We start from the raw sequence: 144,179 nt of genomic DNA on the forward strand, positions 1-144,179 counted from the left end.
GTTAAGTGTCTGACTTCGGCTCAGGTCACGATCTCGTGGTTCACAAGTTCGAGCCCTGCATCGGGTTCTGTGCTGACAGCTCAGAGCCTGGAGCCTGCTTCTGATTCTGTGTCTCCCTCTCTCTCTGACCCTCCCCCCCATTCATGCTCTGTCTTTCTCTGTCTCAAAAAATAAATAAATGTTAAAAAAAATTTAAAAAAAACAATAGTGGGGACTTTAACACCCCACTTACGGCAATAGATATATCATCAAAGCAGAAGATCAATAAGGAAACAATGGCTTTGAATGACATACTGGACCAGATGGACTTAACTGATATATTCAGAGCATTTCATTATTAAGAAGAATACATATTCTTTTTGAGTGCACATGGAACATTCTCCAGGATAGATTACATACTGGGTCACAAATCAGGCCTCAACCAGTACAAAAGGATTGAGATCATATTATGCATATTTTCAGACCACAACACTATGAAACTTGAAATCAACCACAAGAAAAAATTTGGAAAGACCACAGATACATGGAGTTTAAAAAGCATCCTATTAAAGAATGAATGGGTTAACCAGGAAATTAAAGAAGAAATAAAAAATACATGGATGCAAATGAAAATGAAAACATGATAGTGCAAAACCTTTGGGATGCAGCACAGGCAGTTATGGGAAGTATATAATAATATAGGCCTTACTCAAGAAGCAAGAAAAGTCTCAAATACACAACCTAACCTTACACCTAAAGGAGCTGGAAAAAGAACAGCAAATAAAGCATAAAGCCAGCAGAAGAAGGGAAATAATAAAGATTAGAGCTGAAATAATTGTTGTTGAAAAAAAAAAACACGGTAGAACAGATCAACGAAACTAGGAGCTGGTTCTATGAAAGAATTAAAAAAATAGATAAACCCTTAGCCAGACGTATCAAAAAGAAAAGAGAAAGGACCCAAATAAATAAAATGAATGAAAGAGGAGAGATCACAATAAACAATGCAGAAATGCAAACAATTATGAGAGAATATTATGAGCAATTATATACCAACAAATTGGGCCATCTGGAAGAAATGAATAAATTCCTAGAAACATAAAAACTACCAAAACTGAAACAGAAATAGAAAATTTGAATGGACCCATAACTAGTAAAGAAATTGAATCAGTAATAAAAAAATTTCCCAACAAACAAGAGTTCAGAACTGGATGGCTCCCCAGGGGAATTATACTAAACATTTAAAGAATAGCTAAAACCTGTTGTTTTGAAGCTTTTCTAAAAAATAAAAAAAGGAAGGAAAAGTTCCAAACTCATTCAGTGAGATAGCATTACCTTGATTCCAAAACCAAAGACCCCCTTTAAAAGGAGAATTGCAAACCATTATCTCTGATGAACATGGATGCAAAAATTCTCAACAATATATTAACAAATCGAATCCAACAGTACATTAAAAGAATCATTCACCACGATCAAATGGGATTTATTCCTTGGCTGCAGGGGTGCTTCAATATATGCAAATCAATCAACGTGATATACCACATTAATAAAAGAAACAGTAAGAACCATATGATCCTCTCAATAGATGTAGAAAAAACATGACAAAATACAGCATCCTTTTTTTTTTTTAATGTTTATTTATTTTTGAGAGACACAGAGAGACAGAGCATGAGCGGGGGGAGGGGCCGAGAGAGAGGGAGACACAGAATTCAAAGCAGGCTCCAGGCTCTGAGCTGTCAGCACAGAGCCCACGTGGGGCTCAAACTCATGAGCAGTGAGATCATAACCTGAGTCTGATGCTTAACTGACTGAGCTACCAGGAGCCCCTACAGTATGTATGTATGTATGTATGTATGTATGTATGTATGTGTATATGTGTGTGTGTGTGTGTGTGTGTGTGTGTGTGTGTGTGTGTGTGTGTTGGGAGAAAGAGCAAGGGAGGGGCAGAGAATTCCAAGCAGTCTCCACGCTGTCAGTGTGGAACCCGATGCTGAGCTCTAACTCATAAACTGTGAGATCATGACCTGAACCAAAACCAAGAGTTGGATGCTTAACCAACTGATCCACCTGGGCGCCCCTTTATAGCATCCCTTCTTGATAAAAACCCTCAAGAAAGTAGGGATAGAAGAAACATACCTTGACATCATACAGGCCACATATAAAAGACCCACAGTGATCACCATCCTCAATGGGGAAAAACTGAGAGCTTTTCCTCTAAAGTCACCAACAGGATAAGGATATCCATTCTCAACATTGCTATTGAACATAGTACTGGAAATCTTACTAGTTTCAGCAATCAGACAACAAAAGAAATAAAAGTCACCCAAACTGGCAAGGAAGAAGTCCAACTTTCACTCTTCCCAGATGACATGATACTCTATGTAGAAAAACCTAAAGACTCCACCAAAAAGTTGCTAGAAGTGATACATGAATTTAGCAAAGTCGCGGGATATAAAATCAATGTACAGAAATTGGTTGCATTTCTATACACCAATAATGAAGTAGCAGAAAGAGAAATCAAGGAAATGATCCCATTTACAATTGCACCAAACCCCAGAAAATACGTGGGAATAAACCTAACCAAAGAGATAAAAGATCTGTATGCTGAAAACCTTAGAAAGCTTATGAAAGATATTGAAGACACAAAGAAATGGAAAAACATCCCATGCTCATGGATTGGAAGAACAAATATTGTTAAAATGTCTACACTACCCAAAGCAATCTACACATTTAATGCAATCCCTATAAGAATATCAAAATAACAGCTTTCCTTCCCTACTGTGTCTTATTTATTTATTTATCCTTCTAAGTCTCAGTTTCCCCTACTATAAAATGGGAGTTTTACCTCTTACTTTACAGGCCTATTGTTAGATTATAAACAATACATATAAAATGTTTAACAAACTGCTTAAGAAAAGGGAAAGGGTAGGGACGCCTGGGTGGCTCAGTCGGTTGGCTCAGTCCATGATCTCATGGTTTGTGAGTTCAAGCCCCGCATCAGAGCCTGGAGCCTGCTTCTGATTCTGTGTCTCCTCCCCCACTCATGCTCTGTCTCTCTCTGTCTCAGAAATAAATAAACATTAACAAAAGAAAGGGAAAGGGCCAATGACTGGAAATTATTTTTATTAGCATATTTATTGATAAATTACATCCATCTGTAGTTGGGAATTTCTAGAGGTACCCTATATCCTCAGGGGAAAGTAATAGGACAGTTGGGTTTTTCATTTGTAGTAGATAAAAATCACTTTTGTTTGGCTCTTCTGCCTGTCCACTGGTCTTCCTCAGAGTTATCTTCTAGTCCCTTTTCTCTTCTTATTACCTTTCCTTTGGGCCCCTTGTCTTTCCCTTATCACACTTTTCCTAACTGCTGTTGATATCTTCTGCACCTCCAAGGTGCAAATTAGGCTTGTCCTGCTTCTGTCATGGTTTGACTAAATGCAGTAAAAGATGTAACCATTAATGAATTGGGTATGTATCCCTTCTGATTGTCCTGGGTCTGGGGCTCTTCTTTGCACCTTTTGTGTCATCAGAAGGAGAAAAAAAACACAAGTAGGTAGGTGAAGTAAATAGAGAAGAGGAGTAGAGCAACAGGTTGCCTATTTTTTTTTTCTGAAAGGTGAAGGTTAGGGAGATGTTTGGGAGGGAGGATGGACTGGAAAAAGTAAATGCTCACAAGAAGATGGTCTAGGATTATAAATAGTAAGGAGTCTATATGTCTTTTTTTCTGGTAGTATAGACTATAGCACCTCCAGTTAATCTGCTCATGGTCATTGTAAAAAATAAATGTTATTGGATCTATGTTGCCTCACCTGTCTTGTCTGATATAATCGCTATGTAGAAGGAAACTCTTACAGAAGAGCAGAAAATCAATACACCAAACACAGTACTTTTATCATATCTGAAAAGTCAATTCTTGGAGATCAGTGGTTACCAGGGGTTGGGGGGAAGGGAAGGATGAATAGGTGAAGCATAGACTTTTAGGTCAGTGAAACTATTTCTGTATGATTCTCTGATGGTAGATACATGTCATACATTTGTCAAAACCCACATAATATAAAACACAAAGAGTAAGTACTAATGTAAACTATGAACTAATGTAAACTTGATAATGATGTATCAATGTATGTTCACAGATTGTAACAAATGTATCACTTTGGTACAGGACATTGACAGTGGGGAAAATATACTTACGGGGGCAGAGGATATATGGCGACTCTACTTTCTGTGCAATTTCTGTGCACTTTTTCTGTGAACCTAAAACTGTTCTTTTAAAAAAAAATTTTTTTTAATGTTTATTTATTTTTGAGACAGAGAGAGACAGAGCATGAACGGGGGAGGGTCAGAGAGAGAGGGAGACACAGAATCGGAAGCAGGCTCCAGGCTCTGAGCTGTCAGCACAGAGCCCGATGCGGGGCTCGAACCCATGAACCCGTGAGATCATGACCTGAGCCGAAGTCGGACGCCCAACCGACTGAGCCACCCAGGCGCCCCTGAAACTGTTCTTAAAAAAATAATTAAAATATCAGTTCTTCCTGGAAAAAAATTATGAAAAATGAAATTACCTTCTTTTGAAAGTGAGAGAACAGGTTTGTCACAGGTTTGTGATATTTGGAGGTATAACCACATTTCCACTTACTGTATGGATAATTTCTCAATTATTTATTTTTATTTTTTTTTTTAATTTGAGAGAGGATGGAGGTGGTGCAGAGAAAAAGAGAGAGAGAGAGTGAGAGAATCATAAGCAGGCTCCACACTTAGCTCAGAGCCTGGTGCTGGGCTCAGTCCCACAACCCTGGGATCATGACCTGAACCAAAATCAAGAGTTGGATGCTCAACTAATGGAGCCACCCAGATGCCCCAAGTTCCTCAATTCTTGTGCTATAGGATTCCAAATCATTTCATCTCCTGGTCTGTTAAGAAATAATATGTGGACTTTTCTATTATATTGTATAAGGGATCAAAATTTCAAATATATGTTTTAACTTATTGAAACTTATTTAGACATTCCCTATTTTCACAAAGGATTTCATGGGGATAACAATAAAAAACACAAGTAATACATTTATTAGATAATAGGATATCACCAAAAGAGGACCAAGTAGGGTTGTAAATAAAGAGAAAGAATATATGCTAAATGTAAAGTTAACATTTTTGCAATGATTGAATAGAAAACTTTTGTTCTGAGTTCCCACATACTGTTGGCTCTTTTTACTTTGGCTAAGTCATGTTTCAAAATTATAAAGCATACAATTCATCAAAGAAGGTAAAAGTTTTTCCTTCTATAAATTCTGAAAAAAATTATGTGGTAATGTCTTCCACAGCAGTTTTAGAGCAGACATGGACATAGATTAATTTCTACACAGCTTTTCTTTTACTGGCTTCTGAATAAAATGGAAAGTATAACATTTAAGTTTAGCTCAATGAAGACTGTTCTGTCAGAGTCTAAATACAATATATTATAGTATTTTGGTTAACACTAACCTTAAATATTTCTTTGCTCTTATTTCATCAGTTAACCCATTCCCAGCATGCTTTTTTCTTTTGCAAAAAAAAAAAAAATATATATATATATATATATATATATATTTTTATATATATATATGATGATTTATTGCCTAGAAACTTGTTGGGACTACTGTTTTAATCTTCAAATTAGAGTTCCTTTTCATTTTTCAGTAGCTTCATTCCTACTGGTTCAAGTACTTGATGATTCGTTAGAACTTGGCAAAGACAAACTCCTTTAAGAGGAGAGGTGTCATTACTACTTAAGCACATGTTTTGCATAAGATGACTTGATGCTACACCAACAGCATCAGAGCCAGTAAAACAGTCCTTGTATGTTCGTCAATGATGCTTCTTTTTTTATTTCCACCTGAGTCTGAAGGGAGTGAATAATATCATCCCATAGCTGAGTAGCTTGAAAGGACTAGAGCATCCTGAAAAGAAAAGAAAAAAATGAATAAACAGGTTTCTTACAATTTAGATTACACAAAAATATGTAAGTTTCCCAGTTTTGACAACCTTATGCTTTTGTGTGGCATATCTGTTGCCAGTGTCTCTCTTGTTTCTTCTCCTCCCATCCTATGTAAACCATAATTTATTTACTAACCCTGCACCATGTTTGTCTGCCAATAAAAACAGAGTAAATCTAGGAACTTGCTTTACTGATATCAAATGCATTATTATGTGAATTTATATAGCCTTAATATTACATGATGACTAGCTATACTTAATCTTGAAGAATACTTTTTAATTTTTTTTTTTACATTTATTCATTTTTGAGAGACAGAGCACAAGTGAGGGAGGGGCAGAAAGAGAGGGAGACACAGAATCCAAAGCAGGCTCCAGGCTCTGAGCTGTCAGCACAGAGCCTGATGCGGGACTCCAACTCATGAGCTGTGAGATCATGACCCGAGCCGAAGTCAGATGCCTAACTGACTGAGCCACCCAGGCGCCCCTGAATAACACTTTTTTAAGAAAATATTTAAAAGGAATGCACACACACATTGGAGTCTTAATTATGACAGACCTGTGGCTTCATGAGGCTCTTTTCTTTTTCTTTTTGCCTTTTTTGACCAATGGCAAGCCCTTCATGAAAGAGATCTAGGGCAAGCAGCTGAATAAAACTAATTGATTTATCTGCCAGTTGATCTGTAAGAAAAAAGTTTGTGAGAAATAATGGAAACCTGAAAACAATAAAAATGTCCATCACCTGGGGAACATTTAAATAAATTATGTCATAGCCTCACTGTGGAATATTTAACAGCCAGTTTGGAAAAATGAGATTTATAGCATGGAAGGATTTCATTAAATAGAAAAAACAAAACAAAACCAAAAAAACTTGCTAGTTTTTTTGGAGAATGTGTATACCATCATCTTAGTTATATATAAATGAATTCTTGAATTACATACAAGTATATGTAAATAAATAGAAAGGTATAGAAGGCTAACCTTCAAACTATTAACCTTTGGGAAGTAGGTTTATAATGAAAAAGGTTGTTCACTTTTTATTCTATTTATTTGTGAGCTTTTAAATAATATACATACTTTTTTCAATTAATTGGAGACAGTAAAACTTTTCATTGAGATAAACTCACATACCACAAAATTCACCTTTATTTCTTTTATTTTTTAATTATTATTATCTTTTAGTAGGCGCTAATGCCCAACATCGGTGTACTCATGACCCCCTGATCAAGAGTCATGTACTCTACCAACTGAGCCAGCCAGGCACCCCAAAATCCACCCTTTTAAAATGCACAATTCAGTGGTTTTTCAGTACACTCACACAGTTGTGCAACATCACTATTATCTAAATCCAGATCATTTCATAACTTCAAAAAAACCCCTCAGACCTTAGCAGTCACTCCTCATTCCTCTCTACCCCAGTAAAAATTTTAAAATAACTTTCTTTCGTTTTAAAATTTTTAATGTTTTATTTATTTATGAGAGAGACAGAGTACGAGCAGGGGAGGGGCAGAGAGAGTGGGAGACACAGAAATGGAAGAAGGCTCAGGGCTCTGAGCTGTCAGCACAAAACCGGAAGCAGGGCTTGAACCACCAGATCATGACCTGAGCTGAAGTCAGACGCTTAACCGACTGAGCCACCCCAGCGCCCCTACCCCAGTAAATTTTTAATTAAACAATTTTAAGAATGATAATGGAATAAGTTGAAACATCTAGATTGTTGTTTCTAGGTCTTTTGTTGTTAGAATCCAAGAATTTAAGCTCTCTCCTCCTTTGGAAACAGGATGCCCAATTTTGCATAATAGTCTGATGTTTATGACAAAATGACAGAAATAAAAGTCCATCACCTTCAAATGCCTTTAGTAACAGAAGCTGTCTATCCTTTAAATATTAGCCCAAGACCCTGTGGACAATGCGGAGACAGGAGTAGGGGATAGAGGGTGAATAGTGGAAAGGGAGGAATTAGAGGAAGAGGGGACCAGGGAGTGATGGGCGAGTAGGGACGGGGGTAGGGTGGAGTGGGGTGGAAAAGGCTAGGAGTCTATGATCGGTGCAGACAAGGGTGTGGCCATCTGCTTCTCTAACTTTCATTAAATAAGTAGTCTAGGTTAAGGAAATAATTCTCCTGCTTGCCACCTCGTACTTTAATCCTTTGTTGTTCTGAGTGCAGCCTGCTGACCAGCAGCAGCATTGGCGTCATCTGGGAACTTACTAGATATGCGGAGTATCAGACCCAATCCCTGAATCCAAACTACATTTTAACAAAGTCCCCAGATGATTCGTGTGCATATTCATGTTTGTGAAGCACTGCTTTCGTGGACACCTTGGGCAGAGCAGCTCCGGAAAAAGCCGAATAGCGAGCGATTCTTTACAGCGGACCAGACAGCAGGTGGGCTGAGAAAGGGGCGGGGTCAGGAAAGGGCTGGCCCTCAGGAGGCAAGTCCAAACCACCCGCTCCTCTCAGCTGCCCTTCCCTTCAGAACATATTTGGTTAGGATCTATAGGGCTACCTGTCCTCCTTTTCCGGCAGAAGCCACCTTTAGGGCTAACGAAACTCTGCTCGCTCGGTCCTGGCCCCGGAAGCCTACTCCGGCTGCCAAGGCTACGGAATCGCGGAGTCAAAAGGACCGCCGTCAGCTAGCGCTCGGGTTCCTCCCCTAGCTCGTAACACCGCCCCCACCTGGCACTCGGTGGGCGGGGCCCAGGGAGCGTAGGCCCCGCCCCTCCAAGCCTGACGGAAGTGACGTCATGCCCTGGCCGGCCGGTCTTTCGGTCTTCTTCCCCCTCCCGTACTCTTCCTCCCCAGTCCCTCCCCTCCCCTCCCCCTTCCCTCCTCCGGCTCCAGCCTTTGAGGCCGCGCGGGTGGAGAAGGCTATGGAGTAAGCCGGCGGCCGCGGCAAGGCTCTGAGGCTGAGTAGGGGCAGCCAGGAAGCGTTTGGGGGGGGCGGGGGAAACGAGCCCCAGCACCGCCCCTCCGGGGAAAGAGGGAAGAGGTGAGTGACCGCCCACGGGCACAGGGCGATCTCCTTCACCTGCCACACTCCCATCTGGGCTCTCAAGGCCAGCAAGGAGGGTACGGGGAAGGACCCGCACCCGGGGTAGGCCTCCCAAGGCCCTTGGAGCTGGTGACTGTTGCCTGGTGACGGGCCTGCCGGCTGCGGGCCGGGACGGTGGACGCCCGTGTGTAGCCGAGCTGGCGAGCTCCGGGGAGGGGATCCGAGAGGCCCGAGTTCCCCGAAGAGGCCTTGAGGCGACGGGAGACCGGGGCCGGAGCCATCTGTGGGAGGGAGAACCCTCTTTCAGGCCTTGGAGCTCGGGTTTCCGTGGTGGAGATCTTGGTTCCCTTTTGGGAAATTGGATACTACTCCGCGACTGGGTGAGACCGCTCCAGTCAGTTCTGAGGTCTGCACCTCATTACCTGGGTTACCAAACAGCGCCCTACGGCCCGGCGTCCTTTTCAGACAGTAGCTCTAGTTCTGGAACGGAAGGTTATTGTGGGTGAGGTGGGTGGGGCAGGTGTTTTGCGAAGACTAACACTCCCCTCGGTGGCTCCCTCACTCTTCTTTTTCTAAGCGGGAGAGAAAGGGTGGAGGAAGGTTTAGATCCGTAAAGCTTGCAAAAACTTCTTGGGATCCGACTGAATACATACCAGTACTGTCAGGTCAGCCCTTATGACAGTCTTCATGAGACACTGCACTCGAGCCACTTAAAAGTGCCGTGTCAATATTGACTTAAAATTGTAAGTGCAAACTAGTTTTTTGTAGATCAAATTCAGGAATTATTTGTATGTTGACTTTTTTTTTTTTTTTTTTTTTTTTACAATTTGGATTCTGTGAATAATAATTTTTTAAAGTAGCGTTTGCATCCCTCTCCATTCCGGAAAATTAACATAGTCTAACGAAAATGCTCCAGACCTGCCTGTCACTTTAAAAGCCAGTTGTATTCTGGTAATGGCTTGAAAGTCAGGTACTTGAAGCTTCCTTCTTTGCAGGCTTTTTTTTTTTTTTTTTTTTTGGTTTGGCATTGTGTCTTCTTCTTTAATATAAAAATATTAATTTTAAAGTTTAAATATGGTTTGTCATTTTTAAACTAGTCATAAAAGAAACTTTTGGAGGATTGTTGTCAAGGAAAGGAACCTAATGGAAGGTGAGGACCTTCATTCTTTTCAGATCCACTTTACACACATGCTGAAACCTAGTCTTCTAAGATCCGTAAACATGCAACAGAAACAGACATGTATCATAGAATACTTCTGAACAAATCAATTATCATTAGGAATAACTACCCAACTCACATGTTTGAAATTCATTATTTACCCCCCGCCCCCCCAAAATAGGTCGTCTTACTGTGTTTAACTCAGTGACTAGCTTCATCATCCATCCCTTTTTTGTAGGAGTAGAGTATGACATCTTCCTGTCTCTCATGACTCATATCACTCTCTCTTGATGTCCTGTTAATTTGGCTTCTTGAATATGTCCACTCTTCATCGTCACTACTAGTACTCTCATTCCAGCCATCATCATCTCTCATCTGAGGTATAACCAGCTTCCTCATTGTGGTCTACTTGTATTTTCTGTGGCCTGCTCTGTAGTTTTCCACACCAGACTGAGTGACTGTTTCAGAATGCAGATCTAATCACATTGTCTTCATGTTTAAAACCCTTCAGTGGTTTCCACTGTTTTTTAAGAGAAACTAACATCCTTAACAACCTGTTTGGCCTCCCAGTTGCCTTTTGAACCTCATCTCCACAGTGCTTTCTGGCATTCCTTTCTCCCCTAGTCACCTTGTTCTTTCTGTTCTGCTTCAGGTACATGGCTTTTGGTTATGATGCTTCCTCTGCTTGGAAGTGCGCTTCTTTTCCTTTTCATCCAGTTCAGGGAAGACTTTCCTGGTTCAGGGAAGACTTTCCTGGTTAAGGTAGAGTCTCATAATTATATGTTCACATGACACCATTGCAGAGTTGCCATATTTATTAATACTTAATAAATTAATGAGATGTTTCTCATCTGATACTGTGTAAGTGCTTAATAAATGTTTGTTGAATGAGTGAATGAATGAATGAATGAATGAATTCAGTGCTTACTAAATGTGCCAGGAATTGTGTTAAACATTTTATGTGTCATCATCTTTAATCCTCTGAACAACCACATGATATGTGGGTGGCATTTCCCCCTTTTTATGGATTAGAAATAGTGTTAGGGAGGTAGTTGGTGGTTACAGTGCTAGTAAGTATTAGAACAGGCATTTGAACCCAGGTTTCCTTGCCACTGAAGATTGTGTACTTAGTCATATCACATTTAATTCTCACACTGTGCATCAGAACACCTGAGGAGCTGCTCAAAATACAAATGCTGCCCTGACTGCACATTTATAGGTTCTGATTCCAAAGGTTTGAGACGGTAGATAGGCATCTATGTAATTAACAAATTATTCAGTCCTTTGGATGTTATTAGATGAATTTAGATGTTCATCAGAGTTTGAAAACTGTTGCCTTAGACAACAGTTCAGTGCTTTATGAGTTTCAGTTTTCACACACTTTACTCCATTGTATTTCAGATTTTGTATATTCTTAAATCAGGAAAGAACTGTAGACGTAAGAAAGTGACCTTAGTGGTCATTTAGTCTAATTTCCTACCTGATTATTCCTTTTCCCCGTTCTCCAGCTGAAGGGGCTGAATAGTGAGATGCTGCCACCCCAGTGCTGCTACTTTTTTGAAATTATGGTAATTTCAAGAATCTGCTTGACTTCCTGTAGTAAAAACTACACTAAGTACATGGGGTTCATTGAAGTGCCTTCACAAGAGTTGGATGTAATCTCTCCTCAGATCTTACTGTTTAAATTGCTGACTTGATGTTTAAGCATATATTGCCTTGTAATTTCTTATGTTGTTTTCTAAGGCTTATTGTACAGTGGTCTTAAGTTTGTAAATAGTGATGGAATGTTTTACTTCTTGTTTCTCTTACTGTACCTAGTATGGTGCTTTCTACCTGGTAGGTAATCAATAATTTGTTGAACAAATGTGTGCATCATTGTTCATTCCTAAGTCTCTTTAGTGTTTTATGTTTTTCCTAAATCAGCTTGTCTCCTGTAAGTAATCTGTTCTAGCTCAACTGATAATAATTAGATACTTTCTGTAGTTGTAAAGAGAATGATTGTACTCTGCTTGTGTGATCTTTGTTTTCTGAATAGGATTAACCATGATGGAAAGGCTAAAGAATAGTGTCCATCATTTTTTTTGAAAATTATATCTTTTTAAAGCTTGTAGTGATCTCTGAGTGTTCTCACAAGAAAAAAATGTATTTCAAGAATATATCTCAGAACCATCTTACTTTAGATGTAAACAGATACACATTGCATATGGGAGTGTAGGTACGACATTTTTTCTCAAATTTTATGAATCATTTTACCAAAAGCATTTGTGTCATGTTAATGTAATTCTTATTTTGAATTACAAAATTTCATTTTACGAATACCTAACTGTATAAATCACTGTATAAGTGGTATTCTTTTATATTCAGGCATTTATATGGAGAGAAATCTCAGACCCTTGTGCTTCTTTAATGAATAAAGCAAACTATTTTGAGTTCATTGGTATTTATTTGTACTGTTCACCTAGTGGTCAGTGTGTATTATTTTGTGCTTATTGAAAGTCTCGTTTCTGCTAGGTGCCGTGAGACTAACAAGTACTAAACTTTATTTCATTATCAGATGTAATTATAGTAACTTTTAAATTTGCATTACAGTATTTACAACATAAATGTGAGCTAATTCTACTTTTTGATATTTTATTCTTGGGGAAGTAAGGGATTCTTGGCAGTTGTGTTACTTGAAAATGTAGGAATTTTTTTAAGTTTAAATTTAATTTTACCTACTCTATTCCTGCTGTATCTAGAGTTTGTAAGTAGGCAGAACTGTAAGAACTGCCAATTCCTTTCAGCTACCTGCCATCAGGTGCTGTAACAGTCAACCCACTTTCTGCCAGCTGCTTGTAAAATCTGGTATTACAGCAGATTTACCTTCTGGTTCTACCAAAAACCAAGTGATGACTGAGCCAGATACAGAGAGATATAATCTTGGAATCATAATTAAGTTGTCCCAAATCTTATTTTGCCTGGATTCAGGAGGGAAAGATGATTGAATTTCACGTGTATTCTACTAAATGGTATACAAGGGGAAATGGCTTATATGAATGGATATTTCTGTCATTTGTAACTATCTTTCAAAAAATACGGGCTTTTTTTCTTTATTCAACAATCAAGTGACAATTTGAAAAGCTAACATTTTAAGAAAGGATATTTGGACTCTAGTTTACTTATATGTCAGAGGAATATTGCTAATAATTCAAAATCTCATTTAAGTTCAGGTCTTTTTTTTAAAGTTTATTTATTTATTTTGAGAGAAAGAAAGAGAGTGTATGGACAGGGGTGGGGCAGAGAGAGAATCCTAAGCAGACTCCACACTGTCAGTGCAGAACCAGATGTGGGGCTTGAACCCATGAACCATGAGATTATGACCTGAGCCGAAATCAAGAGTTGGACGCTTAACCTACTGAGCTACCCAGCTGCCCCGGGTTCAGGTTTCTTTCTTTCTTTCTTTCTTTCTTTCTTTCTTTCTTTCTTTCTTTCTTTTTTTTTTTTTTTTTTAAATTTACATCCAAATTAGTTAGCATATAGTGCAACAATGATTTCAGGAGTAGATTCCTTACTGCCCCTTACCCATTTAGCCCATCCCCCCTCCCACAACCCCTCCATAAACCCTCAGTTTATGAGTCTCTTCTGTTTTGTCCCCCTCCCGGTTTTTATATTCTTTTTGTTTCCCTCCCCTTATGTTCATCTCTTTTGTCTCTTAAAGTCCTCATATGAGTGAAGTCATATGATTTTTGTCTTTCTCTGACTGACTAATTTCACTTAGCATAATACCCTCCAGTTCCATCCACGTAGTTGCAAATGGCAAGATTTCATTCTTTTTGATTGCCAAGTAATACTCCATTGTATATATATACCACATCTTCTTTATCCATTCATCCATCGATGGGACATTTGGGCTCTTTCCATACTGGCTGTTGTTGACAGTGCTGCCATAAACATGGGAGTGCATGTGTCCCTTTGAAACAGTACCCCTGTATCCCTTGGATAAATGCCTAGTAGTACAATTGCTGGATTGTAGGGTAGTTCTATTTTTAGTTTTTTGAGGAACCTCCGTACTGTTTTCCAGAGTGGCTGCACCAAGCTTGCATTCCCAAGGTTTCTTTTAAAAGCTCTCCTTGGCAACCTTTTTCAAGCTCACAGCCTTAACTGCTGTACTGCTTTATAAGCTCATGGTGCCCAAAGTTTAGTCTTCAGTCAAGACTTTTTTTCTAAGTTTTTGGCCTATATATCTAAAAACCTACTAGATCTATCTCCATGTGAATGTCATTCAGGCAACTCAACTTCAAAATGTCAAAAATTGAATTCTTCCTCTCAAAAACAGAGTTATCTCTTGTAAGTCTTATAAGCCTTGGTGAATGGCTTCACTCTCCACCTAGACTCTGAAATGGGAGACCTGATTGGGAGTCCTAGTTTTGTCCCTTTCCTTTATCTAATTGGTCACGAAGTTCACTTAGTTCTAACTCGTACTTGTTTTTTCCTTTCTTTTCCTTCCTTACTGCTATTATCTTACTTCAGCAACCTCCCCCTCTCTTTTTTTTTTTTTTTTTTTGAGAGAGAGAGAGAGAGAAAGAAAGAGAGAGAGCAAGTAGGGGAGAGGGGCAGAGGGAGAGAGAATCCCAAGCAGGCTCCATGTTCAGTGCAGAGCAATATGGGGCTGATCCCACGACCCTGGAATCATGACCTGAGCTGAAATCAAAAGTTGGACGCTCAACCAGCTGAGCCACCCAGCACCCCAACCTCTCCCTCTTTTAAAATTTGTTTAAAATTTGATGTATGTAAAAGTGCATAGCAAAGTTTAATATGTAGTTATAAAATAAGCATCCATATAACTAACACCTTTGAAACATCCCCTCTTCCTGCCATCTCTTCCCTATCTTCCTTGTCCTTATTTCCAAGTGTCCTTGTCCTTTCCTTTGTTTTCTTGCTTTGTATACATTGTAAATTATATCATCCCTCACTATGTATGTAGTTCATCACACTGATGTTCCCTTTAGTCTTGCCATATTCCCTCCTTCCACTCCTAGTATATCTTTCACTTTGCTTGATAGAGTGATTGATCTTACTCATGCTTGAAACCCTTCTGTGGCTTATAGCTTGATTGCTTATTACTAATTGCTCTTGGTGATCTGGCTTTTATAAGTCTCTTCTGCCATACTTCCCTGTTTCCTCCAGCTTTATCTGAACTGCTTTGTTTTTACTCTTTGTCTTTACTCCTATACTTTTCCCATTCTCTACCTAGTTCATTCCTATTCACCGTTAGAGACATGTCTAGCTTTGCTTTACTGTTTTGGGAAAACTTCCTTCCCTCTGTTCCTGTTTGTGTTTTGTTTTGCTTGCTTTATTTATTTATTTATTTATTTATTTATTTATTTATTTATTTATTTATTTTGCTATGTAAGACTTTGTATGTGTATTCTGTAGCATTTTATCACTGTAGGCTAATGCTATGGATGCTTTACTTCTCTGTCTCTTGGCCCTTTGATGGTAAGATCTTTCATGGCTTATTTTTCCTTCTTTCTCCCCCACTTTCTTATATGGTATCACGTACACAGTGGGCACTCAATAAATATTAAATAATTTACCAGGTGAATTTCCATGTCTGTTCTCATCATGTGTACACACACTAGTGTTGGCTCTGTTTGGATGATGGATGGGCATTTCAAGTTTGAATATTACCTCTGAAAATATCCTTTGTTTTCATACTGAGCTATTTGTAGTTCTCAAATCACATCATGGTCTTGCTCCTCTCCTGGAGCATGGCACGTACGTCTTGTTAATTGCCATAAACCTTTGCAGGTTTGAGTTAGCTACAGGACTGAGTCCCTAAAGAGAGAAGTGTTTCTATTTACATCTGCATTTCCAGTGTATAACCAGCACATGGCATATAATACGTAGCGACTTAGGCAGAGTTAGAGGAATGGGTATGTAGGTTTTAAATAGGGTTTTTATGTCCCTTCACCTCCCCCATCAAAATCAGCAGCAGATGTTCACAGAGAACAACTTGGCATGCAATAAATATTTTCATAATGCCAACAGCAACATTTTCTAACTGCTTATAGAAATGCATTAAATTAAAAAGGGAAAGTGAGTCTCTATTTCTGTTTATAGATACTTCAAATCTGTCATGGAAGAAAGTAGGTCATATTTACATCAATATAATTTAAATTAACAGAGAAAATTACATATAAACTAGTGCTGCCTTAGTCCAGTGGCCTTCCAAATATTTTTGCTTGTGTGTTCTCTAAATAATTTTGAAAAACAATATACTCCTTTGCATGTTTTTAAGTTGATGGTATCTGAAATGTTTGTCAAGAGTTTAGATAGTTACAGGTCACCTGGATGGCTCAGTAGGTTGGGTGTTGGACTCTTTGATTTCAGCTCAGGTCATGATCTCATGGTTTATGGGACTGAGCCCTGCATCAGGCTCTGTGCTGTCCACACGGAACCTGCTTTGGATTCTATCCCTCTCCCTCTCTGCTCCTCTCCCCCTCTCATGTGCTCTCTCAAATTAACATTAAAAAAAAGAGTTTCAGTTGTTAAAAAGGATCTAATTTCTAGACTTGCATATTGTGATTATGTTTTGCTTTTATCAAAACCTTGGAGTTTTTGCCTGTTGATTGAAATTAACTTGTTCTTATATATCCCTATGACAGCCATCTTATTTCTTAATTGTAAATCTGTGATAGATAAGGCATGGGGTCTTGCTGTTAATATCTGGGCTGGAAGGAATAAAGCACATACATCCTCTTTAGTATTTTTTCCCGAACTTATTTTTGCTTTATTTTTTTTATTTATTAAAAAAACTTTTTTTAATGTTTATTTATTTTTGAGAGACAGAGAGAGAGAGTGCAAGAAGCAGGGGTGGGGCAGAGAGAGAGGGAGAACAGAATCCGAAGCAGGCTCCAGACTCTGAGCTGTTAGCACAGAGCCCAATGCCGGGCTCTACCTCATGAACTGTGAGATCATGATCTGAGCCGAAGTCGGATGCTTAACTGACCGAGCCACCCAGGCGCCCCGATATTTTTTGCTTTATTCTTAAAGGACTTTCAGTATTAATGCATTCTTGAATTGCATTTACCCTACTCTTCAAAGTTTTTTATATCCAGGGAAATGCCCTATAATAAGACTGGGATAGCTGAGAAAATACTTTTCTTTGGTCAAGTGGGAGAAAATTGTAAGGAAAGTGTGGGTTAAGGAAGATTTGTAGGACACAGACTTTGTCAGGCAAATCAGTTTTAGGAGTAAACACAGAAGTTGAAGAAAGTTACAGGGTTTAGACCTCTTTTTGTGCCATGGACTCTTTGACAATTTAGTGAAGGCTGTATCCTCAAGAGTATTATTTTTGCAGGCAACTGCTCTACCACTGAGCTTTACCCCTACTCAAGAGTATTATTTTTGGTTCAGCTCATCAATTTCTACAAAAGCCTCAGGGATTCCACTGGGATTACGTTGAGTATATAGATCAGTAGGGAAAATTGGTATTTTAACATTATTGAGTTTTTCAATTCATAAACACAATCTTTCCTTTTTTTTTTTTTAAGTTTTTTATATTTATTTATTTATTTATTTAGAGAACATGCACATGCATATGCACGGAGGAGGGACAGAGGGAAAGACAGAATCTTAAGCAGGCTCCATACCGAGTGAGGAGCTGACATGGGGCTCAATCTCAGGATCATGAAATCATGACCTGAGCCGAAATCAGTAGTTGGTCGCTTAACCAACTGAGGCACCCTGGTGCCCCCACAATCTTTCCTTTAAGTCTTCTTCAGTTTTTCTCAGCAGTTTTTGTTATTTTCATTGTACAAGTCTTATATATCTTTTAAATTTAGATAGGTGTTTCATGTTCTTGAGATGGTATTTTTGAAATTTCAGTGTTTGTTTCTAGTATAAATAGTCTTTAAAAAAATTGTTTTTAATGATTATTTTTGAGAGAGACAGAGCGTGAGTGGGGGAGGGGCAAAGAAAGAGGGAGACACAGAATCTGAAGCAGACTCCAGGCTCTGAGCTGTCAGCACAGAGCTTGACTCAGGGCTTGAACCCGTGAACCATGAGATCATGACCTGAGCCGAAGTGGGAGTTTAACGAACCAAGCCACCCAGGTGTCCCAGAAATAGTCTTTTTTTAAAAAATATTCCATTCTTACATTCTACTGTAATGCTAAACTCATATTTTAGTAGCATTTTTGTAGATTCCTTCTGACTTTAATTGTACATGATCCGAATACCTTTTTATTTTGTTCTCTTAATTGCTTTGGCTAAGACCTCCATTAGAATTTTGAACTGAAGTGGTAAAAGTAAATATTTTTACTTTAAGAAGAAAGCAATCAATCTTTTATTTTTAAATATAATAGTAGCTGTAGGTATTCAAAGATTCTATTTATCAGATTGATGAAGTTCCTTTCTTTCCTTCTTTACTTCCTTCCTTTTTTAAAGTAGGCTCCATGCCCAATGTGGGGCTTGAACTCACAACCCTGAGATTAGGAGCATCATGCTCTATCAACTGAGCCAGCCAGGAGCCCTGAGGAAGTTTTTTTTTTGTTTTTTTGTTTTCCTGTTCTAAGCTGAGAATTTTTATTGTGAATATGTATTGAATTTTGTTAAAAATCTTTTTTGCCTTTATTGAGATGTTCATATGCCCCTCCCCCATTATGTAGTTAGTATGGTGAATTACATGAATTTGTTTTTTTTTTTAATTTTTTTTTTAATCTTTATTTTTATTTTTTGAGAGAGAGAGAGAGAGACAGAGCATGAGCCGGGGAGGAGCAGAGAGAGAGAGGGAGACACAGAATCTGAAACAGGCTCCAGGCTCTGAGCTATTAGCACAGAGCCCGATGAGGGGCTCTAACTCACAAACTGCGAGATTATGACCTGAGCCGAAGCCGGACACTCAACCGACTGAGCCACCCAGGCGCCCCTACGTGAATTTGTTTTGAGTGTTAAATCAACCTTGCATTCCTTAGATGAATCTCACTTGGTTATAGGGTTGGGTTTATTGGATTTGATGTGCTAATATTTTGTTAAGGATTTTTGCATGTTGATGACAAATATTGGTATGCAGTTTTCTTGGGTCATTAGTTGTTGGTATCAGGACAATACTGACTATATAACATGACATGAAAATTGTTCTCTCTGTGTTCTAGAAGAGCTTGTACAGATCTGGTTTTTATTTTTTCCTTAAATATTTGATAGAATTCAACAGGGAAGCCATTTGAGCCTGGAGTATATTTTGTGGTAAAGGTTGTAGTTATGAATTGGATTTCTTTTATGTAGGACTATTCTGAGTTCCTGTTCCTTCTTAAGTCAATTGTTTTGGCTTTCAAGGATTTTTTCCATTTCATCCAAGTTGTTGAATTAATTGGCATAAAGTCATCTGTAATACCTTATTGTTTAAAATCTGGGATTTATATAGGATTAGAATCTGTAGGATTTCCTCTATTTCTGATATTGGTCATTTGTGTCTTTAAACATTTTCTTAATGTAGTTAGTGGCTTTTTAAAGCCATAGTTTTTGGCTTCATTGATTTTTCTTTTATTTCTGTAAAATAGAGTGTTACATTAAATTCAGTGTGTTTCATTGATTTCTACTCATTATTTTCTTTTTCCTACTTAATTTGAGTTTAGTTGTTTTTTTTTATTTTTTCCCCTAGCTTTCTAAGATGGAAGGTGACAGCACTAATTTTGGCGTTTTTCCCCCCTCATATAAACATTTAAAGTTGTGTCTTTTCCACTAGTCACCAGCTTGCCTACATCCCACAGATTTTTACTTTTCAGTCACCTCAAAGTATTTAAAAATTTCTGTGACTTATTTATTTTAGCCCTTGGGTTATTGAGAAGTATTTAATACATATTTGAGAAGTTCAAATATGTTTTGCATTTTTTTAAAAAGATATTTACCTACTACTTATTTCTAGTTTAATTTCATTGTGGTCAAATAATGTATTTTATATTTCAGTAGTTTTACATATGTTGAGATTTGTTTTATGGCCAAGAATATAGTCTTTTTTTTATTTTTTTAATTTTTTAAAATTATTTTTGAGAGAGAGAGAGAGAGAGAGAGCAAGCAGGGAAGGGGCAGAGAGAGGGAGACACAGAATCGGAAGCAGGCTCCAGATTCTGAGTGCTCAGCACAGAGCCCGACGCGGGGCTCGAACTCACAGATCGCGAGATCATGACCTGAGCTGTAGTTGGCCGCCCAACCGACAAAGCCACCCAGGAGCCCCAAGAATATAGTTAGTCTTAATTAATGTTCCATGTACACATGAAAACAAAATGCATTCTGCTCTTGTCAAGTAGGATATTATGGGTGGGTCATGTTGTTTGATAGTGTTGTTTATGTCTTCTATATCCTTACTGATTTTTTTTTTGTCTGCTCAGTCTATGTCCATTTATTTCTGAAAGAGGATCCTTGAAGTCTCTAAGTATAATTATGGATTTGTCTGTTTCTTTCAGTCATTTTTTTGCTGTCTTTATGTTAAAGCTCTTATTCAGTGTGTACACATTGAAGATTTTATGTTTTCTTGATGAATTGACATCTTTGTTATTATGAAATGTTGCCTATTCTGTTTGTAATTAATATAGCCACTTTGCTTGGTATATTTTAACATTTTTTCAGTTTTAAGTCATCCTGTAATGTGGACTTTTTTTTTTTTAATGTTTATTATTTATTTTAAGAGAGACAGCAAGAATGTGCATGAGCTGGGGAGGGGCAGAGAGAGAGGGAGAGAGAGAGAATCCCAAGCAGGCTCCAGTGTGGGACTTGATCCCATGACCATGAGATAATGACCTGAGCTGAAATCAAGAGTCAGACACTTACCCAACTGAGCCACCTCGACACCCCTGGAGTGGATTTCTTGTTAGCAGTACATAGTTGGGTCTTGCTTTTTAATCTAGTTTGACAGTTTCATCTTTTAATTGGAATTTTAAATCATTTACACTTAATGTAATTATTTGTAGGGTCAGATTTAAATCTGCTCTCTTGCTATTTGTTTTCTACTTGTTACAGTTGTTCTTTGTTCCTTTCTTCCTCTTTTCCTACATCTTTTTGTATTCATCTTATTTTAGGATTCCATTTTATTTCCATTATTGACTTTTTAGCTGTATCTATTATTTTACTTATTAGTCTAGGATTTAATGTGTTTTTAATTTGCTATAATCTATTTTCAAGTGATGTTATATTACTTGAAATATAATAGAAGAATCTCTCAAATATATACTTCCATTTCTTCTCTCCTGTGCTTGTTTTGTTTTGTCATATTTTTTACTTCTACATATACCTACATATATATATATATATATATATATATATATATGTAGGTATATGTATTTTGTTTTTTTGCTTTAAATGATCAGTTATCTTTTAAAAATAACTTGAGAAGTTTTTTTATAAACCCACGTAATTTTTATTTCTAGTGTCCTCCATTCTTTTTATGGATTCACATTTCCATCTGGTATCTTTTTCCTTCTGTTTGAAGGACTTCTTTTAATATCTCTTCTAGTGAATATTTGTTGGCAACAAATTCTCTCAGATTTTGTTTTCCTGAAGAAATATTTCACATTTATTTTTGAAAGTTTTTTTTTTCCCCTGCCTTATAGAATTCTAGGTTGACAGGTGTTTTTGGTTTTTTTGTTTGTTTTTTTTAGCACTTTACAGACCTCCATTCAGTTGTTCCCTGGCTTGTATAGTTTCTGATTAGAAGTCTGTGGAAAATTCTTATCTTTTTTCTTTTCTATGTAATTTTCCTGTTCCCTCTGGCTGCTTTTAAGATTTTCTCTTACTGACTTTTAGCTATTTAATATGACATGTCCAAACATGGTTTTCTGTTTATCCTGCTTGTGGTTTATTGAATTTCTTGACACCTTGTATAGTTTTCATCAAATTCAGAAACATTTTGGCCATTATGCTTTCCAATGTTATTTTTCCCTTTTCCTTCTTACTTTTGGGATTCAGTTATATATGTTATACTGTGATATTGTCCCACAGGTCATTGAGACTTTGTTCATTTTTTTTTTTCCCTAGGCTTTTACTCTACCTTCAGGTTTTACTAATTTTTTTTTCCTACTTTCTCTAATTTGTTAATCATATTCTCTAAATTTTTTATTTGAAATATTTTACTTTTTATCTCTAGAATTTTCATTTGGGTTTTTAAAAAAAGACCCTATTTTCTTCATTATGTTCATGTTTTCCTTGAAATACTTAGATATGTGATAGATTTTTTTTTTAAAGTTTATTTATTTTGAGAGAGAGTGAGTGAACAGGGGAAGGGCAGATAGAGAAGGAGAGAGAAGATCCCAAGCCGATTCTGTGCTGCCAACACAGAGCCCAATAGGGGGCTCAAACTCACGAACTGTGAGATCATGACCTGAGCCTAAACCAGGAGTTGGATACTTAACCAACTGAGCTTTCATTATGATAGCTTTTTAATGTTTTTAATGTCTGTAACCTATCATTTTGGAGGATTTATTGACTGATTTGTTCTTGATTATGAGCACATTTTCTTGCTTCTTGGCAAATCTAATATTTATTGATTGCATGGTGAACATTGTGAATGTTACATTGTTAGGTTTCTGAAATTTTTTTTTGTCTTTCTTTCATGAATATTGGGTTTCATTCTGGTCAGTTAAGTAATTCATGATTAGTTTGATCATTTGAGACTTACTTTTAGTTTTTTAGGGCAGGTTTAGAGTAGATTTTACTCTGAGAACAGTTTATCTCACTACTAAGGCATGGTTCTTTTGGGGTTTCTACTGAATGCTTTTGGTTGAGCATTGAGGCCTCTACTCTAGCTGGTGAGAAATTAAATGAATTGCAGCCCTGTGTGGACTCTGGAACTATTCAGCTTACAGCTCTCTAGTTGGTCCTTGCCTGACCTGGTGGAGTTTCATACCATGTGTAGGCATCTTAGTGTTCAACAGTGCATCAGATTTCTCTGAAAATTTCTGAGCTCTTTCTTAGCATAGTTTCCTTCTCTCTTTCTCTTTCTTTCTCTCTTGTTCCCTAATTTTCCCCTTTCTCTTTGAAATTGTATCCCAGAACTCCTAGGCACTTCTGCATCCTTGAACTCCAATTTGTCTCAACTCTTTTTAAAAAAAAAAAAATTTTTTTTTTTAACATTTATTTATTTTTGAGACAGAGAGAGACAGAGCATGAACGGGGGAGGGTCAGAAAGAGAGGAAGACACAGAATCCTTAGCAGGGTCCAGGCTCTGAGCTGTCAGCACAGAGCCTGACGCGGGGCTCCAACTCACGAGCTGTGAGATCATGACCTGAGCCGCAGTCAGATGCTTAACCAACTGAGCCGCCAAGGAGCCCCTCTCCTCAACTCTTTAACTCAGCTAGACCGCTGCTTGGAATTCTGCTCTCTACTCTGTGGTTTGCAGTGTACCTCTAGGCAGAAAGCTGGAGCAATCCTGGGGTTCACCTTGTTAGTTTGCTTTCTCATTGGGATTACCTACCTGTGCTGCCTGAAAACATTTATTTCATACGTTTTGTCCAGCTTCTAGCTGCTTAAGGTAAGAGGATAAATTCAGTCTTTGTTCCTACATCATGGCTAGAAGTGTGTAAAATTTTAAAAATATTTTATGAGGGGTGCCTAGGTGACTCAGTCCGTTAAGCATCTGACTCTTGATTTTGACTCAGGTCATGATCTCACAGTTTATGAGTTGGAGCCCTGCATTGGGCTCTGCACTAACAGGGTAGAGCCTGCTTGGGATTCTCTCTCTGCCCCTCCTTCCCTCTCTCTTTCAAAAATAAATAAATATTAAAAGAAAAAATATTTTATGACTTACTGCTTGTGCATGTTTTACTGTCCTTTTGCCATCAATGCTTTTCTTTTAGAAGATATTCTTGAGTGATTTCATAGGTCAACAGTAGTTATTTTACTTATTATTTTTAAAATTTCTCCAAATGCTTCTCTTTGTCTCTCTTTTTTTTAATGCTTATTTATTTATTTTGAGAGAGAGAGAGTGTACGCAAGCATAAGCTGGGGAGAGGGGCAGGGAGAGGGAGAGAGAGAATCCCAAGCAGGCTCCATGCCCAGCACAGAGCCCGATGTGGGGCTTGATCCTATGACCATGAGATCCTGACCTGAGCTGAAACCAACAGTTGGATGCATAACCAACCAAGCCACCAAGGCGCCTTATATCATTATTATTTTTTATTTTTCTGAAGTTTATTTATTTATTTTTGTAATCTTATACCCAACTTGGGGCTCAAACTTACGACCCCCAGATCAAGAATCATAAGTTCTTGTGACTGAGGCTGCCAGGTGCCCCTCAATGATTATTTTATTAGTGAATGAAACTTGTATCAAATACAAACTTCTTGTTTAGTATAGATAGCATTAGCTCCTTTCAGGTTTTATATGGCTGTTTTTAGTCTGAAGAAAGATTTGGGCCCTCTAATACCCTTAAAGTATTGCGGGTTCATGTTATATAGTTGAACAACATTCATGTCAGCGTCAAGTGTCTTTTCTCTTCCTGGTCTGTAATAATTGAGGTTGAAAGGAACAGTTTGGTTCCTAGATTTAAATTGCATTAGAATGTATTGGGTTCTTTGAAGACAAAACCAACATGTAGCTTTTATACTCTAGAATTGTTTCATTCCCTTTTGGGGGTATATTAAGTTTTCAGACTAAATAATGAATGTTAAGTGCTGAAACAAGTAAAAACAAATGATCAACGTTCCCCCGTTCCCTTGTGTTTCTAGGTAACTACTCAATATTGCAGCCATGGAGTCCATGCTTAATAAGTTAAAGAGTACTGTTACGAAAGTAACAGCTGATGTCACTAGTGCTGTAATGGGAAACCCTGTCACTAGAGAATTTGATGTTGGTCGACACATTGCCAGTGGTGGCAATGGGCTAGCTTGGAAGATTTTCAATGGCACAAAAAAGTCAACAAAACAGGTAAGTTTTAATTCAGAGTCCATTGGCAAAAAATGCACATGTTAATAAGTAGTATAATGTGCATATATGTTTTTATGTTAAGAAATGCCAAAAGTAATGGGTTCTTTACTTCTCATTTCCATCTAATGAAGTCATACAAAAATAAACGCTTTTAAACATGCCCTGAATCTCCTGGTTACAAATATATTGTTTGATATATCACCCCATCTTGTAATTTAATTTTGATTACTTAATAAAATAAATGTTTCTGTTGAGTAAAGGAGCATATTAGATTTTTAGCAAAGTATTTGTTTTGGAATAAAAATTGTGTTCCTTTTCAAATTTGTCAGTAAGCTATTGGCAAAATAGTTAAATTTTCCAACATTAAATGCATTCTTATTTAGTGCATTCTTATTCCCCTTTTATTTTATATAAAATAAAAGTCTATTTTCTGGAAAATAGACTTCTGTAACATTCTTTTGTGTTTAACTTGATTTTATTATCAGAAGGGGGTACATTTGTGGAATAGTTGGTAAATGTGTTTTGAGATATACTGATTTCAAAGTTATTTTAAAAGTAACTGTTCTTTTAGCAGAGTCATTTGAATGAGTTGTATTTTTATTTTTTATTTTTTAATTTGACTTAAGAGAGCAACAGATGGTTCTCAGAAATGTGGAGGATTGTTAGTGTTAAATTTTACTAACAGTTTTCTGTTGGAATTTTTAAAGGATTGAAAACCTCCAGGTTTAAAACCTCTGTAGAAATATATTCTTTAAAAATAAAAATTACTGTTTCTAAAAGTACTTTTATTTCTCTACAAGTGAAACATATGGATTGTAAGGCGTTTGGGATTTATTACACATATTTTCCAGTAACTGTCACAGTCATACAGTTGTGGATATACATTATTTGTGACTTTTCCAAAATCAGCTTATTTACCAAACAAGTATATTAAAGACTCAATTGGCTTTGGTTATCCTTTTATGAAGTAGGAACCTTGGTCTTGTGATAGATTGCTGGTATGTGGTATGTATCTGACTGTAAATCTTGTTTTTATTGCCATTTGGTTGGAAGTCTTTAAGTTCAGAGCTGATCTTATCTTAAATGCTGATTGATTTGTCATTTTTCAACATTGTTTTCTCAGTTCACCAAGCTCACTAAAATATAAGTGGTTTCTGGAGTATTGAATGCTTAAAAAGCTATTAATGAGGCCACGAAGTTATGTAAATGATCAACCTCCAACACTAGCTTTTATAATCAGTTATATTATTGGCAAATCAAAGAACACCAAATGTACTAAATTTTGTATTATTTATTAAGGATGTAACCTAATAGTGTCTTTGTGCTTAACCGAAAGAGTTTCTAGGTGTTTGTGTTTATATCAGTAGTTCATATGCTGAAATTCTCTGATAATGTTGAAGCTTCTGTTGTTCATAGAACATGAAAACCAGGCACAAATAATAGGTAATTGATTAGATATTGCACAATAATACAGCCATTCTCACTGCTCACTGCCAGAATTGGGTTCTCTTAGGAAACCACTATATCCCCCACCCCCCACACCCAAATTTATTGCTTTGTGGAAAAAGATAGTTTTGGAATGTATTCGTGGTTTTGTGGATGGATCTACATTCTTGGATGTAGTTTTGAATCTTCTTTCTTTGCCTCTTTCAAACCTACGGTGTTTTAAACTGAGTATCCTATCTGGACTACTGGCTAGTTCCTTAAGGAATAGCTACATCTGTAACCACCTTGGAGTTGAAGCCTCATTTTAATTTTTCCCTTACTCGAAGTTTTAATTCTTTTTTAGTTATCTCATTTTTTATTAAAAGGGAATCATAGAAGATAGATAATCTGGACCTGTGCTATCCAGTATGGTAACCACAAGCTACATATGCCTATTTCAATTCGTAAAAACTAAATTTGGTTGCAGTAGTCACATTTGGAATGTTCCTTAGCAATATATGGCTAGTACTACTATACTAGACATGCAGGCATAGAACTTTCTATCATCACAGAAAGTTATGTATGACAGTGTTGATCTTAGAGAAGCCAGGAGAAAAATAATGAAAAGGATATTCTTCTTGGTCTTTTTCCCCCCACATAAAGGGACACTGAGACTGAGAGCTTTTTTTTTTTTTTTTTTTTAAAAACTCTCACAGTCTTTCTTGATCTAGCATACAGTGTACTTGATTGCATTTGTGTTTTATAGCAGATTATATGATCTTAAATTTGACTTTGAAGTAAACATCAGGTTAGGTACTAGGGCTAGGAGATTCTGTCTGTGTACTTTTTGCCAAAGTTATTTGAAGTTCACAACAGTAAGCGATGAATTATAATTTCAGATCATGTACAACTTTTTGACTTTTTAACCTAAATGAAGGTTTCTGAGAGGAGTGGAGTAGTAATAAAAGCACCTACAGAACAGATGAAAAAAAGTACATATTTATGAAACCTGGAATGTAGCAAGATAAAAAGAATTGGTAAATAAAAATTTACTTGTGTGCATGGTAACGTCATTGTACCTGATTGGACGTCTGTTATTATTATTATTCTGGCTTTATGCTTCCAACACCAGTTTTTGCTAGTTTTTATTGTTTTTGAAAGACATTCATTGAAGAAACATCTCATAGTGAGTAATTCATGAAGTGCAATGAACAATTCCTAAGAGTTTCAAGAAAAGTGTAAAGTTGATTTTTTTTTTTTTGCAACTAAATAATGTGTTTAGGCTAGGTTTGTATACAAAATAATTTTGTATGCAAAATTAAGATTTTTAAAAGCTATTATTTGGGTAAGCTTAACCAAACACAACTTGTAAACATGTTAAAATGGATAATTAATTATAGCTTCTTAGCATTTGAAGCTACTATTTAGACTTAAATACTATTCAGTTTCGTTTTTGAGTGTTCATTTAGAAGCAGCTCTTAGTTCCTAACCCTTACTCTTTCTAGAATCTCAATAGAGATGTGAGACATTTCAGGGTGACATTTATGGAATGAAAACTGTGCCTATTTAGAGTTTTAAATATAAATGTATTTTTAAGAACTTATGCAGAACAGTGCACAAATCATGAGCGTATAGCTTGATGAATGTTCATAGTCAGCACACCTGTATAACCAGTATCCAGATCAAGGAACATTGCTAATATTCATATCTTCTCGTAGTCATTACCTCTCCCCACCTTCTCTCTAGGGGTAACTGCTATATGGTCCTTTGACACTTGAGAGTAACTTTTCCTGTTTTTGAACTTTATTTAAATGGAATCATGGTATCTGTGCTCCTGTAGTTTGGCTTCCATTCCTTAAATGTATGTTCATGGGATATATCTATGTTGCTGAACATAGCAGTTTTTCATTAATATATGGGGAACTTCTATGAACATTCTTAATGTGCCATTGGTATATATGACACATTATCTAGACATGGAATTGCTGGGTAATAGTGTTAGTGTTTGTTTAGCGTCAGTTTTTCCAGAGCGGTTGTATCCATCAGCATTTATAGTTTCTTCACATTCCTGCCAAACTTTTTTGTAGTCTTTTTTATTTTAGGCATTCTGAGCAGAGGATCTACTTTTATCTTATTTATTTAATTTGCTCACCATAAGTGTTGCTACCATTTGTCACCACACAATACTATTTACCATTGACTATGTTCCCTATGCTGTACCTTTTATCCCCGTGATTTATTTATTCCATAACTGGAAGCCTGTACCTCCCACTCTTCACTCATTTTGCCCATATTTTCATCTGGCAACCATTAGTTTGTTCTCTGTATTTATGGGTCTGTTTCTGCTTTTTGTTTGTTTATTCATTTGTTTTGTTTTTTAGATTCCACATATAAGTGAAATCATATGGTATGATTTTCTGGTCTGACTTATTTCACTCAGCATAATACCCTCTAGGTCCATCCATGTTGTCGCAAATGGCAAGATCTCAGGGTCATTTAATTTTTGAAAATTCAGTGAAATATTCCTTACTCCTCTACTTCTGAAACTTTTATGATGTCTGATAGGTAGTTAATTACTAGGCATTGAGTTTGTTCTGCTGTGTTTCTGTTATAACTTTGTAACTGACTTTGTAGTTCTGCAGAGTAGCATGTTTAGGATTAAAATGGTATCTAAATATAGGTGTTCTTTTCAAACATATTCTTATTTCCTTTATAAAGAATATTTATTTTAGAGAGATTTCTGAGATAAATGCCCTTAATTGGATTTCGTTAACTTTTCTAGTTTTTAAATTCTACTTTATTACACAAACCATTAAAGGGAAATCTTTGGCCAAATTATATGTATCAATCATAAGTGAGAAATGGTTGCTTTGTATATATAGATATATATATTAAAAATTGAAGTATCATCACCTTCTCTGTTAGGTAAGAATATTATAACTATCAAGGCTGCTATTATATTTAATTTATAATAAAAGCACTATATAAATATAGTTTCTGTCTCACCAGTATACCTTTTACTTCCTTTGCATAGAAAAATAACTCTACATTTTGAAAATTCTTTCAATTCTACGTATCAACTTTGGGCATTTATTTTGGGGGAAGATTTTTTTTTTTAAGAAATATTTTAAAAATATTTTTTAAGTTTATTTATTTATTTCGAGAGAGAGAGAAAGCACAAGCTGGGGAGAGGCAAAGAGGGAGAGAAAGAGAATCCCAAGCAGACTCCATGCTCAGGGCAGATCCTGATGTGACACTTGAACTCACGAACCATCAGATCGTGGCCTAAGCCGATGTTGGATGCTGAACCAAGTGAGCCACCCAGGCACCCCTGGGGGAAGATGTTTTTAAAAAAGAGTGTATATGTGGGTGTGTTTACTGTTTAAGCATTCATTTATTACTATTAGGTATTTGTTTATTTTGACACAAGATTCTCTTGCCAGGAGACTACTCTTAAAATGAATTTAACAACATTTATTAATAGTCTTCTAGTCTCATATGATTATTTTTTATCCAGTTTTAGAATAGACTTTTTTTTAAAAATAAGTCAGATTTAATCTTATTTTTGTCTTAAAAGTTACATTTGCTGCCCTGTTTCTTTTGCTTTGACAGCTGTGTAAGCTTTAAAACACCCTCAGTTAAATGACTCTTCCTATGAAGATAATGAAGATAGACTGATTTTAAAAATATGTAATAAATATTTAACTGATATTCATTATTCTAGCCACTCTACCAAATGTAGGCTTGGACATAGTCCCTTCCTTACTGCAAAATCTACATTATGTTATACAAATGTCAGTATTCATGGGTGAGGCTTGCTGATATTGTGTAGGCAAAGGCATAATTAAATTATTATAAAAAGTTAAATGATAATAAATAAAAGTTTTAAATAAAAGAAATGATTGTAGAAAGCTGAAAGTGTTAGTCAAGTTGCTTAGGTCAATAATGACCATAGACTATCTTTAATAATTTTAAGGTGTATATCTTGTTATCTCTCAGTCTTCTTAAATAACAAGTTGTTTTTAACTTAATCTAAATAAAAATTTAGATTTTGTTTTATCATTTTGAGAAAGGAACATTGTCCCCAAATCATATGAAAAATACAGTGCATGATGGTTGTCACCACTGACCAGTCACAGAAGATCTGTAAAATAGAGATCACAGGGAATATCTATGTCTCAGAAACCATCCCTGGTGGCTTTGAGGGATAGGTTACTGGAGGTCATGATTACTATTAGGAAATCCTAGACACATTGGTGTATATCTACTTAGGTTTTATTACTTAAGCTGTCTTGTTTTCAGCAAGAGTTCAATTTTGTAGTTAGCAAAGTAGCTTTAAAAAATTATAAATTAGGTTTGTATCAATATGTAGTCTACATTTTGACAAATAGTTTTTAGAGTAGGTTACTTTATGGCCATTTTTTGCTTAAAGATAGGTTGTTGAGAAAAAGTACTTTTGAGTAGGTAACTTTCTTTGCCAATCTATTTTAAAGAATATGAAGTGAATAAGTAAACAATAGAGTGCAAGATTGTCTTACATTTTGTTTTAGTAATTTTTGTATAAAAAAGAGCCTCAAAATTTAGAGTTAACAGTTGACTCTTAAGTGGAAAATGTCCACTTAAGATACCTTCATCTTTTCTCAGCTTTTCTATATATTCGAAACTTTTCATAATGAAGAGTCAAAAAAGGTTTTAATTTAGGACAATAATGGAAAGCCTCCAGTAACTGCTTATCTTTATTGACCGCCACTGGGTAATAAACATCTGAGTGTCTTCTAGGTGTAAATCCTGTGGTGGATACAGAGATGCTTAAAGCATGGTTTCTTTCTTTTTTTCTTTCTTTTTCTTTTTCTTTTCTTTTCTTTTTTTTTTTTTTTTGTTGGGATGGTTTCTTTAATAAGCTTCTTTGAGAAGCTTGTAATACTTCTAAGGTGAGAGGACTTTAACACAAATGATGTCTTAACAGGGTGGGTAGTGAAGTAGCAGAAGGAGAACATAGAAGTTAGGTGATTGTCTGTTCTGAAGAAAACTTTTGATATGCAAGCTAAGAGTTTTAGGAGATCAGTATGAGGTCTAAGTGTTAGTCACAACTTTGTTGAAATTGGTTAATTTCAATTGATTGGAACAAAGAGAAAATCGTTTTATTTAAAAAAAAAATTTTTTTTAACGTTTTTATTTATTTTTGAGACAGAGAGAGATAGAGCATGAACGGGGGAGGGTCAGAGAGAGAGGGAGACACAGAATCTGAAACAGGCTCCAGGCTCTGAGCTGTCAGCACAGAGCCCAACGCGGGGCTCGAACCCACAAACTGTGAGATCGTGACCTGAGCTGAAGTCGGACACTTAGCCGACTGAGCCACCCAGGCGCCCCGAGAAAATCGTTTTAATATAGTTGATAATCTATTCTGATCTATGTAGAAATCTTTTATCTGTGACCTAAAATAATAAATGAATGTCTGAGGGAGAGAATTTTGTGATGTGTCTTTTTCTTTTGAACTGTAGTGTTTTTCCTTAAGAGTGGTGAAATTGCAAGTGCTCAAAGAGCCATTTCACGTGATCTTTTTTTTAAGGACTCAAAACATCTTGAAAAAATAAACACATTAAATTAGATGCATTTATAAAATGTGTTATAGCAGAATACTTACTAAAATAAGATTGTGCTCATGAATAGTGAGATAGGAACTTGAACTTCTAGGTCATTTGTTTTTAGTTCAAATTAATATTACATAATGCTCTTAGCTCTTTCTTGATAGTTCTGTGTCTTACAATGATCAAAAGAGCTAAGATTATGTATTTATATATGAGTGCTATTTAAATCCCTTAAATGATTGTTTTCCTGAAGGCATGTGTTATGTTTTACTGGGGTACTCTGTGTTTATTGGCTCTATTATTTCTGGGGAGACAGAATGTGGCCCTTAGAGTTAAAATGACTGGATTCAAATCTTGATGTTACCAATTGTGAGATCCTTAGATAGTACATTTATCTTCTCCACAGTGTCCTTATCTGTGAAGTGAGGGTAATAACTTGTAGGATTATTGTGAAGAATGAAACAATTACTTAAAAGTACATAAATGCTTTGGGAATGGGATGTTCAAGTTGAGTTACTAAATAGTCCCTTTATGTTATCACTTTTCAGAGACTTAATCCTCTAAGACCCTTAACTTATTTGTATACATTTAAGGAGCCTCCGACCTAAAACAAGTTGTGTTTGAGAAGTTGATTGGTTTGGGATTTTCCAGTGAATCTCTGTTAGGTAATTAGGTTGCCAGGCTAACTTGTGAAAAACAGTAATCCTAATGTAGCAGAAATAATGAGGAGAGAACAATAAAATGGAAAGATACTGTCTTAGATATTGATAGTTGAGCAGTAGTAGGTTTAATTAGAGGTTTTTGAAAAAGATTTATATAGACATTCTGAAAGTCATTCAAAATCTTGCAAAGAATTTTGGAAAGCTAGCATTGATTCTTTGCTAATTTTGCTTCCAGCTTTATCATTTTTCTTTCCATTTAGGATGGAGATGTAGCGTCACTGATGCATTACACAATTGTAATATATCAACTATTAATACAGCTATTTTTTGAGTGATTTGTTAAGACTGGGTAACTGGATGGGAACTATTTTTCCTCGGGTAAGAGAGAAAATGAAAGGAAGAAGATAGTTAAGTACAATATGTGCTTTTAATATTGTAGATAATAAGCTATAAATGATCTCAAAGAGTCATAGTGGGTGAGCAGCTTCCTGTACTGGTCCCATTCATTCCCAGTTACTACCCATAAGATGGGGATAGGGTGGAAGGAGAGAGTGAATATGTTATTCATATGTAAAAGGTGCTTACAAAATGGGTTTTTGTGTAAACAAGCATTTCCTGACATATATAAGCTTTCTTTCAAAAAGTGATTCAAGATTTTATAGTATACTCCAGGGTTATCATTATGAATAGCATTTTGAATTTTTAAACATTTTAGCTTTTATTTGAATTCTCGTTAAATAAGAGATTACTACATGGGATATAACCCATTACATGCACCTTTTGTGTACCAGAGTTCAAAGGTAGGGATTTTCCTATGTTCTCCTTAGATGAGGGTTCTGGGTCTAATACTTTTAAAAATATTTAGATTTACTAATCATGAAGAAACCAACTTTTTGATATCAGGAAAGTATTACAGTGGTGCTATAATTTCTCTGACATTAGATTTTAGTTATTTCTATTTGTAGACTGTTGTGATACTCGGGTAAAGTTTTATTACTTCTATATACTCTTGATTAAAATTAGATACACTATTCTTTTATTAGGAAGTGGCTGTTTTTGTCTTTGATAAAAAGCTGATTGACAAATATCAAAAATTTGAAAAGGATCAAATCATCGATTCTCTAAAACGAGGAGTCCAACAGTTAACTCGACTACGACACCCTCGACTTCTTACTGTCCAGCATCCTTTAGAAGAGTCCAGGTAAATTTTTATAAAAACTTCCATAAAAGACTTGTTTTGAACAAATACTTAAAAATAATTTTATATTTAAATTCTGTCTGTACGGCATGCTGTCAGTGACAAATTCTTATAAACTGACTGTTGAGCTCTTATGGATTTACTATTTCCCTAAAATTTACTTGTATATTATGTGTATTTACCTCTTTGGAATTTTCTTCACATTTGCTATCAATCTGTATTTGCTTACTCTGTGGTCAGCACTGCAGTAGTCAAAGTGGAAGATGCAGAAGGATAGCATACAGTCCCTGCCTGAAAGTAGCTCTCCTTGCTAATTTGCTAGAATTTTTTGTATTCTTTGCATTTATTCCCTATTTGCAGGCTATTTTTATGTATGTTTCAGGTACTCTTCTAGACATTTAACTTTCTGATATGCTCAGCATATCAGTCCGTAGCCCTCAGTTACTCTACCATTTATTTTTTTCAAGGATATCTTGGGAATTGTTGCTGAGAATGACAAGAATATGAAATTAATGTTGTGTAGTCTTAACTGGATCTTCAAGCTTATGGTGCTTTTAATGATACCCTAGCTATATAAACTTTTTCCACATTAGTCATAACCCCTAATTTCTTTCTTCCTTCCTTCCTACCTAGCAGACTGTATTCCTCTCTCTAAATTCAGAAGATCTTAACCAAATGGTTTGCCAGTTGTGTTCTGTGGACCCTGGAATTTTAAGGATGGGGAAGAACAGGCAGGTAGAGGAACAGAGCTGGCAGAGTTCCAGGCTTCCAGTCCACCTTCAGCCAGGACACTTTTGCTTTTATCTCTTTGTATATATTGGATTTCTGTGTAATTCTTACTTTGGAATCTTCAGTAATCCACTGTCACTGATCCCTCTCCCCTCAAGAGCAGAAGATACTTTCTTTCAACCCAAAAGAAAAAAACCTAATATTTACTGTGAAAACTGTACTAGATACTTTACATTTGTTTAACTTATCCGACTCTCAAAATTATATGGAAGAACTGAGGATCAGAGACATTACTTAAGCCACATACTTATGACACCTTGATTCTTGAGCCCATATTTTTTCCCCACTGTACCATGGTGTACCTATCCAGATATATGCCCATATTTCTCTTATCACGATAATATTTTCATTGCTCTTCTTTTCATGAATAAACCCAGAAGAAAAGTGTAGTTGTTGACTCTTATGTAACATTTACTATTGTGAACTCTGTATCCCAAAGTGGACTAAGTTTTGTTTGCCACGCTTGTCCTGAGCTTTCCTAACTGTGCGTTTTCCTCTAGAGTGTATTCTATCAGCCTCTACCATGTCACCTATTAGAATCCTGCTCATATTTGTTATTTTAACTTGTATCAATGTGTCTTATAGTTCATCATTACATTTTAAGTCTCTTGAGGGGAGAAGCTCTCTCTGTAGCTTCTTTTGTAGTGACTTAAATATTACAGAAGGGATTTATGGGCAGTCATTAAGAGAGACAATTCAAAGATTACTTTAAGGCATCTTCATTGTTAGGTTGTAAAACTGTAAAATTGATAGAAAGAGGACAACTTTAGGGTAGGAAAAAAATAACTTCCAGTTTTTAATGAATTAATGTAGAAATAATACTGGAGTTATCCAAAAGAAATGTGCTATATAGTAAAGTAATCCAGGTGAAAGCCCAGAGTTGGTGATGTATATTAAGGGTAACAGAGGCAGTAATTAAAACTATAAATAAAAGAATTTTTCAAGAGCATGAGTAGAAAGAGCAAAGTACTGAGAACAGAACTTAAAATGTAGAGGAGAAAAAAAGAGTGAGGGAAAGAAATGAGCCATCATTGTTACATAGCAGGAGAAAAACAGCACATCATGGGAGCTGAGGGAGGGAGAAGGGACCTAGTCACTGAGGACCACTGAGTAAAGAGAAAATAAGGACTAAGAAAAATTCATTACATTTGACTAGTGAGAGGTTATTATTGATAATCAGTAATTTCAGTAGCAGGAAGGCAGTTTGGAAGCTAGAAAATAGGTACAAAGGAGCCCAGTAGACAAGACATCATGTGAATAAAGTCCCATAAGAGGAACTCAAAGGAAATTTTAGAATGATGGTTTAATCACTAATATACTGAGGTAAAGTTTAGGGAAGTGAGGTCATTCATGTTAGATGAACTTCATGCTTTTTAAAGTAGAACGTGGATAATAGGTGAGTAATGGGGAAAGGGGGCCATGGAATAAGCTAAATGAGAGAACTATAAAGGAATGTCCTTGAATGCTAAAAAATAAAAAGAGCAAGGTTAAAGTACATTATGTGACTTAGTACTGAATTTAAAAAGACTGGGGTTTTCTATTTCTTTCCTCTGCCTATGACATAAGGAAGAGAGTAGAAGAAACTTGTAATGATTATTAAAGGATTCATAAGGGTTTTTTCAGTAAAGGGTAATAAAGGGTGATGGTTTATTGTTGAGATAGTTGGGAGAAAGGAATCAATCATGTATGGTCAGGACTCAATACTTTGAATTTGGTGAATAAAGATGCCAGTGAGCTAGATTTGGTGTAAGTAGTAAAGGGGTAGGAGATAATGTCTAGTAAGTAGCTGTGGCTGGGGAGGTGGTTCTTGAGAAGAGGATATAGCCCTTCTCACATGTAACTGTAAAAATGATGATGGAAGTGAATATGCATGAAAAAAATAAGGGGGCTTCAGCTGGAGGAATAATCATATGGGTGTTGATGTGACCAAGGATGATGTTGGGGTCAAGACAGAGAGGAAAAAAAAAATAAGAGTAACTCAAATACATGAATCCTGGGAATTATAGAAAACTGTAGGAAAGACTTTAGCGTATTTGATCAGTTTTCCTCCAGTACAGTTCAGCAGATGAAAGCCTGGTGTCCACTGTGTTAATGAGCTTGATGAAGGAGTAAAGAACAAGGTAGCATCTTTGTTAATGAGTGAGCAGGTGTAACTCTCTCCCTCACCCTAAGAAGCTTTGTGTTAATCTCTCATGTATATTGAGCTTCTGCATTCACTTTTACTTGAAAAATGAGTTTAAGGTGAAAGAAAAGGTACACAGGAACAGGAGAAAGATGAAACAGCAAAGGGCATACTTGCTATTAAGCATTTACAATCCAGGTGCAGAAGTTTGGTTTAGCTTGTTTCCACACTACCTTGTAGTTCTCTATTGCCAGAGCCTAAGCCCAAGTCATAAAATGTTAGCACTTGAGTCTCAAACACTTGGTAATGATAATAGCAGTAGTAAAGACTTATTGAGTTTACATGCTAGTCACTGTGCTGTGTGCTTTACATTCAGTATCTCCTTTGATCCTCGCGTAACCCTTCAAGGTGGTTTTTTATCAGCATTTTACGAATGGGCAAAGTGAGTCTCAGAGCTGAGGTGTCCAAGTCACGTAGTCAGGGGATAGGGATGCTAGGACTTGAAGTTGGGTATTTGTTCATCTTCAAAGCCTGAGTTCTTTATAATTACTCCGTAAAGCCTATTGAATGTTAATATCTAACGTTTTCTGAATTTCTAAATATTCTTATATATCAAGGAGCAGTAATTTAAAATTTTAAAAATTGTGACACCTTTTAAAATTATATATAAAGTAGGTAAAAGCAAAGCTGCTCTGATTGAAGTAGTTATAGAGGCCCTTGGAGCTGTTCTCTGTGCCCTTTTCTGACTCCTCTTGCTCCAGGACGGTCTGTGGGAAACTTGCAGGTTCCTTTGAGCATATTCTGAAAATTGTGTATTATATTAATGTTGAAAATAAATCTAAGTCTACTTTCTTGTTGACCACTAATATTTTATGTACATTTGATTTTGATAATGTGGGAAAAAATGGTGGTAAATAAATCTTTTTCTTTTTTAAAACAGGGATTGCTTGGCATTTTGTACAGAACCAGTTTTTGCCAGTTTAGCCAATGTTTTAGGTAACTGGGAAAATCTACCTTCCCCTGTATCTCCAGACATTAAGGATTATAACCTTTATGATGTAGAAACCAAATATGGTTTGCTCCAGGTATGTATTTTTGTTCATCATGTGAAAAGAGTTTTTTCTTTCAAAATTGTTTTTTGGCTGTTTCAAACTTATTAGCAATATAAACTGCTTCAGGTAAACCTTTGGATCCTTTCAGTAATTTAAAACTATTTCTGTATTTTGTAGTTTTTCTACAGTTTGTTGTTAGTTTTAAATTATATTTTATTTTTTTACTTTATTTTTTTAAAAATTTTTTATTTATTTTTGAGAGAGAGAGAGAGAGAGAGAGGGAGTAGGGGGAGGGCAGAGAGAGAGGGAGGCACCGAATCCGAAGCAGGCTCCAGACTCTGAGGTATTAGCACAGAGCCTGATGTGGGGCTTGAACTCACACACCCATGAGATCTTGACCTGAGCCGAAGTCAAATGCTTAACTGACTGAGCCACCCAGGTGTCCCAAATTATATTTTAAGTTTATGAAACATAACATTGGTAACCTTTGTAGAAGGGCACTTACTGACTGGTGGTTGGGGTGGTTCCATTTTTATTTTTTTGAGTTCTAAACCTCGTTAATGCATTTCATAAACTATTAAGTTGAAGTACTTAAGTATTTAATAAAAATTAAAAATTACATCTTTAAGGAAATTATTTAATAGGCATCAAGAAATTTTGTTAGCCTTTTCTTATATGTCCACTTTTTCTAATTTTCCTTTCCCTGTTTACCAAAATGAAATATCTTCAACTCTATAGAGTAAATTTGTGCAGTAGAATTTTAGTTCCTTGGGGACAGAGATCATTTTATGATTTTTTAACAGCTTTATTAAGTTATTAATTGGTATATAATAAACTTTACATATTAAAATACTATATGGTTTTATAAATTTGCCATATATACCTGTGAAACCATCGCTGCAATAAAAATAATGCACATATTCATGACCCCCCAAAGTATTCTTATACCCACTGTAATCCTTCCCTCCTACTTCTTGCTATCTTTATATCTCTTGTCCCAGGAAACCACTGACCTGCTTTCTGTCACTATGAATTGGTTTGTATTTTCTACAATTTTCTAACTGGAATCATTTTATATGTACTCTTTTTTTTCTGCCTGGCTTCTTTCACTTAATTCTTTTGAGATTCATCCATATAGTTGTGCATATCAATAATTTTTAATTGCTGAGTGGTAGTCCATTGTATGGATATACCATAGTTTGTTTATCCATTCATCAGTTGATGGTCATTTGGTTTGTTTCTGGTTTTGGTTATTGCAAATATAGCTGCTGTGAATACTCATATACAAGTTTTTGTATATATGCTTTAATATATATAAGCTTTTGTACATATGCTTTAATTTCTCTTTGTTAAGTACCTAGAAATGGGATGGCTAGATCAAATGGTATGTATACATTTTGGTTCTTTGGAAACTTCGAACTCTTCTAAAGTGGTAATACCATTTTACATTCCTTTTTTAATTTTTTAAATTTCTTTTAATTTTACATTCCTATTGCAGTGTATGAGAGTTCCATTTTTACCCCATATTTGCCAGAAGTATGGTTTGTCTTTATAATTTTAGCCATTCTAATCAGTATGCAGTGGTATTTTGTTGGGGCTTTAATTTGCATTTCCCTGATGAATAATGATGTTGAACACCTTTTCATATACTTTGCCCTCTGAATATTTTTTGGTGAAATGTCTATTCAGCTCTTTTGCCCATTTTTTGAATGGGTTCTTATTATTGAGTTTTGAGGTTTCTTTATATATTTATTGTGGACACAAGTCTTTTGTCAGATACATGAGTTACAAATATTTTCTTCTAGTATCTAGTGTCTGGCTTATCTTGTTTGCTTAACAGTATATATTTTTTAATTGTGATAAAATACACATAATGTAAAATTTACTGCCCTACCATTTTCGAGTGTATAGTTCAGTGGCATTTAGTACATTCACATTGTTGTGCAAACATACCATCATCCATCCCCAGAACTCTTTCACCTTGGAAAACTGAAACTGGATCCATTAAACTGTAACTCCCCATCCCCCAACCCCACCACTCCTCAGCCCCTGGCAACCAGTCTACTTTCATTTTCTATGAATTTGACTACTTTAGGTGCCTCATATAAGTGGAATCATGCATTATTATTTCTTTTTTGACTGGTTTATTTCTCTTACTATAATGTTCTCAAGGTTTATCTGTGTCATAGTGTGTATCAGAATTTCCTTCCTTTGTTAGGTTAAATAATCCATTGTATGTATTTACGGAATTATATTTATTCATTCGTTTGTCTGTGGACACTTGGGTTGCTTCCATATCTTGGCTATTGTGAGTAATACTGCTGTGAACATGGGTGTAGAAGTTTCTCTTTAAGATCTTGCTTTCAAAGTTCTTTTGGGGATATACCCAGAAGTGGAATTGCTGGATCATATGGTAATTCTATTTTAATTTTTTTTTTTTTTTTTTTTTTTTTTTTTTATTTATTTTTGGGACAGAGAGAGACAGAGCATGAACGGGGGAGGGGCAGAGAGAGAGGGAGACACAGAATCGGAAACAGGCTCCAGGCTCCGAGCCATCAGCCCAGAGCCTGACGCGGGGCTCGAACTCACGGACCGCGAGATCGTGACCTGGCTGAAGTCGGACGCTTAACCGACTGCGCCACCCAGGCGCCCCTCTATTTTAATTTTTTGAGGAACTGGCATAATGTTTTCCATAGTGGCTATACCATTTTATATTTCTACCAGTAGTGCACAAGAGTTCTAATTTCTCCATGTCCTCACTAACATTTGTTTTCTAGTTTTTGATAGTGGCCATCCTCATAGTAATGAGATGGTAGATTGTTGTGGTTTTGATTTGCATTTTCTTAGTGGTTAGTGAATTTAAGCATCTTTTCATGTGCTTATTTTCCATTTGTATATTGTCTTTGGAGAAATGTCTATTCAAGTGTCTTGCCCATTTTTGAATTAGGTTGTTTGTTTTGTTGTTGAGTTGTAGGTGTTCATTGTATATTCCAGATATTAACCTCTTATCAGATATATGATTTGCAAATATTTTCTCCCATTCTGTGGATTACCTTTTCACTCTTTTGATTTTGTCCTTTGATGCACAGAAGTTTTTTATTTTGATATATCCAATTTATTTTTTCTTTTGTTGCATTTGGTGTCATATTTAAGAAGTCATTGCCAAATCCAGTGTCATGAAACTTTTCCCCTGTTTATTTCTAAGAGTTTTATAGTTTTAGTCTTACGTTTAGGCCTTTGATTTATTTTGAGTTGATGTTTACATATGGTTTAAGGTAAGGGTACAACCTCATTGTTTTGACTATGGATATCCAATTTTCCCAGCACCCTTTGTTGAAACTTCCATCCTTTCCTCATTGAATGGTCTTTGTACCTTTCTCAAAAATCATTTGACTATATATGCCATTCTGTTCCATTGGTCTATATTTCTGTCTTTACGCCAATGCACACTGTTTTTATTACTGTAGCTTTGTAATAAGCATCTGAACTTTTTTTTTCCCAACCATAAAATGGTTCCAAAGATTAACTGAGATAATTATATAAAAGTATCTATCAAATTAATGCCTGAAATATACAATAAGCATGCATAGGGGTTTCTTTTTCCTTATAAAGTTAGGAAAACTTTTCTAGACTTGATAAACTTTGTATATTTTATAAATTAAATTTGAGGAATAAGCATTTTTTAAAATGCAAATCTTATATAAATTTCGTGGGTTTGAATGTGTTAGGACTAGAGAACATTCATCTGAGAAATATTAAGCCCCTAATTGCTTATTATACTAGTTACTCAGGGTAAATATCAGGCAGTTAGAGGTAGCACATCGCGTCTCAGGGAGTGATGAAAAATGAAACTGAAAAGATAGAAAGAGACCTTTTTGATGATGGGGAACACTGAAGGATTTTAAGCAGAGTAAATGACCTGGTCTGTTAAGCATTTTAGAACTGTCATGCTAGAAGAGTAGAACTTGGGGGGTAGGGAAAATGTGTGGGAAATAATTCTTACCCTATGGGGTTATTTTCAGAGTCAAATGTGTAAATTTGTAAGTACTTAGCATAGTGCTTGCTGGTAAAAATAGTTAATGATAGTTAAAAAGTCTTGGTCAAAAATCATAGGAAGTACTAGAGGTATAGAGTGATGTTATGCAGAATTAGAATAGGCCCAGTTGACTGACTATGGGGATGGGAATTGAGAATGGTGTGGAATCTTATGATTTCCCACACTTATTAAGAGGTTAATATGCCATTATTTGAAGTAATTTACCATCTGGGACCTACATAGGTTCAGTGACTTGCTCAAAGTTGCAAGACTAGTAAGTAATGAAGTGGGGACAGGAATTCAGATATCTTCTAAAATAGTACTCTTTATTTACATTCTTTACTGTTGACTTGTCTTCATGTTGAAACTGTAAGGGATTTTTTTTTAGAGAATTTGTTTTTGTATTAAATCATTAAGCAATATTTATTGGATAGCTGTATGTCTGGCATAGTTCTGGATGCTGAAAGTATGGCAGTAAAAAAACAGACACAAATTCCTGCTTTTCAGAACTTACATTCTCATGTGGAAGAGAGACAATAAAATAAGTAAATATATTAGATTATGATAAGTGCACATGGAGAAAAAAGGTGAAGAGGGAAGAGGATGGTTTGGATGTGGAGGGAAAGGTTGCACTTTTGGATGGAGGTAGTCAAGAAATCTATAACTGAAAAGGTGACATTTGAGTAAAGACCTGAAAAAAGCAAAGAAGCAAACCATATAGATATGTAGGGAAAGAATGGTCTGGGCAGAAAGAACAGCAAGTGCAAAGTCCCTGAGACAGAATCATGCATGCCATGTTCAAGGGATAGCGAAATACCTGGAGTGGTGGAGACGAGTAAATAAGAAGATGAGTAGTAGGAGACAAGGTCATGGAGTTAATGAGCGGTTAAGTCCTGTTATCCCTGAGAGCCAGAGAAATACTTTGAATTTTACTCAGAGAGAAAGGAAAGGTCTTTGGAAGTCTTTGAGTAGGAAAGTGACTTGGCATGGTAGCTACTTATTGAGAATTAAACTATGTAGAAGAGTAAGAACAGAAACAAAGAGGTGAAGTAGGTGACTGTTATAGTAATACAGGCCAGAGATGATGATGGTCTAGAGTAGGGAAGGTGGTAAGACAGGATCAGATTCTAAATGTATTTTAGTAGTAAAGGTATTGTGCTTTGCAGATGGCTTTACTGTATAAGAAAAATAGAGTAGTGCAGGATAACTCAAAAGTTTTTGAAAATGGAAAAATGAAGTGGCCATTAACTGATACAGGGAAAAGACTACAAGAGGAGAGAACTGAATTGTAGGGGAAGCTCAGTTTCAGATTCTTCTAAGATTGAGATGCTTGTAAAACATTCCAGGGAAAGAAATTGAGAAGGCAGTCAGATAATCAAGTCTGGACTTTAGAAAAGAGGGCCAGGCTGGAGAGAATTTGGGAACAGTCAACATATAGATGGTATTGAAAGGTATGAGAAAACTGTGAAAGATTACATGGAAACTTCAGATGTCCAAACATTGAGTCCAGGAGGTTGGGGTACTGAGGAGGAACCAGCAGTGTAAACAGACTGAAAAGCAGCAGCCAGTGGAGTTGGGGAAAAACCTGGGGGAATGGAGTCTTGGAAGTCAGGGAGCTTTAGTTTGCCAAAATCTACTCCTGGAAACAGAAATCCAGTCTTCATTTTTGGTTAACAGATTCCATAGTAGTCTCAGGTACAGATATAAAAATTGCCTGATACTAATCCAGCCTGAGAATGAGTGAGCATCAATTAATATTTGAAAACTAAGCACAATACTTTTCAGAAAAACTGAACTTCAATATGAAGTGTAAGTATGTAAAAATATTAAGAATTAGAATAAAATTGACAAAGGTGTCCCTTGATACTTACTATCTGTATCTTGGGAACCAAAGATTCCTTCATTTTTCAAACATAGGAACTTGATAAATTTGGATAGCAAAGTGCTTTTAAATTCTTTTCTTTTGCTTATATGGATATAGAAAGGAACTTTAATGAAGAGTGTATTCTGGTTTTATAAATGGGTTTTCCCACTAATGCTTTGATCGTTGTGGCAACTGAGAATATCTTCTCTTTTGCATTTATGATTAAATTAATGGTTACCTGCATGTAAAAAAATCTTCTATTGGAAGAAGCAGCAATTATGATTTTTAAGAGACATTTTATTGTAATTGAAAGGAATTTTATTTAATGTAAAAGTGTCTTTTTCCCCCTGTTTACAGGTTTCTGAAGGATTGTCATTTTTGCATAGCAGTGTGAAAATGGTTCATGGAAATATCACACCTGAAAATATAATTTTGAATAAAAGTGGAGCCTGGAAAATAATGGGGTTTGATTTTTGTGTATCATCATCCAATCCTTCTGAACAAGAGGTAATGAAGGTTTTAAATCTTCTAATTTTTTTTAAAAGATTTTATTGTAAGCAGTTTCTACACCCAACATGGGGCTCGAACTCACAACCCTGAGATCAAGAGTCACGTGCTCCACAGACTGAGCCAGCCAGGTGCCCTAGTCTTCTAATTTTTTTAAAGCTATGGAAATTTGTGATGCATCTGGAATGTACTAGAGAATTTGCATGCCTGATAAATGTGTAGAAATAGGCTATGTGGTACAATGTATGTTTAAATGTTTAACTTTATAGAAATCTCTAGTGTTCATTTTACCTAAGAGTATTCTTCAGCTTGGTAATTCCACAGTAATGTTACCTGAGTAAAGGATGCTAGAGTTAAACAAATCTGAGAACTGTTGGGCTAAGTAGGCTTTTTTTTCCCGTAAGATGTCAAATACACTAACAAACATTGTGAATCTCTAGTAGTGTTTTCCTAATTTATTGGACTACAGAATCTTCTATAGGGAGCATGATAACAACAGTAACAGTGATAATAATAGCTAACGTTTATTGAAGCACTTTACTAAACACTTTTTATGTATTTTCTTAACCACAGTTGGTGAGATACAGGAATAATATAGATGACTAAGTTAGGCTCATAGAATAAAATAATCTGCCTAAGTTTAAGCAGGTGGTTAAGTGGTAGAGCTAGGATTTGAACCCAGTCTCTCTGGTTCCAAAGCACCTGTTACTTAGTGATTATCGTATCTGCCTATTTATACTTAGGAAATACTGTAATATTTCAAGTTTTTAATATATGTAGTTGTTAAAGGGATCCTGATTTGACCTAAGATAGATTTGTAATTGAAGTAAACTCTTTTAAATTTCTTTTTTTATTTGACGTTTATTTATTTTTGAGACATAGAGAGACAGAGCATGAACGGGGGAGGGTCAGAGATAAAGGGAGACACAGAATCTGAAACAGGCTCCAGGCTCTGAGCTGTCAGCACAGAGCCCGATGCGGGTCTCGAACTCACGGACTGTGAGATCATGACCTGAGCCGAAGTCGGTCGCCCAACCGACTGAGCCACCCAGGCGCCCCTGAAGTAAACTCTTTTAAAGGAAGCAGAAAGAATTAGTATTGGTTGAATATACACTTTGGGTCAGATACTTTGTTAGGTTCATTTTTTCCCATGCATTTGTTTAACCTTACAACAACCTTTTGAACTTGTTAACTAAATCATGCAGCTAGTTAGTGAAAGAACAAGGCTTCAAATGATAATCTGAGTCCAGAAAACTTGAAGCTTATGTATCATAGAACATAGGTTCTACCTTTTCATATTCATATTGCATCTTATAGTGATAATTTGTCTTCTGGAAGAGAGGTCCAATCATCTGAAAGTTGCAAGAGTTCTTATTCGTATCTCTCAGTTTGTTTAGTGTCCTTTCCAGATTTGAGAATTTGGGAATTTCAGGATTGAAGGTGGTAGTGTTTTTACTTGCATGACTGAGTATGAATTTAAAATTAGGTTGCTACTGTTTGATAGTGGTTTGCCTTAATTTGAAATATTTAATCTTTGTAATCCCTTTTCTGTGTTCTTATAGCCTAAGTTTCCTTGTAAAGAATGGGACCCAAATCTACCATCGTTGTGTCTTCCAAATCCTGAATATTTGGCTCCTGAATACATACTTTCTGTGAGCTGTGAAACAGCCAGTGATATGTACTCTCTAGGAACTGTCATGTATGCTGTATTTAACAAAGGGAAACCCATATTTGAAGTTAACAAGCAAGATATTTACAAGAGTTTTAGTAGGCAGTTGGATCAGGTAATTTGCCTTATATATAAATATTTGCTTGCATTAAAAATGTATTAAATTTTTCTTTGATTTTTTTAAAATGTCCCTAGAAAATTCCGTAAAGTGAGACGAGTGTCTCATATTTTAAGTTTGCATAAAATCAACTTAACAAAAGTAATTCTATAAATAATGAGGATCAAAGTTTGTTACCACAACTTTAATTGTGGCATTTATTTACTAGAGTGAATACTGAAATATGATCTAAAATGATGGGCATTTTGTTTTTGTCATAGAAACAATTTCAGGTATTGAAGATAAGTGTTTTAATTATCTTGCCACAGTAGAATTAGCAGTTTGTTCAGTGTAAAATATATTTTTGAATGAACTTAAAAAAGGTTTTTTTTGTTTTTTGTTTTTGCTTTAATTTTAATTTTTTTTTTTTAAACTCATATCCAAATTAGCATATAGTACAACAGTGATTTCAGGAGTAGATTCCTTACTGCCTCTTACCCATTTAGCCCATCCCCCCTCCCACAACCCTCCATAAATCCTCAGTTTATGAGTCTCTTCTGTTTTGTCCCCCTCCCTGTTTTTATATTCTTTTTGTTTCCCTCCCCTTATGTTCATCTCTTTTGTTTCTTAAAGTCCTCATACTGTTTTTAGTTTTTTTGAGGAAAAAAAGGTTTTTTAAATAGACTGTTCACTGTAAATGCATTATCTTTTTGAATATTTTATATTTATATTTAATAGTATTATTCTTCTGAATAGTTGAGTCGTTTAGGATCTAGTTCACTTTCAAATATACCTGAGGAAGTCCGTGAACATGTAAAACTGCTGTTAAATGTAACTCCGACTGTAAGACCAGATGCAGATCAAATGACCAAGGTGAGTACACATGAATTCCTGCCTTAGGTGGAAGAGAGACAAGGAGTTAAAAGTAGATTAAGTGCTTCTAAAGCAAGATTTAGCCAGAGGCCCCAGATAACATCTGTATTCTCAAATGTGTTAAATATGCAACTTCTTTTAATCTTTAAACAGTTAAATAATGTGTATAATTGCTGTGATATAAAATAAGATTTCAGATAATTAGAATCCTAATAGTTATACAGGTGTAGAAATTCTGGACACGCCAAGAATTCACGGCCTTCTAATTTACTCATGTAAGCATGGATTTTAATAGTGCTCTTTATGCCTTCAAGATATTTAATCTTTCAGCATTTATTAGTTAGGTAAAGAAAATGTTACTGCCTAGGGAACTCACAGGTACCGACTGAAAAATTTGAACCTGAAAAGAAATTTGGTTATTCCTTATTTTGATTTTTATAATTAGAACTATTAAGTGCTTTTTAGTATTTTGCTAAATGTTTCTAAATTTTTTTTTACTATATTATGGCAGTTTCAGGTATGAGAAGTACTTTAATATTTACCAAAATAATTTTATTTCCCTATTTTTAGATTCCCTTCTTTGATGATGTTGGTGCAGTAACACTGCAGTATTTTGATACCTTATTCCAAAGAGATAATCTTCAGAAATCACAGTTTTTCAAAGGACTGCCAAAAGTTCTACCAAAACTGCCCAAGGTTTGTTGTTGATCAGTTTTTTATTATAGACAGGATTTTCATTTACTATAATAACTCTTCCAGAGAAATAAATAGAACTTTTGCTTTAGGTGCATAAATGACTATAAAAGGCTGCAGACTGAAGCTAAAAGTTTAGTGGACCTTTTTTGCAGGGTCCAAAAATCATCTAAAAAATTAGGTAAAAAAATTAGAAGAATACTACCTATGCAAAGGTAGTGCTTGCACATTAAATGTCAGAAGACAGGTCCATAAGCTGTCATTGTGGAGATCATTGCTTCACCAGCAATTAAGCGATACTTCTGTATTACAGTTCCTGTAACTCTCCTTCTCTGGCTTATTAAATCATGAGTGTAATATAGTCTAAAATATGTTGGTGAATGCCATAGAAGTCAATGGTTGGAAAACTGGTGATTCCTGCAAAAATATCTCCAGTGTTTAATCTGTCGATACTCTTTGATTATTCACTGTTTAGTTAGCCCTTTTCTTAGATGCTATGGAGAATAAAGAGGAAACAAATATTGTTCTTGCTCTCAAGGCTCTTTCAGTAAGTGTAGATAGAGTCAATATGCATGAAACAACAATTAATAATACAGGACAGTTTTTAAATTGTGTGGTATGAGTCATAAGTAATGAAGAGGAGAAACAAATTAGTGAAGACTTAATGAAGGAAGGTTTCCTGAGGGAAATTATATGGTCATCTTCCCCAAAGGGATTGGACATTTTAGACTGTAACTTCAATATTAACACTAAAGACCCGAAGTCAAATTTAGTTTTATGAAAACATTTTTGCCTTTCAGCGTGTCATTGTGCAGAGAATTTTGCCTTGTTTGACTTCAGAATTTGTAAACCCTGATATGGTACCTTTTGTTTTGCCCAATGTTCTACTGATTGCTGAAGAATGCACCAAAGAAGAATATGTCAAATTAATTCTACCTGAACTTGGCCCTGTTTTTAAACAGCAGGAGCCAATCCAGGTATGTATGTAAATACTCTTTCCTATTTGTTTGCTGTTACTTAATGATATTAGTCAATGATGACTATCACTGAAAACAAAAGAAATGGATGTGTGACTTTTTAAAAATTGAGGTAAGTATAAGAGACTTTTTTTTTCCATTAGTCAGAACCTATTTTGCATATGTTTGAAGTGAACCATTCCTAAAATTATAATTAAACTTTGCAAGTAAATGTTGATAGCTCTCCGTAAGTTACCACCTCAGAAAATAAATTATATTGAGATCTGGCATACTGTTCTTATTGGACTTATTGAAAGTTATTGGTTTGTGAAAAGAAGTATTTCTTTTTCTTCTGTACTTTTAAATATTTGTTTTTGTTTTTCTTTTTGTTATTTAGGGTCTTTAGCTTGTAGATAGTTTATGCCAGTTGTTTCTCTTTATTTTATTGCTGATAAATAGTTTTACCAGGAGGAGGAAAATGCTTACAGCACCATGGAAATAATGTGTGTGTGTGTATTATAAGTTAAAATGTAATTAATTTCTGATGTTAGACTCTATTATAATATTTGTCAGATTTAAGGTAGTCTTGGGTTTTTAAAAAAATTTTTTTAGGGACGCTTGGGTGGCTCAATGGGTAAGTGTCCAACTTCAGTTCAGGTCATGATCTCACAGTCTGTGAGTTCAAGCCCCGTGTTGGGCTTTGTACTGACAGTTCAGAGCTTGGAGCCTGTTTCAGATTCTGCGTCTCCCTCTCTCTCTGCCCCTCCCCCACTCATGCTATGTCTCTCTTTGTCTCTCAGAAATGAATAGATGTTAAAAAAAATTAAAAATTGTTTGTGAGAGAGAGAGAGAGAGAGAGACGTCATGAGCTGGGGAGGGGCAGAGAGTGAGGGAGACACAGAATCCGAAGCAGCTCTAGGCTCTGAGCTGTCAGCACAGATGCCGATGCAGGGCTCAAACTCACGAACTGTGAAATCATGACCTGAGCCGAAGTCAGATGCTTCACCAACTGAGTCACCCAGGCGCCCCAAGGTAGTCTTGGATTTAAGAGCAGTAGGGTCACACTCCTGGGTTTGAATCTGGTCTTCTTCATCCTTATTAGAAGGATGACATGGGCAAGTCATTAGACTCTTAAAACCTTAGTTTTGCTCATTTCTGAAACAAAAGGAGTTGTTGAGATTAAATGAAATTTCTAGACACATAGTAAATATTACTACATATTTCTGCCATTCCATGGCAGTAGCATATTAATAAACCATCAGCTGTGTGATTTAATGGTTTTATGAGAGGCTATTTGCGGTCCTTCCTTTAAAAGGAGGGGAACAGAAGGAAGTCTGTGGTGATAAAGGAAGAGTTCCTATGGCTAAGAAAGGGCAGATGAGGGAACTGTAGGCTTTGAAGCAGAGTTCCCCAAATATGGTCAAGATGTTAGGAGTAAAAGTGGCGGAGCCACATGTTCACTCATGAAACACTCATGTAGTCTGCATGAATAGAAGGGGCCATGTTTTCCTTATAATCTAGGTATGTGTGGCAACTAGGTGAGAAAACATGATTGGAGACTATTGAAAATGTCTCTTTTTAGAATTTTTCCTGACAGACCTTTTCATTTCTGTACCTTTTCTTCTGTTCTTAAACTTAGAAGCCAAGTGAACTACTTCTTTGGGATATCTGACTTTGCTGTTCTCAGGCTTTCTTTCTTTTTTTTTTTTTAAACCCAGTGGATACCCAGATAGTGGTACTTACAGGTGAGTAATGTATTGCCGAAGATATGTGAGAGTTAGGAAATTAGTCTTCACTTAAATGTTTAAACTGAGAGCAAATGTTAAATACTGTGCTTCCAGAAATCTATGAAACTTGATTTGTATGTTTTTGTCTTCCATGCCCTCAGGCTAGCAACATGGTGAGTGTCAAAATACAGAACTTACTTTTTTGAAGAGACTTTAAATTTTGTCATATGTGAAATCTTATAAAGATTCTAGGCTTTAATACATTGTTCCTTTTTTCTACACAGATTTTGTTAATTTTCCTACAAAAAATGGATTTGCTACTAACCAAAACTCCTCCTGATGAGATAAAGAACAGTGTCTTACCAATGGTTTATAGAGCACTAGAGGCTCCTTCCATTCAGATCCAGGTATAATATTTGATTTTTTTAAAATAATTATTTTGATTTTTAAAAAAAAGAAAGAAGTACGTTTTGGGTTTGAATTATAAAATCTTTTATATAAAGCTCAATTGGTATCTATATTATTAATCCATTGAATTGCATTATATACTGTTACTAAAATGTATCTGCTCCCAACTAATTTAAAGAATGTATTGACAAATATCTGTATTAATGAAGTATAAGATTCATTGCTTTTATTTATCAAAAATGTTCTATTCTGAAAGATTTGATTTCTTACAGTTGAATCATTGTATATCTTCTTCCTAAATGAATAACTAACATAGGAATGAAATGTCAAAGATACATGTGACTTTTTTAATGAAAACATTAAGTAGGTATTCCCATATTCCTAATTTTTTTTCATGCTTGATAACTTACTTTTCTAAGTGTTCTTTCTATACTGAAGTTAATTTGTGTAGCAAGTAGATAGCAAACCAGACAGTAATTTAGTGTGACCATTCCTAATGCATTTATAGCTATTTCTGTGTGTCATAGAGGTTATGTTAAAACATCATGTACTTTGCCAAACTTAGTTCTTTAGCTTTGCTATTAAAATTTTGGTTCTATAGGACTGTCTGGCAAAAAAATTTTGGATTGCTGTTAAAAGTATAATTTTTTTCCTTTTTTTTTTTTTTTTTTTTTACTTTGGAAAATAAATACCTATGTTAAGAATATCTCATTGCATAAATGGTTTTATATTTAAAGTTTCTTTGCCAGTATAGAAATTCTAGTAAAGAAAACAGAATTTTAATTTTTAAAGGTTATTGACCAAAGCCTTTTTTTTCTAATGTGAACCTAATACCAGGGACACCTGGCTGGCTCAGTCAGTAGTGAATGCGACTCTTGATTTTGGGGTGTGAGTTCAAGCTCCATGTTGGGTATGGAGATTACTTAAAAATAATGTGAACCTAATATCACGTGTATAAGGTCACTTTTTTGACTCATTTTAGTCTTTGTCTAGGTTTTTGCTTATTCAAAGTTGTGAGGTTCATGTTACATTTTTTCCATATAATGTCATGCCTTCTTAAAGGTGAGGATATGCTGGTTTTGTCCAAATGACATGGGACAAAAGAAGTACTTACTTTTACTTTTTAGGCCTTTCCAAAGGAGTTATGAATTATAGCTTCTTAAAACATTCCCACAGGCCCTGTGTAGCCACCCTGGTTTTATGTTCACTGAGATTAGGAAGGAGAGAAATGTTGAGTGATATGAAAGCTAATTTTTCTTCATAAGGGGGTTCATTTGGCCAATACACATCAGCCAATAAGTATTTATTGAAATAGTTAATATTTAAATCAGATTGACCTATGCAGCTTTGCTGAATTTTAGAAACCCACATTTCTTGTATCATTCAGTATGTCTTTTTTTTTCAATATATGAAATTTATTGTCAAATTGGTTTCCATACAACACCCAGTGCTCATCCCAAAAGGTGCCCTCCTCAGTACCCATCACCCACCCATTCCTCCCTCCCACCCCCCATCAACCCTCAGTTTGTTCTCAGTTTTTAAGAGTCTCTTATGCTTTGGCTCTCTCTCCCACTCTAACCTCTTTTTTTTTTTTTTCCTTCCCCTCCCCCATGGGTTTCTGTTAAGTTTCTCAGGATCCACATAAGAGTGAAAACACATGGTATCTGTCTTTCTCTGTATGGCTTATTTCACTTAGCATCACACTCTCCAGTTCATCCACGTTGCTACGAAGAGCCATATTTCATTCTTTCTCATTGCCACATAGTACTCCATTGTGTATATAAACCACAATTTCTTTATCTATTCATCAGTTGATGGCCATTTGGGCTCTTTCCATAATTTGGCTATTGTTGAGAGTGCTGCTATAAACATTGGGGTACAAGTGCCCCTATGCATCAGTACTCCTGTATCCCTTGGGTAAATTCCTAGCAGTGCTATTGCTGGGTCATAGGGTAGGTCTATTTTTAATTTTCTTTTTTTTTTTTTTTTAACGTTTATTTATTTTTGAGACAGAGAGAGACAGAGCATGAATGGGGGAGGGCAGAGAGAGAGGGAGACACAGAATTGGAAGCAGGCTCCAGGCTCTGAGCCATCAGCCCAGAGCCCAACGCGGGGCTCGAACTCACGGACCGCAAGATCGTGACCTGAGCTGAAGTCGGCCGCTTAACCGACTGAGCCACCCAGGCGCCCCTATTTTTAATTTTCTGAGGAACCTCCACACTGTTTTCCAGAGTGGCTGCACCAGTTTGCATTCCCACCAACAGTGCAAGAGGGTTCCCGTTTCTCCACATCCTCTCCAGCATCTATAGTCTCCTGCTTTGTTCATTTTGGCCACTCTGACTGGCGTGAGGTGATATCTGAGTGTGGTTTTGATTTGTATTTCCCTGATGAGGAGCGACGTTGAGCATCTTCTCATGTGCCTGTTGGCCATCTGGATGTCTTCTTTAGAGAAGTGTCTATTCATGTTTTCTGCCCATTTCTTCACTGGGTTATTTGTTTTTCGGGTGTGGAGTTTGGTGAGGTCTTTATAGATTTTGGATACTAGTCCTTTGTCCGATATGTCATTTGCAAATATCTTTTCCCATTCCGTTGGTTGCCTTTTAGTTTTGTTGGTTGTTTCCTTTGCTGTGCAGAAGCTTTTAATCTTCATAAGGTCCCAGTAATTCATTTTTGCTTTTAATTCCCTTGCCTTTGGGGTTGTGTCGAGTAAGAGATCATTCAGTATGTCTTTAGTCACCAGTCCAATTAATTAGTATCATCATTGCTTGGTAAGAGTGTTAAAGTTAAAAGACTATCTGGGATCTTTGGGAGAATACTAGAATAAGAGCAAGAAACAAAAGTCTTTATTTAAATGTTTATTTATTTTGAGAGAGAGATAGAGAACGAATGGGGGAGGGGCAGAGAGCAAGGGAGACAGGATCCCAAGAAGCCTCCACGCTATCAGCACAGAGTCCAGTGTGGGGCTCGAACTCTCAAACCATGAGATCATGACCTGAGCCGAGACCAAGAATTGGACACTTAACTGTCTGAGCCATCCAGGCACCCCAAGAAACAAAAGTCTTCAAGTTTCAAGCAAGTAGAAGGCTGGAAAGTAACTTTGGAAATTCATTTTTGGAGTGATATTTTTTATTTAATTTTAATTTTTTTTTTTTTTTAGAGAGAGCACAAAGTGGGGAGAAGGGCAGAGGGAGAGAGAGAGAGAGAATCATAAACACAGGGAGAGAATCTCGGCTCAGTGTGGAGCCCGACTTGGGGTTCCATTCCACAACCGTGGGACCATGACCTGAGCTGAGATCAAGAGTCAGATGCTCAACCAACTGAGCCTCCCAGGTGCCTATGGAGTGATATTTTTAAAGTGAAGTTTGATTAGAAATATTTAAGAGGCTAAAGGGGGTTCAGAAATACATTTAGGAAAGTAGAAAATGATGTACAAAAATTAGGGTGCTTAGAGGCTTGAATAGAAATGTATATGTGAACCAAATAAAAAATTTTTACCTTTAAAATTAAACTTAGAAGCTATGCTTTTTCTCCTCTCCCCACCACCAGTTATAAAGTATAAACTAAGAGGCAGAAATTCCTGAGAATGAGCTAATGACTTCCTTGAGTTTTGGTTTGTTTCAGTCTCCTGTTTCTAGGTTCTTCATCGTATTTCCTTCTTGGAAAAGAGCTCTTCTCCCCACTTTTAGCTAAATGATTTAGACATAATTTAAGATTTGCCTCTTTGTAACCTATTGCTAGGTTATACAGCATAGTGCACATGTATGCTTGCTCTCATGAATTAAAGGCTGACCTTCCCTACAGAGGTCCCCTCTGGTAACAGGAGTACAGTATCTCACAAACTGCTCACTCTTGCCTATTCTTGCCCATCTTTGGAAAATGGGCATCCTTGAATGTAGCTTGTACTTCTTATCCTCAAGTTATGTCACACTTATTAATTACAATTCTGAGTGGATATAAACATGCAACTCTTAATAGCTGCTTTTTGGAAATATGGGAGTAAAGCAAATAAAATACTTGGCCATTATTTTGATAACAGATTGTTAGTAGTTAATTTATTTCTGTCTGCTAACTACAAATGAATGTCTTTAAGTATACCAAATATTGTCTAACTCCTTCCCTGATACACATTTATGCCTCCATTTTCTTTAGTAATCCCTTCTTCTTTGCTTTGCTACAAGGAACATTCTGCTCTTATAAGGTATCTGAGATATATGTTCTTGAGCCAGTTAGTTCTCAAGCCATTTCTTGTTCTTTTCCTTGTCTCATTTAGTCCCCCTTTTCCTCTGTTAGCCTCATTCAGAGTTCCCAGTTATAGTCATTTACATTGTGGCCAACATTAGTTAACAATGTTTTAAATAACTTTTTCCTGTTTCTATGAGTTATACTTGCTTAAGTTTTAGAATTTGGAAGTGCTTAAACATATAAAGAAAATTAAAATCCTCTCTCAGAGATGCCCATAGTTAACATTTCCATGTCTATCCTTGAGTCTTTTTCCCTAAGTCTGTAGACAGACACATATGCATACATGTTTTAAAAACTGGGGTTACATAATAGTGTCTTATTGTATTTCTCCCCAATATTATAAAACAATCTTTTAAAATATATTAAAGAAAATGTTTGTATTCTATTTTATGATAAGCTAAGAAATCCCTTATTTAAGAGGAATAGTTCTATGTTACTTAGTATTTAATCCTTATTGTGAAAGATAGCAAAACTTAGGTGTTCCCATTTTTAAATAATAAATGATGAATTGATGAATTGTGTTATCAGGGAAAGAAATTAGGAATGAAGACCAAGGACTGTTGTTACCATATGCTAGTTATATGACTTTGCATGGTTTTGAGTAAGGTCCTTTTTAAATTTTTTAAAAAAGTTTTATTTATTTTGAGAGAGGGAAAGAGAGAGCATAAGCAGGGGAGGGGCAGACAGAGGGAGAGAGAGAATCCGAAACAGGCTCTGCGCTGTCAGCAGCAGAGCCCGATGCTGGGCTCAAACTCACAAACCATGAGATCATGACCTGAGCTGAAACCAAGAGCTGGACTCTGAACCGACTGAACCACCCACGCGCCCCTTGAATAAGATCTTTTGAGTCTGTTTTCTCATCTGTAAAATTGAAAATTAGTGACAACTCTTCTTTCAACTAGTTGTTGAAAGGAGCAAATGATAAAACATAAATAAAAGTTTATTTCAAACTATGTGACAAATTAGCTATGTAAATACAAAATGTTTTTAATATGTGGGAGAAAGGATGAAGAGAGTCTTTCTCTAAGATTGAATCAGTGTATTTTCTTAATAGGAACTCTGTTTAAACATCATTCCAACCTTTGCAAATCTTATAGACTACCCATCCATGAAAAATGCTTTGATACCAAGAATTAAAAATGCATGTCTACAGACATCTTCCCTTGCTGTAAGTAATTGCATATTAATTTTTGCTTTTCTTTTACTTCTCATTGTTTTAAATCATTTTCTTATTATTAAATAACCCTTTTAAAAAAATGTTTATTTATTTATTTTGAGAAAGGGAGATATAGTGAGCAGGGGAGGGGCAAAGAGAGAGAGAGTCCCAAGCAGCCTCCGCACTGTCAGTGTATTAACTTTAACAAACTTCATTTATCTTTTTTTAAGTTTATCTTATTTATTTTGAGAGAGAAAGCATGCGCATTTGCATGGGGGTAAGGGCAGAGAGAGAGGGAGAGAAGAAGAATTTCAAGCAGGCTCTGCACCGTCAGCATGAAGCCTGATGTGGGGCTCAAACTCAGGAACCATGAGATCATGACCGGAGCTAAAACCAAGAGTCGGATGCTCAACTGCCTGAGCCACCCAGGTGCCCCTAAATAACCCTTTTGTAATTTGTTCATATATTTCATCTTGGCTATAGGTAACCTATATAATATAGTACTATAGAAGTGAGCAATAAAAAAAAAAAAGTGAGCAATAGCTTTAGTTTTCCCTGATATATAATTTTGCACTATTGCACCCCTGACCTTGCTCCTGTCCCCTAACTTTGAGTGCTTCACTAGAAAATCTGAGTAATTTTTCTTTCTTAATACTTTTCTGCTTTAATTCACAATTTATTTTGTTGGTAGTTTTGAAATAATCATGAGAGTTTAATTTGGTGTATAAGCCTATGATCATTCTGAATAGCTTCCTTTTGTAAACTGCCTTTTTTTTAGTAATCTATCTCTATATTTTTATATCCACCACTTACCTACTTTAAAAAAAATAAGGGTACGATAAAACAATACATTAACAAGAATACAAGTGGCGGGAAATAGTTGTACTCAAAAATCTATGCCAAAGGCAGTTGATTCCTTTGAATACAGAATTTTTAACACTTATAGTTGTTGGTCAAGGAAGTAGAATAAATAACAGTTCTCATTATCTCATATTGAGAGGCATATGTATTCTCAACCTTTTCTCTAACAGTAGATCATAAGAATTTATCCCACAAATAATTCTTTAAGAAGTAACATTGAATATTCTCTTCAAATGGCAGCTTTAGAAAAGAGGGAGAAATGTTCTTCATTCATCTGATCAGTTCTTTATATTGTTGTTTGATAATGGTTATTAATTTGCATTTTGTAAATATAGTTCTTTGGAGATCTCATTCATCTTTATTAGGTGAAATGTGAATTTAAATAAATATAAGCATTTGTAGCTTAATGGAATGATAGGCAAAAGCAATTTAAATGACATGATTTTACCTTATTAAAATGACATGATTTACCTAATCCATTTTAGTTTATGTTTTTTTTGGTTCTAACGGCTCTGAGATAGAAAACAATACAAAAATAGGAAAAAGTATCATTGTTTACCAAAATGAACAAGTATGAAATGAGGTCAAGAAACCTGAGTTCTTTCTTATTCTGACTCTGCTACTAACCTTCCTGTGCCACTGGGCAAGTTACTATACCCCCCTGAGTGTTTTTCTTCATCAATATTAAAAAGACTTGAAATCCAGTTCTTTTCTCTGAAATTTTCTAATTTTTTTGATTGAATTTTCAAAATAGGTGAAGTAATATACAGCTTAAAATTCCATTTTCTTTTTTTTCTCTTTTTTCCTTTTGATTTATTTATTTATTTATTTTAACATTTATTCATCTTTGAGAGATAGAGACAGAGCATGAGTAGGAGAGGAGCAGAGAGAAGGAGACACAGAATCTGAAGCAGGCTCCAGGCTCTGAGCTGTTAGCACAGAGCCCAATGCAGGATCCGAACTCACTGACTGCTAGATCATGACCTGAGCCGAAGTCGGACGCTTAACCGACTTAGCCACCCAGGTGCCCCTAAAATTTTATTTTCAAAATGCCTTTTAAAAATCTGGGAGTACCTCACTGGCTCAGTTGGTAGAGTATGGATGCGACTCTTGATCTTGGAGTTGTAAATTCGAGCCCCATATTGAGTATACAGATTAAAGTAAAATTTAAAAAGCTTAAAAAAGGAAAAAGAAAAATCATTTAAGTCACACTTTTATTTTATGGTAGCATACATTTATTTTAGCATACATTTTGTCAAAGTGCATGTTCTAGTTCAGTTCCAAGTATGTATGAGGTGGGAAGCATAGGTACTTAAATGATCTGCATTAATGCCTGGGGATGTTTATATCTCATTTTAAGATGGCAACTGAGCCCTCAAAGGCATGTTTACAAAGAATTATAATGAATGCATTTAGAGCAGTAACTCTGGAATGGATTTGCATTTTATATACCATGTATGGTGCTCCTGCCTTCAGAGGGGCAAATGTGAATTCCTGAATTGCATTCATGGACATAAGGTTGAAAGATTCTAACTGGGAAGTTCCTAAAATGTGAGTCATGAATTAGAATTGTGGTTTAATACTGTTTAAATAAAGAAAAAATAAATTCTACACAGAGGTAGGTAAAATAAGAGCTCTATTTCTTCATGACTTACATGACTAATATTTTATATTAAAAATAAAAATAAAAGTAAACTAGTACTTCTAGGTTCTCTTTATACACACACACACACACACACACACACACACACACACACGGCAATTCCTTTTATAATACTGATTCTAAGAGCAAATTAAGACTTTAGCTATCTTTTTTTGAATTTGTAATATTCCTTATTTTTGAATTTCAGAAAACAATTGTATGTTATTTTTCAGATTTTTTTCTTTCTTTCTTGTAGAAATATGGTGTTTTTTTAACCAACTAAATTATTTTGTTTTTCTTAGTTTTTTTTAACTGGAATTTTATTGATTTTATTCTTTTTAAAAAAATTGAAATGTAATTAATATCCAGTGTTATATTAGTTTCAGGTGTACAATATAATGATTCAACAATTCTGTACATTACTCAGTGCTCATCAAATAAGTATATTTTTAATCCCCTTTATTTCACTCAATTCCCTACCCATCTCTCTTCTAGCAACCACCAGTTTTTGTTTTTGTCTTTTTTTTTTTTCCGGTTTGTCTCTTTTTTTCTCCTTGAAGTAATTATCTTAATAAATTCAAGCCAAAAAAATAGGGTGTGAAATATTTATCAAAATAGTCAAGCAAATATAGATAGAATTTTGGTGAAAGAGTTCCTAAGTATTAGGTTTTAATGTCTGTATTAAAGATATATTTAGAAATAGAAAACTTTAGGTAAGGTAAAGTATAGATAATTTTCACATGTTGTTGAAATATTTAAGAATGAATTAAACCTGAGTTAGAGAAAAGTACTGGAAGCCTAGTAAACTTGATCACTTGGTAGGAGAATGTAGTCCTTTTTATAATTCAGATGTCCCCCCCAAAATATTAATAAACACATATATAGTAAAGCTTCTCAAATCCTAATCACTTCATTTAAAAGGATACAAAATTGAAGTCATTCCTTACCTTCAGCTAACTAGTGTCCTGGTAAAGCAATCATAAATTCTTCCTGAAACAAGTCTAGGGGAGTTAGTAAATACATGGATTTCCTATGATAATAAAGGATGAGAGCTTTTAAACCTACTTTTATTCTTGAGATTTTAACATATCTACTTGAAGATTAAATTTATACTTAAACATTTTGTTCTAGATTGCAAGACTTTAAGTGACTAATGCAATTTACCTCTCTTAATAGGTTCGTGTAAATTCATTAGTGTGCTTAGGAAAGATTTTGGAATACTTGGATAAGTGGTTTGTTCTTGATGATATCCTGCCCTTCTTACAACAGATTCCATCCAAGGAACCCGCAGTCCTCATGGGAATTTTAGGTAGCTGAAAACTTAATGTTATTTGATGCTACTTTATTGTTTTGTAGTCACGCAAATGAATTTTCCAAATTATAAAACCTTTGTATCCTTTTTTCAAGTATATAGCATTCAGTAATTGAAGAATGATGGGATAAATACCATGATATAACTTTTCTTTGTGTTAATTTTAGCAAATTAGACATTTGGGAATCCTAGCTTCACAAATACCATGATAGCAAGTAGTTTTCTCTATAAAATGATGCCAAATAAGAGAGGCAAACAAAGCTACATGACATGCTGATACCAGTCTTAATAGTAAAATTTGATAGTTATTTGGTACCCAATTTGTAAAAGGCACTGTGTTGAGTATTTTCTTTGCGTTATCTCTTGTCCTCTCCAAATTCCAATGAGATAGCTACTGTTATTTCTGTTTTACAGTACGGAAATTGAGGCTCAGGGTTGAAGTAAGTTATTCGAGATAACACAACTGAAAAGTGGTAGAGCTGGTTTTTAATTTATATATGTTTAAATCTTAACCAGTATGTTTCACTGCTAAGTGATGCGTTGATGAAGCATATTAGCTTTACAGCACATTCTGTTCTATTAGCATAATTACAAATTACTCTGTCAAGAAACTGAAATTGTTTGTAAATAGTTACAGTTTTGATAGTCCAATCTGGAAGTGCTGGGGTCTGCTATACTAATGGAAACAGACATACTTGTAGTATCACAAAAACATTAGCAAGTTTAGTTTTTACTGAAGTTAAAGTTTATTAATTTTGAAGAAAAATGAAATTACTCAGCCGTGTATTTTTAACACTTACTAAAGTACTAAGGTGCCTGGTCTATAGAAAGCCCTCAGTAAATATTTGTAGGAATGGTCAGCAAGTAATTTATTGTAGACCTTTGTAGACATGGTATATGGTATGAGACTTTTGGGCTCAAATAAATTAGTCTTCCTGAAAAAGAGTTTAGCATAGTGGAAAGAGCCCTAGCTTCTGCCCTGGCTGTGTCAGTTCCTGGAATGACTTAGAAAAATTTCATCTGTCAGATGAGGGTAAAAATACATCATTATAGGAGTTTTATGAGAATTCAGTGAGAAAATGGGCAGGGAGAAGTAATGAGCATAGTGCCTAGCAAATAAGTGTTTAATAGGTGCTCAGTAAAGTTACTCTTTGAGTATATAAGTGAAATTTCTGGTTAAAGAAGTGAATAAAGGTGTAACCTATACTCACATACTTGTGAAATAGATGTCTCGAGTTTGGGTGAGAAGTCTCAAATACATATTTAGGTGTTTTCAGGAGAGAGGATCATTCTGTAACCTTACTGTTGCACTGTAGTAAGGCTTTTAATGTTACACTAATATTAACTGTGCTCTTAAGCCAAGCAAGTACAGGTTAAATATGTCATGGTTTAAACTGATGATAAAGCTGAAATCATTCTTATCCATATTTAAGAGCATCCTCATTCTAGGCACTGATAAGAAAAAATTTGTAATTAAACTGATTATCAAGAGATTTCATATAGATACAATATTTTCCTAGTATCTATGAATTTGTGGTATTGGATTATAAAATTTGTCTCATTGTTTTCTATCAGGTATTTATAAATGTACCTTTACACATAAGAAGTTAGGAATCACCAAAGAGCAGCTTGCTGGAAAAGTATTGCCTCATTTGATTCCCCTGAGTATTGAAAACAATCTTAATCTCAATCAGGTAGGAGTATTTTGTGTTTTATTCAATTTGTCCAGTTTATTGTTTTCTTGGAATTAAATAAATAAATATATTACATTTAAATGTTGCTAAAACAAGGAAAAATATGTCACAGAGTTCAATAAAGAAAGTTGTGGGTTCAAAGTAAGGAGTATGTGAGTTGGAAGGATGGATTATTGAAGGCCTCATTGGGAGATAGTAAATGACTAGAACATTGAAAGATATGTAGGATTTTGGGCTAATTCAAATTTGGGGCTGGAAAGTTGACATGAACAAATTAAAAATGAATGTGATGTGTCTGGGGTGTGTATTTCTTATTTATTGCTACATAACAAATCACCACAAACTAGATGGTTTTCATAGTTTCTGTGGGTCAGCCAAGCCAGGGCATGGATTCTCTGTTCAGAGTTTCTCACAGTGCTACAGTCAAAGGCTGGGGCCTCATCTGAAGGCTCAAATGGGGGAAGGACAGATCTGCTTCTAAGCTCACTTACATGGTTGTCAGGATTCAGTTCCTTTTAGGTTGTTAGACCAGGGGCCTCAGTTTCTAGCTGTGTCAGCTCTCCTTGCTTCATGGGTCTTCCAACATGGCAACTTGTTTCATCAAAGTGGGAGAGAGAGTCTGCTAGAAAGATGGAAGTTACAGCATCTTATATTGTAGTCAAGAAAATGACGTCCTATTACCTTTGCAAGTCAGGACCAGCAAGGTCCTGCCCACACTCAAAGATAAGGAATTACACAAAGACCTGAGCAGCAGAATGAGGAGATAATTGGGAACCAATTTAGAGTCTATCAGCCACAGAGAATGAATAATCCAGTTTGACTGAGAGATACCTGTAAATCAGTAGGGGAGTAATGGAAGAGAGATAAATTGAGACTAGAACAGGTAGACTTTAAATGGCTGTCTGATTTAGGTGTTTGCTTTTTGTTGTTGTGTTTGTTTTTTATTTTAATTCTAGTATAGTTAACATACAGTGTGATATATTAGTTTCAGGTGTACTTAGGTATTTGAACTTCCAAGATGTGGTAAACATTTGAGCAAAAAGGTAATGTATTCAAACATTATTATACAATTATCTCTCTGTATACCTCTATCACTGTAGTTGTCATAGGTATTGTCTGCCTTTCCCAGAAGGCTGGTTATTATATCTTATTCTTTATTATATCCCCAGCACTTAATGCAGTGCCAGAAACAAAAATATTTATTAAATAGAGAGAAAATTTGAGTTACCGAGTAATGACAAGTCATTTTGTTTACCATAGAACTGGTGTTTAATGGAGTATGATGGAAAAATACTGGGATTAGTTGGTTACTGTTTAATAGGGAGTGTCAGAAATGGATAGGCAGGCAAGATTGGGAATTAAGTACTGAAAGTGAATTAGAGCAATGAAGGAAACAGAAGCTGGAGTTAAGCAGGAAAGCTTTTGGCCTATAGGGGAGAGTGCCTAGGGAAAGGAGTTTTGGAGTTAGGGAAATTTATGAAATTAATCAGATCTAAAATTCCCTATGAAGTGGTTGGGTAAGCCTCTGAAAGTTTGTGTCCCTAAATTTCAATTTTTGGCTTGATAGTTTCTTCATATCTTGGGTGGCAGGGTTGAGGTTACAACTGGCAAAAAGGGAAACAATGAATATTGAGGAAAAATAGGATGATGATAATGCCTAAGATAATCCAGCTTTTGGTCATTTCTGTTCTTAGTTCTCATATATATGATCTAGCATGTTTTTAAATATTCCCAAAATGCTTATATCAGGATATATAATTTCATATGAAATGTGGTGTTTGTTTTCTTCAGCTTTATGGTTGATATTTTTAGGGACCTTTTTTCATCAACAGAATACTTTGATTCATATCTTCTGGTATTTCGAGATAGTTAACATGGGTGTGGTCTGCTTTCCTATTCATTTCATGGACAAGGTTCCTGATTTAAGAGTGCCCTCAGGGCACCTGGGTGGCTCAGTCAGTTAAGCATCCAACTTCTGCTCAGGTCATGATTTCACAGCTCTTGAGTTCAAGCTCCACATCAAGATATCTGCTATCAGCGCAGTGCCTGCTTTGGTTCCTGTCTTCCTCTCTTTCTGTCCCTCCCCAGCTTGTGCTTTCTCTCTGTATCAAAAATAAAAACATAAAAAAGAAAAAAAAGAAAAAAGAAGAAAGAGTGCCCTCTTCTGTAAATTCTGACTTAAAATAATCTGAGTGTATTTTGCATTATGTGAGAAAGATAATGTGATTTAGGAAAGTACATTTTTTGCATTGGATTATAAAATAGCAAATACCAAGCAGCAGTCAAAACACATCACAACTTATGTTGAGTAGGGGTTCCAAAGACCACCTTCGGATTCATTGATTCACTAGGAGTCCTCACAGGCCTCAGCATATGGTTGTACTCGTGGTTATGGTTTTTATGGCAAAAGGGTGTAAAGCAAAATCAGCAAAGGGAGAAGGCTTATAGGGCAATGTCTGGAGGAAACGAGATTCAAGCTTCCAGAGTCATCTCCTCAATGTACTTATTTTCCCTGGTAATGAATCGTGACAGTACATGTGAAGTGTTGTAGCTCCATCTGCCTGTCATGTACTCAAATTCCAGACTCCCAGAAGAAAAGCAGATGCTTAGCATAAAACATAGTCTTTGTTTAGTTTAGTGAGCCACTGTCATCAATTAATGGTGGGAACCCTCGTAAAATCTGAGTTTCTGGACACCAGCCAATGGCCAACCTTGCAAGCAGGCCTTTTCAAAGATGGAAGTTCAGGCCTACTATGTTAATTCTTCTGCACCAACTACATACAACAATATGGATGAATCTCACAAACATATGTTGAGCCAGTGAAGCCAGACACAGAAGAAGATCTACCTAATGATTCTATATAAAGTACAAAAATCAGTCAAAACTACACTGCCAGAGGTCAGACTAGTGTTTACTCAGAGGGTAAGGTGATGGGAAGTACCGAGAAGGGGGCACAAGGAAGCCTGTGGGGTGCTGCCAATGTTCTTTTTCTGCATTCAGTTTGTGAATTTTTTGATATGAGCACCTATATGTATACTGTTCTGCTACTATGTTTTACTTCATTGCAAAGTAAAAAGAAAACTAATCAGCAGAGAGTCTGTCAAAGTAAACCACTAAGGAAATAATGCCTTTTGTTAACTCTCATGGTGAGACAAAGGATGAACAGATGGTTGAGCATGGTGAGAAGCAGGGTCATGTAGAAACTAGTACAAGCTCTGGAGACAGACTTTTATGAATTCCAATCCTGCCATATGTTATTTAGTATCTCATACTAAGTTGCTTTGTCTCTCACTAAGCCAGAAGTTCCTCATTTATAAGATAGAGATATTAATAAACCTATTTTGAGGAGCACCCAGCACAAAAATAGTCAGAAGATTTGGGAGGGGAAGAACACAGTTTCTGGATTCTTCCTGTAAAGTATGGTATTATTCAAATAAATTGTTCATGATGATCGGAGGCACTCTAAGAATCATCATTTAACCAAAGCCTGAACCACATTATGGCATAGTATTAGATATACTTTAGGAACTTGAATTATTTGAAAGTTAAACTAAATACATTTAATATTCTTTGTAGAAAGCAGATTTATTTTAGCCCAACATGTCATTTTTGTAACAATCTGAATAAACTAATTTTTTTTATTATGTATTTTTTTTTCAGTATATGAAGTTTATTGTCAAATTGGTTTCCATACAACACCCAGTGCTCATCCCAAAAGGTGCCCTCCTCAATACCCATCACCCACCCATTCCTCCCTCCCACCCCCCATCAACCCTCAGTTTTTTCTCAGTTTTTAAGAGTCTCTTATGCTTTGGCTCTCTCCCACTCTAACCTCTTTTTTTTTTTCCTTCCCCTCCCCCATGGGTTTCTGTTAAGTTTCTCAGGATCCACATAAGAGTGAAACCATATGGTATCTGTCTTTCTTTGTATGGCTTATTTCACTTAGCATCACACTCTCCAGTTCCATCCACGTTGCTACGAAGAGCCATATTTCATTCTTTCTCATTGCCACGTAGTACTCCATTGTGTATATAAACCACAATTTCTTTATCCATTCATCAGTTGATGGCCATTTGGGCTCTTTCCATAATTTGGCTATTGTTGAAAGTGCTGCTATAAACATTGAGGTACAAGTGCCCCTATGCATCAGTACTCCTGTATCCCTTGGGTAAATTCCTAGCAGTGCTATTGCTGGGTCATAGAGTAGGTCTATTTTTAATTTTTTGAGGAACCTCCACACTGTTTTCCAGAGTGGCTGCACCAATTTGCATTCCCACCAACAGTGCAAGAGGGTTCCCGTTTCTTCACATCCTCGCCAGCATCTATAGTCTCCTGATTTGTTCATTTTGGCCACTCTGACTGGCGTGAGGTGATGTCCTGAGTGTGGTTTTGATTTGTATTTCCCTGATAAGGAGCAACGTTGAGCATCTTTTCATGTGCCTGTTGGCCATCTGGATGTCTTCTTTAGAGAAGTGTCTATTCATGTCTTCTGCCCATTTCTTCACTGGATTATTTGTTTTTCGGGTATGGAGTTTGGTGAGTTCTTTATAGATTTTCGATACTAGCCCTTTGTCCGATATGTCATTGCAAATATCTTTTCCCATTCCGTTGGTTGCGTTTTCGTTTTGTTGGTTGTTTCCTTTGCTGTGCAGAAGCTTTTAATCTTCATAAGGTCCCAGTAGTTCATTTTTGCTTTTAATTCCCTTGCCTTTGAGGATGTGTCAAGTAAGAGATTGCTACGGCTGAGGTCAGAGAGGTCTTTTCCTGCTTTCTCCTCTAGGGTTTTGATGGTTTCCTGTCTCACATTCAGGTCCTTTATCCATTTTGAGTTTATTTTTGTGAATGGTGTGAGAAAGTGGTCTAGTTTCAATCTTCTGCATGTTGCTGTCCAGTTCTCCCAGCACCATTTGTTAAAGAGACTGTCTTTTTTCCATTGGATGTTCTTTCCTGCTTTGTCAAAGATGAGTTGGCCATACGTTTGTGGGTCTAGTTCTGGGGTTTCTATTCTATTCCATTGTTCTATGTGTCTGTTTTTGTGCCAATACCATGCTGTCTTGATGATTACAGCTTTGTAGTAGAGGCTAAAGTCTGGGATTGTGATGCCTCCTGCTTTGGTCTTCTTCTTCAGAATTACTTTGCCTATTGGGGGCCTTTTGTGGTTCCATATGAATTTTAGGATTGCTTGTTCTAGTTTCGAGAAGAATGCTGGTGCAATTTTGATTGGGATTGCATTGAATGTGTAGATAGCTTTGGGTAGTATTGACATTTTGACAATATTTATTCTTCCAATCCATGAGCACGGAATGTTTTTCCATTTCTTTATATCTTCTTCAATTACCTTCATAAGCTTTCTATAGTTTTCAGCATACAGATCTTGTACATTTTTGGTTAGATTTATCCCTAGGTATTTTATGCTTCTTGGTGCAATTGTGAATGGGATCAGTTTCTTTATTTGTCTTTCTGTTGCTTCATTATTAGTGTATAAGAATGCAATTGATTTCTGTACATTGATTTTGTATCTTGCAACTTTGCTGAATTCATGTATCGGTTCTAGCAGACTTCTGGTGGAGTCTATCGGATTTTTCATGTATAATATCATGTCATCTGCAAAAAGTGAAAGCTTAACTTCATCTTTGCCAATTTTGATGCCTTTGATTTCCTTTTGTTGTCTGATTGCTGATGCTAGAACTTCCAACACTATGTTAAACAACAGCGGTGAGAGTGTACATCCCTGTCGTGTTCCTGATCTCAGGGAAAAAAGCTCTCAGTTTTTCCCCATTGAGGATGATGTTAGCTGTGGGCTTTTCATAAATGGCTTTTATGATGTTTAAGTATGTTCCTTCTATCCTGACTTTCTCAAGGGTTTTTATTAAGAAAGGGTGCTGGATTTTGTCAAAGGCCTTTTCTGCATCGATTGACAGGATCATATGGTTCTTTTATTAATGTGATGTATCACATTGATTGATTTGCGAGTGTTGAACCAGCCCTGTATCCCAGGAATGAATCCCACTTGATCATGGTGAATAATTCTTTATATGCTGTTGAATTCGATTTGCTAGTATCTTATTGAGAATTTTTGCATCCATATTCATCAGGGATATTGGCCTGTAGTTCTCTTTTTTTGCTGGGTCTCTGTCTGGTTTGGGAATCAAAGTAATGCTGGCTTCATAGAATGAGTCTGGAAGTTTTCCTTCCCTTTCTATTTCTTGGAATAGCTTGAGAAGGATAGGTATTATCTCTGCTTTAAACTTCTGGTAGAACTCCCCTGGGAAGCCATCTGGTCCTGGACTCTTATTTGTTGGGAGATTTTTGATGACTGATTCAATTTCTTCACTGGTTATGGGTCTATTCAAACTTTCTATTTCCTCCTTCCACGCTTTGGAAGCATGTGGTTGTTTAGGAATTTGTCCGTTTCTTCCAGGTTGTCCAGTTTGTTGGCATATAATTTTTAATAGTATTCCCTGATAATTGCTTGTATCTCTGAGGGATTGGTTGTAATAATTCCATTTTCATTCATGATTTTATCTATTTCGGTCATCTCCTTTTTGAGAAGCCTGGCTAGAGGTTTATCAATTTTGTTTACTTTTTCAAAAAACCAACTCTTGGTTTCGTTGATCTGCTCTACAGTTTTTTTAGATTCTATATTGTTTATTACTGCTCTGATCTTTATTATTTCTCTTCTTCTGCTGGGTTTAGGCTGCCTTTGCTGTTCTTCTATTTCCTTTAGGTGTGCTGTTAGATTTTGTATGTGGGATTTTTCTTGTTTCTTGAGATAGGCCTGGATTGCAATGTATTTTCCTCTCAGGACTGCCTTCGCTGCATCCTAAAGCATTTGGATTGTTGTATTTTCATTTTCGTTTGTTTCCATGTATTTTTAAATTTCTTCTCTAATTGCCTGATTGACCCATTCATTCTTTGGTAGGGTGTTCTTTAACCTCCATGCTTTTGGAGGTTTTCCAGACTTTTTCCTGTGGTGGATTTCAAGCTTCATACCATTGTGGTCTGAAAGTATGCATGGTATAATTTCAATTCTTGTAGACTTATGAAGGGCTGTTTTGTGACCCAGTATGTTATCTATCTTGGAGAATGTTCCATGTGCACTCGAGAAGAAAGTATATTCTATTGCTTTGGGATGCAGAGTTCTAAATATATCTGTCAAGTCCATCTGATCCAATGTATCATTCAGGGCCCTTGTTTCTTTATTGACCATGTGTCTAGATGATCTATCCATTTCTGTAAGTGGGTGTTAAAGTCCCCTGCAATTACCACATTCTTATCAATAAGGTTGCTTATGTTTGTGAGTAATTGTTTTATATATTTGGGGGCTCCTGTATTCGGCGCATAGACATTTATAATTGTTAGCTCTTCTTGATGGATAGACCCTGTGATTATTATAGAATGCCCTTCTTCATCTCTTATTACAGCCTTTAATTTAAAGTCTGGTTTGTCTGATATAAGTATGGCTACTCCAGCTTTCTTTTGACTTCCAGTGGCATGATAAATAGTTCTCCATCCCCTCACTCTCAATCTGAAGGTGTCCTCAGGTCTAAAATAAGTCTCTTGAAGACAGCAAATAGATGGGTCTTGTTTTTTTTATCCATTCTGATACCCTGTGTCTTTTGGTTGGCGCATTTAGTCCATTTACATTCAGTGTTATTATAGAAAGATATGGGTTTAGAGTCATTGTGATGTCCATAGGTTTCATGCTTGTAGCGATGTCTCTGGTACTTTGTCTCACAGGATCCCCCTTAGGATCTCTTGTAGGGCTGGTTTAGTGGTGACGAATTCCTTCAGTTTTTTTTTGTTTGGGAAGACGTTTATCTCTCCTATTCTAAATGACAGACTTGCTGGAGAAAGGATTCTCGGCTGCATATTTTTTTTCTGTTCATCACATTGAAGATCTCCTGCCATTCCTTTCTGGCCTGCCAAGTTTCAGTAGAGAGATCGGTCACGAGTCTTATAGGTCTCCCTTTATATGTTAGAGCACGTTTATCTCTAGGTATTTTCAGAATTTTCTCTTTATCCTTGTATTTTGCCAGTTTCACTGTGATATGTCATGCAGAAGATCGATTCAAGTTACGTCTGAAGGGAGTTCTCTGTGCCTCTTGGATTTCAGTGCCTTTTTCCTTCCCCAGATCCGGGAAGTTCTCAGCTATTATTTCTTCTAGTACACCTTCAGCACCTTTCCCTCTCTCTTCCTCCTCTGGAATACCAATTATGCATATATTATTTCTCTTTAGTGCATCACTTAGTTCTCTAATTTTCCCCTCATACTCCTGGATTTTTTTATCTCTCTTTTTCTCAGCTTCCTCTTTTTCCATAATTTTATCTTCTAGTTCACCTATTCTCTCCTCTGCCTCTTCAATCCGAGCTGTAGTTGTCACCATTTTATTTTGCAGTTCATTGCAGCATTTTTTAGCTCCTCCTGGCTGTTCCTTAGTCCCTTCCATCTCTGTAGGAAGAGATTCTCTGCTGTCCTTTATACTGTTTTCAAGCCCAGCGATTAATTTTATGACTATTATTCTAAATTCACTTTCTGTTGTATTGTTTAAATCATTTTTGATCAGTTCATTAGCTGTTGTTATTTCCTGGACGTTTTTCTGAGGGGAATTCTTCCGTTTTGTCATTTTGGATAGTCCCTGGAGTGGTGTGGGACTGGGGGGCACTTCCCTTGTGCTGTCTTGAATAACTAGCGTTGGTGGGCAGGGCCACAGTCAGACTTGATGTCTGCCCCCAGCCCACCACTGGGGCCGCAGTCAGACTGGTGTGTGCCTTCTCTTCCCCCTCCTAGGGGCGGGATTCACTGTGGGGTAGCGTGGCCGTCTCGGGTACTTGCACACTGCCAGGCTTGTGGTGCTGGGGATCTGGCGTATTAGCTGGGGTGGATCGGCAAGTGCACAGGGGCGGGAGGGGTAGGCTCAGCTCTCTTTTCCTTCAGAGATCCGCTTCGGGAGGGGCCCTGGGGCACCAGGAGGGAGTCAGACCCGCCAGAGGGACAGATCTGCAGAAGCAGAATGATGGGTGTTTGTGCGGTGCAAGCAAGTTCCCTGGCAGGAACTGGTTCCCTTTGGGATTTTGGCTGGGGGATGGGCGAGGGAGATGGCACTGGCGAGCTCCTTTGTTCCCCACCAAGCTGAGCTCTGTCGTCTGGGGCTCAACAACTCTCCCTCCCATTGTCCACCAGCCCTCCCGTTCTCTAAGCAGAGCTGTTAGCTTATAACCTTCCAGATGTCAAGTCCCGCTTGCTGTCGGAACACATTCCATCCAGCCCTTCCACTTTTGCAAGCCAGACTAGGGGGCTCTGCTTGGCAGGCGTGCCGCCCCTCCATCCTGGCTCCCTCCCGCCAGTCCGTGTAGGGCGCACCGCCTCGCCACCCTTCCTTCCCTCTTCCATGGGCCTCTCATCTGCACTTGGCTTCAGAGACTCTGTTCTGCTAGTCTTCTGGCAGTTTTCTGGGTTATTTAGGCAGGTGTAGGTGGAATCTAAGTGATCAGCAGGACGCGCGGTGGGCCCAGCGTCCTCCTACGCCGCCATCTTCCCAGGATCCTCCAATAAACTAATTGTTTAATGCACTATTAAGTGGGTTGTTTCCAGATATGCACAAATTCATATGGTCACTTTTGGATTATTCTAGGAAAGTCAATATGTAATAACTGCCGGGGGTAAATTTATAAGACCCCTGAATAATAGCTGTTAGACTACTCAGGCTAGAAAACCCATTGAGATATGTTTTCTGGAAGTTAGAAGCCTCATCAACCTTACCACCATCATACAGAGATATTGTAAAAGCTTGCTGTGATTGCTGAGTTTAAATATACTATTCTTGTGACATCCGTACTCTGAGTGGGTCGTATACTGGTAAAAATGAAAGTATTATGATTAACTTGTTAAATTCTCTTATTACATTACATTTGCTGCTAACTTGAAACATTGTAACTGTATCAATTTCTTATTACACCAGTTCAATTCTTTCATTTCCGTCATAAAAGAGATGCTTAACAGATTGGAGTCTGAGCATAAGACTAAACTGGAACAACTTCAAATAATGCAAGAACAGCAGAAGTAAGTAGGTTGCATATGAATTGTACATGGCCCAAGAGTGACACTAAAGTGACCTCATGATTGATTTTCTGGAATAAGGACCCAAAAAATTGATGGATTCCTGTTTTTTTAAATGAAGTTTATTATTTTGATTCCAGTATAGTTAACATACAGTGTTATATTAGTTTCAGGTGTACAGTATAGTCATTCAAAATTCTATACATTATTACTCAGTGATCATTATTAATCCCCTTCACCTATTCTACACATCCCCCCATTCATCTCCCCTCTGGTAACCATCAGTTTGTTCTGCATAGTGAAAAATTGATGCATTTCAATTTGATCACATGTAAAACATTTAAAAATTTTCCAACATGTTAAGTTGAACTGAGTTAAAATAGAATATTGTGGAAAATCCAGTGTCATTTCTGAGTGCAAAAGTGTAATATGATAATCTTAAGATTTTCTATATGTAAAGAAAATTCTTTTGCTGAGAAAGTCTCTTGTCAGCATTAGCTACTAGTGTTGTAAATTCAGAGTGCTAATCACGAAGAGCACCGCTTACAAATATTTTTCAAGTCTATGAAACCCTAGTATTTTGATCTCACCCTTTTTCTTTTCTCTGATTCCAGAAACATTTATAGAGCATTCATTTCATATTTAATACCACAACATTCACTTCCGTTTCTTTAAGGGAGGATTTTCCAAATTATTTGCAAAATACTAGTTTTCAAAGAAAGAAGGGAGAGATAAAATTACTCACTGGAGAATGCCGGTTTATTAAAATAAAATCACTATATTTGTTTCCCAGAAAAAAACACGTGATTTTAAGATGGCTGTTAAATCCTGAGCCAAAGACATCAGATACTCACTAAAATTTACACCAATTATGAGCAAGGTCCCCACGTATAAAATTTTTTAGGTTCTGCCCCAGAGTGAGATGAAGGCTTATGAAAGCAAATACACCAGGTGTAGGATGACTTGAAATAGCCCTTTGTACGCTCTAAATATTCTATTCTCTAAATATTCGATGACGTGGATATTTATGCCATTTCGTGGGTTGACTGTATTAACACAGGAACCCTGAAAAATAATTTTTAAAAATTTATAAGAGAAAATTTTAATATCTAGTATTTGTACTTGAGGTGTAAACGAACCCTTCTTTTTTCTTTTTCTTATCTAAATCTTGCCTGGTTTTCAAGGCATGGATCTGGCCCATCACAGTGATTGTAGCATTTATTATTAGAATCAGATTCTGAATTTAATCACATCAAGTCCTACATATCATACCTTGTCTCTCAGTGATCTATAAGCTCTCTGACAGTAAGAATCATGCTTGCCTGATTTTATGAGACTGAGTAAATTCTCCAGTAAATTTTGAATATTGAATTAAAAAAAAACTTGTTATGCAAATGTTACTGTTTTTGAGCAAGCAGACATTAATTGTAGCAAATAATGAAAAAGATTATGACTGTCCTGAAAGAAGTTTGTTTAGGTTCCAATAACCCCCATGTGGAAGAACCATTTTGTATGAGTATTTTAAAAATAAGCATTTCTTTTCATTGCTTTGTCATAATTCAATTTTCCTGCAGATCTTTGGATATAGGAAATCAAATGAATGCTTCTGAGGAGACGAAAATTACAAATGTTGGATCTCAGGTAAGACATTTAGATTATTTTAATTTTTGTAAAAAGAGTTTGACAGTGTGCTTCATTTGAGAGGCTTTTGCCCTTTAAGCAGTAAAATCACAATTTGTTGATGTTATTCAGGTGGTTTGACATTTTTCTTTTCAGCATATTGACAAAGTCTTTAACAACATTGGAGCAGACTTTCTTACTGGTGGTGAATCAGAAAATAAAGAGGATGGGTTACAGAATAAACATAAAAGAGTAAGTTTCTTCACTTACTCCTGTAGTGTACTTATTTATATTATAGGACTTCCTATAAATTATAGATTTTGTTGGGAAATGCTGTTCAGCATCTTAACAAGAAACATTTTTTAATATTTTTATGAAATTTAAAAATTATCATGGGAACATGACCTGATTCACATTGAGAATATACAGACTTGAGAATTTTAACTTCTTTTATTACTCAGCCTCCCACATGGTAACTTCTAGATTGCCTTGCCTCCTTTGTCCTTTCTGCTGGACTTTGCCAGTCATACCTCTTGATAAATGTCACTGTGTCTCAACTCTGCTTCTGATTTTGAATAATAAATTATAAAATGATACTTTCCAATTGAAATATTTGTTAATATTCAATATAATATGTTAAATTTGAATTTCTGCTGGGGGCAACTTTTCTTCTATTCATTTGACAAAAACAAGTACCTATATGTGTAAAGCCAAGGAGCTACCAGGCATGGTTTACAGAATTTTAAGAGAACATACTGTGAGTTTATAGTTTAGCAAAGTTGATAAAGGAAAAAGACAAATGTCAAATTTGATGCAGACCTTTAGCAGTGAAAAGACACTGTTTATGTCTTCCTTAGCTTTTTGGTGAGTTCCTAAAATATTTTTGGAGTGAGATAGGGTTGAACAGGAATCTTCCAATTTTATAAAATGAAGTCATCAAGTCATATTCTCCTTGTCTGGAAAAAAGTCATTTTGATGAATGGTTTTAAAACAATAACTGTTTTCATACTGGAACTATTTTAGCAGAGATTTTGTGAGTTTCTACTTAAAGTAAAAGCTTATATTAATTCAAAATATAATGTACCTGTGGCAATCACTACAGGAGTAATTTGCAAATTATTTGCTATCGTCAAACATACTAAGACATACTTTACAAAAAAAGAAGTCTTCTGTTTTATAAGTGGAATTATGAAATTGCTCATTGATATATATATATATATTTTTTTTTTTTTTCCTGAGGCATCACTTACACTTGAAGAAAAACAAAAATTAGCAAAAGAACAGGAGCAAGCACAGAAGTTGAAAAGCCAGCAGCCTCTTAAACCCCAAGTACACACACCTGTTGCTCCAGTCAAACAGGTCAGAATTGATTTCTCTTGCAGAATTTCAAGCATACTTACTTTCAGGTTATACTTGTGTATAATTTCAAGTGCACGATACTTAAGGAGTATATAACTTAGTCTACCTATTAGTGTTTGTCTAAAAATATATTTCTAAGAAATTTCAATAATGCAGTTTCTAAGAACTATGGGCATAAAGGATTTTCCAGCCACTCCTCAATAGCCTGCCTTAATGTATAATATTTTGAGATAGTGTTTGTTACCAAACAAAGAGAAAGCTAGATAAATACCAATAAAGAGAAGGCAACAATATTCTTAAAAAATATTAGGTTTCATAGTACTGATTAACTCTGTTCACCTTGAAATGATCAGTAATATTGTGTTCAGGCATTTATATATTTTTGACCAAAAAGTAATTTTTAATTTTTGGTGTTTCAGTTATAGCCAGGTCTGTAACTTGATTTAGGAATACTTACCAATATGTCCTGACCAGTATTTATTTCTTATTATGTACCAGCCACTGTCCTAGGTGGTAGTGCTATGGTAGGGCTTAAGGTTCTTGCCGGTAGAGAGTTCAAACTCATACAGACTGCAGAAATAACTTTATCTTAAAAGCTTTCTTTAAATTATTTTTTGTTACCTCTTTTTTTGTGAAAAAAATTTTTTTATGTTTACTTTTGAGAGAGACAGAGTACAAATGAGGGAGGGGCACAGAGAGAGGGAGATAGAGAATCCAAAGCAGGCTCCAGGCCCTGACCTGTCAGCACAGAGCCTCATGTGGGGCTTGAACTCATGAATGGTGGGATCATGACCAGAGCCAAAGTTGGACGCCCAGCTGACTGAGCCACCCAGGCACCCCTTTTTTGTTACCTCTTAATCACTAAAATTCTTCTTCAGAGAAAAATCTTTATGGGCCAAGAGGCAAAATCAAAAATATTTTGTAGGTATTTACATAAGAGAGAAAACAAATTTCTACAAAATTGTGATGCAATTCAAAATATAAAAATTAAATAGAGTATCATTTTTGCAATGCAGATCTAATGAGAAGGAATTTCTATTTTGGGGAGTGGTGGGCGGAGCCAGCATTTTATTTAATTGGAATTCAAAGTTAGTGTTCCCTGTCATCAAATTGATTGCAAATGTTTATCTGTAAAAGTATGTGGCAGGCTGGATTTCGCCTGTGGGCTGTGGTTTGCCAACTTGGTATAGACTGTTGAGCTTAATTTGGAGTTGTCATTTATAGTACAACCTGTCAAATGTTACTGATTGTAAAGAATTTGGCAATCTTGGAGGTAAAGTAATTCCCTCATGTTTTTCAGACTAAGGACTTGACAGACACATTGATGGATAACATGTCATCTTTGACCAGCCTTTCTGTTAGTACCCCTAAAATTTCTGCTTCAAGTACCTTCACTTCTTCTGTTCCTTCTATGGGCCTTGGCATGATGTTTTCTACACCAACTGATAACACCAAGAGAAATTTGACCAACGGCCTAAATGCTAACATGGGCTTTCAGACTTCAGGATTCAACATGCCGGTTAATACAAACCAGAACTTATTCAGTAGTCCAAGCACACCCGGAGTGACCAAGATGACACTGGGAACACCTTCCACTTTGCCAAACTTCAGTGCTGTGAGTGTTCCTCCTGCTGGTGCGAAGCAGACTCAACAAAGACCCACAGATATGTCTGCTCTTAATAATCTCTTTGGCCCTCAGAAACCCAAAGTTAGCATGAACCAGTTATCACAACAGAAACCAAATCAGTGGCTTAATCAATTTGTACCTCCGCAAGGGTCTCCAGGTATGGGCAGTTCAGTAATGGGAACACCAATGAACATGATGGGACAGTCTGCCTTTGGTATGCAGGCTAATCCTTTCTTTAGCCCGCAGAACTTTGCACAGCCACCAACTACAATGACCAATAGCAGTTCAGCTAGCAATGATTTAAAAGATCTTTTTGGGTGAGGTGTCTTGCTCTGTTTTTGAAGGATTACTTCAATTTTAATCATGGGTAAGCGAATTTACATCTTTGTATAGTTGGCTTGGAGGAACTACTTCTGTGGGAAAGTGAATGGTTCCATGACAGAAAACACCTTGTTTCCATGCCAGCATAGTAATTGTTTGGACTCGTAACAGTTGAGTTTTTTAAAGCATTGAGGATTTTTTTCCTCTTACCACCTCCTCTTCCAAGTTTTTAAAAGACCCAACCCTTACCAATCTCTAAGAGAAAAAAGACACCTGAGTATCTTGAATAGCAGAATTTTTTAATCAAATGTTTGTTTATTTTAGCTTGTAAATCTTGGTTTATTTAAGAAATTTTGAGTTGATGGTTAATGCAAGTTTCATATGTTAAATACTACATGGTACACAGTCTGCCTTCACAAGTCATTAGTCTTTATTTTAATGTGTGAAAAATCCTGATGCTCTATTGATTTGTTTGCATTTAGTATGACTGAAGGAGATAATGATAAACATAATGAAAAGGATCAGGTCACTTGCTTTTTCCAATCTTATTTACTTCACAGATGAACTAAAAAGACTGAACAAATACTACAAAATTTAACTTAATGTTGATTTCATTGGTTCAAACTAAAGGCATTATTAACCATCTTAAATGCAAACTAATCATTGTAAATTATATTTTAGCATGGTCTGCCTCAAATACTAATGTATTTTTCTGCATTTACTTGGATATATTTAGAATCACTTTCTTTCCTACTGTATGACAGATAGAAGAATATGTACTGATTTGTACAGATATTTGACAGAGCCCTCTGATGTGATTTCCCTGACTCTTGCCTTCATATTTCATTTTGAATTCAAACTTCTGAGGTTGCAGCACATATGAATTGCATTTTCAAAAGGATATTTGTAAGAAACTATATTTAATGAGTAAACTTTTGAGATTTCTGCTGTATCGTTTCAAATGTAATAAACTTTACTTCTCTAAAAATGAGCGGTTGTATCTTCTCGCTACCAACAGATTAACTTTCAGTTTACCATGATAAAGTCTGACCTCATCAGTTACTGCAACTAAAGTTTAATTGTGTTCTAGAAATTTTAGGAAACTTTTGTTTGAACATTTTTATGTCCACAATTAGCTATTGTTAGCAAACAAAAAAAAATTCTTCTAATAGGAAATCTGCTTTATTTTTAAAGTCTTTCTCTGATATTTTTCTTTGATGTGCTGATTATTCAACCACAGAGCCTTATGCTGTAAATGTTATTTGTATTTTGTTTAAATTATATTCCACCATTATGTGATAACTTCAAAATGATCTTTCAGAGAACTATATATGCATTATAGTTGCTGCCATAGGGTTTGTGGTTTTTAATTCTCTGAAACCAGCAATCATTTAAAATAAATCACATGAAGTTTAGTGTGCTGATACCAAGCTTATTCATTGAAACACACACACACACACACACACACACACACACACAAACACAAACACACACACACTAAATATATACATTGAATGTACAGTTCTTGATTATAAAATGTTATTTGTTGATAATATTGCTGGCAGTATTCAGTAAGGGGGTACTTTAAAAAATAAAAGGTCAGCTTTACATCTGGTTTCTGTATGAGGTGTACTTTGTTACTGCATGGTTTTATAAAAAAGATTCATAGGAATGTTGAAGAAATTTATCCAAGAAATGAAAGGCACTAGGAAGATCAAATGTTTTTGTCAAATACGTTCACACTTTGACCAGATTACTGGTCTTATTTGTAACACAATATTTCTCTTGAGGAAAGTTTACATATGGAATAAAACTAATATTGAAGAATTTTCCTTAGTAACAATTTTGTAGTAACTGTTTATTAGGAAATTGCTTTTTATTTTGTAAAATAACTTGATGTCCGTGTTGAACTCCTAATTAGAAGGAAAGTTGAATATAACAACATATAATTTGAACTTCTAAATATAAAAATAGATTATTTGAAAGAATATAATATGTAATTCTTAGGTAATTTTTACATCTTGAAATTTGCTCATTCATTGAGGTAATGGTGCTACAGTTTTAGAAATCTTTTCGTATAGTTTTTCTGTTTTCTTGAAGATATTTTACCTAAATCATGTCCATCAATTGAACTGTTACCATTCCCTTTTTCTATTGAGAAATTGCATCTGATGGGTGCCTGGCTGGCTCAGTCGGTAGAGCACACAACTCTTGATCTCAGGGTTGTGAGCTCAAGCCCCACTGGGCGTATAGCTTACTTGAAAGAAAGAAAGAAAGAAAGAAAGAAAGAAAAAGAAAGAAAGAAAGAAAGAAAGAAAGAAAGAAAGAAAGAAAGAAAGAAAGAAAGAAAGAAAGAAAGAAATTACATCTGAAATATAGTGCCATTTTTAGGCTTGTATTTCTGTGTGAACAAAATTTTCATAATACTAGATCATCTTAAAATTATTTCAGATATTGACAACATTTAAGTCCTTGTGCTTAGAGTAGAAAGTTGATGGGTTAAAAAGTACCTATAGACAAAAATTACAGGAAAGATTCCCTTTATTTGAGTTGGTTCCTTATTCTCCTAATGCTAAAATGTGTGATATATATAGAGAGAGGATGTATAAAAGGAAATGGAAATAGACTGTGTACTTGGCTGGTTTTTGTTTGTTTTTGTTTTTGTTTTGGAATGCTTATAACCCTCTTTTCACCTGAAGAAGTTAAGGGAGTAGGTTTTTGTTATTTTTAACCTGTAAAATACCTCACATGGTTGCTTTTACAAGACTAAAAGAAAACGTATATGTGACAGTACCTGATAGCAAGCACAGAGTATGCACCAAATAAATTTTAGCTTTGATAAAAATCTCTATATTAAGTTGTGATTTTATGCTTTGTGATTTACTGGTCTTGAAATAATTTTTGAGCAAAATGAATCTAAGAATTTAAGCTATATAGGATTTTAAGAGATAATCTACATTGGTGGCTTTCAAACTGTAACTATGACACTCAGAAATACATGTTACACTGCAAACCAGCATATGAAATATATACCTGAAACAAACACTTTAGAAAATGTCTTTAATACATGTGGAATATTCTGATTTTTTTATTCTATCCTATTCATTAAAAAAAACAACAACTTTGCAGTCTCAAAACAATTTCATGGTGTAGTGTGGATAAAACTGGAATAATTCAGCCCTTTCTCCAAGTTATAGAAATAGCGGGCCAGATACTTACATGGCCTAACCCAAGGAGGTCAGAGCCCGGAATAGAAGCTAGATTTTTTCCCCCCTAATCTGCAGTCTGATGCTCTACCATGTTGCATCCTTTATTGTATGAATTCTTCTGCAGTTGCTTTTGTTGAGAATGTTCTATGTAGCAATATGTGTTCAGTACTCATTTGATACCGTAAGTATATTTATGTTGGAAAAATTGATGTTGAAGGAGAGGGAGGTGACGAAACAAATGTTTATGGTTAAAATCAGCCTCTGGGCTGCTTCTCTGAATTGTGGGTGAGGAGGGCTGGGGAGCCGGGTTAGCAGTGCTTGTGGTATCCAGACATGAAGCAGAATTAAAGTATGTAACCCTGAGGAGGAGGGGGTGCAGTGGGAAAAACCATTTCACCAAAATGGAGCTTGTTGGATATTAAAAACTTTTTCTGTCCAAAGCAGCCAAGTTTCTCCTGCCGCTCAAGGGAGGATTATCTGCAAGATGTAAGCCACATAAGTAATTTACAATTTTCTAGTAACTTCATTAAAAAGTAAAAATTGGTGAAATTAATGTTTAACTGAATAAATAATTCAAAGCCAAAGTATTTCAACATAGAATTTATATAAAATTTAATGAGATATTTTACATTTTATACCTAGTCTTTGAGCTCCAGTATATATTTTACACTTAGCACACCTCAATTCAGGCTACTCACGTTTCAGATACTCAGTAGCCCCATGTTGCTAGTAGCTACTGTATTACATAGTGTAGGTGTATATGGAAGCTAAGCAGCCATAGGGGTGAACCATGGCAGTTATCAGCTTAACCATCTCCCAGCTCCAAATCCAACCTTTTCTGTCCTACTTTGTGATGCTGGAGCCTGGACCTTATAAATTTCTGTCTTCCGTGAGCTTAGCAGAATGTTAGTCTTCATTGATAGAGGGCCCTGAAGTGGCCCTGCAAAGCAAGAGCATCAAGAAGACACTTCACTTCTGGATCCTGGTTCTCTGTTTTAATTTACTGTTGGAGCTCAGGAGCCCAGCAGGAGAGTTCCAGCTGTGCGCGGGGTTAGACTCTCCCAACCTTGCTGTCCCTTTGGAACAGCTCCAGGGATCTACTTCGGTGAAAACTCAACAGCTGTCTCCCACTCTGTGGTTCATGAACTCTGACAAATTTCTACAATACTGGCAGTCTGAAAGTTCCTGTGGAAACCACACCCTCTCCGGAGAAGCTTGGCACTCAGCTTGGGGGGTGGGGGTCGGGGTGGGGAAGGGAGCCTCTCTTGGTCTTTAGTTACTTAATTTTTTTCACTTCCTCTCAGCCTAGAGGTAGTAGCTCCTTTTTTTCCTGCAACTGTTACTTCTGTACTCAGGCCTCTTTTGTGCCTTTAATTAATTAACCACCTTCTACTAGTTAACAATTATTTTATTAAAATTTCCTCATTCAAATACCTGGTGTGGGTTCTGCCTACTGACCTCACTCACAGATAGATCCTGAAAGTACTATGCCATTTTATTTAAACATTTAAAAATATTATTAAAATCTTTGTATTGAAGTATAAAGTTGACACAATGTTACATTAGTTTCAGGTGTACAAGGTAGTGATCTGACAACTATATGTTACTAAGCCGTTTAAAAATGGGGCCATATGATACATATTTGCTGCTAGCAAAAGTGTTAATGGGGTTGATTTTTATATACCTAGCCTATATTAAAACCTTCTAAAAGTTCTTTTGAAATGTGCTTGTGGGGGAAATATGGTTTAGCTACTTTAATTATACCTAGTTGATGCAGTTCCAATTTTTATCTTTTTTTTTTCCTTCTACTTTTTGCATATGTTCCTTTGTTGGCCTAGGTTGTTAGGAAAGCCAGTGTTTGACTTTCATATAAATAAGTAAATGAAACTGAGACTTTAATGTCTAGAGTCTGAATATAGTAATCAACATTCATTCAGGTCTCTTCCAAGTCTCTGTCCTTAAGATTGCCAGGTTTTCTAAATGCAGTGATTAAATGAAAGTCTGATATGGGGCATTTGCATGGGCACACACTAGAAGCATACAGAGTGCATAGGACTTTGGAGCCAGATAAAGTTGGCAGGCTTTTTTGTTATGTTTTTAGAATTTTTCAAGCTAAAATTCTAGCATTCATGCTGTAAGGAGGTGGCATGATTTATATGTTTGTTCATGTGTTGAAACAGATCCAAACTTGTTTTTAAGAAAATCTTGTCTCTAACAGTAGGTACTCTTAAGATCACTCTTGTGAAGTGATGGAAAGGCCTCTCCCTGAAACAATATCCTCATTAGACTGCTCCACTTTCAGAAGGGATGTTCTTTCTCTCCCCAGCACCAGTGATTCTATGCACCTGCCCTTAATCAGCAATAATATCCATGCCCCAGGTACCTGTCAGAGAAAGCCTTTAAGTCTATTGTCCAGCATTTAAAATCTCACTTTTAAGAAATGTTTACGGAAGAAGCCATATATTGAGTAATCAATCCAATTCTCTAGAAACTAAGCCGTCTAAATGGAGGCCTTTGTGTCTGGGGTACCTTTGGTTACACATCAAGTTCCTTTACCACACTTAGTTTTGGACTGTATAGGGAAACTGAACATCCATGCCAGGGATGACGCTGGTTCACTCTAACATACAACAGTTTCTTTGAGAACCCATAGGAGAAATTTCAGGTTTCAGTTCAGGAGTAAATGTGCTTCTAAGCAACTGGTTTGCCCTAACCTTTAAAAGATAATGTCTCTGAATAATGTAAAAAATCACATATTAACAGCTTGGAAGTTCAGCCAAATTTGCAGTCCACTTGTAGCAAATGTATAGGATATTGATAGTATGCACTGTTCAGTGTTTACCTTCTGGCTTTATCTGATTTTTTAAATTCTTATTTCTCCTTTGTTCTGGTTTCCTTTTTTTTTTCTTCAAAGTTTTATATCATTTCTTTAGAAATTCTCATTTTGGAATAAGTATAAATAAACACACAGAATGAATGGGTTTAAATCTTGTCTCTTTCGATAGCTGACTGTAATATGTTTTCCCAGCCATAAATTGAGGATCATGCTTTGCAGGCTTATTAGGATTAAATGAAATAAAGTGTGTGAAATATCTGGCAAGGCTCCAGGTACATAGTAGCTGCTCAATAGATATCCTCATCTTCCTTATGATGGACATAGGCCTCTAAAATAGTATCTGTGTGAAGAAGAACAGACACATCACCTAGCGTGGTTTGAATTCATTCTTCAAAAAATAGGTTATAGATTTGGCAAAGTGAGATTCTTGGGACACAAATAGTTATGAAATAATAGGCCTTGCCCTCAAGGGATTTGCACTATAGTTATAAAGGTAGCGGAGTAAGCAATTATAGGATAGTAATGTGACATATACGCAGGAGGCAAGCACAACCTAGACTAGGAGTGGGGAAGGCTTCCCAGAGATGGGATATGAGGTCAGCCTTGCATAGTGCCTTTTTAAAATTGTTTTGGATGCTATCAAATGATTATTTAGGGATGGTATTTCCCCAAATTAAGCTGGTTACATTGGGAAGGGGAATAGAGCACTGGTTTTTAAAATTTAAGATTATATGAAAAATGCTTGAATTAAGGAAAGTCTGGTTAAATGACTTTTGATTACCAGGAAAAGTGGAATTAACATTGGCTGCTTAAAACCTTCCATATTAGATGAACCTAGGGATGACAAGGCAAGGAGCAGGTGAGCTATAATGTCATTTTTAGCTAATTTATGTTTCATTCATTTCAGAAATTTAATGATTCACACTTATGGATACAATAAAGGTATACCAAAAGATAAGTAAATCTATTCCTTTAAAACAGTGGCTGGCTTCCAGGGAAAAAGTTGTCTGGCATAAATGTATTTAGTCTATAAACTACCAGAAGATGTCACTGTCTCCCAATTAATGGTCCATGACACTGGCACTTTTGCAGGTAGGTTTTTTGAACACCAGCAGGCTGTGATAGACTGATAAGAAAATTTGGCTTTTTGTATTTAATTTATGAGAAGGATAGGACCTCACAAGAAATATGTCTCCAATGTGTGTAGGTTTGTTCCGTTTTGATTCTTTATGTCCCAAATATGAACCCTGTTAGCTGCTCCATATACTGAAATTATCTGGACACTTGGTTCCATCTGCACTTGAAGGTGAAGGTGGTGAAAAATTCTTCAAAATATCCTCCCTGATTTTACTTTCTCTCACATCTTTAGGTTGCATTATGATGCAACTGTACTTAATAAATTATCAGATTTCCTAGGATGTTTTGGCCTTGGACACGACCTAAGATAGCACTGAATCTTTTTTTCAAGCTACCATTCATGGTGTATAAAGCAGAACTGGAAAGTGTTTTCCATGGGTGAAATGAACCAGTATTTTCCCAATTACTTACAAATAGGGACACCAGACTGAGTCTGAACCAATATATACTCAAGAGTGTCCAGGCAATAACACATATTAAAGAAAAATAAATTCTCTGGTCTTTACAGCCAGAAAATAGACTTGAGAGTTGATAGTTAAGTGTCTTATGCTGGGTGCTGTGGGGAATGGATTTCTCCAAGATGAAATGATAAATAGTTAAAGGCATCTAGTGACAGCCATCAGATGACTATGGGTGTGATTTCTAGTGGAATTCTGCCCAGTACCTCAAAAGAATTAAGTGCTTCATTTGTTTTCTCCATGCCGTTGGCTTCAACGGTCAAGTGGGGGTAGTCTGCTATTTGGTCCTCTAGGTAGTTACAAGGCTCAAAACAGCAGTTAAGAATGAAAAGTGCTTCATAAAAATAAGGAGTTCATGTTATGAATAAATTCTTCTATGAAAAATGTGAAATACTTAGAATTCATGCAGGGGCACCTGGTGGCTCACTCGGTTAAGCATCTGACTCTTGATCTCAGCCCAGGTCTTGATCTCATAGTTGTGAGTTCAAGCTCCCTGCTGGGCCCTGCAATGGGCGTGAAGCCTACAAAAAAAAAAAAAAAAAAAAAAAAAAAAAAAAAAAAAAGAAAGAAAGAAAGAAAGAAATTATTCTATGCTATGTGGACATCCTGTAATTCTATATTTTGATTATTTGACTTTCTTTTACATTTTCATTAACTGGGAAAAAAGTTAATGACACCTAATATTTAGGCAGTTATGATGATGAACCAAAAATAGAACTTGTTATGTTTCCAGAGTGTCCATACATGCCATCTTATGTTTGCAAAGTATATGGAGATGTATTTTATTTAATAATGGTATAAAATTATATTCCTATTATTTAGGAACATAGAACTAAATTATTTGAATTCTAGTACCCAACACACAGTGAGCTGAAATATAATGGGAGTAGTAATGCTTTATTGGTGTTCTGGAAGCAGCATGGTATAATGAACATTTGTAGTGAGGTTTAAATCCTGGCTCCACCACAAACCATGTAACTTTGAACAAGTTCTTGAGTTTCAGCCTGTTTGCTGATTTTTAAGATGGAGAGATAATATCTATTTTGTCATTCTACTTTGTCATATATACTTTATCATTCTACTTTGTAAGAATGAAATGATATCAGGAGACTCAGGTCAGAAAAGACAAATAAGGAAGCAATTACTACAGAATGGGCTAAAAGTTCCCTGTTAGCCTTAGAAAGGATATCTTGTCAGGCTTGGGTGGATAGTGGCAATCTTAATCCAGGGGCAAAAAAATAAAAATAAAAAAATAAAAAAATAAATCCCGGGGCTAGTACATCAGTATTTTATGTCAGTTTCTCTTGATTTTATTATTGGTTGGCCCTTCTTTTTAGTGGAACTTTTTAGTGAAAGCCAACAGCTTCATTTGTAATCTTAAAAACCAGCACCCAGTCTTATTTATTTCTACAATTTCCACAATAGCTCCACAAGCTTACCTATAGTTAGGTGCTCAATGACATTAAAAAAAAATTTTTTTTTTTCTTAACGTTTATTTATTATTGAGAGACAGAGAGAGACAGAGCACAAGCGGGGGAGGGGCAGAGAGAGCGGGAGACACAGAATCCGAAGCAGGCTCCAGGCTCTGAGCTGTCAGCACAGAGCCTGACACAGGGCTCAAACTCCCAAACTGGGAGATCATGACCTGAGCCGAAGTCGGATGCTTAACCGACTGAGCCACCCGGGCACTCCTCAGTGACATTTTTGAAGGCATAAGGATTCAGAGTACATCTTTCCTGAGTTATGTTAAAGGCATTCTTTAGTACCCATGGGATTATAAGATCACAATGTACTGTGTACTGTGGTATTGCAAGCTCAGGAAATGGGTGTAAGGACCTACCCCCAGGTCTCCACATTCTAATAGCCAGGTTACCTTGGGCAAAATCGAGTCTTGATATCTGCTTATGTGTTCCACAGGGTCGTTGTGAGAATCAGATTAAATACTTGAAACTGCTTTGTATACAAATTTGACTAATAGAAGAATGAATGTTAAATATGGAAATGCAATGAAAAAATCATTTTATAAGTACAAATGATAATTATCAACAATATAATTTAAAATGTTTAAAGATTGAGAGAAGTAAGTGCTGGATAAAATAGAAATTTTTGTGCTCGTCCCTGAGAATGAGGAATTGGGGTTACTGGGCTATTATTTCTAAAGATGTCGTAGTTAATATTTTCTCTAATGGAAGAGGCTTTTTTTTGGTATAGGATGACAGGAAGTCATCTACTATATGTCAATGGCTAGAATTTTTTCTAGTAAACGTTCAGTCCACATATCCCAAAATGGACCAAAGTTTTAGTTTCATGGCCCTCCGGAGGTTCTGCTCTGCACACAATCTCCTATATCTTTGCACCATTTGATGTTTTGAGATGGGGATCACATGTTTAATAACTAAAGTCTATAAAGCTCAAGACCTTCACTCTGGCCCTGTTTTGTACCACATGGCACACTCACCCATCTCTGAAAGTATACGCGGTTCCCTCAGATTTCATGCTCTCTCATGTAAATCTTTGCTCCTACATTTTTTTCCTCTTGTTTGCCTCACTCTTGCTCATTCCTGAATGCTTACACTATCATCCTCCTCATCTAGGAAGCCCTCTCTATTCCCCATCAGCAAGGCACAGGAGGAGACCTTGCTGGTGCTCCCATAACTCCATACACGGGGCTCACTACACTGAAAGGACTCATTCATTTTTCTGATTTCTTTGTTTCTTCAACAGGAATATCACATCTCAGCCTATCACAGTGCCTCAAAGGGGCTGCCACATAGGAGGCCTTCAAGAATAATAACAAATGAATAAATAAAATGAGCCTCAATTCTTTTTTCTTTTTTTTTTAATTTGGTTATATATTTATTATCTTGCAAGCTTTTTACACATTGATAGTGTTTAATAAGATGTAGTGTCAGATGAGATTTGTTACCACTTCCTTTGTCATTGGTAATATTCTAAACATGCTTCTCTTAATAACTTTTTTCCTCTAGGTTTTTTTGTTTGTTTGTTTTTACTCTATGCATATATATGTCTTAAAAGAAAAGTAAATAAAACACATATAATTTGTCATCTAAACACTTCTGTTAGTGGTGTCTCCTATTTTTTTTTTACTTTTTTTTATTTTTTTATTTTTATTTATTTATTTATTTTTAATATATGAAATTTATTGTCAAATTGTTTTCCATACAATACCCAGTGCTCATCCCAAAAGGTGCCCTCCTCAATACTCATCACCCACACTCCCCTCCCTCCCACCCCCCATCAACCCTCAGTTTGTTCTCAGTTTTTAACAGTCTCTTATGCTTTGGCTCTCTCCCACTCTAACCTCTTTTTTTTTTTTCCTTCCCCTCCCCCATGGGTTTCTGTTAAGTTTCTCAGGATCCACATAAGAGTGAAACCATATGGTATCTGTCTTTCTCTGTATGGCTTATTTCACTTAGCATCACACTCTCCAGTTCCATCCACGTTGCTACAAAAGGCCATATTTCATTCTTTCTCATTACCACGTAGTATTCCATTGTGTATATAAACCACAATTTCTTTATCCATTCATCAGTTGATGGACATTTAGGCTCTTTCCATAATTTGGCTATTGTTGAGAGTGCTGCTATAAACATTGGGGTACAAGTGCCCCTATGCATCAGTACTCCTGTATCCCTTGGGTAAATTCCTAGCAGTGCTATTGCTGGGTCATAGGGTAGGTCTATTTTTAATTTTCTGAGGAACCTCCACACTGCTTTCCAGAGCGAGCCTCAATTCTTTAAAGTCTGGCTTTTTATTTTCTTGTCTTATCAACAGTTCTAGTGTGGAGTTTAAGAGTACAGGCTCTAATTCCGGGCTTCCTGGGTCCATATTCCATTCTGTTTAGTTTCTTAGCTGTGTGCACTTAAGCAAGTTTACCTAACCTCTCTGTGCCTCAGTTTCCTCATCTGTAGATGATATAATGATGGTGCCTACCTTGGAGTGTCATTGTGGTGGTTAAATGAGTTGAGTGCTTAAAGTCTGATACCTAAAAACTACTTCACAAATGTTATCACCATTATCAACTATCTCAATCACCACTAAGAAACTTTTGTAGATTTAAGTATGTTTCATGAGCAAAGGGAACACTCTCTCACCGTTGGTGAGAATGCAAACAGGGGCAGCCACTCTGGAAAACAGTATGGGGGTTCCTCAAAAAGTTAAAAGTAGACCTACCTGACAAGCCAGCAATTGTACTACTATGTATTTATCCAAAGGATACAAAAATACTGATTTGAAGGGGCACATGTACCCCAATGTTTACATAGCAGCACTATCAACAATAGCCAAATTATGGAAAAAAACCAATGTCCATCAACTGATGAATGGATAAAGAAGATTATACACACACACACACACACACACACACACACACAAGTGAACATAGTGGAAGGGAAGGAAAAATAAAAAAGATAAAAACAGAGAGGGAGGCAAACCATAAGAAACTCCTAACTGTAGAGAACAAACTGAGGGTTGCTGGAGGGGAGGTGGGTGGGGGATGGGCTAAAAGGGTGATGGGCATTAAGCAGGGCATTTGCTGTGATGTTATATGTGGTGTTTTACGTCACTGGGTTTTATATGTCACTGGGTGTTATACGGCAGTGATGAATCATTAAATTGTACTCCTGGAACCAATACTATATGTTAAGTGACTTGAATTTAGATAAATACTTGACCCTTAAGAAAGAAGGGTCATGTGGTCTTTGCCTAGTAGTGCTTCCAATGTGTGCTCTAAGAGATAAGTACCTAAGAGTATCTGGGGACTGAAGAAGGTTAGAAGCTCTACCAGTGGATGCTTTCCATAGCAAGAAGGTATGTTTGTCATATTTTGATTGTATTTGCTTTTGATGAACAAGTGAGCTTTTTTGGAAATGGGTAAAGACTTGGTGGTGGATTGATTAGATGTGTGATGTGCTGGGGTCTTAGCATTCTCAGCCTTGAGGGTTTATAGATGGCAAGATTGGTGGCCAGAAACTATGCCTTTTAAAAGCATGCGGCTGACGGGAATTTTTGTTATACTCTATATTAAGCTATAGTTAGGACAGTGTGATACTGGCACAAAGGTAGACATGAAGGTCAATAAAAAAGAATTGACAGTCTAGAAATAAATCTTTATGTTCACCTGATTTTTTTTTTTGCAAAGGTGCCAAGGATAGCAATAAATCCAGGATAGCCTTTCTAACAAATGGTTTTGGGACAACTGGATATTCACATGGAAAATGTTGAACTTAGATGTTCGCCTCACACCATTATATATAAATGAACTCAAAATGGATCATAGACTTAAATGTAAGGAGCTGAAACAGTAAAACTTATAAAGGAAAAAACGGGAGAAAATCTTCAAGACCTCAGGCTAGTCAAAGATTACTTAGATATATGAACAAAAGCACAGTCTATAAAAGAAAAAATAAATAAATTGGACCTCATCAAAATTAAACATTTTTACACTTCAAAATACAACATGAAGAAAATGAAAAGACAAATGGCAGACTGAGAGAAAATATTTGTAAAACGATCTGAAAAAGGATTGAAAATATATGCACCTCAATAATAAGACAAAAATCTCATTTAAAAAATGGCTAAAATATGTGAATAGAAATTTCACCAAAGAAGATATACAAATGGGCAATATCCACATGAAAAGGTGGTCAATATCATTAGTCATCAGGGAAATGCAAATTAAAACCACAATGAGATACCATTTCACACCCACTAGAATGGTTATACTAAAAAAGACAGCAAATATTGGTGAGGTTGTGCAGAAATGGGAGTCCTCATACATACTGTGGGAATATAAAATAATGCAGCCACTTTGGAAAATAATTTGGCAGTTTCTTAAAAAGTTCAACATATACTTACCATATGACCCAACAATTTCACTCCTAGGTATTTGCCCAAGAGAAAGGAAAAGATGTCCACGCAAAGACCTGCATGGGTATATTCTTGACAGTTTTCTGCATAGTACTCAGAAACTGGAAACAACCTAAATGTTCATCAACAGGTCAATGGATAGACATCATGTGGTAAGTCCACATATTGAATATTCCACAGAAAAGGAAAAAAGAAGGAACAAACTACTGATACGAGCTGTGACTTGGACAAACCTCAAAATTATTATACTAAGTGAAAGAAGCCAGGAACAGGAGACCGTATATTGTATGATTCCATTTATACAAAGTGTCCAAAAAAGACAAATCTAGAGAGAAAGAAAGTAGATTACTGGTTGCCTTGGGACAGGGGTGGGGGTGGAAGATGGGGATTAACAGTGAGTATAAGGGATCTTTTTGGGGTGATAGACAAGTTCTATCTGCTTTGTGCTTTAGTGTGATGGTTGCACAACTTGGTAAATTTGCTAAACATCATTGTCCACTTGCAATGGATGAACTATCAGATATACAAAACATACCTCATAAAGTCAGAGGAGGCAATGTGAAGGGTGTGATGGAGGAAGAGAGACACACACACACAGAGACAGATGAGAATGGCTGGAGCCAGGCTGTTTGGATCTCAAACCTGGCAAGTCTAACCTCTTTGCCTCAGCTTCCTGTTAGTAAAATTGGGAAAAATAAGTTACTAATCACAAAACAGTGTTGGAAAGATTGTGATAGTACATGAAGAATACTTAACAGAATTTGGACCATAGAGAGGACTCAATAAAATATAAGCCATAATAATGATAATAATAATAATAATAGTTATTATTGATAGTACTAGTTAACCTACCAAGGATCCAGCTCTGATTTAGATAACTTAATTCAAACCTTGGAGAAGGATTGGAATGCAGCTTGCGGTTGGCAATTACTAGTCCTGTGGACATGACTTTTGGGGTATCTGAAAGGCTAAAACACAGGATTTGTCAGGCACATGCAGGCTGGGGGATTGGAGCACTGGAACCTTGCAGACGAAAGCTGCTTCTTCATGACAGCGTCGTATATAGAGGCATTAGCTGCTGCCCATAAACATGGGAGCAACGTGATATTTTAACCCCAGTCCAACAACTTTTTAGGTTATATCCCACAATGGAGCAGGTCCTCCTGGGGCAGAGGACAGGTGATTTGGAGGCATGGAGGAGGGACGCCTTGCCTAGGAGGGTTTCTAGAGGAAGAGACGTCTCAGTGAGACTTAAGAATCCCCTGACATTTCCCAGATAAAGGGTGAGGAGAGTTACCCAGGCAGAGGATATAGCTTGAGCAAAACTCAGAGGCGACATGGAGCTTGATGAATTCAGTAAAGGGCTGATATGAAGAGCAGAGTAATAAGAAATAAGGCTGGGGTCCCATGGAGGGCCTTGTGAGCCATGATAGAGAATAAAGAATGTGGATTTCTCCTGAGGACAGTGAGGATCAGTGAAGAAGCCTAAGCAGGTACTAGGACCAGCTCAGATACCTTCAGTGAGGTGGTCCCAATGGCACCCCCGCACCACACCTTGAGGGATCCTGCTCTGTTGATCAGGAGAAAATAAATGCCTTCCTAGATGTTTGCCTTTAGCCTGCTTGAGTGCAAGCGCCCCTCCAAGGACCACATCCCTACTAGTGTCTGGCAGAAAAACTGTTTCATGTTTCCCACGAGGGGCATAAAAGGCATCATGTGGTGGCTGAGAGCCTGTCTGTAAGGCCAGACCTCAGAGAAGCAGAGGACTTGTAAATGCTTCATACACTCCACCCTGGGTGTCTGCTCTGGCTGAGAGCCCATTAATAAGCCCCAGCGGCTGAGGGGCAGGTATTGTGCCGGTTACTATAGCATCACCTTGGAAAGGATCACTCTGTGAGAGCCACGGGCTGAGTGAGGCAGGAGGGGGATGTGGTCAGAAGAAGCAGGAGGGGCTGGAGAAAGGCTGCAGTTGCTGTCGCTGGTCTCAGGACACCTCGTGGGCTGAAGCCCACTTCAGCTTCTCCAGCTGCAGCCCCAGGGAGGGAGTGAGGCTGCGCTCAGCTTGAGAGTGGCTGCCAGAGACAGCGCCACAGGCTGCTGCTGAGCTTGTAGCTTTCAAGGGACTGAATTCCCAGCCAGACACTACTTGGCCTCTTTTTGCGGGGAGGGGGAGCGGTTTGTCTCCTCTTGAAAGATCTGGGCTGGGTTTCATCTCCGTTTTGATTTTAAGTAGTTACCTCCATGAGAACTGACTTCAGGGTGTTCATCGAGGGAAGCAGAGTGGTCCCCATGCTGGAAATGAGAAAGCATGACAGTTTCTGAGACTTGACTCTTAGTGCTCGGAGGTCCCCCATACCCATTCAAAATGCCTTTTAAAGCATTTGATACCTTCAAAGAAAAAATTTTGAAACCTGGAAAGGAAGGAGTGAAGAACGCCGTGGGAGATTCGTTGGGGATTTTACAAAGGTAAAGTTTGAATGCAAACTTTAGGTTTATTTCTGAGTAGTTTCACATTGCCAATGTTTGAGAGGCTTTGCTTCATGTTTTAAAAGCCACATTTTTAAAGAGGAGTGGGTAGGTCAGAATAGATGGCTTTTGGATCCCTTTCCAGCTTCAACACGCTACGTCTGGAGGGGAAAAAAAAAAAGATGCATCGAAAGTATAGGGTTGAATTAAGAAAATACCGAGATAGGTGTTCTGCTTATATGGTAATATTGGTACTTACCAGAGATGGTGATATTGCGTATTGTGTGTTTGGCATTCAATTGGAAGAGGTATAGGGAGATAATATTTCATGTTAATTCAATAATAATGACAAAATCAGGAACCACTTTATATTGTATACTTTTGGTTGAAATAATTTTTAGTAATTTTTCACCATAAATCAAAATTAAGTATGTGTTTAGATTGTTATATAAACTAGAGGGGTTGCTGATTGTGTGGTTTTGAAAGAAAAGAATAGTTACACAGTAGTTTAAAGAAAGTGTCTTTAAAAATTAGTATTTAAGACAAAAAGCCTTACATGGTTACAATGGGAAAAATATTATGTACTATCATTAAAGTGAATGTTTTTGTCCAAACCAAAAAGATAAATCTTTTTTAAAGTTAAATATATTATTATTAGAAGGAGAGTGTGCCACAAATGAATGAATTGATGTGACATTTTAATTTGTGATTTTTTTATAGACATAGTAAATGCCTTTCTAGGTTTTATAGATGAATTAATAAGCAGTCCTTATGTACAAGGTAAGACAACTTCTTTAATCCCTCTGATATAAATAAATGTGAAAAATACTCCTGATAAGATTTTTATATATTTGAATGATTATTTCTAATCCTAATGAGTGAAATGCCATCTGGCATCTCCTTTTAACTTGTATATGTTATCTCTTCAATGAAAAAAAAAATTAGTATTCAAAAGACTATTTCTAGTCACACAGAGATGCATTCCATTCCTTGGATTTTATAACACAGGGGCTCCTGTCATTGTGGAATTTTCCACTATATCACTCTTGATGAGCTTTCCTAGTAAGAGAGCTGGGGTCAGCCCCTCATTAATTTAAAAGTTAAAAATGGAAAGGTTTCGATTAGACCTACACTGAATTATCGTGTATAGGCAAAAACCTAGCTGACAGCAGGATAAACCAACCAAACATAGCAAATGATTGTAATGACTTTTTCTTTGAAGAATGTTTTATCCTTGTGTTGCACACTCCCCAGGTAATGTCCATCTTACTGTGGTGGTGTTCATTTGATTAAAAATGGAAAAAGAAGGTACAGTGTCTTGATTGGCATATTCAAGTATAATGACAAAGGAATCTGACAAAGTCAGGCATAAAAACCAGAGTTGACTACGATCACCATTATAATCACCAGGCTCTGTACCTTAGTTTATAAAATATTTGACAAAGAAGTACTTAGGAATTTTCTTTCCAACGTTAAGTTGAATTGCTTTTTTGAAATTTAATCACTTTCTTTGGTAAGAGACTATTGTAAGAACTGGTTTTGCTATGTTTGATTGGATGATCCTCTTGAAGATCTTTTTGTTTGCCAGATTGGTTTGCTTAGGAATAGAACAAAATTCATAATTTCCCAGTTGTGCGACCTCAGCCCTAAACAAAGCTATGTGTTTAGGACTCTGAATGGTTTCCTTGGAACTGAATCATGACACAATACAAAAATGGCTAACACAGGGCTAGAGATGCAGAATGCACTAAAATGCATGCTAGATGTTACCACTGTTGTCTTAATTGGAGAATGACTTGAGAAAAAATAGAGCCAAACTAGAACCTCTTCTTTCAGTGATTCTAGAAAGAAGTTATTGACAGAGGATGGTTAAAAAAAAACAGGCATTAATTGACCAGCAAGTCAAGTTTACCCTAAGCTCTAGCAGTCGTTGAACAAAGCTCCAGAATTAGGGCTCCTCCAGTGAGACCAACTCTGCCACACACTCGATGTTGACCTTGTCTTAGAGGTATTTATATATAAAGGGCCTTGCCCAGGGTCTGGTATATAATGACCATTCCCTCCACTTGCTAATTTTTCACCTAAAACCAGTTGGCAGAATCCAATGGGGAAAAAAAATCAGAAGAAACTGTTTTCTGTTTTGTAAGGAACAAGAACATTTGGAAGTTAGAAACTCTGACTTCCTAACTTACCAAGCAGTATATAACTCACTGATGTCTTGTAATATTTGATACTGAAATCATCATCTAAATGGAATTCTTGGGGTGCTTTTTAATTACTGAGCATTCTGCACAGTCAGGGGAGTGGCAAATGCATAGGGAAGCATTTGAAGTTTGCACCTGGCGCTGATTACAGTCAGGCATTATTAGCCTTCCTGTTACTCCTGGAAGAGTTATTGATAAAAAGGAGCTGGACAATTTAATCAGCTGAAAGTACAATAATATTTCAGAAGCGTAGGAAGAAAGAATACATTTATTTATAGTCCAGTATTAGAACAGATGACATAGAAGGCATTAAATTTGGAAGTTAACATCTAGAAATTGACATGTAGATTTGTTCAACTTCCATGACAATATGAGTGTCCTCTAATTGTCTATGTGTAATAAAATGATAGTGGCAAACATTATATATTCCAGGCACTGTAAACTCATTTACTTGTATTAAACCCTATGGGGTGGGGCTATTACAGTTACCATTTTACAGATGAGAAAGCCGAGGCACAGTGAGGTTAAGTAAGTTGTCCAAGGTCACACAGACTATAAGTGGCAGAGCTGGGTTTCTGACCAGACCTTCCATGACCACTATTCTTACTCATTACACTATGTGACCTCTCTAAGTGTCTTTGCTCTTCCCACTTACTGACTTGAGACTTAATGACTCATGTAGGCTTAGGGAGTCACTTGGGCCGCAGCGTAGCCAGCAACGCTGGCATAAGATCATTGCCAAATGATCTTATGGCAAGTATGGGCTTTTCTCCTAATCAATTGTAGTATGTAGTATTGAAGACTTCCCCCAAGGGAAACTGAAGGGGTGCCTACTCTCCTTATAAATATTTTTATCTTCCCTTTAAAGAGATGGACCAATCCCTGGGTGTTGTGTCCATCCTCAACACTCAGTGCCTGTGATTTCAACATATGCACCAGACATGCCCCGTGTGCTCCATTGATAAACACAAGTGCGTGAGAGCAGGCTCTGAGGTCAGGTGGGCCCGGCCCGCAGTTCTAATTGCTGTGACATCATTTACTTTCTGCCTGTAAAACCTCAGGCAGCTTGGCTTCCACTTTTGCAGCCAGGGTAATTCTAGAAAAACAAAGTCAGATCACATCTCTCCTCTGCTCAAAACCTCCCCACGGTTCCCCACCTCTCTCAGAGTTAAAGCAAGCATCTTTTCAATGGCCTTCAAGGCCCTACATGGGCTGTGGGAACTTGAGAAGTCTGGCATTTCTGGCCTTCTTTCCCTGCCTCATTCTGCTCCAGCCATACTCTGCACTTTTATTGGAACTCCCCAGACCCACTGTCTCCCCAGACCTACTCTTTTGCTAGATGATGCACCCTATCTTTTTCACCCTGAAAGCTTTTCTCTCTAATAGACTGATGGTTTGTTCTCCCATGTTCATGTCTCTCATCAAAGGTTACCTTCCCAGGGAAGACTTTCCTGACCATCCTATTTAAAGATAAAGCCCCCCTCCCCCATTCCCTGTTTCTCTTCCCTGCTTTATTTTGCTCCATTTCTACCTCTAAAAGCAGAGCCTGAAACAGGGATTTGGAGAGTCTAGGATATGATTTATTGGGGGTGAAGTTGGGAGGGAGTAAATCAGGATAGTAAAGGAGAACACCAAGCAAAGATGTGATCTTAGGTAATGCACAGGGGTCGGAGCGGGAGGATCTGGGGCATAACTGGCACTGAGTTGTCCCTTTAAGCAAAAGAGCCAGTCTTTTATGTCTCTGCATCAGTCAGTCATTGACTGTGGGCTGTCCCTGCTGAGGATTAGGACCAGTTCAGGACCAGTCAGCCATGCCACTATGGTGACCTTTGGCGTTGCTTTTTGGTCTTGGCCTGAGGACACCAACATGACTGGGCAGCAGTTATAACTATATTTAATAGAATTTTCATTGCATTCCCAAGTGGAAGAATTCTTCCTTGGGCATCAGAACTCCTAAACCCAGTGGGTCTAAAATTGAAGAGGTGAAATATTTCAGAAGTGGGTTACTGGGAATGATGATAAATGGACTACTTCTACTTTTATCCCTTCTTTCTCAGACCAGTGTATTCCACCTGTTGGGGACATAGCACTATTACAATAACTATCGGTTTATGGAACATACTGCATCCTGAAGGATGGTGCTCTATCCTCGCGGGCATTCCTCTCTGAACTGATACCTCAGTGGCATCTTTAAGAGGCTTCCTCAGCTCTGGCAGGCTACCCTTCTGCACACTGCAGCTTGTGGTAGGTCCAGTGGATGCCATTGTTATGCGCCCCTGCTATATTTCCTTTGCCATAAATTGGGTGTCTTGATCTTAGGTGATGTTATGTGGGATTTCATGTTGGCTGATCAGGATTCTGTGAATCCTCAGATAGTGATACTGGCCAAGACTTGCAGGCTCATATATGGAATATATGTCAGCCCCACCCACTCAAGATGAATTGCTACTCTTTCCAAGACGGAAGGAGTCAGATATAAATAGTTTGCCACCAAGAGGCTGGTTTCTCCTGAGGGATTGTGCCATAGCAGGGACTCAGCATTGGTTTTGGTGCTGACAGCAATGGTAGCCACGTCAGTCTTGGTGAGTGGGATCCCAAGCACAGTCTCCAGCTCTGCTACCATGGCCACTCCACGTGCCACTGCTCTAGAACTGGGCGGCTGAGAGCAGAAGCTGGCTAATATCCACCAGCCAAGCCAGCCGTCCATTGACCGTTCAGTTCCCTTTCCAAAGGGAAGGTCTGTGATGTGTGTTCATGAGCAGCCCAAACATCTCACACTTTGTCTGTACTCTGTGTTCATCCTCTTGTCTGTCAGTTGCTGTCAGACCCCTCAAACACCATTCTGACCTTGCTATCCTTCTCTCTGATCTTGAAGTGCTGCCATTGGCTTCTGCTACTGCCAGATTCTAGTGTTCTGACTGCCCCGGGGAGCCCAGTTCTGGAACAGTATCCCCTGCTGTCAGACGGGATCTGCCTAGGACAGCCACTGCAGAGAGGCTCACTGGTGCTGATGGCCCCATGACCCTGCATTCCTTATTGCCTTGGTAAATGGAATGTGGTTCCTCTGGCTTCCTGAGGAATATAGTTAGCTTGTGGGTTTTCTGCCTTATCTAGTAAATACATATAGCATATCTCCTTTTTTGAGACTTTCAGTCCCTTTCTCTACAATCTGCCATAATAGTTCTGGCATTTCTCCTAAAAAACAAAAACAGTTGGGGTTCCTGGGTGGCTCAGTCGGTTGAGTGTCCGACTTTGGCTCAGGTCATGGTCTCGCAGCTTGTGGGTTCGTGCCCTACCTTGGGCTTTGTGCTGACAGCTCAGAGCCTGGAGCCTGCTTCGGATTCTGTCTGCCTCTTTCTCTGTCCCTCCCCTGCTCGTGCTCTGTCTCTCTGTCAAAAATAAATAAACATCAAAAAATTTTTTTGAAAAAATAAAAACCAAAAACGGTTAAAGGGACACCTATTTATTGACGATTCTGATTGACATTGAAAATATGTCATGAATTTTTATTCTAAATAACAGACCTCAAAATTTTAGCTAATTTAATCCTCACTAATTCATCTATATGGGCCACTCAAATTTAGTAGTCACTGCAATAGGCATTAAAAAATGAAATAGGCCTATAATTTAGGTTTATCGGACAAAGAAGGAAAGGAGAGAAAGTGGGCCCCTGAACCCAAAGAAGAATATTCTTCTGGCCTTGATTATTCTCTCTTTGAAATGAATCTGAATGGCAAGAGGAATGATGTTGGACATGCTTATTAAACCATGACCTGACTTCTCCTGGTCCCTATCTTTATGTTCTTATTCAAAGGGTGAAGTCATTCATGGTCAGAAGTCACTGATAGTCAAATCCACTTCAACAATCTGCTCTGCTCAATTATTGACCCACAAGAAACGCTTGAGTCATTTTTTTTTTTTAAACGTGAGAGTGGCCAATCTCTGCCCACAGTGCAATAATGACTAGAAATTAGTACATAATTATTCTTTTTAAACAAGAGAGAAATTGCCAGGTTCTTCTTGGCATCTCTACTTTGTCTAAACCTCTGAGAGCCATACTAGTAGCTCATTAGAACTAGTTCTTCTGGCCTTTGCCAGGATGTTAAATCCTGTCTCAAGGGAGAATGCCCCTTGCATTAATTTTTCCTAAGGCTGCTATAACAAAGCACCACAAACTGAATGGCTTACATTTATTTATTCTCTTACCATTCTGGAGGCCAGAAGTCCAAAAGCAAGGTGTCAGCAGGACCACACTCTCTCTGAAGACTCTGAGGAGGATTTGTCTCTGCCTCTTCCTCGCTTCTGGAGGCTGCTGGTAGTCCTTGGCATTCCTTGGCTTGTAGACACACATCACTCCAGTCTGTGTCTGTTGTCACATGGCTTTCTTCCCAGAGTTTCCGTGTCTATCTGCTAATTCCCCTATTTTTATAGGGACACCAGTTATTGGCTAAGGGCCCACTCTGATCCAGTATGACCTCGTCTTAACTTGACTACATCTGCAAAGACCCTATTTCTAAATAAAGTTATATTCACAGGCACTGGAAGGTTAAGATTTGAACATATATTTTTGTTTTTATTTTGAAGCACTGTCCTGATTTTTAAACTCTGGAAATTAGGGGCGCCTGGGTGGCTCAGTCGGTTGGGCGCCGACTTCGGCTCAGGTCATGATCTCGTGGTCTGTGAGTTCGAGCCTCGCGTCGGGCTCTGTGCTGACAGCTCAGAGCCTGGAGCCTGTTTCAGATTCTGTCTCCCTCTCTCTGACCCTCCCCTGTTCATGCTCTGTCTCTCTCTGTCTCAAAAATAAAAATAAACGTTAAACTCTGGAAATTAATCCAAATTCTAAAAAACCATACACACACCAAACCATAAACCGAAACCTGTCTGTGGGCCAGACTGGCCTTTGAGTTGTCAGTTTGTCACCTGTAGCTTAGGCTTTTGGAATAAAAAAGCCATAGAGACCAAGTCTTTTTTTTTTTTTTTCTTATGATCTATCTTATCATGTCCTGATTAGGTAATAAGAACTGACTCTGTCCTTGAATGAGGGGACAGGAAAGGTTGAAATTACCTGGAGAAAAATAAAAACAAGTTAACACTTCAAAATTTGTGGAAATGTGCTAGGTGCTAGGGATACTTGGCTCCTGACTTTGAGCTTATAGTCTACTGGAAGAGGGAGATATTAATTTGAAAAATTACAAAAATACAGGTACTATGACATTATTGATTGGGTAGGAGTTGACCAGGTGCATTATTTTGAGATCTTTTTGAATCTGATGTCCTGAAAGCCACACTCATGAGATCCTATTTCAAATCCCAAACTAGCTCTGGGAGTCAGATTTTAATTCCCTTCCCCCTTTTTTAAAACTTATCATTTCATGGGGTGCCTGGGTGGCTCAGTTGGTTAAGCATCTGACTTTGGCTCAGGTCACAATCTCATGGTTCATGAGTTCGAGCCCTGCATCGGGCTCTGTGCTGATAGCTCAGAGCCTGGAGCCTGCTTCAGATTCTGTGTCTCCCTCTCTCTTTGCCCCTCCCCTGCTCATACTCTGTCTCTCTCTCTCTCTCAAAAATAAATAAGGCATTAAAAAAGAAGTTATCATTTCATGATTATTTATCAGGTGCTAGGAATGATACTGAGTGCTTCATAAGTTTTACCTCATTTAGTGCTCACAATAGTTCTGTTCAGAGAGGTCTAAGTAACTTGCTCAATATCAGACAGCTAATAAATACCAAACTCAGCATTTGACACAGGACTGTCTGACTCTAGAGCATGTTCCTTCAATCCCTCTTCAGTATTGCTTCTCAGAACCTTTAAAAATGTTTACTTAGGTGAAGCACTTGATATTTGTAAGGTGCTTTCTGGTTAGGTCCTGCAGCATTCTAGAAGTAGGCCTGATATCAAATCTGGGTTGTGTTTTCACTTCACCCACTGCAGCTGGGTGACTCTTGGGCAAGTCTCTTTTCCTTTTTAAGTGTTTTAAATGTTTTTAAATGTTTTTTAAAATATTTATTTATTTTGAGAGAGAGTGAACTCAAGTGGGGGAGGGGCAGAGAGAGAGAGAGAGAGAGAGGGTGAGAGAATCCCAAGCAGACTCCACACTGTCAGCTTGGAGCTTGAGGTGGGCTCAATCCTAGGACTGCAAGATTACGACCTAAGCTGATGTCAAGAATCAGATGCTCAATCAACTGAGCTACCCAGGCACCCCTTGGGCAAGTTTCTGAAATGTTCTGAGTCTCAGTCTCCCAAGCTGTAAGAGAGGAATAAATTCTACTTCTCAAGATTGTTCTGAGGATTAAGGGAGATATTATATATACACATATATATAATACCTCACCCTGTACTAGTGAAGGGTGTAGTCGATATTTTTCAATTCCCTTGCTTTTTCCAGTAGAATAGCAACTTAATGATTGTGTAAAAACCAGTCTGAAGTAAATGTGACCCTTCTGGAAGGTAAATTAGAGTACCACATTAGTCTGCTTGTGCTGCTGTCACAAAGTACCAGAGACTGGGTAACTAACTTAGCAGAAACTTATTTTCTCACGCTTTTGGAGGCTCCAAGTCCAACATATTACCTCTTTAGGGCCCTTTGTCCAAATACATTCTGAGGTCCTGACGGTTAAGGCTTCAACATAAGAATCGAAGGTGGGAACCGTGGGGACACAGTTCAGCCCATAATACATACTTACCAGGGGCACCTGGGTGGCTCATTCGGTTAAGGGTCTGACTGGCTCAGGTCATGATCTTGTGGTTCTTGAGTTACATTGGGGTCTGTGCTGACAACTCAGAGCCTGGAGCCTGTTTCAGATTCTGTGTCTCCGTCTCTCTCTGCCCCTCCCCCGCTTACACTCTGTGTGTGTGTGTGTGTGTGTGTGTGTGTCTCTCAAAAAATAAACATTAAAAAAAATAAACACTTACCATAAGTGAGCAAGTGAATGGATTTTATTTTATTTTATTTTATTTTATTTTATGTTTGTTTATTTTTGAGAGAGAGAGAGAAAGACAGAGAGACAGAGAGCAAGTGGGAGAGGAACAGAGAGAGAGAGAGAGAATCTGAGAGAGAGAGAGAGAGAGAGAGCGAGAGCGAGAGCAAGAGCGAGAGAGAGAGAGAGAGAGAGAGAGACAGAATCCGAAGTAGGCTCCAGGCTCTGAACTGTCAGCACAGAGCCCAACGCAGGGCTCAAACTCACAAACTGTGAGATCATGACCTGAGCTAAAGTTGGACACTTAACCAATTGGGCGACCCAGGCGCCCCACAAGTGAATGGATTTTAAAAGTCATAAAATGATCTGTAAGTCTGTTTGCTTTGTGCTCCAAATGTTGACCTTACTGCCTACCAGACCAAATCAAACCAAACCTGCTCCATAATTACTGGATACATTTGAATTCTTAAGTAAGTAAGCAGTTAGACTCCTGGGGCTGAGCTGTTTACTGGACAACTGTTTGTGAACAGTGAGCTTGTACTTCTCTAGTGTGTAAGGAGCCAGCAGCCCACAGATAGCAGCTCTCTGTATTTGGAGAGACAACAAGGCAGACGTTGCCCTGGCAAGAATGAAGATTCTTTGATCTTATAGACCAAGCGCAGACAAACACCTAAAAACCTAATATGATAAAGAGCTCTTTAGGATAATTAAAGCTCTCCACTTCCGAAGAAAGGAGTCCCTTTTTCTTACTCTTCTGACCCCACTCCTCTTTAGAAAAACAAACAAACTAGTTTCTGGGCAAGGGTGAATAGATCTTTGTTCCACTATTTAACTGTTTTTAAAACAACTCAAACCTGACTCTGAGGCCCTAGCCTGGTGTAAATGAACTTTCAGTTGATATGGGTGGGCCCCTCCTGCCACAAACAGATTATGCAAAGGACCCACATACAACTCAGGAGGTCCCTCTAGTGGGGGTGATCCATGTTTGGGTCTGGTTCCATGGTGGCTTGAAGTCTGGTGACTCTGCTAGTACTTTAAGCAAGGGAAACTGGGACCCAGGGCCCAGGCCTCTTCTCCACAGCTCCCCATATCCTATCTCCAACTCAGGGGACTACACCCCAGTACTAGAAGATTTTGTAAGACCAATGGGGAGTCCTGGAGCCAGTTGCCCATCAGAGGCGTCCCACCTCTTGCAGGAAAGGGCCTGCCTTCTATCCCTTCTGTGTTCAGTGTTTGGTGGGAAGCAGCCTGTGGGAAGGTAGTACTCCAGCCAAAATCCTGGTGCATTCAGAGCATATCAGCTGGGATTGTCTTTAATTAAGCTCCTCAAGACTCCATGGTGCCTTAAAATGTTAGTCTGTGTTACTCTTCATCCAAAGCACGTGACTGATTATAGAGAAATGCTAAGCTTATAGCTTGTAACAATTTTATTACTAGCAGTAATAGTAGTACTTACCATTTACAAAAAGCTCTTTTATGTACCAGGCACTGCACTAAATAATTTACGTGCATATTGTGTCATTTAATCACTAAAACAACCCTATGAGATAGCTATGATCATTAGCCCATTTTAGAAATGGGTGTTGTTATGGACTGAATTGTGTTCCCCCCAAATTCATATGTTGAAGTCCTAACCCCCAGTGCCTCAGAATATGACTGTTTTTGGAGATAGGCTCTTTAAAATGGTAATTAAAAAAATCATTATTTCACTATATGCTAACTAACTTGGATGTAAATTAAAAAGTAAATAAAAAAAAGGTAATTAAAAAGAGAGAGAGTGAGAGGGAGACTCTTAACTATAGAGAACAAACTGATGGTTACCAGAGGGGAGAGTGGGAGGGGGATGGTTGAAATAGGTGAAAGGGATTAAGCATACACTTATCTTGATGAGCCCTGAGTAATATACAGAATTGTTGAATCACTATATTGTACACCTGAAACTAATATGACACTGTATGTTAACTATACTGGAGTCAAAATTAAAAGCTTAGCAAAAGAATAAATAAAAGAATGCAGAGATAAAACAAACAAAAGAATACAAAGATTAAACAAACAAACAAACAAAATAGGTAATTGAGTTAAAATGTAGTCTTTAGGGTGGGTCCTAATCCAAATGACTGGTGTTATATGAAAAGGACATTTGGGCACAGAGATATGCAGAGGGAAGGTAATGTGGAGACAGCCATCTGCAGGCCAAGGAGAGAGGCCTTAGGAAAAACCAATCCTGCCAAGGATTGACCAGGATTGATCCTACCAAGGATTGATCCACCTTGACCTTGGACTTCTGGCCTCCAGAACTGTGAAAAAATAAAGTTTTGTTATTTGAGCCACTCAGTGTGTGGTACTTTGTTATGGCAGCTCTGGCAAACTAATACCAGCATATTGTGGCTTAGAATGCTCAAGTGGCTTGGCCAAAGTCACAGGCTAGCACATGGGAGAAATAGCACTCAGTTGCTTTCATTCCAGAGTCCATTCTCTTTCCTCTACTTGGGTTGTTCAGGGTGGCTTGGGCAAGGGCCACAAAGTCATGGAATGTAGATGGCAAGGTGACTCAGGAAGATCACTGAGGCAGAACATAGCCTGGCAAGCTGGGAACACCCATGAGAGGGAACCAGGAGACCTGATAGTCAGGAGAAAACCTTTCCATCTTGCCTTTACCCTCTTCTGGCTGTGTGGTCTTGGCCAATCCACTCTTGCTTTCTGGACTAGAGTTACATTTGTGCCAAATGGAAGTATTAGCCTTCCTATGTCTCACTGAACTGTTTTAACCGTAATGAAATCATGATATGAAAGTGTGGGGAGAGAGAACTGAATTTGCTTTATACAAATATTAGTGTGGTTGTATATTATCCCTGTTTTAGCAAATACTAAGAGTACTATAGTAACTCTCTGTCAACATTAGAGCATTAGTTTTCCATGCTATTCAAATTATATATGTTCTGATGCCAGAAATTCATGGAGAACAGTGGGGCTGCACATTATGCAGAGTCCTAGGACTCTTAGACATCAGTGTAAATGGCAATACATGGCATCAATGCTCAATCTAGCAGAATGGGCTATTAAATGTTTGTGAGGATTAATGTAATAAAAGTAGCTGGTATATATTGAGTTTTTACATGTGTTAAGTTCTGTTCTACATGATCTAAATATAATAATCCACTTATGACAATCCTGAGCAGAACCCCACAAAGAAGAAACTATTTTTATAATTCCTAGGTTACAGATGAAGAAACTGAAGCCCAGACATGTTAACTAGGCCAAAGTCACACAGTTAAGTAAGTGGAAGTGTAAATATTCAAGCTAAGTCACACTGGCTCCTGGATTGGATATGGGGTGGAGAAGGAATGAAGCATCCAGGATGGCTTCAAGATTTTTGCCTGAGCAACCAGTGGAACAAAATTATCATTCCTTGGGATGGGAAAGATTTTAGGAATTAATATTTTTGGGGGAAACTCAGTTTGGGTATGTTAAGTTTGAGATGTTGATTATGTGTCCAAGGAGATGTCAATTAAGTCTCTATATGAAAATTGGGATCTGTCAACATATGCATTGTATCTAAAGCCCACAGATGGAATAAGGTCATCTATAGAGTATCAATAGAAAACAAAAGAGATCTGTGGGCTGAGTCCTGGGCATCCCAGTGCTTATAGGTCAAGGAAGTAGGGAATCAGTCTAAGGGGACAAAACAGAGGGAGTACTCAGAGCATTAAGAAGAAGAGCACATGAGTGTGGTTTCCTGAGAGAAAATAAAGAAGAGAGAGTAATCAGTTGTATTAAGTGCTGCTGATAGGCTGGCTACATGACGACCAAAGATTGAGGACCATTGGAATGAGCTGATGACCTTAAGAAGAGCAATTTTCTTGGACAGGTTGGGGGATACCTGGTTGGAGTGTGTCCAAGACAGAATGGGAGGAGAGGAATTGAGGACAGTAACTTCCAATTTTTCTAAAAAAGGAAGATGAGAAATGGGAGGGAGAGGTAGCTGGAGGAGAAAGTGTTTTTATTTTAAATTTTAAGGTGGGAAAAATAAAAGCATGTTTGTAGACAATAAGAATGATCTAGTAGAGAGGAGAAAATAATTGATGAGATATTGGAGCGGGAATTTCTGGAACAATATCCTTGAGTAGATGAGAGGGTGTGAGATCTGATTGGCCTTGGGTAGAAGCATGGATAATTACTGAAGAAAAGGTAGAATACATCAGTATAAGTGCAGTTAGGTAGATAGGTACACTGAGAGGTTGTTGAAGTTCTCTTCTGGTTTCTTCAGTGTGCACACATTTATTAAGCTACCACTCTGAGCTCAGTTAAAATTGAAAGTTCCTTCCCTTGTTTTATCATTGCTCTTCACTTTGATTTCAATAAAACCTGCATCTTCCAGTAATTATAGCTCCCTGTATATGTGTATTTCTTCCTCATCAGCTTAAGAGATGAAGGAGGGCAGAGAACCTGTCACATTCTTCATTGTTCCCTAACAGTTGGCACAGTGCCTGACACACAGTACTCACTGAATAAATACTTGATGAATTGAATTGAATCTAGCTTACTTGTTTCTCTATACATATACTTTAGACCTGATTTTGCTTGAGAATTAAGAAGCTTCCAAGATCATATTCTCTACGGATTGGTGGGAAAATTATTCCGTGTTTCAATCTATTCTGTTAATCATTGTATTAGCTACTTATTACTGAATTTAATATTCATGGAAACTTATAAGGTTTGCTCATTTTTACAAAAACTTGAACATTAATTAGGCCATGGCAACATCCTCAAAAGGGTTACAATACATAAGAAGATACAAATAGCTCCTTTTATAATTGACATAGTGTTCAGTTTGCCAAATTACTTTTTATTTTTTTTTTGAGAAAAGGGTAAATTCACTATAACTGACATACCATAATCTGAACCTATAGAAATCAATGAAAAATCCTACCATCCGGTTAAAAGGTGCCAAAGGATCACCTCCTTAGAAGAACCACCTAGGAAGAAAGGATATACAACCAACTGGGTACATGTTGTGAGAGAAAATGTACCTCCCTACCTCTAGCTAAGAAAAGAATCTGCAGATGGGTTGATTTTCCACTGTGTATCTTTTTAGCAAACTTTAGGTGACACTAAATTGAAGGTCAAGTGTGATAGTTAGCTGGGTCATTCAATATAGTTGAAGTCTGTCAATACTCTTCCAGCAGGAAATTCAGTAAAGCATATTGTTGAGGACACAGACTTGGACTTGACTTGTATCCCACCTAATATGACTTAGTTTCCTGATCTGTATAATGGCAAGATAACACTATCTACATCATGGAGTTGTTATGAGATTTAAATAATTTAATGCCCATAAAAGTGCAATACAATATCCAGAATATCAGTAATTTTAGCCATTATCATTTATTTTAATGACAATAACAACTTTTAGAAATTCAGGCCACATCCTACTTTGGGTTTCCCTTTTTCTTCTTTGGTATACTCTTTGTGACTAGTACACTTACTTTTTTCTCTAATCCTGGCCTTTCTTCTCTGACCATTTTTCTTCCACTGTAGAAAAATCGATGGGACCAATGATGAAGAAGATAACACTGAGCTGAATGAAGAAGGAAGGCCAGTGCAGACTTCCAGGCAGAGGCCCCCACTCTGCAACTGCCACTGCTGTGGCATCCCCAAGCGTTACATCATTGCCATTATGAGTGGGCTGGGATTCTGCATTTCCTTTGGGATTCGCTGCAATCTTGGAGTTGCCATTGTGGAAATGGTCAACAACAGCACTGTATATGTTGATGGAAAACCAGAAATTCAGGTCAGAATGTGGTGGGGGCTCTTTTGGCCATAGCTGTGCAAATGATTTGTTATAGGAAAGAAAGCATGCACCTCTTCCATTGATATGACAAAAATGTAGAATGGCTAGAATGGCTACCACCTGCCAGTCACTGTGTAAGGTGAGGGGAATAAAATGGTGAACATCACAGGATGGGCCCTTGCCCTCATAGAGATGTACAAGTAAGTAATTATAATTCATAGTTTGGGATGCCAGGGTGGCTCAGTTGATTAAGCTTCCGGCTCTTGGTTTCTGCTCAGGTCTTGATCTCACAGTTCATGAGTTTGATCCCTGCATCAGGCTCTGTGCTGACAGTGTGGAGCCTGCTTGGGATTCTTTCTCTCACCCTCTCTCTGCCCCTACCATCCGGGCACTGTCTCTGTCTCTCTCAAAATAAATAAGTACACTTAAAAAAAATTCATAGCAGTTGGTGCTAAGCTAAAGGTGTTCAGAATGCTGGGTGTCATATAGGAGAACTCTACACCAGACTTTGATATTTTGAAAGAGGAAGTGATGGCTGGCTTCGAAAGATAAGGAGGAATTGGCAAAGAGTGTTTGGTGGGGTGGGAAGAAGAGTGAAGAAAAAGGAACATATCATGTGTTAAAGACTGTCCGAGAGAAGAGGGAGGGAGGGAGAGAGAAGGAAAGAAACAGAGAGAGAGAGGGGATGGTGTTTGGGAACTGAGATAGAAATCTTCATCTTCATCTTTTCTGTGCAAATCCAGGGCCCCTTTGGCAACCTGTGGTAGATTTTTAAACACTTTGTCAAAACAATGTTTTAAATTCTTGCAATAAAATGCACATGATTATAAAGGAAACTAGTTATAATAGGACACATGTCAAAGTATTTAAAAATTTTTTTAATGTTTTTTTTTATTTTTGAGACAGAGAGAGAGAGACAGAGCATGAGCAGGGCAGAGAGAGAGGGAGACACAGAATCTGAAGCAGGCTCCAGGCTCTGAGCTGTCAGCACAGAGCCTGACGTGGGGCTTAAACTCATGGACTATGAGATCATGGCCTGAGCCAAAGTTGGACGCTTAATCGACTGAGCCACCCAGGCACCCTTCAAAGTGTTTAAAAATAAAATTCATGATATAGAGACATATGGACTTCTTTATGAACACATCAGATGATAAAATCTAGTAATGGGTCTAACAATTGCTGTAGCTTTGAAGTTTGAAGTATAAACCATAGTTTAAGATAGTGGTGACAGTTGTGATGCAAACAGATTTATAATTTCCACTAGTGATAGAGTCACAGGTAGTGATAACTACTGTGGTTTGTTGCGTACATTCATGATCACAGAAAATGCTAAATTTCAGCTAGCAGTTAGTCAAAATAAAAATGATGATTTTTCCCATCCAAGTTCACAGATCAACAGGATTCCATCCTTGGACTCCAGGCTGAGGACCTCTGTTAATATAGTAGAGCATTAGAGTGAACATCAAGACAGGGAGACACCCGGGTAAATAAGGGTTAGGCCAGGTAAAGCCTGTTAAACCATGTAGGGAGTCATAGGTGGGCTTTAGGCAGAAAGGTGGTATGATCAAATCCACTCTGGAATAAGTGCTGTCCAGCCAGTGATCTCCCAGTGGACTGGGATAGAAGTGAGCGGAAGTAGGAGGCACAGTTCAAACCAAAGCTGTTGTAGTCATAAGCAAGCATACTCTGATGTGACTTAAAAGCATTGTTTTTATGAATCACTGGAAAGATACAATCTGGCTTGCTTCTTAAGTAGTGGGCCTAGAGAAGTATGGAGGCTATGGGGAAAGAAAGGAAAATGTATGTGTAGTAGATACCCAATAAACACATACTTCATTGTATTGAACACACACACTGGAATAACTCATGTGGAAATACACACAGATTGTAGAGAGGCATTAATAGTTGTCTGGTCCTTGCCCATAAGTGGAGAAACATTTAGATCAGAGTTTCCCAAACTTGTGTTTGGCAAATCACTGTTCTGCTGGCTCTGCTGTGAAGAAGGTGTTATATGAAATGGGGGCCTTTACTGTGCTGTGTCCTGTGAGAACTCCAATTGTGGGGTGTGTGTGTGTGTGTGTGTGTGTGGCATGTGTGTGCATGGTATGCATTATTTCCCGGACTTTACCGTAGAGCACTTTCTTTCATGCCACATCTATTAGCATTACCTGGAACAGTTCCTGCCAAGCACTGATTTGGGAAAATTTGATTTTGATCCATTAAAAAGAAGTCTTTAGATGGCTCTGCAAGTTTGTGTGGTTTTTTGGTTTCGTTTTGTTTTGTTTTTAGCTAAGAGATTATTCTGCCAGATGAAAAGAGCACAATGGAGAGTCTTCTAGCCTCTTTTTGATACCACGGCTGAATTTGTTCTAAAAGGATATGCTAGTTGTTTATTTTTTGGTGGGGAGGGAGTGCAGTAGAAGTGTGATGGGGCAAGCCATGCATTTTTTTAAATAAAGGATGACGTATATTAGTGAAATTTCAGATGTGTATCACATGCATTCTCCCAGCCTTTTGTGAGCAAGGCCAGCTAATTAAAACTTGTCTGCCGAGGCCCAGATCAAATGAGATGCTGGTTTGCATTTGTTTGTTGCCTGGAAAGATAGGCCTAGGTCAACAGAATCTGCTTTGAGGCATATGGAAAAGACATTTTGATAAACCTAAGGAACAATGCTAGTGTGTGCTCTCTTGTGTCTATGGTTTTCCCTTTGGAGTCTCAGAGAAACTGAGATCTAAAATATGCTTTGCATCACTTTTTTCTGGTCTCAAAAACAGGAGTTTGTAGCATTTTGGAAACTCTATGGCAAATCCAATTTATAGCAGGCCGTTTCCCTTTCACTCAAACAGAACAAAGCTTACATATCAGGTGAACATGTTCAACCTGATGACAAAGATTTCATTGTTTTAAGAAAGGCTCTACATAGCTGGCATTTTTGTTTATTTGGTTTTTCATTTTATGGGGGGATAAAACTAGATATTTTTTACTAAAATATTTTTAAATACTCATTTTCAAAAGAGAGAGAGAAGTAAGCAGTATAGATATGTAGTTCTCGCAAATAAGTGTCGTATATTCTACCAAAGGTACACAGCGTAGTTTTAGCTGATGTGTGAATATTCATTTTTAGTTTAATAATTATGAATTTTAAAACACGTAAATCACTTAAAATAGCGTCTGGCATATGGCAAGCAATAAATGACTGATGTTTGAGAAACTTTGCAATCATCTCTTTTCACCTTCAGGATAAGTCCAAACTCCTTCCCATGAAGCATGAGTCCTGAAGAGTTAGGATAGGCTTTGGAATTGGCCAGACCTTGTTTCAAACTTGACTTCTGGGACCTTGAATGAATTGCCCTTATGTCCTGGTCAGGAATTGCTGGTTGCAAGGAGTAGAAATGCAGTGAAACCAGGTGAAGTTAAAAAGGGAATTATGGTAGGGCTGTAGGGGATCTCATGAAAGTGAAGAGCAGAAAGCAGGTCTGATGTATATATTTGTGCAGTCTGTGTCCTGGACACTGGGGTCTGTGCCCTGGACAGTGGGGTCTGTGCCCTGCAGTGGGACTGAAATCTAGTCTGTCCTCCTGAGGGGCAGAAAAGGAGTCTTTACCTAATTCTTTCCAAGGCATAAACAGAGGCCCTGCCAGGAAGACAGACTGGAGCTGACCCTACTGGGAACTAGGAAATCCTTAGCTCAGGTCTCCAGCTTCCTTGTTCCACATGGTCCCTAATCTGCTTCTCTCTGAGTATGCTCTACTGTCCCAGGCCTCTCCATGGACTGTCTTCTCTCCTTTTCCATGGCTTCTCACTGCACTCGAAAGCTGAAGTGCCTTGCCTGGGACCTGATGTACTTGGTTGGCCTTGACTCCAATGAGACTTGTTTTCAGTTCAAGTGTTTGATGTTTTCTAAGTACAATTTCTGGGTTCAGATTGGAGGGAGATGCAGAGAGACAGAGAGAGACAGACAGAGAGAGCCTGATTGGCCACTCAGGAGTGGGGAGGCCCAGGGTGCTGAGATGGGGGGCAGGGGTGGGGAATGTTGTCTGAAGGAAATGTGAGCAAGGAGGCAGGAACCTGGCATTTCTAGCAACTCTTTGCTGACCCTCATTGTAAAATGGGAATAAAAGGCCTACTTTGCAGATCAAATGAGTTAATTTGGTGCTGATATATCAAGTGCCTATATTAGTTTCTTAAGGCTGCTGTAACAAATTACCTCAGACATGGTGGCTTAAAACAACTGAAATTTATTCTCTCACAGTTGTGGAGACCAGAAATTTGAAATGAAGGTGTTGGGTTACCTGGGTGGCTCCTTTGGCCTAGTGACTCTTGAATTCAGCTCAGGTCATGATCCCAGGGTTGTGGGATGGAGTCCTGTGTCGGGCTCTGTGCTGACAGCATGGAGTCTGCTTGAGATTCAGTCTCTCCCTCTGTCCTCCCCCTTCTCACACACGCATGCCATCTCTCGCTCTCAAAAAAAAAAAAAAAAAAAAAAAAAAAAGAAATGAAGATGTCAGCAGGGCCACACTCATTCTGAAAGCTCTGCAGAAGAATCCTTCCTTGCTTCTGCCATCTTTGGGGGGTCCCAGTGTTCCTTGGCTTCCTTGGTTTCCTGTCACAAGTTGTTACGTATTTAACATACATACGCATAACTCTAATTCCTACCTCTGTTTTCATGTGAGCTTCTTGCTGTGTGTCTTCTCCTCTTCTGTCTCAAATCTCTCTCTGTCTTTCTCTTATAAGAACATTTGTCATTGGATTTAGGGCCCAGATGGATAATCCAAGATAACTCATCTCAAGGTCTTTGATTTTATCACATCCACAAAACACTTTTCCCAAATAAGGCAGCATTCATAGGTTCCAGAGATTTTGTGTGTAAATCTGGGGGCCATTCTTCACCTAACACAGTACCTGACAAGGTGGTTGGCTTATAGTAATGGTGCATACATGGGGCCATTATGATTCTAATGGGGCTCAAGAGATGATGAAAATCAGTTCTCAGAAAGCCTACATGCTCTTTGTCATGTATCATCTCCTTTGGAGAATGGACCTAAGCACCATTCCCTCAGAGAAAAATATGAGCAAAGGTCACTGTGAGTGATAATTAGCTTCTGGATGAAGCAGATCCCTCTGTCTTGGATCCTTGGTTCCTTGGGTTATTCCATGAATGAATGGCAAAGAAGTCTAATCTCTACTTCTTAGTAAGAAAGTCAAGTCTCTACAAGTAGTGCAAAGAAACATTGTTTTTTGGGTCAAGAAGATAAGAGGTCCTGATCTTGACTCTCCTTATAACTAGTTGTATGACCTTGGGCAAGTAGCTTAATCTCTCTAAGCCTCAATTTCCTCATCTACAAAAGAAGAGCCAATAATTACCTCCAGGTATAAGAATGAAGGGAGGAAATATATAGACAGTGCCTTAATGAAATCATGTCCCTCTTCTGCTCCTAGCTTCCAATGGTTTCCATTCCTTTTGCATAAAAACCAAGGTCCTTATGGTGATTTAAAGGGCCTTTCATCATTTGAACCTCTCTTACTTTAACTCCTACTCTCCTGTCCTTCATTCATTACCTTCCAGTTATCCTGACATCCTGCTATTCCTCTAACCTTAGGGCCTTTACACTTGCTATTTCTCTGCCTAGAAAGTTCTCTCAGATAATGAAGAGCATGATTTGCTCCCTTCTCTCTTTTATGGCTTTGCTCAAAAGAAGCCTTCCCTGGCTCCTCTGTCTAAAATTGCACTCTACTGCACTCCTATCCAGCCCTCCCTGTTCCCTTCCCTGCTTTATTTTTCTCCTCATCCCTGATCACCATCTAACACAGTCTGTACTTGTTTACTATCTTCTGTCCTCACTGGCATCTTTGTGAACAGCAATCACTGTCTTCTCCAGTGCCTAGAACAATGTGTGGCACATAGTAGCATAAAATAAAAATTTACTGAGCTAATTTGAATTAATGATTGTTACTTTCATTTTATTCTTTTTTTGTTTTCTTTAATGTTTTTTTTTTTTTTTTTTTTTTTTTTTTTTTTTTTTTTTTGAGACAGAGACAGAGCATGAGCAGGGGAGGGGCAGAGAGAGAGGGAGACACAGAATCTGAAGCAGGTTCCAGGCTCTGAGCTGTCAGCACAGAGCCCGACGCGGGGCTCGAACTCACAGGCCGTGAGATCATGACCTGAGCTGAAGCTGGACGCTTAACCGACTGAACCACCCAGGCGCTCCTTTTTTATTCTTTTTTAAAAGTAATCTATACCTAGAGTGGGCTTGAACTTATGACCCCAAGTTGCATGCTCCACCAAATGAGTCAGCCAGACACCCCAGTTCCATTTTGCTCTTAAACTTCAACTTCTGAATTGGCAAAATGGGAAATACAGCATAGAGGACAGGCCAGTGTTACATGGACTGTGATCTCCTACAACACGAAGGCAATTCTTGTTTGAGTTAGTATTTACACTATCTAGCACCTGACCTGGCACACAGGAGGCACTAGGTGAATGTTGAATAAATGAGCAAATAAATATGTAACAACTTGTGACAGGAAAACAAACCGATGAAAATTTATAAGGCATACTATCTTGATAATTAAGAACCCTTCCTCCATAATAGGAAAACCTTACATTTTGATATCAATGTTTTTTTTTTTAAGAGTTTATTTTTAAGTAATCTCTGCACCCAGCCTGGAGCTTGAACTTACAACCCGAAGATCAAGAGTTGCATGCTGTACAGACTCAGTCAGGTGCCCCAATGCTTTATGAAACCATTCATGTATTCACTCATTTGGCAAATATTTACTTGTACCTTCCAGGAATTTATTTTAGGTGCTAAGGCTATAAAGTCAAAAGGACACGGCTGCCACCTTAGAGTTGCTTGCCACCGGTGTGGGAAATGTATGTGTGAATGGCTAGTTTGAGAACAGCATGTTGCAGTGGCCATGTCTGTAAGAACAGAGGTCTGTGGAACAAGTGCAGGAAAAAGTGACCACTTCAAAAAGAAGTTGGGGAGTTTTTCAGAGGAAGGGACATTTTCAAGGAGTCTGAAAAGAATGAGTTACTTTGGGAAGAAAGTAAGGAAAGGGAGTCCAGCCCTGGAGACTCACATTTTCAATGGCCTAAAAGTTGTATCATTACTAAATACATATGGGTGTATTTAAGTTTGTACATAATCTTTCCTTGCCCTCACTAAAAGGGAAGCTCATTGAGAACAGGGAATTTTTTGCATCCATTGCTATATCCCAAGCATCTAAGAAGCCCTCCAGAAATATTTGTTGGATAAGGGAAGGAAAGAAGGGCCTTGTGGGGTTACTATGTAAGATCATCATTGAAAAATGATGGCCAAATGTTTTTTCACAAACATAACTATATCTGATTTCTCATTTCAGACAGCACAGTTTAATTGGGATCCAGAGACAGTGGGCCTTATCCATGGATCTTTTTTCTGGGGTTATATTGTGACACAAATTCCAGGTGGTTTCATTTCAAATAAGTTTGCTGCTAACAGGTAAGACAAACTGACATAACATGAATGCAGTACAGATCATAACATGATTTTGTGTTTTTACAAAATCTGCACAGTTGGCTCTCAATTTAGAGTTGCAGAATGAGAGACAGGAGGCATTCCAATAGATGTGGTTCACAGATACTGATCCCATATGATTCTGTTCTTAAGAGTCTCCTTTTATTTACTTTCTTGTCTAATTTTAATTTATCTTTCAATTCCTTTAGTGATTATGTAGTAAAATTAGCAATTGAATCTGAGTCAGGAGACTCAGTTATTTAGTTCCTGGGCCCTAAATAACTCACTTGGTAACCTCTACTGAGTCACTTTTCTTCCTTCTCTGGGTCTTTGTTTCCCCATCTGTGATATAAAGCATGGTTTAGATTGTGTTTGAGTTCTCTCTGACAAGTGACATTCTGTGATCCTATATACTATGTTAATATAGTCCTGTACCATAAAGGTTTTGTCATGTGGGTAGTAGGGGCTTGCCTCTAGATTGCAAGATGTCTTCAGTGCCCTTGAGATTCTGTAATAGCTGTTTGAGCAATTAAATGTGTCCAAGATGTAATGAGCTACCTCAAGGAGCAGTTGAGTTCTCTGTCAGTAGAGGTATTCAAGCAGAAGAAGATGGCCACTTGGAGGAGATGTAGGGTGTATATGTAGCAGAAAAGGAGTGTACTAAATATTTCCAGCTTCTTTCCAATTGTATGTCCCGTGTGATTTGTACATATATGGAATTCATGAATTGTACATTTTCTAAAGTTGTGTTTCTCAAACTGTAAAACACAACTCATTAGATGATAATGAAAGCAATATAGTGATTTACCAATGAGCATTTTCTAAGAAAAGAGAGAAAAATAGAATAGAAGATAATCATATAAAATAAAACAGAATAGAAAATATCTTAGTTCATTGCACACAAAGTCGTGGTTGAGAAACTTGTTTTAGTTACATTTGTGTATATGATTATGTATTGGGTTGCAATATAAAATATATTTTATTTTATAGGTCAAGGTCAAAAAAGTTTGAAAGTCACTACCATAAGATCTAAATATGCACAAGCATGACTGTATTTACCTATGTTCTTGTCAATTTGTGTCTTTCATTCATTGTCACTTATCTATTGTATTCTTTTCAAAAAGTGATAGAATATTGGCTCATATGGTCCTCGAGTTTACTGCTTACACTTCTGCCATAAAAAGAAATCACACATAATATTTCCCAGCATGTTAAAAGTGCTGAGGCATCATTAATGTGTGAGAAAGGAAGAAAATGCTGCCTGATCTCTTTTCCCAGAACAGTCTGGTCCAGGCAGGGCAAAGAAGGCAAATGACACTGGGCAGCAAGTTGGGGGCTAAGAAGGAGTTACACAGCCTCTTTTGTGCTTGGCTAATCTTATGACACAGCATGCTTTTAGGTAGGGTGGCCTTGTCGTAAAGTCAGAGCAGAATTGCGAAGCAGGAGACACAATCCAAATGTGCAGATGTCATGTGGTAATAGAGTGAGTCAGTTGGGTAGAACCAAGCAGAATGGTGCATCTCCAGCAAGCTCACCTCCTGTTGGTCAGTCTCCAGCTTCAGGACCTCATTCAAGAAGGGCATCCCTATACTGCCAAAAACCTGTCTGTAATTGGTCCAGGGATGAGCTCAGGTATCAAAGTAAAGAAAGGAAAGGAAAGGAAAGCAGCCTAACAGTACAGCTTGGGATATACCAGATCCTAACATAACATCTATTTCTCTTTCTATTAATTTCCATGGTGAGGTTCGTTCCTGATGTTTGACTAAAGTACCACATCGATGAGTGGGCCTGCCCACTAATACAGTGTTTTGGTCCCTCAGGGTCTTTGGAGCTGCCATCTTCTTAACATCAACCTTGAACATGTTCATCCCTTCTGCAGCCAGAGTGCATTACGGCTGTGTCATGGGTGTCAGAATTTTGCAAGGTCTAGTGGAGGTAGGAGTTTCTTTCCTTAATGGTTTTTGATATTGCTAGATAAAGTATGGTCCTTTAGAAAATTCAGCTTCTGAAGAAAACCTGCTTTGCTTAGTTTTCCAATCTTCCACATTGTCCTGCTATTTTCACTCTCCGGTTTTGACTACAGTTATGAGTACTTTAATGAAAATGCCTTGCGTGATTACAAATTTGTACACAATAAAGAACCATTTCATAGAGTGCAGAATTTCAGATGAGCCAGGAATGATCTTAGAGATAATCTAATCCAACCTCTTTCCTTTAATAAATGATAGGACCGCAGCCCAAATCCTTTAGTTCACATCGCAGGGTCCCTTTCCGCTAAAGCAATTTAAATGGATTTATTAATAAATATGTAAATTTGTAAATATGTAAATATGTAAATTTCCAGGGTGTAGTGTTACACAGAGATTTCACTCAGAGAAAGAGGTAGCATGGTAGAGAGCCAGAAGGTAAATATTTTGGACTTTGCCATATGTTCCGTGGGGCAACTACTCAACTCTGCCATTGTAGAACAAAAGCAGCCAGAGACAATTTGTAAGCAAATGGGCGTGGCCAAGCTTTAATAAAACTTTTTGGACACTGAAATTTGAATTTCATATGATTTTTACATGCCATGAAATATTATTCTCCTTTCAATTTGTTTTTACTTGCTTGAAAACCATGAATGCTGAGTAATGTATAGAACTGTTGAATCACTATATTGTACAACTGAAACTAACATAATACTGTATGTTACCGATCCTGGAATTAAAAAGAAAGTTTATTTCAAAAGAAATTTTTTAAATGTTTATTTATTTGTAAGAGAGAGGAAGAGAGAGAGCGTGGGGGGCGAGGGGCAGAGAGAGAGGGAGGGAGAGAATCCCAAGCAGGTTGTGCACTCTCAGCGCAGAGCTCAACGGAGGGTGGGGGGGGAGGCTCAAACCCATGGACCATGAGATCATCACCTGAGCTGAAGTCATGAGTCAGATGCTTGATCAAGTGAGCCACCCAGGCACGTCTAAAAAAAAATTAATGAAAAAATAAAAAATAAGAAAATAAAAATGTGAGTTGAGGAAAAAAATGTGAAAACTAGTCCTTCCTCATGAGTAGTACAAAAACGGATGGTGTGCTAAATCAGGTCATAGTTTCTCAAGCCCTGATGTAGAGCAGTGTTTCCCAAGCTCAATCATTCACCTCTAGCCTTTGTCACTTTTGTCATATCCATATACAATTTGTACTATTATTTACCTACAGTGTTTCCCTAGATCAATTCATTAAAAAAAAACCCACACCTCAAAAGAACCTCATCATAAGCAACAATATCTTTGAAATCATGGGTTTGATGTGCCAGTTACATTTTTTTCTAAAACCTGTTAGAATATACATGCACCAATTATGATAAAAAACGTAGGTTGTGGGGCGTCTGGGTGGCTCCATTGGTTAAGCATCTGGCTCTTGATTTCGGCTTAGGTCATGATCCCACAGTTAGTGGGTTTGAGCCCTGCATTGGGGCTCCGCACTGACAATGTGGATTAGGATTCTCTCGCCCTCTCTCTCTGCCCTTCCCTTGCTTGTGCTCTCTCTCTCTTTCTCCAAATAAATAAATAAACTTAAAAAAATGTAGGTTGTTGTAGCAACTCAAATTTAACTCTAGTCCCACTAGAGGGACATATACTGCATTTTAGAAAATAATGATGGGTGGAAAGAATATGCTATTAACAGCCATGAAGACTAGAGTGTAGTCACTGAATGCTGCTTAACCTCAGGTTCTGTATCTTGAAATAAGGGGATGGATCAACTGATTGCAGAAGTCCCTTTCTATACTGATATTCTATAATAATATGAAATATAAAGACCTCTTCCCCATTCCCCACCATTCTTACATTTGAACTGATATTCAAATTTCAGCATCTGTGCTGTGAGTTAAAATAGCTGACACAGGCTACTTGGTATTTATGAATTGGGCTTTTATGTTGTAGCCTGTCTTAAAGAAGCAGGATCTATATTTTAAACAAACAGAAACTGGGGTCAAATAAAATAGTCTGTTTTCAACTGTTTTGCCAGGGTGTGACTTACCCAGCCTGCCACGGGATGTGGAGTAAGTGGGCACCACCTTTGGAGAGAAGCCGACTGGCCACAACCTCTTTTTGTGGTAAGTGTATTAGAATAGCAAGTTTTACTTAGGAATGCTTTGACTTCAAGTAAAGATCCTACTAGGTACAGTCTATTTTTTTCACATAATAGAAGCCCGAAAGTGACGCCATTGGCCCTAATTGCATCAATGCTTTATCATCTACAGAGGCAGCTAGGAAAAGCTAGCTTTTCCAGCACCTTTAGTAGAGAAAGGTAAAAAAGAAGGATGTGGTAGTCGAATTAGCCAACAAATGATATTTGCCAAGATCAAAAGCAGAAGAGAGAGAATCATCAAACCTTTTGCTCCTCTTCTTTTTACAGATGGAGAAACTGAAATTAAAGTTTATAGTTTAGTTTCATTGAACAGAAATTAAGATCCAAGTTTACACGGGGTATGGAAGGGGAGCTAGACTACCTGATTCTTCTTCTTCTTTTTTTTAACATTCATTTATTTAGTTTTGATGGGGGGAGGGTCAGAGAGAGATTGAGGCAGAGGCTCTGAAGCAGACTGCACTGACAGCAGAGAGCCCAATGTGGGGCTGGAGCTGAAATCAGGAGTTGGACGTTTAACCGACTGAGTTACCCAGGCACCCCTGTACCACCTGGTTCTTAATTCAGAACATTCCTCACTGCATTACTATGTACACATTGTCACAGAGGTCTTTTAATTAATTTTTGCCATTTCATTCCAGATGAAAATGGAGGCCATCCATCTTACCTGAAAGTATGTTAGTGGTCCTTAAGTAGTGATGTGACTTTAATTCCTGGGTCACCAAACTTCACCTTGCTAAGGTTGTCTCACTCCAGGTCATGTTTTGGGGACTGGCCCTCTATGAATTTCTGAAATAATCGGTGTTTGAAGGGTCTACCTTCAATAATTGAACAAGGACAGTGCATGCTGACACCATCAACACAGTTGTAAAATATATTTTCATATATATATATATATATATATATATTTTTTTTTTTTTATGTGGGAAGAGGCCCAGGAAGACAAAAGTGCTTTAGGCCATGAAAGTTACAATGGGGACTCAGCAAAATTAGGATCAGAATTTAGTTCTGTCTAGTTTTTCAAGCTAGTGTGTCTTTCCTAAGAGAAACTAACTTGTATTCCTTAGCTAAAGAGAGAAATAAAGTTTCCTCTTAATTTCTGTGAATCTTTTATTTCTCCCTTGCTCTTTCTCTTTACCTCCTTAAATAATAATAATAATAATAATAATAATATAGAATCTTTGGGACTTTGGTGTGAATATTCACCAATGTACCTATTTTATGCCTAGTTTGGAACTACATGCAAGGTCGAGATGTCTTTGTATCTTTAGCCTCTCTTGTCCTTAGAAACCATTTTTCTCCTCTCACTTGTAGTTCAGGATCATCTCCCCTTCCACTACTGACCTTGTGCTAGCTCTAGAAGAATATAAGATTTTGACCTTGTGAACTGTCAGATCCTTGACTTTATTTTCTTTGGATGGTTTATTTGTAAGGTTTTTCATTTTGATTTGCCTGCAAAGCAAGAATGACTAGCTGCCACTCTCCATTCTTAGTGTCTTTATAATCCTCAAAGGGCTGATTTGAGAAATGGTTTGACTCTCAAGGAAAGTTACCTGATCAAACACATAGGCTTTATTACTTTTCCTGGCTAAGGTGTAGCCTTGGTTTGAAAGAACAGCCAAAGAGAAATGTCATTAGAAGGAAACCCAGATTTGGGGTTAATCGGTTCTTACACAAAAAATATTGGAGTTGACAGGGACTTTAGGAAATATCGAGTCAAGTAAGTTCTCCCAGCTAGTGAGGACAGAACTGGGGAGCCAGCCCACAGAAGGATCAAGGTACAGTCAGCTCCCCTAGGGCAGTTTTGGTGGTACACCCCATGGGGGTATGCTCAGAGGCTGTGGGCATGACAGGAGATGACGCTCAGCCATGTCCAGAAGGATGAGGGAGAGTTTCTCTACTAGACAGGGAAGGACAGTTTCAAGTGTAAAATGTCCTCCATGAAAGAATGCTTCCTAATATGAGGAAATAATGGGCATATTTAAGTGGAGGAGGCAGGACTGAATTATTAAATAGTTAAGGATAAAGACTCTGGATTCCTATCACTCACACCTGTGTGACCTCAGACAATTTACCTCCCCTCACCCAGCCTTGGTTTCTCCCATAAATGGGGATGATATTGGTACCAATGCCAAGAGGTTGAAAAAAGGGTTAAATACAATCTTGGGTCTAGAATCTTCAACCTAGTAGAGGGCACACACAAAGCATCCAATGCATCTTAGCTGGTGGTGGTTATTCCCTGACCTTCCCTATCCCTAGCATTTCCCTACCCCTCACTTCCAGGAAATTTGGCCCAGGAAAGACCACCTTCTCCACACCCACAGCAGAGTTAGACCTGCAGCTCTTTCTAAACAATTGCCTTGGAATGCTTGTCTTCCTGGTTTGAGGAAGTATGAGGTTGAAAAAAAATGCATTGTCATTCTGTACATTACAGTAACATAATAGTTGGCGTTTGTGCAGCTCTAATTACAGCTTACAAAACATCTTCACAGACATAGTTTATTTGATTCTCAAAATGACTGTGTGAGATGGAGATTTCATTCCCATCTTCTATCTGAGGAAAATGATTCCCACAGATTGAGAGGCTCCCTCAGGTGTCATGATGCTCAGATTTGAGATTCCAGGTTTGGCCTTTCCTGGCCAGTCAGTCCCAGCTTGGAAAGATGGAATTTAATCTCTTTCTCTGGGAAGATCCCCGAACTCCCATTTCCTGAAGGTCTTCCTTAGCACTGAGGTCTGAGATATAGAATATCTTGTTGCTACTCACTTTTTCAGAGCAAGAATTTTTTCATTCACAGCCCAGAGGGAATTTCAGGTAGTAATTTTTTTTGTTTCTTTGATTCAGTTAATATTGATTAAGAGTTTTCAGGGCTCATGTTTCTACAGCAGATATCACGGAGCTGTAGGGCATAGTGGACACCAGACCTCTAGCTTTTGTTATCTTGTCTAGACAAGATAAACATCCACATATAGGTATTTACAAGGTTAAGTATTTACAAAGAAATAAACTTAAACATATGCCCATTCCGGAGGTAGGTGGAGAGAGGAGCCATCCTGTTCACACTGCCATCCTGGAATAGAACTGTCTCCTGATTAAAAAAAAAAAAATCAAGACTCTAAAAACCCTGATTTCTTAATAGTTTGAAGTCCCTCATTTAAAGACCTAGGTGATAATTCTTCTGAACTGTGAACTCTGAAAGGCAGATCTATTTGTGCCTTTGCTTGCTGTCTTCAGTACATAATATTGTACCCGGTGGCTGGGTGGCTGGGTGGCTCTCCCAGGGGCCTGGGTGGTTCTGTTGGTTGAGTGTCTGACTTCAGGCTCAGGTTGTTATCTCATGATTCATGGGTTCGAGCCCCGTGTCGGACTTGGGTTCCCAGCTGTCAGTGTGGAGCCGGCTTCGGATCCTCTGTCCCCCTCTCTCTCTCTGCCCCTCCCCTGGTCACACTCTCTTTCTCTCTTTCAAAAATAAAACAAACATTAAAAAAAAATATTGTACCTGGTTGAATTTTTCAAATTTCTCTGAGAGTTTTCTCACCGCTTTTTTCTATTTTTTCATGTAATTCCAAATTGCTGTGCCCAAGCAATCTTTGTCTCATTCCTCCATGGTACCTGGATGTAGTTAAAGGGCACCTGGTGATCTTTCTCTGCTGGAAGCCCTGTGGTAAGGCACCCTGGGAGTTTGTCCTTCTGCACAAGCGCATTGTGACTCTCGCTCCATTCGATTCATCATCTCAGCAGGAACTCGAGATGACCTGAGGCGGCATGAGTGACTGTTGCTAAGTTTCCATCCATGTTTCCTTGTTCTAGGTTCCTATGCGGGGGCAGTGATTGCCATGCCTCTGGCTGGGGTGTTGGTACAGTACATTGGATGGGCCTCTGTCTTTTATATTTATGGTGAGTAATTTGACTTTATGAGTTCCCATGGTTGACTCATAGAGATGGAATTTTATTGTATATTGGGATTGGCTAAGAATTTACTGTATGAATGGAGTGCCTGTGTAGCTCAGTTGGTTAAGTGCCTGACTTTTGATCTCAGCTCAGGTCATGCATGAGCTTTCCATTAGTGAGACTGAGCCCTGCGTCAGGCTCTGTGCTGACAGCATGGAGCCTGCCTGGCAATCTCTTTCTCTCTCTCTGCCTCTCCCATGCTTGCTCTGTCTCTCTCTCTCTCTCTCTGTCAAAATAAATAAACATTAAAAAAAGAATTTACTATATGAAAATAGAGATTATTAAAACAAGTTTATCATGTAAGTGGAATACTTGTCTGTTTATGATTCATTTAATGTTTGTATTAAAGTTACTTTCTTAATGGGAATAATATTACCTTTCTTTACATACAAGCTAACAACAACAACAACAACAACAGGAAAAGCAAAGAAATACTTCTTTCTAGATGAACGTCATGCTATATGGCAATATTTTGAGATTTGGAAAATTTAGAGACAAAAGGCCAGGAAACCATATCATTAAGCCTTTTGTTTTTTACTGCAGGTATGTTTGGGATTATTTGGTACACATTTTGGCTGCTGCAGGCCTATGAATGTCCCGCTGCTCACCCAACAATATCCAGTGAGGAGAGGACCTACATAGAGACAAGTATAGGAGAAGGAGCCAACGTGGTTAGTCTCAGTGTAAGTAGAGATGGACAGATGAAGACTTGCCTCTTTTCTACTTCTCTTAGTGATTGTGTTGTCCTCTCAAGAAAAAAAATATGTCAATATAGTCACTAAAAATCTGGTATTTTTACTCTCTAGAAATTTAACACACCATGGAAAAAATTTTTCACATCGTTGCCAGTTTATGCAATCATTGTGGCAAATTTTTGCAGAAGCTGGACCTTTTATTTGCTGTTAATAAGTCAGCCTGCTTATTTTGAAGAGGTCTTTGGATTTGCAATAAGTAAGGTAAACACATAGATGCTTCTAATGTTCTTTAACCTTAAATTTCTTGCTTCTACTGAGAAAATCTTTGCATGATAAAATAATTAAATTGCTGATCAAAATTCATAACAGTTCTGTGACACCTAATACCCTAGAGATCAGACAAATTGTACGTTCTGGGCACAGTATACATAGCTATTTAATTTCTTCTTTGTAAGGATCAAAGATGTTTTAAGCTGCTTTTAAAGATTTATGTTTTATTCTATCTCAAAGGTTTTTTTGAAGCTAAACTCATGAACTGCATATTAGGTAAGAATAAAAAGATTTGAAGGCAAGAAGGTTTTTTTCCCCTTATAATGTACTTGGTGAGTAGCAGTAAGAGACTTAACGCTTGTTTTGCAGACCACCCTACTCTCCATAATGGTAGTTATAGCAATAACAACCATTGGCTTGTATGATTTAGAAAAAACCTCCTTCAATGTCTCCAGCCACTGTGATTAGATTGTCTGCGTTTCAGGGAGGAAAGGTGTAGATGGTGAAACATAGCCATCATCATGAAAGAATTAACCACCTTCCTACAGGAAAAGAACAGCAGCCTAGTAGAGGTAGATGTTTTCATAGCCCAGGTACTGTCCGGGGTGACCATGGAGGAGCCATATATATATATATATATATATGTATAGTGGTTGCCATCCATGAAGCCATCCATGAATGCTCACTTTGTGCCAAGTGTTTACTATGTGCTGGGCCCTTTGGCAGGTGCTGGGGCCTCTGTGATGAATACAAGTCAGGTCTGTCCTCAAGGAGCTTCCAGTCCGGTGGGAGAGACAGGTCTATACTTAAGATCATTCACTCATTCATTATTTATTATAAAATTCAGGCCTATCTGGGTCTCATATAATTAGATGATTAAACTTGGTGGGGAGTGGGCAAGGAATTGGGGAAGTGCATCTGTCTGAAGCAGCTAAAAATAGCTCATTGTTTTTTATTTCTCTCCAGGTGGGTCTCTTGTCAGCAGTCCCACACATGGTTATGACCATCATTGTGCCGATTGGAGGACAACTGGCTGATTATTTAAGAAGCAGAAAAATTTTGACCACAACTGCTGTCAGAAAAATCATGAACTGTGGAGGTACTGTGGATTTCATAGATGGCTTAAGTAGCCTTTACAGAATGAGATGAACTGCACAGCATATTTTGGGGGTTCTGTATAATCATTAGAAAGGACCTTAAAGGCCCCTAAATCCATCCCCCAGTAGATACTTGAGTGTCCATCATACCCCTGCTAACTGGTCATCCAGCTTGTGCAGCCTGAAATAGGACAACTTAGTTGATAGATCAGTACTCACCTCCAACTGTAGAAATGCTTCTTTCATTTACTCTTAAGCCAAAGCAAACTGATTTCCTGTGATATATCTTTATTGTTTATCCTTCCCATATATTCTCCCATACACATAATCCTTTGCTTTTGTAGTTTATTCTGTATATACATAATTATTCTGTATATACAGTTTATCCCTTTCTGTATATACAGGTTTTGGTAAGAAATACAAGAAAAATATTTCCTCTGAATAGTCTTCTTTCTTAACATATGCATGTGCGTGCGCACACACACACACACACACACACACACAAACTCTTTTCTGTTTTATTTAGTTTCTGCTTTATGTTTTGATTTTGCAAAGACAAATTAGAAGCTGGGTGATTTTCCTAAAGAGGGAGGTAAAGGTAATCATGAACCCCTACAATGTTTATAACTGCTCATCTTTTTTTAAACCTTCCACTTTTTTAAACCTTTTTTTTGTTTTTGTGTTTAAATTAGGATTTATTGGATGCTTTCTGTGTTAGACACTAAGCTATGTCCTCACTGTGGTTTACAGTGAAGAAACTGGGGTAAAATAAAGTGACTTGCTCATGGCAGATCCTGTGCAAGATCTCTGTCTGAGCTCATTGTCCCAGTCAGTGAAGCTACTCCTCCAGGGCATTGGGGTCAGGATGGGCAAGCAGGAGGTGGAGAACAGTGCCATCTATGGGTGAAAGGTCACAGCTGCAATATTAAGTTGGAAAGGAGGGAAGGGGTGGACAGTCACTCTAGATTATATGGGTCAGGACCACTTAAAAGTGAAGATTATATGAAGGCTACGCAAGAGCAGACATAATCTGATCCAACAGCATTTCAGGTATAAAGTCTGACCAGGGAGCTTGGGAATAGCCTATTGGCATCAGTTCTTCCAGCAGTTTGACTGTTGGTCCCAGGCAGAGATGTTTGGCCCTGCCATTGATGTGAACTTCTCTATAGGAGACTGAAGGTTGGCAGGTGTGGATCTGCTCTCTGGAAGGTGAGAGGTCAAGCTCTGAGGCACTGCATTCAAGGTAGCTGAGGTAGACAGTATAATGGTCCCCCAAAGATGTTCATGTTCTAATTCCCAAAATTTGTGCTTATGTTTCCCTATATAATAAAAGGAACTTTGCAGATGTGATCAAGTTAAGGACCTTGAGATGGGGAGATGATCTTGGATTATCTGGGTGGACCCAATGCAATCACAGAGTTCCTTATAAGAGGAGGCAGGAGGGACAGAGCCAGAGAAGGAGATATGATGGTAGAGGCAAATATCAGAGTGATGCAGCCACAAGCCAAGGAGTGCAGGTGGGCTCTAGAGGCTGGGAAAAGCAAGAATGGAGTTTCCCCTAAAGCCTCCAGAAGGAACACAGTTCTGTTAACATCCTGATTTTAGGTCTCCAGGACCCATTTCAGTCTTCTGACCTCCAGCACTATACAGTAATAAGTTTGTATGGTTTTAAGCCAGTAAATTTGTGATAATTTGTTACAGCAGCAATCAGAAACTCATACAGGAGCCACTCCTCTGATTACCACATTGTACTCCAGCTGAATAGCCCTCCACAGTAGGCCCTGGATATCCTTTTCCACCTCTGACTTTGCTTACTCCCTTGCTCTTGACTGTGAGTTATGCTCACCTTCACTTCTCACCCAGTCCTATCCACACATCCTTCCACATGAGTTCATCCTCCTTCTTGTAAAGTCTACATCAGCTTCCAGTGACTGCTCCTGCCCATGCATACACTTGATTGGTACCTTATTATACCTCTTGCAGGAAAGCATTTTAGGCAGCAGTAATAGCATGTGCAATGGCCCTGAGGCAGGCATTAATGTGGCATGTTAGAGAGCAGAGGGAAAGAAATTCAAAATGGCTGGAGCCTAAGGAGTGAGGTGGAGAGTGACAGGAGATGGGACCAGAATGCTTGATGAGGGCCAGATCTTGGGAGGCTTTGTAGACACGTGCAGAGCTTGTGTTTTATTTGAAATGCCCTGGGAAGCAAGTAGAGGGTTTAAAACAGGGAAAGTGACATGATTTGACTTATATTTTCAAATCTGAATAGAAGGTAGAACACAAAAGTAAAAGAAGGGAGAGCAGTTAGGAGGCTATTTTGGTTACTCTTTCAAGAGAAGATGGTAACTTGAACTAAAGTGGTGTCAATGGAGGTGGAGAAAATTGGGTGGATTTTTAAATTCTCTGAGCCCAACTTTCTTCTTTAAAATCTGAATAATCATATTTTCTTTCAAAGATTATTACAAATGTTAAATGAGACAATGTACAAATGCACCTAGCATGGATCCAACCTATAGAAGGTTTTTGGTAGATAATGCATTTTTCCTCTCCTGTGTTTAAGACACTAACAAAATCGAAGTTTTTCTAAGGAGGCATTCAATAAGTATTTGCTATTCAAGTGATTTCCCATGGCCAAAAATATGCAACCTCTTAACCTGGAATTTGAAAGAAAATTCTGGATTTCAATTCCACTTGTACAAACTTTTCTAAAGCCAGATGTCTTGGAGACTCTGAACATACTTTATAGGAATGTCTTGTTTGTGTTTAATTTTGCCCCAATCACTTCACCCATTGATCCTCCACAATCGATAGTGTTGGCATTGGGAGGAGGGGTGGTGAGAATTCTCAAAGATTTTAAAGTGTTAACAAAGTGACTGTTGAAAGCAGATCTCTTCCCCCGACCCCACCAAAACTAGAACACAAACATAGAACCTCCCTAGCCTGTCTCCCATCTTAAAGAACAAAACAAAACCCTCAAAACCTCTTTGCATATCTTGTCATGTCATTTGATATTTTGAAATAGCAGGACCAGTGAGTTTTACATAGAATGTTTTAAAAAATCGTTGTCTTATTTTGCTTATATACGAAGATGCTAGACTAGAAATAAATACATGAGGAGAGAGTTTTATGCCATCATTGAACAAGCCAGATTGATTTGGACGTAATGAAGCACTTGCATGATCTTATAGGTAATTTTCGTTGGTTTCATACTCTCTAAGAAGAAATATAGAGGACATTTCTCATCTGAGAAGGATCGCACATTTGCTAGAGTCTGTCACTTTCTTTTCTTTCCATAGGCAAGGGATGTTTGCTGCTAGAATCATTTAAAACACACAGATCACCTAAGACATGAAGGTCTGTTCTAGTTCATTCTCAGTCAGGGCACATTTCCAAGATCCTCGAAAACAGATGTCAAATCCTTGTACTTCCCTCTATGGTACTTGTTAAGTGTGACTGAGGTAAAAAAATTCTAGTCTGGCTCCATCGGTTGCCTGTGTGAACTTTAGATTGTTTTAATATGAAGTGAACATTTTTCTCAGACCTTTAAATCCTAGTTCTATTTTTCTGGTCAGCTCTGAATAGGTTCACTTTCAAGGTCTTTTGATCACCTCTGACGTTCAAATTTTATCCTTAAGCTCCTGGAACATAGTCGTCCTATCTCTAGCATTTTTCACTATAGACAGAAACTATTTAAGCTCTTAAATGTTTTCCCACCCCCCCACCCCGTCCTTTGGAAATCTACTAACTATTTGGCAAAGATCATTTTTCCCCCTTATAGATGAACCAGTGTGTCATTTGTAAGTTTTATTTTTCACAAAATGTCTCCATTCTAATTCTTTGGGGGAATTAATTTTTCCTTACAACCTTTGTCTAGAGTACTAAGATAAAAGAAGTTTCAGCCAAAGGCACCTGGGTGGCTCAGTCGGTTATGCGTCAGACTCTTGATTTCTGCTCAGGTCACGATCTCATGGTTTGTGAGCTCGAACCCTGTGTCAGGCTCAGCGCTGCCAGTGTGGAGCCTGCTTGGAATTCTCTCTCTCCCCCTCTCTCTCTTCCCCTCCCCTGTGGGCTTATGCACATTTTCTCTCTTCCTCTCTCTCTCTCTCAAAACAGATAAATAAAATTTAAAAAAAAGTTTCAGCAAGATGCCTTGTTATTTAAAATGGGCCACTTCAAAAGCACTTTTAGTTAGTATATAAAATACTAGCAGTTTTTCCCTATGTATAATTTAAAATCTTGAAACAAAATTAACAAGTAGTAGTGGTATAAAGCCACCAGTTGAAAAGCACCACTGTTCCCCATTTCATCTGATTCTCTTTGAATGGCCATCTAAAACAATTACTGATGCTTGCTCTGTTTCTATGATAGTTTTGAGAAAACGAACTCAGAAGGTAAGCAATTCACCAAGTTCTACAAAAGGTATTTTAGCTTGTATTTCAATCTAACTGTCTTGATTCCGGGTCTCATTTTCTTCCCTTTACATTAATTCATTAACCATTATTTATTGAGTGCCCGCTACATGCTAGCCAGGCTCTGTGCTACATACTTGGTATCTTTCTGGATAACGTCACAGTTTGTGGCAGAGGCAGAAACATAAACAAAAAATTACAAAGCAATGTTGAAAGTTTCTGTAATATGAGGAATAAAAAGGAGATGTCAGCTTCACCAGTGTGGGGAAGGGCAGTGTTGTCAGAGATGCTTCCTAGAAGTAATATTTGAAACGGCCTTTAAAGGATGGTAAGGTTGCTCCAGAAAAAGAGAAATAAGTGGCTGGAGAAGAGTATCACAGGCAAAGGAAGAGCTTATAAAAATATGTCAGGGGGATGAAACAGTGTTGTGAGTAGGAAATGCTCATAGATTTATGCGACTACAACAGAAAGCTTTATAGGGGGCAGGGGCAGGGCGGTGAGGGCTGGCAGATGAACCTGGACCAGCAGGAGGGTTTATTATAAGTGCTATACTGATAACGTGTGACCCTTGACAAAAGTTTTAAGCAAAAGGGCAATGGAGTCAATGTGTAGTTTAGAGAGCTAGTGATGTGGAGAACGGGTCAGAGGAAGAGGTGGGGAGACCAATAAAGGAGGTATTGAATTTGTCCAGGTGAGAAGTAGTGGGACCCAGGACCAAGACAGCGGAGGAGGATAAAAAGAGGTCACATTTGACACCTACAGATTTGTATGTGAAAGCTGAGGAAGAGTGAGAAGTGTCCAAGATGATTCTGTGATTTGAACATTTGACTTTTGGTTGACTTTTTTTTTTAAGTCTTTTTTTTTTTAAGTAATCTCTACACCCAATGTGGGGTATGACTCAAAACCCAAGATCAAGAGTCGCATGCTCCACTGACTAAGCCAGCCAGGCATCCCACTTTTGGTTGACTTGAGCTGTGCTCATGTGACAGGGACTGCACTTGATACCTTACATACCCAATTTTATTTACTCTTCCAGCATCCTACAAGGTTGTATCATTAACCCCATTTTTGAGAATGAGGCATCTAAGGGATGAAGGGACTTGTCCAGGGTCACATAATTAGTGGTTTTGTGGTAGAACCGGAACCCAGGCTTGTCTGAATCTAAAGTCTGGGTTATAAACATAGGTTGATAGATTAATTCTATCTGTTATGGTCTTTGAGGTGACTACAGGACAGTCGGGTAGAGATGTCTGGAATCAGCAGACAGTCTCCAGAATGAAGCATCATTGTCTTCATGTACCCCAGGGCACTTCATATACCTGGAAATGGCACTTACATCTTCTTTCTGTCTGCTGTTGGCTGAACTCGAGTGTGTGTACATGTGTGTGTGAGTATGTGTGTGGTGTGTGTTTTGTGAGAAGGAACATCTTCATAACTTCTTCATCCTTTTTTATTGTACTGGATTCACTTATTTAGAATGAAAGGAACAGAAAGTACTTTTGTTCTGCTTTATTTCTGTGCAAATGTCTCATGGCTTTTATAAAGAGGCTTGAGAGCTTGGTGAACTTCTGAAAGGGAAAATTTTTGCCTTATGCTTTACAAGAGATGAAGATCTGCTTTTTGTTTCTGATATTCTCTACAGCGTTCTGGTCATTTCTGGTGATATATATTAGAGTGTTGTCATTGTATTTTTCTGTGAGAGGCCATAACTTACATAACCAAAGAGGGGATCACTGACAGTATATAAGAGAGTTTTAGTATTTAGAAATGGCAGGGGCAACTACCCATGAAGCAACTGATAGTAAACATCCCCCATCCCAGGGGCATCATTGGAACGTGCTGGAACTTCTCAGTATTCAACGTGCACCAGGACGCATGTTGGAAGGCTCACAGAACACTGGGGTAATATTAGCGTAGTCCTGTAGTGATGAAGCACCCAGGTAATATTGTAAGCAATGTGCCAGAATGTACATACTAAAAAATTAGGTCCATGGAAATATGAATAGATTCTTATTTGATAAATTTGTGAACTGAGCTGACTGACATGAAAACAATATTTTTTTCCTGCTGTTTGCATTTGCAGGTTTTGGCATGGAGGCAACCTTACTCCTGGTGGTTGGCTTTTCCCATACCAAAGGGGTAGCCATCTCCTTTCTGGTGCTTGCTGTAGGATTTAGTGGCTTTGCTATTTCAGGTGAGGTGTCCTTTGGTTTTCCAAATCTTTTCTACAGATTCAGCAAGTCTTGGGAGGAAGGAAGGAAAAAAATATTGTATTACTTTCCTTTAGTAGCCAGGCCATTCCCAAGGAGCAGGCTACTGGCTAGAGAATTTCATCATGTGGGAATGACTTTGTAAGATCATTGAGGACTAGGCTTAGGAGCCTAGGCAAGCTGGAATTGCCCCTACCTCCCTGCTTTGAAGAAGACATAAAGTGCAGGCAACGCCCCTGAGCTGTGGGCAGAGGCACAAGCCTGTGTCCTGGGTTAAGTGCCACTCGATACTTCAGGACCAGGTCACTCTTCCTCACAGAGGCTCTTGATTTTCTATCCTCCCTCTAACTAGAGATGGCTAATATTAGCTCAAAAGTCACATGATGTAGTCATTTGACATAGTCCCATAAAGTCAGAAGTTTTTTTAGAGTGGAAAGGTCTTTAGAAGCTTTTGTCTTCTCCATGGCTTTCATTTTCTAAAGAAGGAAATGCAGAGGGGAAGTGACTTTCCCAACAGGCGAGAGTACATAGTAAGAATAATAATGATGACAGTGAGAGCTAACTTTGACCAAGCACAACTCTGTGCCTGGGACTGTTCAAAGCCCTCTGTGTAATTCTCACACTACCCTAGGTGGCATCAGTCTCTTTGTTTTACAGGAGCAGAGACCAACTGTGTGACAGGTCAGGGTGCTATCATGCCCTGTCTTACAGGCGTCAGAAGCTCCCTATGCAAAACTGGGTGAAAAAGTAAAATTTAGTTGTTTTTTACCCTTAAAACATACGGTAACACTGACAGTGATCACTTACAGAACAGTTTACAAATATCATGTGTATCTCACAGCACTGTGAAGGAAGTGGATAATACCACTATTTTACTGATGAGGTACCTAAAACTCAGAAAAAGTAGGTATTTTTCTACTGGCATACAATTGGTGGCAAAGGAACAAGTAAGGTGCATTTCTGGCTGTCTCCATGTTCGTGCTCTTTTTACCATTCCAGGCTGCCTGAAAGATCAGAGGACGAATGTCCCAAGACAGGGAAATATGGAACCTCTAGTTTTCTAAACTACCCTAAAATAAAGATGTGATCTTTTCAAATTAATAGAGCTGTTAAACAGTAAAATTAGGGGTGAAACCCTCTATTTTAAAAGTAGCTTGCAACCAAGAACTTGGGTTTGGTGGTACATAGACCTGATTTAAAAAATAATTTTTTTTAACGTTTATTTATTTTTGAGACAGAGAGGCAGACTGTGAGTGGGGGAGGGGTAGAAAGAAGGAGAAACACAGAATCTGAAGCAGGCTCCAGGCTCTGAGCTGTCAGCACAGATCCCAATGTGGGACTCAAACCTACAACCACAAGATCATGACCTGAGCAGAAGTCAGACACTTAACTGACTGAGCCATCCAGGTGCCCTTGCATAGACCTGATTTTGAGGTTTCTCTTTACTACTTGCTACTTATAAAAGGAAAAGTTGGCTAATTCATTTAAATTCTCAAGCCCTGGTTTCCTCACTCAGAAATTGGAGAGGTATAATGACAACCTCACAGGGTTGTTGGGAGATTGCAATGAACTTCAGATAATTCATGCATTTGCTCATACTTCCTATGAGCCAGGTGCTGTTTTCAGCACAAGGGATATTGCAGTGGAAAAAATCAGATGGTGTCCTCATAAAGTTTACATTCTAGTGGAAATAAAGTGTTTGAAACCCCTAGCAGTGCCAGATGCACAACAAAATTAATAAGTATTCAGTATTGTGAATCGTGTTGTTCAGTTATTATACACTTTAGCCAAGGGCTTCTCAAACTTTCATGCCCACACAAATCACCCTAGCATCTTACAGAATGCAGATTCTGATTCAGCAGGTTCAGGTTGGGGCCTGAGATTTAGCATTTCTAACAAGCTCCTCAGTGATGCTGCTGCTGCTGATCTTTGGTCGATACTTTGAGCAGCAAAGATAGGGCAATCATGACTTATTTCCAGTAGATGTTGAGGAACAACTTCCCCTGATAGCTCTATGATGCGAAAGGGATTCATATCCTGTCCTCAGCAGTAATGAAATATTTCACATTGTTCCTGGATTGCCAATTATGCCATGATCAGAAGGAGAGAAACCCAAAATACTAAAAAACAGTTCTGCCATTCTTTTTTTAGCACTTACTCAATCCTAGCAACTTTTTGACATATCTCCTTTAATCCTCCTGACAAGTCTATGAGAAGGATTTTGCTATATCCATTTTACCAGAGCGAAGACACTGGGGCTTAGAAAGGTGACTTAACTTGCCCACATAAATTGAGTAGCTAGGATGGGGGTGGGGTGGGGGGAAGGTTTATCTGACCCAACAGTGACACTGTGGGAAGGACTATGGCCCTGGGTGGATGGTGATTCCTCAGGACCTACTATCTGCCAACTTTATAAGGAGTTTGGGATGCCAGGAAGAGAGGTACCATTAGGGAATTGATTATCAACAAGAGAGCTGAGACAGGTGAGATTAGGAAGGGTGATACTTTAAAAAATGTCCTCTGTAGAGAAGACAGACTCTCTCAGCTTGTGTGTATTTTTTTTAATCCACTACAAAATAATCTATCAATAGCTCAGTTTCTCAATGAATTTTTTCTTCTAAACACCAGGATTGTGCAACTAGAAATCTAAGTGGCTTTTCTCACATTATCTTTAGCTGAGCACAGATGCCTAGGCTTTGTATCAGAATATAATACTCAACGATCATATTAATTGCTTCTTATCTCTGGGTTCTTTTCTAATAAAGTGTTTATCGCTTGCAAATCAACAGTAAGATTAATTAATCTTGCAGCTGTTTTATATGCTGATGGTCTGCCACTTGGATCTGAAAGGAAGGTATATTTATTGCGAAAAAGTTTTTCTCAAAATTCTCCCTGAATGGAGGTAGGGAAAAACAACTAATGTGCCAGATCAGGAAAAAAAAAATTTTTTTTTAAATCCTATTTTCAGGTTCTTTGCACAGAATAGAGAATTAAAAAGCAAGGCAAAGGAAAACAAAAACATGAATAAACAAAACCTACAATCCCCTGCTGTAATTTCAATGGCTCAAATGGGTAACTAAATAATTATTTATCAAGTGTGTACTATGTACCAAGCACTTTGCCAGTTCAGGGAAGATGGTGGTAAATGATACAGATGGGTAACCACCCATAAGAAACATACATGTTGGTTTTTACTTGTATGTACCATGTATTTAACATATGTTATTTAACTGAATTCTTACAACAATTTTATAAGAATGATTATTCCTGCTTATCGATGAAGAAGCAGAGGTTCAGAAAGTTTAAATCCTTTGTCCAGGTTTGCATCTCAATTGAGCTGCCGGAAGCAGGTCTGTTCAACTCTAGAATGCACGCCTGGGCACTACTGATAGAGTTGGTTCCCAGGGCTGGTGGCCTCCTCTCTCAGAACTGAGCCCCTTCCCCTGTCTTCACTCCTCCCCCTTCATTCCACTCATTCTTCTCTATTGATAAACAGGTAAATAGTGAGGTGTTGGAAACTTATTATTTTACCCCTCCTAGCAGCATTATCTTTTGATACAAGACCTCAAAAGAGGGAGACACTTAGCCCAGTGGCAGCAGTGGGCGGAGTCCCAGGTGTAGTGGTCTCTGGTTAGCAGAGCTTAGCTGCTTGCCAAGGGCTTTTGCATACGCATTTCCTGAGGCTCATCTCACCGCATCTTTGTGCATTAGTCATTTTATCCCCATATTAGAGAGGAGAAAACAAAGGCCTAAAAATTACTTAAGTGGTAGAAGTAATACTCGGATCCAGATTTACAGACTCCAGGTCAAGTATTATGTGAAAGTCTCTTGTAAATTACAGAGGATTCCGCCAATGTTTGTGCAACTGTTTGTTATCAAAAAAGTACCTTTTCCACTGTGCCATGCAACATCTAAGACAGGCTTACCTTGGGTGGCCTTTTGGGAGTGAGTTGAGGACTGGGAAGGAGGGTATTATGAGGTCCCATCTGGTTCTAATCAAACTGTAAACAGTGTGATTGTTTCCTCTAAGTGTGATCCGTTCAATTTTTCAGTATTGCCCCAAACACGGTTACTTTGGAGTTCCAAACTTACAAGCACAGGTGTCCTAATTCTCCCCACGGAGAACCCATGGGAGCCATTGCTAATCAGTCACAGCACATCTTTCTGTGTTGTGCAGACACAGCCTGACAATCCTCAACCCAGCCCTCTCGGTAGAGCTATCCATTGGCCATATCACAGAGGAAACCAAATAGATTGATGAGAGTTGGGAAAAGCTGTGTAGTTCCCAAAATGTTCTTGACTCTGATTTTGAGGTTTTGGCTTCACTGTAGGTTTTAACGTCAACCACCTGGACATTGCCCCGCGCTATGCCAGCATTCTCATGGGGATCTCAAATGGAGTGGGAACTCTCTCTGGAATGGTCTGTCCCCTCATTGTCGGTGCAATGACCAAGCACAAGGTAATGTTCTCTTTTGGGGCTGTGGGTTGCAGTATCATAGGACTGAAGTACTATACAGATTTGAGACCTCAAGGCCCTGCCCCAGACTGTAAATGTGTATGTCCTTGACCTTGGCTGAGTCATTTGAAGTTCTTTTTTTCTTCCTTCTTATTTTTTTAAAAAAATTATTATTTATTGATGGCAATAGGGCTGATTGATGTTTGTTTCCACATTTTCTCAACAGAGAAGTAAAAGGGGCATGTGTTGGGGGGCGTGGGGGAGGGAAGCGATCATCATAAGGACTATTTAGAGACACAAAGAAGAAACTGAGGCAATAACTCAGGATAAATAATTTACCCAAGATTGCTTTATAATTCTAAGCAATTAAACTTTATAGCCTGTTTCCATCTATTACTTAGCATGTTCCAGTGTAAAGATATTAGTGCTGTTAGACTTCCTTATTATGAAGCAAATGAACAATACATTAATGGCCCTACATAAGAACTACAAGGGTGTGGCACTCAGTCATTACTGAGCCTTTGTGTGTTCAGACGAGGGTGGGTATAGAGGAGGAACCCAGATCTATCCAGAGTTCAATCACGGGCCACATGGTTTCTTAATCTCTGTCGTTGAAAAGGTTTTAGGATGCTGCCTTCCACAAATAAGAATTTTTTGATTCTATGGAGTTTTTACTCAACTATTTTCTTAGTTGGATTGTCTATTACTAATATGATTTCAGAAAATCTTCCAGCTTCTTGGAGGAGAAAGTGTAGGTTAACTTTTCTTATTTTTTGATAGAAAATGAAGGTGGATTTGGGGATTTTAGAGGCAGAAGATCTAGGTTCTTCCTCACTGTTCATGAGATCATGGGATGGGTAACATGACTAATAAATCTCAGATATTAACTTCACCTAACTATGTATTTTTTAAAGTTTATTTTACTTATTTTGAGAGAGAGAGAGAGAGAGAGTGCGCATGCAGGCGAGGGAGCACGGGGGAGGGACAGAGAGAGAGGGAAAGAAGGAGATTCCTAGGCAGGTTCTACACTGTCAGTGCAAAGCCTATTGTGGGGCTTGAACTCACAAACTGTGAGATCATGACCTGAGCCAAAAGCAAGAGTCAGATGCTTAACAGACTGAGCCACAGAGGTGCCCCAACTTCTTCTAACTTTACACACAAATTCCCATTATTTTTTGATTTACTGTATTTACACAGAAAATATGATTATAAGTAAGTTATTGACAGCTAAGAGTCAGCATTTTCATGGTTAAAATATTGTTATGTATCCAACAGCAAGCAAGAGGGAGATGTCTGATATTTAAAATGGTGGTTTCTAAAGCAAGTTTAATTTAAACTACCATGTGAAGGGAAACCACACTGTATATTTAAAAGACCTGTGAAATGGTGCTGCATGGATTTTTGCATATTATTTATATTAAAAAGTATTTTTATAAATTAAAAAAAGCACATGTACTGTAGTCTGTAATTTCTATATTCATTGTAGTGTTAACTCGTTAAAAAAATTTTTTTTTAAGTAAACTCTACACCACACATGGGGCTTAAATTCATGGCCCCAAGATCAAAAGTCACTTGCTTGGCCAACTGAGCCAGCCAGACGTTCCCTTAATATTCATTTTCTAAACACTCAAATTCTGTTTGGCTCCTGGGCATGCTTCTGACTTACGTCTTTCCTAGATGCACAGCATTGCCTTTGGGGTGGGCAGGAGTTTTTGTCCCAGTGAAAGCCTCTAGAACCTACTGTTAATCTCTATTTTTGGTTAAGGGGTGCCTAGGTGTCTCAGTTGGTTAAGTGCCTGACTCTTGATTTCGGCTCAGGTCATGATCTTATAGTTTGTGAGATCAAGTCCAGCATCGGGTTGTGTGCTGACAGTGCACCAGCCCGCTTGGGATTCTCTCTCCCTCTCTCTCTGCCCCTCCCCTGATATCATTCTCTCTCAAAATAAATTTTAAAAAAATTCTATTTTTGGTTAAAACACATTAATTGGTACTGTATTTCCTTGTTTAGACTCGTGAGGAATGGCAGAATGTGTTCCTCATAGCTGCCCTGGTGCACTACAGTGGCGTGATCTTCTATGGGGTCTTTGCTTCTGGGGAGAAACAGGAATGGGCTGACCCTGAGAATCTCTCTGAGGAGAAGTGTGGAATCATTGACCAAGATGAGTTAGCTGAGGAGACAGAACTCAACCATGAGAGTTTTGCAAGTCCCAAAAAGAAAATGTCTTATGGTGCCACCACCCAGAATTGCGAAGTCCAGAAGGAGAAATGGAGAGGACAGAGAGGAGTGACCCTCGATGAGGAAGAGCTGACATCCTACCAGAATGAAGAGGGAAACTTCTCAGACACAGCCTAGTGTCTGAAGGGCACTTCCATCTTCTCCTCACCTTAGAACCAGAAAGTATCCATACGTATTACCTTCCCCATAGCCTGGCTTGCCGGAGAGTCAATATGGGGACACTGGAGATAGGAGGGGGAGGAAAGGAAACCTGACCAGCAATAGAGAAGAGAAAAGAAAAATATCTTGCAATGACACTTATGGGTATGGAGCTTGCTCTCAGTTGACAAAATGGGTATAAAAATACAATATTTTTGGATTGTCAGTAGACTCTTCTCAAAGAAGAGTTCTCAAAGTTCAGTTCTCAAAGCTCTGAACTTATTCAGAAAGGAATGACTAGAAGAATAAGGGAGACAATACCATGCTATGCAAAGAAAAATCGAAGGAATTGAGCATATTTGGCCTGGAGCAGAGAAAACAAGAGCTGTCATCACATTTCTGAGGGCAGCCACGCAGAAGAGGGTTTCCTATTCCTAATAAAGGCGATTGCTCATGGGGACCCTGCATCGTGCCAGGAGCTTTATAAACATTCTCATTTCATTTCCACACCTCTATGACATACATTTATTATCTTCATTTTACAACTAAGAAAGCTAAAGCAACACAATATTGATTTGTCCGAGGGCCAGGGCTGAGATTCACAGGGTCCAAAATAGGTGGCAGTCTTGGGGAAGAAGTTTTCACCTCAGTATAGAGAAGGCACATTTTTTTTAATAATGAAAACTGAAAATGGAGAGGGTGGTCTTGTGGATAATTCCCTATTTTGGCAGGCATGGAGAATGGGAAACATCTGCCATATCAACATCTGGTTTGATATGGCAGAAAGCATTGTCATTGTAGCAGGGGCTGGATTCAAAGATCCTGGGTTCAGAGAGAGGTTAGAACATAAAAAAGAAAAGAAAAGAACACAAAAAGAAAATAAAAAGGAAAGAAAGAAAAGGAACAATGAAAAGGGAAAAAGCTGAATAAGATGGCTAAATTTCTAAGAATCTGGTGTCCGGAATGGCTGAGAAGAAGTAAAGAAGGGTTTGGCTGAATTTCAACCCTTCAAAATATCAAGAATTTAGTTAAGTAAATAATGTCCCAAATTACTTATACATCTTTAAGATATTTAGTAATTTAAGAAATTGGTTCACGTGTTTTATTAGGTAAAATTCTCTTAAAAGAGTCTTCTGTTTTAAAAAATGTATGTCTTTAGACATTTCTGCTGGTCATATTTGGAAGTTTGATCAAACTACGCACAACTATGATTGAAGTATTCCTAATGAGTGTATTTGGAATGTTACTGAGGAAAACCATAATAATATGGCAGTAATTATATAGGGAAATGAAATGAGAGCATGACAGAAAACACCTGTGACAACTAGACCAACAGTGCTGAAAAATTCATCTTTGATCACATAAGGCAATAGCATGGATACTCTCTGGACAAATCTCAAAATTTAATGACATTAAAAAAAATTTAAATTGGCACATAAAGGATTGTTTGAAAATAAAATTATTTTCCTGTTTATTGGTTTGAAATTTTCATTTCTACTTTTGGAAGAAAAATATAATATTAAAGAAAAAATTAGCTTTACTTGTAGCTTATTATTATAAAGTGTTTTTTGTAATTTCTTCTATATACATTTCTGGTCCCTTATTGTACCAGCAGGGTTGTAGTGTATTTTTAAAAAAGAATAATTTTGAGAGTAAAAAGGAATTGCCTGACTCTCTAGTAAATAATATCCAATATATCATCGTATATAATTTATGTTATTATATACTTTTAAATGTATTTCATGGGTGAATGCATGTAAGTCCCATAGAACAGTTCCTGGCATGTAGAAAGTGCTCAATAAACATTAGCTATCATCTTGCAACCTTTTTTGGGACTCTTCTGTTGAAGAAAAAGCATGCTATATAATTTTCATCCATAAGCCAGAATTTATTGTGAAACTCGTGCTGTTTTCTAAGTAAAAAAAAAAATGAGAAATTTATGGTAGCCAGTGTTTTATTTTTTCTTCTGTTAATAAAGTCAAACAACTATTTAAAAAACTCATGACAATCCCTAAGGTAGTATTACAGATTGCAATACAAAGTTGTGTTTGCTCCATCATTTAAAGTCAATGTCATACGCAGAAAGTCCACATTTTGATAAGTCAAAGCATGTAGGGTTCCTGTAACTTGCTCTTCTAATATTCAGAAAAAACCCTATGAAGCTCTGGATCATGGTGTTAAAAATGAAAACACATTATTTTGTTGTGATGGGTTTTCCAAGGGTTGCATTGTACAGGTAATTACATTTGAACACCAGGCAGATACAGTTTTCAAGTCGTACAATTTGCTGCAATATCCATCTGTAGATCAGCCCTTGAAAGCAAACCATAGCTTCTAGCAGAAGGGAAGGGAAAACCTGAGAGTGTCGGATTGTTGACACAAGAAAGGTTTGACTGGCCCTTTTTAGAGAATGCAAGTCTTGGAGACTCCTAAATATGACCCCCCAAAAAAAATTATTCAAGAAATTATGACACATTTCCTATCCCTGTATAGATGCTAAATTCAGCAGATGAAAATTGGAACCTACTGTTTCTCTTTTACACTGCCTCCTGCTGACCCCAACAGACTTGTTCCTTCTGTGTTTCTTAGCTCATCACATCAAGCTTTTGCTGGAGCTAGAAATCTTGGAGTCACCTTGGACTTTTAAAAAAGTAAATCTCTCTCTCTCTCTTCCCTGCCAAATCCATTTAATTTTGCTTTCAGTCTGTGGCTCAATGTTTTACATCCATTATGGGAAGATTTTAGCTGCTTTCTCTTCTGGTATTGCTTTTGCTTCATCTCTGTGCAATTTCTAAGAGTCCAGTTAAATAGATGCTGGACGGTGTATGGGACAGTCTCTTCTAAATCTCTTCTACATTTTCGATATTTTCCAGGCTTTTTCCTTTTTCTGTGTCATCACGGATATCTTCTTCTGATTTATTTTTAAGTTCTTTATTTCTCTCTTCAGCAAGGTCTAATCTGGTAAAAAAAACAATCCATTGTGTTGTTAATTTTAGTTATTGTATTCTTACTTTTAGAACTTCTAATGATTCTTTTAAAATTCTGCTGTCTTTTAAAAAATATTTCCAGTTCTCTGCTGAAATTTTCAATCTTGTATTTTATTTTCTAGAAAGCAGTAAGATAATTATTTTAAAGTCTGATCAGTGCCAATATCTGGAGACCATGTGATTCCATTTTCTGTTGGTTTTGCTAATTCTTGTTCACATTACCTTATGTCGGTCTGTATCCAAAATTGTATTTGAAAAGTTGTTTGTAGAAATGATTTTAGATTTAAAATAATGCCTTTTGGTTTTCTCTCTCCCTCTCCAGAAAGGATTTTTGTTTGCTTCTTCCAAGAGCCCAAAGACTTTCCAGTTGCAAAGTCTGAGATCTTCTGGGCCACCCAGATGATTTGAAGCTGGGCTACAGGCAGCATGAATGCTCAGTAGTTTCAATTCAACTTTACTCCTAGAGTACAAAACTTCGTGGTCCCAACCCATACTACCGTGCTCTACTAGCATCCAACTTTTGTTTCTATACCCAGCCATCAAACTGTTCAGCTATCAAACACTGGCTTTGTTATAATTAACAAATGCCGCAGGAGAAAAGTGGCCTCAAATGTCAGGATTATTTCCCTGGATTTTTATCTTTGTCCAGATGGCCAGATGGTAACCAGGTAATTTTTCACTTCTATGATGAGTCTCCAATGCTGTTGAGCAGATATTTTAAAAAATAAATAAATTTTATTCAGCTTTTCTAGTGTGAAGGTTCATCTGAATTACATAGCCTACCATTAATGGACGCTGAAGTCTCTTTTAATTTTATCTTCACAAGTTCTCTTGAACTGATTCATTTCCCTAGGGATAGTGTGGTAATAAGTCTCAAATCTCAGTGGCTTAACAGCAAATGTTGTTTCTCTCTTATGTATACTAATTGACTAGACTGGAAACTTGTTTCAGACTGTCACTCAGGTATCTAGGATTTATTTTTTCTCCACTCACCATCTTGTAGTTCACCATTTGGAACATATAACCTCTGATATCACCATGCAAAAGGGGCCCCACTTGGAAATGACACTGTCATCTCTGCTTCTAGTCCATTGACCTACACTAGCCATATAGTCCCAACCTAACTTCAGAGGTGGCTGCGGAATGAAGGGGAGCATGTGGATTACTAAGTGAACACTAATTACATCTGCCACTTAGTTCTAGCCTAGGTTCAGGGTCTTTTTTCTTTCTTTCTTTCTTTCTTTCTTTTTTTTTTTTTTTTATAAAATGTTTATTTATTTTTGAGAGAGTACAAGCCGGGGACAGGGCAGAGAGAGAGAGGCAGAAAATATGAAGCAGGCTCTGTGCTGACAGGCTGTCAGCAGAGCCCAATGTGGGGCTTAAACTCACTAACTGTGAGATCATGACCTGAGCTGAAGTCGGACACTCAACCGACTGAGCCACCTAGGTGCCCCCATCTTTTTTTAATGTTTATTTCTTTTGAGAGAGAGAGAGAGAGAGAGAGTGAGCATATGCACAGGCACAAGCTGGGGAGAGGCAGAGAGAGAGGGAGGGGCAGAGAGAGGGAGAGAAAGTATCCCAAGCAGGCTCCATGCTGTCAGCACAGAGCCCAACTCAGGGCTCCAACTCATGAACCATGAGATCATAACTTGAGCATAAGTCAAGAGTTGGTCACTTAACCAACTGAGCCACCCAGGTGACCCAGGTTCAGGGTCTTTTGAACTCTTACTTGGCATGTTGAATTAGTCTCCTAACCCCAAGTTCCATAAATGATATGAGTCTGCTATGTGGCATTCTGGAAGTTCCTAACTAGGTTATAGGAAAGAAATCCTGAATGGGAGGGAGTTTTGAGCCCCCTCCAGGAGAGACCATAAAGATATCAATTCATTAGAGTAGAATAGATTCTGGCCTGATTCAAACTTGAGTTAATAACCATATGGACCAATTTGAAGGACTAGAGAAACTGAACTTTTCTTTAGATATCATGTGTTACTATGCCCCAGACCTTATGCTAAGGCCTTTCCATACATGATCTCATTTAATTTTCGTGGCAACCTCATGAGGAAGGTTCAACTATCTATTCCCAAGCATTTATTAAGAAGTAAATGGTGTTTCTGGGCAGAACTTAAAAGCAAGGCTCTAATGGCCATATTTTAATCTTACTTCTTAGTTTTTATTCTGTTCTCCACTGCTTCTCCTGGCTGTGGTAATTCCAGACAATGGTGATTCTGAAAGTCAGGAGAGTGTCCTACTTATTTCGGCGAGACATGAACCAGCTGATGGAATGAGTTATGACAGTTTAGACCCAAGCACAGGGACAGGTGAAACAGCAGATGAACAAGTGAGATCTCTCATCTCACCAACTGCTGGACTGAAGTGAGATTAAGAACTAGAGGTCCTTATCTTTTCCCTATTTCCCTGGGTACACAAACAGTAACATGGAAAGGCTGAATCCAATGCTTACTGGGTGTGTGTCTTGGGGAGTAGGGTGGAGACAGGTTTCACAGGACTGAATTTCTCCCAGGCACCCCAAGTATGGCAATACAAACACAAAAGAAAGGAGGTGAAAACTGCATTTAGAAAGTTGAATGGGGATATGTCAGTCTTAACTGACCTCAGCAGAACCGAGTGAAATAAGAAGGAAGC

General features: G+C 37.7%; 2 protein-coding genes across 3 annotated transcripts; both read left to right on the plus strand.

Annotated features, from left to right (window-relative positions):
• Positions 1-8,737: 8,737 nt before the first annotated feature.
• On the plus strand, positions 8,738-77,547 carry SCYL2 (SCY1 like pseudokinase 2). Its single transcript, XM_007085656.3, has 18 exons — positions 8,738-8,936; positions 24,797-24,995; positions 33,714-33,871; positions 37,720-37,864; positions 44,089-44,238; positions 45,801-46,022; positions 46,761-46,877; positions 47,448-47,573; positions 48,371-48,547; positions 50,538-50,660; positions 55,958-56,071; positions 59,739-59,871; positions 61,450-61,568; positions 71,532-71,632; positions 73,204-73,270; positions 73,406-73,501; positions 74,489-74,608; positions 75,909-77,547. Exons 2-18 carry the CDS (start codon positions 24,819-24,821, stop codon positions 76,554-76,556), a joined length of 2,793 nt encoding a protein of 930 aa, XP_007085718.1. The 5' UTR covers positions 8,738-8,936; positions 24,797-24,818; the 3' UTR covers positions 76,557-77,547.
• A 14,649-nt stretch (positions 77,548-92,196) lies between these two features.
• On the plus strand, positions 92,197-139,973 carry SLC17A8 (solute carrier family 17 member 8). Of its 2 annotated transcripts, none has more exons than XM_007085659.3 (12): positions 92,197-92,551; positions 107,212-107,464; positions 114,831-114,949; positions 116,785-116,899; positions 118,964-119,051; positions 122,895-122,981; positions 123,579-123,718; positions 123,842-123,991; positions 124,967-125,099; positions 131,590-131,700; positions 136,048-136,175; positions 138,181-139,973. In XM_007085659.3, exons 1-12 carry the CDS (start codon positions 92,451-92,453, stop codon positions 138,523-138,525), a joined length of 1,770 nt encoding a protein of 589 aa, XP_007085721.2. In that variant the 5' UTR covers positions 92,197-92,450; the 3' UTR covers positions 138,526-139,973. The 2 variants fall into 2 exon arrangements, with proteins under 2 accessions (XP_007085721.2, XP_042846799.1); XM_042990865.1 differs by lacking the exon at positions 92,197-92,551 and adding an exon at positions 104,914-104,948.
• The last annotated feature ends 4,206 nt before the right edge of the window (positions 139,974-144,179 follow it).

This window comes from Panthera tigris, chromosome B4, assembly GCF_018350195.1.
Source record: "Panthera tigris isolate Pti1 chromosome B4, P.tigris_Pti1_mat1.1, whole genome shotgun sequence".
NCBI lineage: Eukaryota > Metazoa > Chordata > Mammalia > Carnivora > Felidae > Panthera > Panthera tigris.

What these genes read in the sequence shown, in the direction of transcription:
- SLC17A8 (XM_007085659.3), top strand. Translation starts at nt 92,451, where the DNA reads ATGCCTTTTAAAGCATTTGATACCTTCAAAGAAAAAATTTTGAAACCT. An exon ending in CTCTGTCTTTTATATTTATG is followed by an intron (nt 122,982 to 123,578) that starts GTGAGTAATTTG and finishes TTTTTACTGCAG; the next exon opens with GTATGTTTGGGATTATTTGG. An exon ending in CCAACGTGGTTAGTCTCAGT is followed by an intron (nt 123,719 to 123,841) that starts GTAAGTAGAGAT and finishes TTTACTCTCTAG; the next exon opens with AAATTTAACACACCATGGAA.
- SCYL2 (XM_007085656.3), top strand. Translation starts at nt 24,819, where the DNA reads ATGGAGTCCATGCTTAATAAGTTAAAGAGTACTGTTACGAAAGTAACA. An exon ending in CCAAATATGGTTTGCTCCAG is followed by an intron (nt 37,865 to 44,088) that starts GTATGTATTTTT and finishes CCCTGTTTACAG; the next exon opens with GTTTCTGAAGGATTGTCATT. An exon ending in ATGCAGATCAAATGACCAAG is followed by an intron (nt 46,878 to 47,447) that starts GTGAGTACACAT and finishes CCCTATTTTTAG; the next exon opens with ATTCCCTTCTTTGATGATGT.